The sequence below is a fragment of the Coffea arabica genome, chromosome 4e (genome assembly GCF_036785885.1).
Source record: "Coffea arabica cultivar ET-39 chromosome 4e, Coffea Arabica ET-39 HiFi, whole genome shotgun sequence".
Lineage (NCBI taxonomy): Eukaryota > Viridiplantae > Streptophyta > Magnoliopsida > Gentianales > Rubiaceae > Coffea > Coffea arabica.
The window spans coordinates 7697868-7824430 of record NC_092317.1 but is presented as its reverse complement, the minus strand read 5'-3'; the positions used below and the strand labels follow the sequence as shown (position 1 = coordinate 7824430).

General features: G+C 35.7%; 16 protein-coding genes and 1 long non-coding RNA gene across 30 annotated transcripts; 9 read left to right on the top strand and 8 right to left on the bottom strand.

Moving 5' to 3' along the window:
* The first annotated feature begins 8083 nt into the window (after positions 1-8083).
* Positions 8084-15038, top strand: LOC113741587 (potassium channel SKOR). 2 transcript variants are annotated; one of them, XM_027269140.2, is made up of 13 exons: positions 8084-8660; positions 9534-9758; positions 10071-10134; positions 10538-10877; positions 11140-11435; positions 11627-11707; positions 12111-12209; positions 12613-12834; positions 13057-13245; positions 13514-13589; positions 13685-13979; positions 14440-14561; positions 14672-15038. In XM_027269140.2, exons 1-13 carry the CDS (start codon positions 8419-8421, stop codon positions 14923-14925), a joined length of 2505 nt encoding a protein of 834 aa, XP_027124941.1. In that variant the 5' UTR covers positions 8084-8418; the 3' UTR covers positions 14926-15038. The 2 variants fall into 2 exon arrangements, with proteins under 2 accessions (XP_027124941.1, XP_027124940.1); XM_027269139.2 differs by having other exon boundaries at positions 8093-8660; positions 13048-13245.
* A 4635-nt stretch (positions 15039-19673) lies between these two features.
* On the top strand, positions 19674-22238 carry LOC113742802 (uncharacterized). The gene is made up of 4 exons (XM_027270788.2): positions 19674-19961; positions 20100-20182; positions 21723-21778; positions 21883-22238. The coding sequence occupies exons 1-4, from the start codon at positions 19790-19792 to the stop codon at positions 21959-21961; spliced, it is 390 nt and encodes a 129-aa protein (XP_027126589.1). The 5' UTR covers positions 19674-19789; the 3' UTR covers positions 21962-22238.
* A 505-nt stretch (positions 22239-22743) lies between these two features.
* Positions 22744-29393, bottom strand: LOC113741526 (extra-large guanine nucleotide-binding protein 3). 2 transcript variants are annotated; one of them, XM_027269056.2, is made up of 8 exons: positions 28127-29393; positions 27901-28038; positions 26990-27094; positions 26690-26893; positions 25455-25641; positions 24928-25172; positions 23531-23700; positions 22744-23427 (listed from the first exon to the last, which is right to left on the bottom strand). In XM_027269056.2, exons 1-8 carry the CDS (start codon positions 29039-29041, stop codon positions 22848-22850), a joined length of 2544 nt encoding a protein of 847 aa, XP_027124857.1. In that variant the 5' UTR covers positions 29042-29393; the 3' UTR covers positions 22744-22847. The 2 variants fall into 2 exon arrangements, with proteins under 2 accessions (XP_027124857.1, XP_027124858.1); XM_027269057.2 differs by having other exon boundaries at positions 26690-26875; positions 28127-29392.
* Positions 29394-31213: 1820 nt separating this feature from the next.
* LOC140005996 (uncharacterized) lies at positions 31214-31531 on the bottom strand. The gene is made up of 2 exons (XR_011813551.1): positions 31394-31531; positions 31214-31315 (listed from the first exon to the last, which is right to left on the bottom strand). It is a non-coding gene; the product is annotated as an uncharacterized lncRNA (long non-coding RNA).
* Positions 31532-31720: 189 nt separating this feature from the next.
* LOC113742992 (uncharacterized) lies at positions 31721-34684 on the bottom strand. 4 transcript variants are annotated; one of them, XM_027271044.2, is made up of 7 exons: positions 34362-34684; positions 33710-33734; positions 33403-33588; positions 33078-33133; positions 32712-32799; positions 32039-32139; positions 31721-31883 (listed from the first exon to the last, which is right to left on the bottom strand). In XM_027271044.2, the coding sequence occupies exons 1-6, from the start codon at positions 34542-34544 to the stop codon at positions 32045-32047; spliced, it is 633 nt and encodes a 210-aa protein (XP_027126845.1). In that variant the 5' UTR covers positions 34545-34684; the 3' UTR covers positions 31721-31883; positions 32039-32044. The 4 variants fall into 4 exon arrangements, with proteins under 4 accessions (XP_027126845.1, XP_027126842.1, XP_027126844.1 ...); XM_027271041.2 differs by lacking the exon at positions 33710-33734 and adding an exon at positions 33794-33911 and having other exon boundaries at positions 34362-34683; XM_027271043.2 differs by having other exon boundaries at positions 31721-32139.
* Positions 34685-35141: 457 nt separating this feature from the next.
* LOC113741583 (uncharacterized) lies at positions 35142-38035 on the bottom strand. Of its 2 annotated transcripts, none has more exons than XM_027269135.2 (4): positions 37722-38030; positions 36932-37077; positions 36307-36425; positions 35142-35472 (listed from the first exon to the last, which is right to left on the bottom strand). In XM_027269135.2, exons 1-4 carry the CDS (start codon positions 37934-37936, stop codon positions 35371-35373), a joined length of 582 nt encoding a protein of 193 aa, XP_027124936.1. In that variant the 5' UTR covers positions 37937-38030; the 3' UTR covers positions 35142-35370. The 2 variants fall into 2 exon arrangements, with proteins under 2 accessions (XP_027124936.1, XP_027124937.1); XM_027269136.2 differs by having other exon boundaries at positions 35466-35601; positions 37722-38035.
* A 6537-nt stretch (positions 38036-44572) lies between these two features.
* On the top strand, positions 44573-47921 carry LOC113742644 (UV-B-induced protein At3g17800, chloroplastic). Its single transcript, XM_027270530.2, has 4 exons — positions 44573-44722; positions 44871-45020; positions 46272-46573; positions 46843-47921. The coding sequence occupies exons 2-4, from the start codon at positions 44892-44894 to the stop codon at positions 47684-47686; spliced, it is 1275 nt and encodes a 424-aa protein (XP_027126331.1). The 5' UTR covers positions 44573-44722; positions 44871-44891; the 3' UTR covers positions 47687-47921.
* Positions 47922-50767: 2846 nt separating this feature from the next.
* Positions 50768-52987, top strand: LOC113741493 (purple acid phosphatase 17-like). Its single transcript, XM_027269024.1, has 7 exons — positions 50768-51100; positions 51498-51654; positions 51765-51872; positions 51957-52084; positions 52208-52336; positions 52581-52648; positions 52740-52987. Exons 1-7 carry the CDS (start codon positions 50906-50908, stop codon positions 52951-52953), a joined length of 999 nt encoding a protein of 332 aa, XP_027124825.1. The 5' UTR covers positions 50768-50905; the 3' UTR covers positions 52954-52987.
* Positions 52988-55990: 3003 nt separating this feature from the next.
* Positions 55991-62692, top strand: LOC113741736 (uncharacterized). Of its 2 annotated transcripts, XM_027269341.2 has the most exons (8): positions 55991-56931; positions 58791-58829; positions 58915-58985; positions 61302-61366; positions 61465-61554; positions 61639-61731; positions 61900-62040; positions 62120-62692. In XM_027269341.2, exons 1-8 carry the CDS (start codon positions 56276-56278, stop codon positions 62213-62215), a joined length of 1251 nt encoding a protein of 416 aa, XP_027125142.1. In that variant the 5' UTR covers positions 55991-56275; the 3' UTR covers positions 62216-62692. The 2 variants fall into 2 exon arrangements, with proteins under 2 accessions (XP_027125142.1, XP_027125141.1); XM_027269340.2 differs by having other exon boundaries at positions 55995-56931; positions 61900-62692.
* Positions 62693-63590: 898 nt separating this feature from the next.
* Positions 63591-66904, bottom strand: LOC113741737 (uncharacterized). 6 transcript variants are annotated; one of them, XR_011813550.1, is made up of 9 exons: positions 66880-66904; positions 66677-66799; positions 66477-66579; positions 66078-66157; positions 65656-65973; positions 65296-65372; positions 64462-64504; positions 64330-64388; positions 63591-63950 (listed from the first exon to the last, which is right to left on the bottom strand). XR_011813550.1 is itself a non-coding variant. In XM_027269343.2 (8 exons), the coding sequence occupies exons 1-8, from the start codon at positions 66734-66736 to the stop codon at positions 63939-63941; spliced, it is 756 nt and encodes a 251-aa protein (XP_027125144.1). In that variant the 5' UTR covers positions 66737-66799; the 3' UTR covers positions 63591-63938. The 6 variants fall into 6 exon arrangements, 5 of the variants coding, with proteins under 5 accessions (XP_027125144.1, XP_071903571.1, XP_071903574.1 ...); XM_027269343.2 differs by lacking the exon at positions 66880-66904 and having other exon boundaries at positions 64330-64392; XM_072047471.1 differs by lacking the exon at positions 63591-63950 and having other exon boundaries at positions 64313-64388.
* Positions 66900-73927, top strand: LOC113741735 (pentatricopeptide repeat-containing protein At1g73400, mitochondrial-like). The gene is made up of 2 exons (XM_072047469.1): positions 66900-67108; positions 67437-73927. The coding sequence occupies exon 2, from the start codon at positions 67586-67588 to the stop codon at positions 69032-69034; it is 1449 nt and encodes a 482-aa protein (XP_071903570.1). The 5' UTR covers positions 66900-67108; positions 67437-67585; the 3' UTR covers positions 69035-73927.
* LOC113740675 (uncharacterized) lies at positions 69925-72157 on the bottom strand. Its single transcript, XM_027268211.2, has one exon. The coding sequence runs from the start codon at positions 72155-72157 to the stop codon at positions 70736-70738; it is 1422 nt and encodes a 473-aa protein (XP_027124012.1). The 3' UTR covers positions 69925-70735.
* Positions 73928-80677: 6750 nt separating the features above from the next.
* On the top strand, positions 80678-90722 carry LOC113742259 (putative 3,4-dihydroxy-2-butanone kinase). 2 transcript variants are annotated; one of them, XM_027270053.2, is made up of 20 exons: positions 80680-80985; positions 81644-81717; positions 81846-81909; positions 82299-82411; positions 82521-82568; positions 82786-82857; positions 82972-83061; positions 83160-83333; positions 84305-84388; positions 85424-85479; positions 86471-86601; positions 86673-86765; positions 86947-87011; positions 87716-87859; positions 87939-87982; positions 88970-89053; positions 89179-89252; positions 89334-89446; positions 89513-89608; positions 90322-90722. In XM_027270053.2, exons 1-20 carry the CDS (start codon positions 80946-80948, stop codon positions 90445-90447), a joined length of 1785 nt encoding a protein of 594 aa, XP_027125854.1. In that variant the 5' UTR covers positions 80680-80945; the 3' UTR covers positions 90448-90722. The 2 variants fall into 2 exon arrangements, 1 of the variants encoding a protein (XP_027125854.1); XR_003460817.2 differs by lacking the exon at positions 90322-90722 and having other exon boundaries at positions 80678-80985; positions 89179-89259.
* A 9142-nt stretch (positions 90723-99864) lies between these two features.
* On the top strand, positions 99865-102198 carry LOC113742538 (calmodulin). Its single transcript, XM_027270380.2, has 4 exons — positions 99865-100056; positions 100965-101122; positions 101674-101754; positions 101891-102198. The coding sequence occupies exons 1-4, from the start codon at positions 99981-99983 to the stop codon at positions 102023-102025; spliced, it is 450 nt and encodes a 149-aa protein (XP_027126181.1). The 5' UTR covers positions 99865-99980; the 3' UTR covers positions 102026-102198.
* A 396-nt stretch (positions 102199-102594) lies between these two features.
* LOC113742537 (pentatricopeptide repeat-containing protein At5g43790) lies at positions 102595-105059 on the bottom strand. The gene is made up of 2 exons (XM_072047467.1): positions 103258-105059; positions 102595-103008 (listed from the first exon to the last, which is right to left on the bottom strand). Exons 1-2 carry the CDS (start codon positions 104859-104861, stop codon positions 102957-102959), a joined length of 1656 nt encoding a protein of 551 aa, XP_071903568.1. The 5' UTR covers positions 104862-105059; the 3' UTR covers positions 102595-102956.
* Positions 105060-112478: 7419 nt separating this feature from the next.
* Positions 112479-113249, bottom strand: LOC140005701 (zinc-finger homeodomain protein 11-like). The gene has a single exon (XM_072046727.1). The coding sequence runs from the start codon at positions 113210-113212 to the stop codon at positions 112676-112678; it is 537 nt and encodes a 178-aa protein (XP_071902828.1). The 5' UTR covers positions 113213-113249; the 3' UTR covers positions 112479-112675.
* A 9662-nt stretch (positions 113250-122911) lies between these two features.
* Positions 122912-124866, top strand: LOC113742954 (protein BASIC PENTACYSTEINE2). Its single transcript, XM_027270983.2, has 2 exons — positions 122912-123090; positions 123423-124866. Exon 2 carries the CDS (start codon positions 123561-123563, stop codon positions 124548-124550), a length of 990 nt encoding a protein of 329 aa, XP_027126784.1. The 5' UTR covers positions 122912-123090; positions 123423-123560; the 3' UTR covers positions 124551-124866.
* Positions 124867-126563: the final 1697 nt, after the last annotated feature.

Below are 126563 nucleotides of genomic sequence, written 5' to 3'. Positions count from 1 at the left end.
ATTGTAAAGCTTCCCAAAATTTAGGTCTTGCAACATTAAAAATTTCTTTTTTTTTCTTAAAAAAAAGCACAAGCCAAACAGAGGGGTGGAAGAAGAAAATACCGCCTGTTTGTGTGTCTTCTTTAAGAGCTTATATACGGAAGAATACTTTCTTGGATTATAGGTAATAGGTAATTACGTGCAGTAGAGGTCAAGTCTATTATTTAGTGTCTGAACAAGAATAAATTCATCATTACTATTGCAGTTTGCCACTCTCTCTTTAGCCATCATTTGATTCTTATCCAAGTGCATAATATAAAATAATTAGGGCAGCTACAAACATTTTCCTTGTATCACGGGTTACAAATCTGGCCGATCACTAAATTATTTTTTCTGTATCTGTTTCTGACTATCAAATCATTTTTCGTATAAAATAGTTTAATGATCGACGAGATTAATTTATTGCCCTTTTGTTGATGGATTCACTAATTAGTAACCATCCACATCTTTCTGTGTGCCTATCACATGTGATGAAACCAACTGGATTGATGTAAAGAAAAGGGGGCTAACTAATTAATTTGTAGTGCTTTTATAATTTTATTATTAAGCAAGTGAATGATTTCTATGGCGACCCCCCCCCCCCCAAACAAGTGGTTTGTCTTGACATGACTGCTTGATTTTGGTACTAACCAAGTCACTTACCATGGCCGGCCTGCCTCTGATCAAATTTGAATTAAATGAACGTTAATAATTGAGGAAGGGGGTTGGAAACTTGGAACAGGTTTTTCTTTATTCGACCTAATAAATACCTAAATCCTTTACTAGGTTGGCCCAATCAACATCACTCTTTTTTTTGATTTAATAAATCTAAAAAACATATTATGGAAAAGTAATCAGATGATGACGTATATTCATAAAGTTTTGTCATATGAAAACTTCTTCTCTGAATTTCAATTGCATTTTGTTTGTGTGTGTGTGTGTGTGTGTGTGTCAGATTTGTCGTTAGGCCTGACATCATGCAACGTATATTGGATTAAAAAAAGGATTAGAATTAAATCACAGGATAAACTAATTTATCCTCAATACGAATTTTGTAGAAACTAACTGAATATATAATGGAAAACGGACAAAGGCGGCTAATTTGATGAATCTATCGCAACCCATTGATTCCAAGCTAATCCGGTCAGGTATTCATTGAATAGAGACAATTCAACTCTTTGTTTCACTGAAAAACACAGTAGTATATAATATATATGCAGTATGATATGATTAAGGGTTAAAAATAAAAAAGTCCCCTGTAATATACCTAATACACAGAAAAGTCTATCGTAGTTTTAAAATATACAACAAAATGACACCTCATATTTTGAACTAAATTGTAAACTAACAAAATTTGTTAAATTTAATGAAAATGACGGTTTCGCCCTTTAAACTTACCGGATTCCGTTAAGTATGATTAAATTTCAAATGTAGAATTTATTTATAAGATCTCTAATTCCAAAGCCTTTTGATTTATTTTGGGTTTTGAATTCTGATCCTTCTAAGAAGACGCCTGCCTAATTGTTGTGTGTAGCTGCCACACCACAGTTGCAGCAGGACTGCTAAAATAGTGACTCAGTAGGGCCACATATGCAACTGGGATTAATTTGGGCAAAATGCAGCTCCCCATCCTTGTCAAGCTTTTATGTTGTTGGACCTAAGTTGTTTCTTTCCCTTTCTCCATAATTGTTTCCAATTGTTGCCTATTTGCTTGTGTTAGCCCAACAGGGCAAGAGGGCATGTTTTCAATGAATTTTTCGGCATTTTCAGTGTAAAATGCACTAAAAATGTTTGCTTGTGGCATTTCACTAACGAATTTCTTGAACCATCAGCAATTAAAGACGTTTCCTACAATTGGGATTAGGTGGCAATTGGAAACAATTTATATCTTGCAGGTAACAACAATCTAGATGACAGTTGGGATTAGGTTGACACCACACTAGCTTGTATAGAAGTTATATCCGTTGCTAATTGGTATTCTTGAACCAATTTTTCTTTTTGATAGTGGGCGTGGTGGGGTGAGATTTAATAATAAATGAGGAGGCGCGACATGGGGATTAGAATTCAGAACCTCTGCGTTTCGAGATTCTTGAACCAAATGAACCTGCATTATTGGAAAGGATGAAATGGAATGAAATCGGAAACGCCAAATTAACTTGCATTATTGGAAAGGGGATGGAAATTGAATCATGGTCTAAATCAGAAACAAGAGCACTTTGATCTTTGATGAAAGAGTGACCAGCAGACAAATGGTTGGCACTTGGACACGGTTGAATTCGCCAGTTAGTTTCTGGTCCTAATCTGATGGACAGTAGTAATTTTGTGGTTGCAACCCGAGTTGTACATCTCCTTGATCGTCTGGATTTTTCTCTTTTAGGTTGAACAGAGGAAGTGCCATGTTTTGTGCTGATATTGCACTGGTGTGGTCGACAGGGGAAACATGAAGAGATTTCATTATGCTGAAATCATAGTGTGTTGTTGAGAATCAATAAAAACAGGTAAAAGGGGGAGATGGATGGCAAACAATATCTTGCTTGCATTAATTATAATTTTAAGTTCTTAATTGTTTCTTAAGATATCTCCACCCCCTTACAATAAATTTTAGGTAGCTACCCTTCCCAAAAGTCATCTTAATTACAGAACCCTTTTAAGTTTCCCCTGATGTAGGTAGCAGCTTATTCACGTATATGTAGGTGCAATTTGCAAAGTACATAAAATGTAAACTTTCTTTTCAACTAAATATCGTTGACAAAGCACATTAATGCAAATTGAACCATCATTGATAGCGATGAATCAAATTACTTAATATTCGAATCAAATTCGACTTAATAAGAACTCATTCGAATCTGGCTCACTAACTAATCAAATTATACTTGAACAGCATTCTATATTCGATAATATTTAAATTTGATAAAAAGTTCGTTCAAGTTCGATTCCACAAATAAACAAGAAAAATTTGAACAAAATTTAAAATTTATTAAAATAATCAAATAAAGTGAAACATTAAGGTGTCAGTTTCATTAGACTCATTTATACCCTTAATCATTAGATAAGTTGCGCCCTAACTTAACTTTTGGGCTGTGAAGTAGGTGATGAGATTTTGCAGAGCTACACGAGAGAAGATTGGAGGACCTGTGGTTGGTGGCAGATTAGTGGTTGTGAGCGCGGACAGATACAGGTAGATATCCATCCATTCATGAGAAAATCTATATGCGAAGATTTTGGATTTTTCTTTAACATTTTTCCATTTTTTTTATAACCCAACATGGCATGGAAAAAAGCCAATACGCTACGTGGGATCACCCACATATAGACACATAAAAAATAAGCATTTAACAGCGCAAGTTATGTCCCATTGGCGACTAAAAAGTAGATTCCGGGTACAATCTTTCTAATGAATTTAATCCCATATTTTACTTTAGTTGCTTCACCTCCCCAAGTAATTAATTTCTTTCTTTTCTTAATTCTCAAGATCAATTATTTAACACTTTTGGGATAACTCAAAAATCACGTGTAAGGATGGAGTCATTTCCTAATAATTTTTGTTTTTCAGCATCCCTTGGATTTTATTGTATCTTCTTCTAAATGCATGATACACTCCGTTGGAGAAAGACAAGATGCACTTATGGAATCTGACCAAAAAAAAAAAAACTCAATTGTTTTTTTCTTTCCAAGAAAAAAGAAACTCAATGTTTACAAAGAAGTCCTAAAGGGTATGGCAGAATCAGTACGATATTCAACGGACCACAGGCAGGAACCGTTCCTGGCAGTTACGTGCATTTTACACAGCGCGTAACTTTATTTGCACGTGGTGTAATTTACTTTTAACAACGTGTAACTTTAGAACAAAATTTTGTGGGTCTCACACATGTTATTAAAATCGACATACCAAATGAAATCTAAACCATACAAATTTTTTTGATCAAATTTTGGCCGTAAACTGCTCAGGGATGGTCCTTCTTATGACTGTCCTGCCCCATTTCCATATTCAACAGACTTTGCTGATCGATCAGTGCTATATTCTGGACAAAATCACCATCAACAAAATGGCGACCACAGCTGGGGATACAAGCTTTGGGAATAAGGAATATGCCAATAATGACAAGAAGAAAAGATGAGTGAATGATTGATGAGACAGAATGGCATTGAAAATGTGCAGGCTCCGTTTGGATTAGCTGTTTTTGGAGTTGTTTTTCAAAACAACACTGTAGCATTTCGTTTTTGAAATACAAGTCCGTTTGGATTAATTGTTTTTGGGATTGTTTTTCAAAAACTATATGAAAAACTTTTACTGTAGATGTTTTTTGGATTATTTTTAGAGGTATTTTTAAAACATATTTTTGAGTATTTTTATAATTTATAATTTTTATATTTATATACATTTATGCATTTATAATACATTGATAAATAAATATATTTGTATATTTATATAAAAATATATAAATGTATTATATTATATGTAATACATAATATAAATATATTTATAAATGTATAAATGTATAAATGAATATTATATATATGTATAAATTATAAATTATAAATTATAAATTTTATATTTTTATATAAACATACATTTATGCATTTATAAATATTTATAAATGTATATATTTATATAAAAATATATAAATGTATTATATTATATATAATACATAATATAAATATATTTATAAATGTATAAGTGTATATTATTATAAATGTCTAAATTATAAATGAACATTATATAAATGTATAAATTAATATATTATAAATATATATTAATATTATGTATAAATGTATTAATATAATTAATATAAATGTATAAATGTATTTATATTATGTATAAATGTAAAATTAATATTATGTATATTAATATAAATGTATAAATGTATTATATTATATATAATACATAATATAAATGTATATTATAAATATACATTAATATATATATTATGTATAAATGTACATTTATATAAATGTATAATATATAATATATATAATATATAATATTTATATAAATATATAAAAATATTTTCAATTTAAATAAAATAAAATATTTATAATATGTATAAATAAATATATAAATATTTAATATATATAATAAACATTAATATTAATTATAAATATTATAATATTATAAATATGGTGTTTATATAATATTTCAATTTGTAATATTTATTGTATATTTCATTATATAAATATTTATACAATATATAATATATAAATATATAATATATAATTTTCAATTTGTATAATATACATAATATTGTATATATATAATATAATATACATAATATATTATATTATACATAATATACATTTATACATTATTACATATTATTATATTCTATATTATACATAACATTATTATACATTATTATACACAATAATGTACATAATAATATTATATATTAATAATGTATATATTATAATATAATGTACATAATATATTATGTATAAATATTTATACATTTATGTATACAATATTACATATTATGTATATTATATTATGTATAATATACAATATTATGTATAATATTAATGTATATAAATATTTATATAATATATAATATATAAATATATAATTTTCAATTTATATATTTCAATTTGTATATTTCAATTTATATTAATATAATATATATATGTAATATACATAGTTGAAATATACATATGGAGTTGTTTTTGATATAATGTTTGGATATGTGTTTTTGGAGTTGTTTTGGAAATACACATTTAGTCATTTACTGTAGCATTTGGAATGTGAAAACAGTTTTTCAAAAACAGAAGCAAAAACAAGGAATCCAAACGGACCCGTGGTTGGCGTGTGATTTTTCAGGAGATGATTGGGGCCAAGAAGAAGAAGGTGGAGGGATTGGAGCCTTTCCCTTATGCCAATCAATGATGAAGAACATTTACAACTAATAAGCTGGTGAAAACAGATAATTATCAAGATTGCTAATCGTGCCGTAAAGTTGCAAAACTGCTTTGATTGCCAAAATCTTCACTTTGGTGTTGTAAATTATTTATAGTTGACAGATTCAGTGAATTTCCCATACTCTTCTTTGGTCTCTGATGAACTTGAAATGAGGTCAAGATTTCAATAGTGGCATTCTTTTCTAGGTGTGTGACCGTGACCTCTATCAAGTATTAACTGAGATTTCAAAACTCTGTGTCAAGTACTAATAACTGGGCTTTAAGAAGAACCAAAGAAGAGTTTGGAGTTCAAAACCATAATGCAATCCCAAACGTACCTGAAAGCTTCTAATTCTTTCTTTAACTTCATAGATTGCGTTTTGATACAAGTCCAAAAAAGTATGGCACATATTTTACTTTGATCGATCAGGACAAAATCACCATCAAAGGATGGTGGTGACCACAGTGTACGAATACTAACTTGGGAATGAGGAAAATGCAAATAATGCTCAAAGAATGGGCAGGATGATTAATGAGCAAACTATGGCATTGAAAATGTGATTGAAGCTTTAAAAAAAAAAAGGAACAAAGAAAATGTGATTGAATTGTAAACAGTTAATGATTTTAGCCAGCAAGAATTGTAAAATGGCAGTAAGCGAAATAGAACCTTTTGTTTTTTTTTTGGGGCAATACAAAGAAATATAGAAGACGAATAATCACAGCAATTGAAATCTGAAATGCTCAGATTTCATCTAAGTTTCAATATCTTGTTTGTAGGGCTAAACTAGGGTTGCAAAGAAGTTGAGTTAAATTGAGTTTTGGCCTAATCGAATCTAATCTCGACTTAATTTTACCGAACTCGAGTTTAATTCAACGAACTCTCAATATAAAACTCAAACTCGATCTCAAATTTAAGCCAAGCCGAGTTTGAGTTCAATCTCAAATTTGAACCGAGTCAAGTTTGAGTTCGAGCTTTAAAAATAATCATTTTTATTTTTTAAAAAATAAATAAAATATTAATTTTTTTGATAAATAATAAATATATTATGATTTTTTAAAATAAAAATAAATAATATATATATGCAAATTTTACTAGTATTAAAATAAAAAAAAAACAACAAACACACACGCACCCACACGCAGAGTGGAGGTCTCCAAATTGCACTCGCTGCCCGCACCAGACTGGCCCATGACTTGGTGAATTATTTATAACAGGTTCACAGAGGTTGACAAGGAAGGTAGTCTGAATATACAGTTTCTTTTGGCTTTGTTAAAGCAGTAGTTATTCTCTAAATTATTCTGACTTGGTTCAGAGCCACAGTTATTCCACTCCATGCTTGTAACGGTCAACATCAACGCGTGAGGTTTCAAAAGTTTATGCTAGGTTCAAAGTTAAGTATCTCTTCGAAAATGCTTACAATTTAAACTTCTAGAATTATATTTTTTTTTCTCGTGCTGACTCAAAAAATTGGAGGGTTACTGTTGGAAAGAAGAATACTAATGGTTTCTATCAAGTGGCAAGGCCAAACTAAACTTTACAGATAATGCTCAAAAAATTAAACACAAAAGAGCCAACTTGTTCTAAATAATCTAACTCCTATTTATATTTATAGTTGCCTAAAGTCGGTTATAGAACTTTCTCAATAACTAATTAACTCTATACTCCTTACAATTTGAGACAGTGGACTAATTATTAGACTGTTCTAGCAGATTACTTGGAAGATTATTAGTTACTAGACAAACAACCGGAAGCTTCAACCTACACTAAACTGATAACTACCTAATAAAAATTCTTAAATTTTAGTAATAGTTATAAGTAATTATTGGATCGCTATCCCTTCCATACATTTTTATTTTGTTAAATTCTCTGCATAAATTTAAAATTAATTTCATATAAATAATTATTTTTTATAGAATAGTGTGTTTTTATTAGTTGCAAGCACACCACCGTAAGTGTGCCTTACCAACTATTTTATGATTTACCTTTTTTTTTTTTGGGTTCAGAATCCAAATGGAATCCATTGTTTTTGCTATTAGGAGAAGAGAATCCAAGCTTGAGCCCTTTACTTAAATAGCATCTTCGAGGAATCACTTTAAGCTGGTTTACTTGATCTTGATATTCCTTTTAACTGCACAAATGAAGAAAAATGGAAGGAATTTTTTTGAAAAGGAAGCAAAAGAAAACATTATTGACTTATCAAGATTTTATTCCTTGTCCAGACCAGACTATTCATGTATTCTTTAACCACCACAAGAAAAGTGTAACGTAGTCCGACACCATGAATGTAGAATCATGGGCACAAAACAACGTAGGCATTTTCATTATCGCCTGTCGAGTCAGTGAAAAGGAAACTCAATCATGATAAGCCAGGATATATTCCTGGTACTGCAATGCATTGATATTCACATATTTATGGTTGGTTCAGGCATTCTTGGGTTGCACAATCAGTATAATAAGGAGTTTCCATATATATATTTTTTGTCGTCCAAGAAGTAGGAAAGCTGTGATATATGGAAATGCAGAGTAGCAGTGGAATAGGTAGAGGTGGTAAAAGTGCTGAGTCAGAAGATGAAGAGTTTGAAGTGGAGGACCTTCAGGAGCCCACCGAATCTACTTGGAAGAACTATTTCAGGTTGATTTGCAATTGCTCTCGACTTGATCAGTCCATTAACAGTAGAAGTGGAAATGGGAGAGAAATCACCACAAGAGGTAGAGGCCATTCTCATGGATTTGTCATTGAACCTAACAACAGGTATGATCTAACTTTTTCTGTTGTGTGTTTATCGTTTTAATTTTTTTTTTGGAGGGTTCAAGCTTCTGCAATTGGGCTTGTGTGGTGGAGATATATGGTATGTACTTTGTAGACATCTTAACTTCGCCTGTATGGTGGTAGTGGATGGTGGATGATTTTGTGGTCTTAAATATTAGTAGTCCTTAAAAGTGGGGGAAAGCAACTGTTCTGGATAATACGAGGCTCATACGAGGTCACATCACACCAAACACCTCAATTTGTTGTGGAAAAATATGCAATATCAACTTAGGACTTGGGTAGATACAATTGTTAATAGTTTTGATAGATGGAGTAACTCTAGGATTAGTTCGAAATTGGAATTTGTTATGCAGATTTTTTATAAACATTGCAATTGCATTCACGGAGGCAGACAACATATGTAAATCTGATACATATGTGTGTCTAGCAAACTCTGAGTCATTGCTCACCTTTTGCATGGTTGAGTGTACGTGCAAATGTAAGCTTGATTTTGAACCATTCGAACTACTGATCTGGTCGGAAACTGTAAAATTAGACTATTTCGGAAATATTTCTGGGAACAAAATTTTTTTGGCAACAAAGCTGATTTTTTTTCTTGACCTTCTTGAGTGCAATGCCGCCCTTTCTGAATCTCATACTTTCCATATAGAGAAGAATGGTTCAGGCCCTAAATTCTCAAGGTGATTTGCTTTAAAGTGAGGTTGATCAAAGTATTGTAAACTCAGATGCAAAGCTTTGCTTTGGCATTTTGAACTTCCATTTTCCATGATTGTTTTGTTTTGTTTAAACTAAATCATTCTCATCATCTTTTGTCTTTAAACCAAATAGGAAGCTAAGGTAACAAATTCAATGCAGGTGGTATCAATTGTGGACACACTTCATATTGTTATGGGCAGTGTACTCATCCTTCTTCACCCCCCTGGAATTTGCCTTCTTCAGAGGTCTTCCTGAGAACCTCTTTCTTCTAGACATTGCTGGACAATTTGCTTTCCTTATAGATATTGTCGTACGCTTCTTTGTTGCCTACAGACAACCACACTCTCATTGCATGGTCTATAGTCACAGCCGCATTGCTATACGGTTAGTTCTAAGCACTTACAGTGCATATAAGTAATTCTGCATTTTTTGCAATATCATTTTCTCCTGGAGCTTCTTTTTCCTTTCTGCATTACCTATATAATGAATTCCAAATTTATACATAGCCCCGCATGGCAATCATTGAACTGTCAGATCTGAAGCAAGCACGTTTATTAATAAGACAGCTGAACAGACTGAGATAAAACGAATTTTCACTTGTCAACCATGAAATGCATCAAAGTACATTTATTTGATCACTTTGAATTAGCTTTATTTGTGTATGTAGTAATATGATGAACTGCAACATTCATGCAGCTACTTGAAATCCCAGTTTATGCTTGATCTTCTTGGTTGCTTTCCATGGGACTACATTTACAAGGTAATAACTAACTCAGTAATTCATCTATTGCATATATATTTGCGATCCTCTTATTGTGTGTTCTTTTTTCCCCTTAATTTCTACATTTTTTCTTTCTCCATTAGTAGGTGATTATAAGTTCTGTTAATACTTTTGAACTTGTTCATTTAACCAGTCGAACTTTTGATTACTGAACTGATGTTGTTGCTAGATTTCCAAGTTTAATTACTTGATTTTCGTATCCAAATGATTTTGAACCTAAAATAGGACCACGTTTTGACCAGTCTGAAGCAGATCGGGATGTTGCAGTTTACTAATATTAATGATCCTCATACTCAAAAAGCTTGTTACAATGTTGAGCATTATATATTTGGAGCCATCATGCATATATACACTGATCACAGTAACCTATTTTTATGATTAGGCTTCTGGGAGAAAGGAGCCAGTCAGGTACCTGCTATGGATCAGGCTTAGCAGGGCGCTTAGAGTGACAGACTTTTTTAAAAAGCTTGAGAAAGACGTCCGCATCAATTATCTTTTCGCCAGGATCATAAACCTTTTTGTTGTTGAGTTATATTGCACACATACGGCTGCCTGCATCTTTTACTATCTTGCTACCACTCTGCCTCCATCAGAGGAAGGTTATACATGGATAGGAAGTTTACAAATGGGAAGCTACAAATATACACACTTCAGAGAGATTGATCTTTGGACCCGTTATATAACCTCACTTTACTTTGCTATTGTTACTATGGTTACTGTTGGTATGCTACCCTCTTGGTTTTCTTTCTTCATCTCATTGAATAGTAATGTCGTGTATTAAGTATATCATGCATTTTCTTGAGTAGTTGGTTAAACGTTCTGATCTACTGCTAGTTCATCTGAACGTATTCACTTTGGCTTGTAGTTTTACTACCTCTTTTGAATTGTAAACCTTAGTGTTGCTTTTCCTTTATCAAGCTTGCTCATGTTGTTCTCTGCATGGACTTACTGACCTAAATCCTTCTTTTGTCACTTGTGCCACAGGTTATGGGGATATTCATGCTGTCAACACAAAAGAAATGATATTTGTCATGATATATATTTCTTTTGACATGATTCTGGGGGCTTATTTGCTGGGTAACATGACAGCATTGATAGTGAAAGGATCCAAAACTGAGAGATTCAGGGATGTAATGGCTGATCTCATTAGTTTCATGAACAGAAACAGGCTCGGAAAGGACCTAAGAATGGAGATAGAAAGACATGTTCGATTACAATACGAGAGTGGTTATACTAGTGCTTCTGCTCTTCAGGATCTTCCGGTATCTATCAGGACTAAGGTATCTGCAGTTTGTTTCATCACTAAAAGCCTCAATTACCTGTCCTAAGACTTTAGATCGTCCAAACCATATCTCTATTCTTGACATTGTTTGGCAACTTGTATGCGTAACGCATGAAGTCATGTCCAAAACTGATAAACTGCAGTCTTGAGCTTAAATGATTGTTGACAAAAACAGTTTCTCTTTTACAGGTTTCACAAAAGTCATACGAGCCGTACATTAGAAAGGTTCCTCTTCTCAAAGGATGCTCAGATGAGATTATCAATCATATGGTAAGTCAAGTTCTCTAGATTGTATGCTACAAATGTCCTGTCGTTCTACATCTTCTAAGTGGTGTCTTGTACAGCTCTAATATGCCCTCTCTCCGACAATCACGAGTCACTTATAGCTGTTAAATATTGGAAAAACGATGATTGACAGAACTAAACCCTTCTAAAATTACCATGAAAAACTCAGTGTTCTGAGATTGTAGGACACTTGGAGGTAAAGTATAATTTTTTGCAATGTGTTTCTTATCTCTTTGGGCGCAAAGTCCTAATCTGTCTGCTTTCTTTGCGTTCACATAATAGCTTAGTGGAAGCCCGTTCAAAAATCCTTGTTAAATGGAGGAGATAAAAATCAATCTCTGTGTGAAGTTTGGGGAAATTAGCATTTCTCACTTCTTTGATCCTGCAGGCCCTCAATGTCCATGAAGAATTTTTCCTTCCAGGAGAACTGATTATAGAACAAGGAAGTATGGCTGATCAACTGTACTTCGTTTGTCACGGGAAACTGGTATGGCTTTTACTGTTCAGCAATTTATCATTTGAACTTATTTCACGTATATATGATCACGGATGAAATAGAAGTAAATATGAAATAGCTGGCTGGATTTTTGTGTGAGTTTGCCAGCGCATATAGTGCATGTGGGAAAAAAGTGACTCTTACTTTCAAATTCAATGAGCAAATAAGAGATAATTTGCAAGTTATAGTGTTATGTTGATATTGACAAACTGCATTTTGCAGAAAGGTATCATCAATATATACAAATCCCATACGCCAGTACTCTAAATAGCATGCCTAATACAGAGAAGAGTCATGGCATTTAAGTCAGGCTATGCGACAAGAAACCTTCAAATTTCTCTCAAAAGATAGTTTTTACTATGTCCTTTATCAACAGAGTCTGACGTTTTTGTAGGATGAAGTCCGAAGATATGAAAATGAAAGAGAGGAACCACTCTTGAGTCTTGAAACTCACAGTACATTTGGTGAAGTTTCGGTTCTTTGTAATGTCCCAATACCATACACAATCCGAGTTGTTCAATTATGTAGACTACTGCGAATTGACAAGCAGCATTTCCTGGATATCCTTGATACATACTTTCTTGATGGCCGGATAATCATCAATAATCTCCTTGAGGTATGTTCTTAACACGGCTTCATGCTTTCCCATTTGTTGATTTTTCTATTCATATTTTTTTCCCGGATTCTGCTGTTTGGAACCGGCATGCGTGTTAGTTTTAGGAGAGTATTTAGTCTGCCTATAAGAGATCCCAAATTCTGCATTTTGTTTTCCGGGAATTCTAAATATTGAAAGAAGAATTTAACATTTTGTATTGTCTTTGATGTTCAGGGTGTTCAGGGGAAGGAATCAAACATAGAAAATATCATAAAGGAATCTAAGACCACACTTCATATTGCAAAACATGAATCTGAGTTGGCTATGAAATTAAACTGTGCTACATATGATGGAGATCTTTATCGACTACGGTGTTTTATTGGAGCAGGAGCAGATCCAAATATGTCTGATTACAATGATAGGTCACCTCTGGTATGTCAAGTTAACACCGAAATACCCTGATATCACAATATTGTATAATTGGAATCTTCTCTGTCCTGGATTTCCTAACCTTATCAGAAGCCAACAAGAGTTTGTGTTTTCCTTGTATGTTGATTATACTAACTTGTTATCTGTTACTTCGCGAGGCTTATCTTGCGAAATTTCCAGCGTCGTCTACTAGAAAGCAACTTTATTGGGCAATCAAAGGACTCTGATAATGATATATGACTTGAAAAAATATTGCATGTTTTCGTGACAGCACGTTGCTGCTCGGAAGGGTTATGAAGATATAGCTCAGTTCCTTATTGAAAAGGATGCAAATGTCAATGCCAAAGGTGAGCTTCTTGCAAATGTTCCTTTCGCAATTGTCATTGTTTTGTTATGAAAGATTGAAGAAAGGGAAACTCATTTTAGCTCAAATCTTGCTCAGATTATTTCGGAAACACCCCGCTGCTGGAAGCAGTCAGGAATGAGCACGATGAAGTGGCTTCCTTGCTCGTCAATGCGGGGGCAACACTAATGCTAGATCATGTTGGAACTTTTCTCTGTGAGGCAGTTGCAAGCAGAGAATTAGAATTTCTGAAGCGACTATTGTTCAATGGTGCAAATCCTAATGCCAAAAATTTTGACATGAGGACGCCACTGCACATTGCTGCATCAGAAGGATTATATCCAGCATCAGTCTCCCTTTTAGAAGCTGGAGCCAGTGTCCTTTCAGTAGACAGGTAAGACACAAGTTCGTCTCGAGCTACAAACTTCACTAATCTAGAATGATCCCAGCAAAAAGCACTGTCAATCCATAGACTAAATCACTCATCGAACAGAATCTGCTTTTCAAACAAATGCCTAACATGTCCTCAAAGCTTGGCTTTGCGATCTAGTATTCAGCATTTCAGCTATTAATAAACCAGCTATTATTTTTCTGACAGCTTCTTGACACGTTAAATGGTATGCATTCTTTTCAAAATCAGTTGTAAGTTGGTTCTCGTCGTAACAAAATATATGCAAAGATAGTATTATATTTGGTGGCAAGTTCATACTTAAGTAACCTGGCTGCAACACAGTGTATTGATCTCTGCTTGCAGAGCATCCATGTTTCCCCTAACTTACAAATCCTGTCTTCTGATATCAGTTCTGTCATCTCTCAAATCGGTAATGCTAGTTGGGGCAATGTGTTGTTTGCAGATGGGGCAAAACTCCAGTAGATGAAGCCCGAGTGGGTGGAAACAAGAGCCTAATTAATCTGCTGGAGAATGCAAAGCGTGCTCAGTTATCAGAATTTTCTGAATCCTTTGAAAGAAACCAAGGTAATGCAATCACCAAATTTTAGAAGTACCTTATCAGGATCTCTCTCTCATAATTTTGATTTAAGTGTAATTCTATGTTGTTCATCCAATCTTTCTTTGCTCCTTTGCAGGCTCAGTTATAATAGAGCAAGAACAAAGGAAATGTACAGTGTTCCCCTCTCATCCCTGGGATAATTTAGATGGCAGAAGAACTGGAGTTGTTTTATGGGTTCCACAGAATATGGATGATCTCATTAGAACCGCAAAGGAACAATTGAAAGTTTACAATGGTTCCTGCATATTATCAGAAAATGGTGGCAAGATTCTTGATGTTAGAATGATCTCTGATAATCAAAATTTGTTTCTAGTTAATGAAGCATCATAGATAAACGTACATAAACTATGCAGTAGTAGAACCAAGACCTTTGTTCGGGGGATGCAATAATTTTAGTTTCAACTTACAAATTACAATACATGGTTTGTGGACTTTTGTGACAACTAAGTATTTCTCACAACTTTACTAGACGCGCACCAGTTTCTTCCATGTTACAAAAATTATAAAAATAACAAATTGATACAGCTTGTGATTTATGATGTGTAGTAGTTATCACGTCAAGTAATAGAATAAAATTGCAAAGCGCTCAAAAGTATGCTTAAGGTTACAAGATATAGATTCCTCTATATATAAGATTCGCAGAGGAAGTACATGGTCAAATTTTCACTAGAATATTTGGTTCACTTGCAATTTTGTGGCTGGACACACAAATAAAGTTTAATATTAAGAAAACAAAATTTAGTAGAAGTAGTATAATAATAGCTTTGTGAAATATGTTTTAACACTTTTGTGTTTTTTGGGTTGGGTTGGGGGGGGGGGGGGGGTTTGCAAAAGTGAAGTAATATTGGAAAACTTTAGGCCATGCTTGGATTGTTTGTTTCCGTCGGAAAATATTATCGTTTTCCGTGATCACATTTCCCTATCACCTTTTTTCCTCACATATATCAAATCGCTACAGTAATTTTTCCATGAAAAATGACGAAAAATGCAATCCAAACACAAAAATTTTGTTCGGTTATTTTGTAGTTGTCAAAAAATTGAGGGGTTGCAATTGAAATAAAGATGGCACCACCCTTTTAACTATATGCCTTTAAGATTTAAAGGTGTAAAATCTCTGTCGATGATACTAAATCCATACCACTAAAACCTAATTCTACACTTGATATAACTTTTAATAATACTTTTAATGCTAATAGTACGAGTTACTATTACTCGTAATACAAGTCATTAATGCATTAGCAGTATGGATTTAGAGTGTAGGGGTATAGGCTTAGCACATCCCAATTTTTTTTTTTTTTTTTTTGTCAACACAGAGGTATCTGGTGTCCATGTACTGATTACCGTATGATCCAACTATTCCTCTGCGGGTCGGGAGAGGCTGCCCAACATCACCGACCGTTGCACCCAGGATTCGAACCTTTGCGTGGTACTCACCTAACTAGGCTACTACCACCAGCTTTGGCCTGAGGGGCTACATCCCAATCTTGTATGTCTATTATTGTTGTAGCCCTGCTGCTTTCAACTTGTATCATATACATACAGGCACATTTTCGTTTAATTTCATACTTCAATATTTAGTAGTACTTGACTAGCATGTATTGAATTTTGTATTTCATACTTCATTGATAAGAATAGTTTGGTTATTTTCAAGTTGCCAAAAAGATAATTGCTCCAACAATATATGGTTGTATCTATCACATCATTTGTTTTTCCTTGTAACATTAATAGGTGTCCTATCAAATATCTGTCTATTAAATGTTTATCCTTGTACTTTAATTTATTCCTTACTTGGGCTCTTGGAACATTTATTTTCATACTAAATGGCGAACTACTTTTCTTTCAGAAAACAAAAAACAAAAAAAAAAAAAACTTTTTAAACAATTCGAACCATATATGTAGTAGTATCAGTTTTCGCATGGTAAGCATGTCAATTTCTAGGCTAAAATTCTTCTTTACTTTTCCAAAAATAAGTTCCTAATTTTGTGTATACAATGAGTCTTCAAACAGGCTCCCAGGGATAGAAGTTCCATCCCCTCCCCAACCACCACCGCCGCTGCCGCCACCGCCAATCACACCTTGCACCAAATTTTGCCCCACCTGTTGTCCTCCACCTTCGACAAATCCTTGCATCGCAGAATTCATCAGGCCACTCGTCGTGTGCCCCACCGGCGAAACATAGCCCAATTGCCCCGCACTTGCACTATGCATCAAAACATTAGGCCTCACAACTGGTGGCCCATGCATTACCTGCTCCATTGGCCAGTAGTTCCCCAATTGCCCCGTACTTGCACTGGGCATTGAAATATCAGGCCCCGCTATCGTTGGCCCACTCAAAATCGGGCCCACCCCCATCAAGGCCATATCTGTCGGCCCCATCTGTGGTCTGTGGGTACTGTTATCTGCAACCATTCTTGCGCTATGCATGGACTGTTGATGGGCTGGTTGGGCCGATTGACCTAAGCCGACTTGGTTATGAATATACCGAGTAGGAAACGGTCCTTGATGCTGTAGAAAATGACTCGCCATCGCGGATGCCGGTGCACTTACGGGTGCACCAGCAGGTGTAGGTGTTGGTGTCATGCCCTGACCTTGAAATTGAACCACCGTCCCGAACGACGACCCTGGGGTACTTACTTGTGTCGGCGCGGTCGTCGTCGGGGTCGGGACGGTGGTGCAATCCAAATGGACATCAAACTCACATGCACTGCATCTATAAAGCCATTGTTTTGATCCAAACTTGTGGCAAACATCGCAAGAGAACCCTTTGGCATTACCATAAGGGTTTGTAAAAGTGAGCTCAAGCTGGCAAAAATGGGACGGGTGAGTGAACCTTAATGGCTTAGAAGCACACAAAACATGAAGATCATATTCACAGCTACCACAATGGTAGCTGAACCCATTGCCTCGTCGGTTACACGCATCGCAGTTGAATATGCCCCCCGCATATGCAGCGACAGGGAGGAGGGTGAGGACGTGGTTCTTGTGGGCGGGGTGGTTGAAGACTCGAGGAAATTGGGCACAGCTTACATGGAGAGAAAAGTTGCAGGGGCGACAGATGTACATGTTTTCGGTTGATGGAAGTTGGCAAGCTGAACAACGAAGAATTGTCGTCGTTGTTGTTGAGTCTGTTGGCATTAGGGTTTGCTGATGAGATTGGAAAGAAGTAGTGCTGCTCCATAGCTCTAGCTCGTGAGGATGGCTGAAATGCTTCATTTTGGGAGATGGGGCATTGTCTATCCTCCCCATTTTGGTCGTCTGAAATATAGGAAGGGAGAGTTATTGTTCAGGTTGGAGCAATTAAGGTAAGTATAGTGAGTACGGCCAAGTTGGATGTTTGACTTTTGAGGTTTGGCCGAGTCAATCCCCCAGTTTCAACGCGGCTGTTTGCAGGAGCTTAATGTGTATCAGTGGATTGAGCTGGCTTTAGGCTGACTTTGTTCATCTTGATAAGGATTATTTAATGAGTCATAAGGAACAAATCGAATTAATGAGCTCCCATTAATAAACCATCATTGCTTGAGAATTTTTTTTTTTTTGGGCCTTTTTTGGATAGAAAAAAAAGTTGGACTGGACTTCGGTTACCACCGTGAAACCATAGCCAAGGCAATTGCCAAGTCGCCTAAAGTGGTACTTTCAAATTATCCACTGACACAATCCTCACACACAGCAGTAGTGAGATTCGAACATACAATTTTTTGTGAAAAAAATAATTCGTTTTTATTAATCGAGCCAATTTATACTGACGGGAATTTTTTATTTTTTATTTTTATCAAGTATCGTCTCCAGTAAGATAGCGTAAGAAGAAAATTTCCCGTCCACATCAAAAACATCCGCAAAAGTAGTTACACATGGTAGTCAAAAATTAATACTGGAGTATGATTTGGTCATAAAAACAGAAGCATCAACAGAAGTCAAATATCCTTCTTCCCCTCGACCGCTGCTCTGTCTCAGACTTTTGTTGGGTACCTGGCAAAGCGGCAAACGAATCAAGAAGGTTAAAGAATCCAGAAACATTTTATCATCCATGACTTGGTCTATAATTTTAAAGTTTGCAAAGACTTAATCATATACAAGTGCTTACCAAGAAAACTGCTTGCCCATTGAATGATGTGAGAAGTAACACTTTTGACTTCTTAGGATAAACTCGTTTGTTCTTCGTTGACAATGCGCAGTTGGTACTTGTCTTCATTTTGCATGGAGTGAAATTCTGAAAAAAAAAATTAAAAATTAAAACGTATTAGTTTCTTGTAAAAGATTTTTATCATCTTTTTCGTAGGATGGCATACGTTTATTGCCATCAAGAGCAATATTTACAAAAGACAAAAGCAATAGTTACTACTTAGGAGGCTACCTGCAGCCTGCTAGGGACGTAATGTGCCGATAGTGAAGGCTTCAATTGGATTAAAAGAAATAGAGGCAAGGCTTTTTTTTCTTTTTTTTGGGGGTGATATTGTAGTGATCGTTTTCAATTTGGAAACAATAGGGACTACTGTTCACTAAATCTGCCTTCTTGCATCATAAACATATTTTTCACTTACATTTTTGTTTCACATGCGTTACAGCAAAAAGTACTACAATAATTTTTTTAAAATTTATTCCAAATAATCTCCTATCCAAACACACAAGATTCCGATTTTTCATGGAGAGAGGTTAAGTTTCAAGTTCAATGTATAATTTGGTCCTACAATTATTCATATGACATCCACAATTGAATTCTAATAATATATTCTCTCATAACGTTGACTATGAAAATTAGTGATACTAATTGTCCAATAATCTTTTACAACACGGTATGATTAATGGCAAAAAAATAAATAAGAAATAACTGGGCCGGGTGGCTTGTCAGTGACTATTCCACACCCAATTACGAGCCCAAGTACTAGCAATCTTTTGAAGGTTGCTTCTTGTGTGGAGCAAGAACTGAGTCCCTAGGCCCAACAAGCTCAATGGACAAGCTCTATTTGAACTAAGCTCGATCCCCACTCCCTTTAGGCAATAAAGCCCATACTATCCTTCATCTCTTTATCATTTATTATTTTTATTTTCCCATTATTATTATTTTGGCTTTTTTTATGATTCTAATCTTGCAAAGTCTAAAGAACCTTCTTCTACACTTGGCTATTAAGCAAGCGAAGCAAATCCCAAAAACCCAAAACAGACCAAATAAAAGAAAAAGAAAAAATCGAAGTCGAAAATGGCTCTGCAATGGATTATACTGACGTACGTTGTCGCGGCGGAGGCGGCGACGGCGATCCTTTTAACTGTACCGACGCCGAAGGTCATAAAATCAAAGATGGTATCCCTTGTTTCCCTTGTTCTTCAACCTTCACTCTTCATCGTCCCCTTCTCCGTTTTCCAGCTCATGGGTGAGGGCTTTGTTTTCATTTGTTTAGCAGTTTTATTTGCTTATAATTTCGTACTCGCTTTTAGTTTTTATTTGCTTCCACTGAGTTTATATATTTCGGGTTATTTATTTTTCAATTTTATTTTGAAAATGTTGATAGATATATACTGGAAGCAAGAGCACAGATTGATGTGTACTGGAGAGATCTGCACTGCTTCTGAGAGGGATCGCTATGAAAAATCGGTAACAATGTTTTTTTTTTTTTTATGAATTTACTTTGAAGACTAGATTGGATATGAGTGTTTGTTTTACTTGCACCATTTGTGGGCTGTTATACTTGGTTTGCTAGATTGGATGTGATTGCTTGGAATGTGAGAATTTATTGACCAAATGGGTTTGTACTGGATGGGAAATTTTAGGTTTCTTTTAATTTTATTGGTTGCAGTTTGTTTGTTGTATATCATTTGATCAGCTTTTTGGGACATTTGGTTGTAGGAGTTCTCTGTGGGAGCCTCATTTGCTGGACGACTGACTTGAATTTTGGAATTGAGTGGTAGAGTGTTAGGAGGAGCGATAGATGTAGTTCTTTCTGCAAATTGGGTTTCTGTTATCTGGTAATCGGATTATGTAGATTCTCTAAAGCATGTAAATGTCATAATGTGGAACTGGGCTATTTTTTTTGTATATATAAGATTAGTAAGTGTTGAAAGAGAATGAAGCATTTAAGATTCATTGCGGTGGTATAGGAGAGCATGAGGTATGTCATGCAATGAAGTGGACTAACAGTGATGTTGCTGTAGGCTGAGAAAAATCTTGATTCTTCACTTTTCATTTCTTAAGGCTGTTTCACTTAAAGCTGCATTGAAAATAGAATTGAGTAATTCAAGACAAAGAAGGGGTAAAGTACATTCGCCAGGATTCAAAGAGCAGCTTTTCGTTGTGGTTCATACTACCTCTGCTCTGTACTGGTCATGATGTGATCCACCAAGTTATACATTTATTCAAAATTTTTTATTTATATGTAAATATGAAATGTCTTTAAGAATTATTGACTGTTTAAATGAGTTTTAGGCAGGGTTCAGGTTGTCTTGTCCCTCACATGTCATTAATTTTCTCTTGTTCCCGATGGATTGGTGTCCTAGTCTGTATTCCAATGGCTGTCACACCATTTGTTTCTACATTGGCACTAATCAAGCTTTGATAGTATTTCAGATAGCACTGATGGACTAGAACATCATAAGTTTAAGTGAATTGTCTTCTGATGAATATGCAAAAACTACCTATTAAGGGTGCCTGAAAGTTATATGAATTTGTTGTCTTTCCGGTAACACTAATTTGTGCTAGTGTTTGATGACAAATGAGGATTTGATCCCATGTAAACCACCTCCCAGTTTTCTTTAGGTCTCCTACGTTGTTCCCTGGCACCCAAACTTCTGCACATCTTGGTCCATAATGTTCTAAGATCTGGACCTGCCATTATTTTCTTATGGCAATAAACTCCAGTACCTTCACGTTGAAATGCTTTTGGTTAGCTAGAGTTTCCTTGGATTGTTTTTGATCCACTTAGATTACTTCAATTGCTCTTGGTAGTGTAATTGGCCTATGTTTTAGCTGTTTGGTGAACATAACCTACTATAACACACGCTCTGTGTGTGTGTGTGTCTCCGTGTGCTTTTGTATGAGTGTGCATTACCGCTCAAAGAAGCTCCATGTATGCTTACACTTTCCCCAGAAGAAGCCAGTTTCTTTTGGATCTCTAATTTGGATTGTTTGGTGTCTGCAGATCTACAAGGCTCAAAGGAATGTGATTCTGTGTGCTGCAGCTGTCCTCCTGTATTGGTGCATACAGCACCCCCTGAACCTTGCTTCATGTTTTTGTTGTGTCCTTCTCTGTTTCTCATCAGCGGTGAAGTCATTCCCTTTTCTTCCTGGTATTTGTGCAGGTTTATCTACCGCATTTGCAGGTATTACAAGGACATCCAGAGCATGGAGGAGGTAGAGAGGAGGTACAAAGATGAATAGCTTATCATGCCACGCTCTACTTCAGCTTAGATGGGAACATTTCAGGCTTCTTCCAGCTCTGTGGAGCTACAGATTTACAATTAAGAAATTCCCATGCTATACTACTATTATTGCAGTGGTATTCAGTAGGTTTCTTGTATTGAAATTTTTGTGCTAAATCTCCCTTTTATCGGGCATTGAGGTCCGAAACTCGACATCACTGGTGACTAGAGCACCAGAGTCAGTTGTGTACTGTTCGTTGTCAATTCACTGTGTCTTGGCGATAATGCCATCTTGATGCTTTCTCCTGTTTCTGGATTAACGAAGGAAGCATGATGCAGAAAATAAAAGATCTACTGGCAAACTTGGTATGCAAAATGCTGGCAAATAGAACTAGTCTACCAACCAAATTATGCACGGGTCATCATAACAGTAAAACATTGACAAATAAATTTCTACTGTACGTTAGCCAGTTTCTTTTCTTTTTCAGTGCCTTCACTTCTTTAGCATCCGCTACCCGGGAATGCTTGCAATGGAAGCGTTTGTCTATCGTTTCCTAATTCGCTTGAAAGCTTTCATTTACAGTTCATTGGGAGGTTTTTTTAACACCTGACCCACTACGGAAACTTGTTTCATTGCATCTTTTTTCTCGATTCTGTGTCTTCCTGGGCCAGAATGATTTATTTATTCAACGACTTTATATTAAAATTTAGGGAACTCTGAATCCGGGCTTTTATTCTTCATGAATGATGGGGGAATGCAGTAAAACTCCCGAACAATATGAACTTGTCAACTAATAAAGGTTGGGGCACGAACGTTCTTCTTTTGAACAATATGATGAACTCGTCAACTGGTCTCCTTGAATTCTCAAGGGCTGAGCCAGACATTTCTGTACAGTTTTAAAGTCTCAGCCTCCCCTAATATTAGGAGATGAACTCCTTTCTGGACTATAAAATGAATCGTTCTCGTAAATCCCATAAACATTTCTAGCCTCCTCATCCCACTTGATGATTTCTCTTATGTACTTGAAAGCATCATGAACTGATTCACTATCACGACCATTGGTCTGCCTGACAAACAGCTTCTTTCGGGTGATTGAAGTATAGAGCAACTTGAATTTGACAGCAATGTAGTAATAAGCTTGATGTGCCAGGGATTGACTGTTGTGATGAGGTTTCGAAGGGCTGAAGTCAGAGAACCACTCACAAACTGATAACGGAACCAGGTTGATTTTCTCCTCGAAGGCATCATACTTGTTTAGGAGAAGCACAAAAGGGATGTCCTCAAAGGAAGGATGTCTCGCTAAACTCTCGAACAAATATCTACTTGCCAACAATTTATTGGAGAAAGGACAAGTATCATGAGCCACCATCTGGTCATAATCACTCAAGGAAACACAGTAGACTAGGGCTCTAAAACCTTCAAACATTTCAAGCCATTTGCTGCTGTCAAGCAATCCCTTGGAACTGATACGGATCAGTTGATACCTGAATAAATTTGTAAAAGAAAACAAGAGAGATTATCTCAGAAGAAGCAGTAATGTCAAAAAGAATTTTGTTACCATATAAAAGAACTTCTCGAGGGGATTACTTGGATGATGGAGGGTGTACTTCAGAGTTGTCATTGCCTGTTTCCGACATGGTACTGTGATCATCTGATGAGAATTCAAACAGGGCAAGACCATTGTTTGGAATGACTCCTTCAGCATTCAAAATATCTTCTTCTGAAGGTTCATATTCATTACTTGATATCTCAATGGCCTGTCAAATGTCATAGACCAGTAAGTTTTGAGATACAGAGTAGTTAATTTTCATATTAAAAAGTACAGACCAATTTGGACTGGAGCTCTTGGTTATCACGAGATCCAATCCAGGTCATGTAATAACTTTGAATGTACTCTGAATTAGTCAGATGGGATGACAGAAAGTCTTGATAGGGAACTCACATATATGTTCTCTGCTTCCTTCTTGTTTAAAATCATTTAAGATAGGGAACTCACATGGTTCAGACTATTTTGCTGGAACTACTTAATGCTCAAACTCTTCCTTAAGACAAGTCAGACTTCCGTATCTATTTATTAGAGAAATTGCTTCTGCCAAGCATTACAAAAGCATTGCTCAAGAAATTGCTTTTGCCGAGCATTACAAAAGCAGTACCTAAACATTGGAAAAGAAGGTTTTACTTCCCTCTTGCTTAAGCCAACCGAACATCCAGTCGCTGTCCAAAATTTTGTTTTTATTCACCATTCAAACCTCATTATCTACCGTGACCATCTCACTGATTTCAGTGTCAGTAACCAATGCAAGGAATGTTACAATTTGATTTGCTTTTAAGCAGCACAATATCAGGGAATCAATTGAGGAAAAATGTGCCAATTGTAACTTCATTTAATATCAGGTTAAGAAAATATTGCTAAACATACTATTGATAAATAAATCAATAGGTAGTAAATTTCTACCAAGGAAATTGCTTCAGATTGATGGCCAATTGAGCACTCCTTCAGTTAATGAAAGTAGCCTAAGAACATATAACGAGTTGATTTCTTCATTTGAAGATCACTGGTATATAATAAGAAAAGGATATCAAAATTAATATGAGCAAATGAATTATCGCATGCTTGAAGCACCATGATTCTGGTAACCTCTACCAAGGGAACGGTAAAGTCTATAACAAAGCAATTTAAAAAAGTACAAGAAGTTCTGACACAGGTGAACTGGGGAATTTCATGCAACTTAATGCAAAAAATTGGAAAAAAGAGATATTAGCAGTCAAGTGAACCAATAAATTTTACAGAACCAGAAAAAGATTAGTATTAGTGTTTAAGCTGGTATAATAAAAGTCCCTAATTCCTACAACTAAAATGTGCATGCTACCAACATGTAAATCAAGAAAAAGAAAAAATAAATTTTTAAAAGTTGGAGTCACGGTTTGATGTCACAGATTTACTCAAAGATCATGTCACAAAGAGACCAAAGAATTTATCATACCCGATCTAAGAAATATTTTGCAACATCTGGGAGACAGTGAAGTTCCACCCTTCGTTTGTAAGTTTCCTGAATGGCAGGATCCTTCCAAACTTCATCTGCAATAGGAGCATACTCACGTGCTGCTGCAGGGAAGAAAGTATCCAAATCTCCTCTAGCCACGGTGTCCAACAACCAGTCAGAAAAATTCCTCAACCTTTTTTCGATTGAATACACAGACTTTCTTTGTCTATCAGGCGAAATACCACCTAGAAAGATCTAACTTTGTTAGACAACTAGAAGATCAGTTCAAGTTGAGTCAAAAAAAAAAAAAAGCTATCTTAGGTTAAGGATAGTGCCAAAGCTGTGAACCTCATGGATGGATGTCTGGACCTTTTTAACATTCATGATGGTTATAGCTTGACAAGATGAAACATCAAGGCCACCATCAGTGGAAAAAGAGTCCACTAGGCATTCAGCAAAGTGAATGTGCATCTTCAAACATGTGATGCTTATATTTTTAAAGAACCCTGAAAAAGAAAAAGACATACCAGCACTGGAATGGAGGGACTCTTCAGCAGTCAAACCCTGAGCCTTTTCTGCCAAAAGGGCCTCATCTTCAAAGTGTTCTCGCCCCTCAAGCAAGACACTCAAGTATCTGTATACGTTACTTTGAATCAGAAGTTTGATATCTTGTAGTTCTTGAGCACTGAATTGGTTTCCATTTATGAACTTCATCTATTACATGAAAAAGCATAGAAGGCATATAAGTCAAAAAAGCGTGGAAACACAGAGAGTACCAAATTTAGGCTAACAGTCCTACTCTCAAGCATGTCTGCCTTAGGTAGAACCAAACAACTATACGTTATACAACTGATGCACACTGAGAAAACAATTCCTTGAGAAAGGAACTTGAAAATTCTGAATGAAGGTATTGTGATATTTGGTAGAATGCCAGAGGCCTCGCCAAGAAACAATAGAAGCTAGGAAGCAAACTAATGCCAAATTTTATGTCTATCAATTATAGCAGTTCTTGCAGGACCAGTAGGTGGGGCACAGAAAAAAGGAAGAGCAGTATACTGGTAAGAGGAACAGAAAAACCACCAGGAAGCTCCTAGCTTCATGTGTATAACCTATTGAGGCAAACTAATCCTCTGCAAGGTGCTGAATCTTTTTTTTTTTTGTAATGATCAAGTCCCCATCAAAAACTTCAATACTAAACTGATTCTCATGTAGCACAAAAATAACAAGAGAACAAACATAAGCCATTTTGCATTCCCTATTAAAACTTAGAATAAAGACATTCAAAGTTGCAATATATAGAGTTTACATTGTAATAGGTCTTTCCTGCTCCCTTAGTTGAAGAATTCTATTTCTGTTGAAAGTCAGATTTGGGTGATGAATGAAACACCAACCTCATGAGTTTTACTTCACATTATGCCTTTGACTAGAACAAATACAAGAAGACAATGAAATGTTCAAAATTGAGGTAATCATTAACTTCTGTGATTATAAGATTCATCGCAAATACCTAAAACAAGTAAAAAAGATTAATTGTAAATAAACAAAGAATAATATGACTGATGAATGAAACACCATCTTCCTGAGTTTTACTTCACATTATGCCTTTGACTAGAATAAATACAAGAAGACAATGAAATGTTCAAAATTGGGAGAATCATTAACTTCTGTGATTGTAAGATTGATCACGGATACCTAAAACAAGTAAAAAGATTAATTGTAAATAAACAAACAATAATATTACAGAATTAAATATGGAGAACACCTGCTTGAAGATAGTGCTTGTCCCAGAGCCCTCCAACCCCAAGAGCAGAAGTTTATGAACTTTCCCTGGCTCCAAGTACTTACCCACAGGTCTACCTGAAAAAGTAGTCTGATCTTCCTTGGCCCAACGAGCATTTCCAAATGGTACAGGCAACGACAATAATGAACAAATCAGACGTGTGGTCGCCTGCCTAAAAAAAACCCACTTCAACTCATAACTATTAATTTGTCACCTTTAACCAGCATATTATGAAAATTAACATGAAGAAAAAAAATATTTTTCCATAGGTGATGAGAGAACCTTTTCCCATATGTTTCCTCTGATGTTTTTTTGGCCTTCTTCTTCATAGCTACCATCCTCATACAACCAAAAGTGAGTACCACGAGGACATTGTACATTGGCTAGCTGAAAAAAACAGAAGAACACAAATCAAGTTTTAGGAGCATGAGGCCTAGGGTTTCCCCGTCTTTATGATAAATACACCAGAGTAAGCCATGGAAACAAATTCTAAGAAAGAAATTCAATCTATGAGGATAGAAGGCAAAGGGAGGCTGGGCAGAGTAAGGAATCAAGGGACGTTCTTCTAGTTTAAGCCTCATATACTATGGATGTAACGGAAGCAAAACTTCTAAATGTTAGGTGTATTACATATATCTAACCATCAAATCCGAGAATTTCATAGGAAAATGCGGTGCTTAGTGATGCATTGCAGCTAAGAGCTTTATCTCATGGCAATAGTCAATGAAGCAAGCTCACCAATAACCAAATTTTTTTATTAAAAAAGTTAGCAGAAATTAGTCATGTTTGATTTAATAATTAATTTGTAGAAAAATATTCTGTACAATTTAAGAATTTAAAGCATGAGAAAATAGTGCTCACTGGAATGCATCCAGACATTATTTAAACTTCTCTCACTTCTTACTCAAATTGCTATATTCAAGAGCCCTCTAAAGGAATGACCAAGACCAATCTTGTCAGATAGATAGTGCATTTCCAGGAAGCCAGAAGAGTAAACAAGATTGTATAGGTGATAAAACTTCAATTGTAAATGTTAAACTGTGTATAAAGCTGACCATGTACCAAGAGCTATTCAGTTGGTCACTAGAATCCAAAGCGAAACCGTACTAATTTGCAACAACTGGAAAAGAATAGAAAGAAAATAATCCACCCCTAAATGACAAATACCACGCTATCCAGTGTATCGACCATACCTTCAGTATTCTGAGCTCAGGTTTTGTGATCTCTCGGCCATTAATATAAACCTTTGTATTCCCATTACTGGCATTATTCAGAAGCTTTCCACCAACTTTCAAATTTGCACTTATAAAGCTAACTGGTTTCTCTCCATCCTGTATCAACAAACAATAGTAATCAGTCAAAACATCATATCTCATATACAACGACAAATATACCAAAAATCAAACTCATTTTCTTCACCTTGCCCCAAAGTCCAGAATCATTGTCGTACCAATACCGCCCTGGTCTCAAATCACATGGAGGATGGGCACATCCCATAACCTCCACCAACTCCTCTTCCTTCAACGGCCTGCCATTGACCACAACCTGTTCAGAACGAATCTGATTAGCAGAACATTCTTTCTCTGCCTTCATAATGTGGCTTATTTCCAAAGGACTACAAATACTAGCCAGCAACCTCGAGCACCTCCCCAATTTTTCCCTATTTGCCTCATCAATCGGCTTGCCAATGCACCCTACACACTTCCTTCCCTCAGGCATTGAACCCATTGCTTTCAGTACACAATGCCTACAGTACTCTGCACCACACACCATACACACTTCCCTCTTCTCCCTAATCAAAACCAACCACCCCCCTTCTCCGCACCTACTACAACGCTTAACTTTTGCTCCAATCTTTCCCTTATCAATTCTATCATTAGTATCAAAATTAGCCGAAAAATCTACAGATTTACCGTCATCAACCTTAGTATCACAACTACTAAATAGAAAATTACCGGGTACAGAGCAAGATGAAAAGGAGCTTCTTGATTTTTCATCAGAACTATCACGATTTCGAGCAATGCTAGAAACTAAGTTACTATTTTTCCGAGAGGTCAAAAGGGAATTATGGGTTTTAAATGATGAGGAAAACTTAAGAGGTTTAGGAATACTAATACAAGTAGAAGAAGGTAAGCAAGGAGGAGGACCCTGATATTCTACTGTAATAGAGTAGTCTAGGTGGTCCTCGTCCGGTACCGGAGCTCCGGCCGGTAGCATTTTCCGGAGAAGCTCCTCCCATTTGTTAGTACTAGCACCAGTAGTAGCATCTGATTCGGACAATTCCGCTGATGATGCTGGTGATGATTCTTGATTTTTCAACTCTGCAGCGGCCATTGTTTGTGAAGAGAAAAAATTTGATTAAGCTGGGTGCATTTCCAACGATGATTCTCCAGGTGTTGATTCTTGGTCGGCCATATTTAGTATTTTTTTCCCAGAATGATCGATGGTGATGGAGATGGGGTTGGAAAATTGATCAAATGGGGTCCGTTGGTTAGAAAGTACCATTTAAAACTGGAGGAAAGATTAATTAAAGGGGTGGTGGTTTGAGGTTGGTTGATTGTGGAAAAGTATAGTTTTGTTGCTGTTTTGGATTTTTTCTTCGCACGAGAGGAAGCGGAAATAAAGGAGCGAAGTAAGGAACGGAAACCTGAGAGGATCCGATGTGACAGCGGTCACAAGTCAAAGGGAGGTGAGTCATAGATTTGCCTGTCAGTATCTGTTCGACTTCGACAATTCGTCGTGCGTCGTGCTTAGGGCATTCGGGTGTGATCCACATGTTATTCGGGTGTGATCCACATGTTACATCAGCATTCTAATTTATAATAAATTATATTCCACATGGTATCATAGTATGGATTTACAATTAAATCAAACTTTTATTTTAATAATACACAATTCATATCTCGTAAATAAATAAAATAATTTTTTTAAAAAATAATTTCATTATTTTTGAAGTTACCCACAATGCTGCATTTGAAAATTATAAATCAAGCACTTGCAAGCATCTTGTCATCATCCACACCATGGAATGCGTTAACAATCAGGTTCTTTCACCACCTCATTGGCGAGAATAATAATATTTTCCACCCCATGTTGTGTTGAATGCGGTGGAAATTGAGAGCTCGACATTGATTCCATTGGTGTTTCATTTTCTTGCTGGCCAACGTCCTTATCTTTGACGGAGTTTTTAAACCCCCACAATCCATACCAAGGATATAATAGTCCGATGTGCAGTGATTTCCCATAGTCGGATTAAAATAAGTAGGTGGCGGATACATGGGAATTGGATATGGAAAATTTGATGGGTTTTGGAAATTTGATGGATGGTTGGAAGTGGATAAATTTAGGGGATATGCATAATTTTGCACATTTATAAGAATACCAGAAAATGAGAAATTTGGATAATTTGGGAAATTTGGGTGGTTTTGATTTTGTGAGGAGGATGAATTTTCTATATTTGGAGCATTTGACATATTTCTAAAACTATTAAAATTCTCATCCATAATCACAAAATATTGAAATTTTAGAAAATTGTGAGGTTGAGGAAAATGAGTGAGGGAGTACGAGAAATAATAGAGTAGGATAGTGAGATATGGGAAAAAAAAAAAAGAAGAAGGATTGCTTGTGTATTTATATAAAGAGAACCAAAAATTGAACCTTAAAAAAAAATTGAACGTTAACTTGCACCATGAAATTTTAACCGTTGTCGCCATTGGAGGTGCTCTTAGGATATCTGACAAATAATGGTAGTTTTCAACCCTGATCTTTCATAATCATTTTTATTTTTTAAATATCAAATTGTTAAAATTGTCTATAAATTTTTTTCGAAGTACTTACATGGGAAATTGTACACACGTGGTTGTGATTGTGGTAAATCACATTATTGTTGAAACAAGAATGTGAAAAAGGGAAAAAAAAAAAAAAAAACTCATGAGATACGCCACAAATGTGGTACAGCACACGGTAGAAGATCCCGTGTTTATATTTATTCTAAAATTTATGTTAAAGGAATAGAGATCATTTTGTGAGTTTGGCTCTTGACAACAATATCCACTATTGCTTAACCTTTTTTTTTTTTTCAAAAAGCATGAGAGGCGTGGGATTTAAAACCTGTTTGGCCCACTATTGCTCACCTTATTTTTATGTTACCTAAATTATTTCTATTTCCCAACAAAACTCGCGTAGTAGAAGGAAGAAGGATGAAAAAAAAAAAAAAAAAAAAAGTTTTGCAAGTGAGAGGCGGATATTGGGAGTCTTCACTTCACGAGTTTGTTTTGCTATTCGTAGTTGAGATACTCTCTCTCTCTCTCCAGCGCATTGCCTCACGGGCCTTACCTATCACCCCTTCCAAGTCTTAATTAATGTTCCTTATAATTCCTTGCTGGAAGGGATAGGCTTCCCTCGTCTCTCAAATAGCTTTAGATACTTTTCTTGCAATACCCTCATCTTGATGTCATTTGCCTACATTACTATCTTTTAGTTTTTCGGACTACAACAGCACTGGGATGAGGTACGAACCATTTCTTATGTATGAGCAAGAGCCAGAGCCAGGGCCAAAGAGTCCTCCTCTATGACTGCTTACCCTCTTTGCTTGTATAATCTCCAACTCTGGCATGGACGACAAAGCTTTAAATTTCACTAGTGAAACTTTCTAGCGAACATGCTTAAGATCCTTCACTAACTTACAGTAACTGATCTTGGATTAGATGCTTTCAGGACATATGTTGATGGCTAGAGTTCTCTCTTATGGATCTCTCGTCATTTCTGAACTAGATAGCATCGTCTCGACTTAGAAAGCCTTCTGACATACGTGGTTGTCGGAGTCCACTTGCCAACTCCAGAACCACCGTTAGTTTTGTGCAACAAATTATCCTAAAGCCACAATTCATAAACAATATATTGTTCAGAATAAGCAAGCAGTTCACTGCAAAGAGAAAACAGCGGGTGCAAAATATTCTGAACTAACAACAATATGAAATAAAGTCAATATCTAATCTTGTATGCTCATCAAACAACCTTGAAGCATTCTCTCATTAATTTAATACTTTGATGGTAACAAAAGGATGTACACAATCCATTTGCAGTATTAATTTCCCATTTAAAATGGAAAATGGATACAGCATACAATAGTGGTTTACCATCAAGATTACAACACATCAAAAGCTGTCATCACTTCCTGCAGGAAAAGACCATTTAAGAAGCAATTGAGCCCTATACTTGTTTCTTTTACCGAAGAAAATCCATATACTAATCAATTAACTACAAAACAATCTTTTTCCAGTCACAAACATGTATTTGAGGAACACAAGGCTACATTGGTTGTGAACTAACTTTTCATCACTGTATGGGGCTCTCCATCTCTTTTTGCACTTGTTCATAAGCACGTAGCAATGACGCTCGCACATTTGCTATATCTGCAAGTGTTTCCAGGGCTGCACATATATGAAAAGGACATAAATATGAAATCGAATGCAAAGGGAATAGGAGAAGGGACACTTGGTGGAAAAGTGTCCATGAACTAGCAGTGAGTTGAATATCTATCACCTGGACAAAGAGGGTCTTGGTTTCACATTTTTTCAAGATAGCATAGCACAAGAAAGATGCAAGGTGTCCATTAGTGATTAGAAGAGAAAATTTTCAAAACCATATCTTCAACTAATACAGCACAAGCACTTCATAATGGATCAAGTTAAATGAGTAGACACTGTCATACTAAGGACTTTTTTTAATCCAAAGTCCAAGAGTCGAGCATTAATCAGAAACAGCTCCTTCACTGCCCTTGGTTTCCAAAAAAGTGAAAAATTTTACCCAAGGGCTACAGGTGTTTGAGGCAAGTCCACATAGGTCACAGACTACTGAAAGAAACAAAGGCAAAGTATTCCCAGATGTAAACAAAGCTCATATACATAACTTAAAATAACAAAAAGCATTGCATAAAGAAATAAGAGCATCATTTCCTTTTTGTCTTATTGTAGCTTCCTGTTATATATTTTCCTCCCCCTACCTGTCTCAAATGAAAGTTGGGCAGCTCGAAGTTTAGGAGGAGCCAATGCTCCAAACATTGAGAGTGCCTTGAGTCGTTCTTTTTGAGCCTGAAAGAGAAGAAATGAGAATGATGGATGATTCTATAAGCAAAAGATCTTCTACACACACAAAAGTTTCCATGAACTTAAAAATTTTGTCAAGGGATCTGAATTAAGCCCGTAATAGTGTTAACATAGCACTACCATGAAGAAACTAGTACACAGAAAAGAAGTAAATATCTTCTTTAAAAGAAAATTTGTCACCATAAGACTAGAGCTACAATACACCTGTACCTGTGAACTCACATTACTCAATACAAGGGATTAGTAGTAATATAGACACTTACATGGCCATCAACAGAAAGTGGAGATCCAGTATTTTCCGCCTTTTTCTCCCTACTCTCTTTGGACCCAGACAAGAAGGAAAAAATGAAAAAAAAGCAGAGTCTCAGTATATGTTTATAATGCTGACTACAAAAAGAAAAATAAGGACACACACTGTCTAAAACGCCTTAGATAACTTTTACAGACAAATCTACTTGGTTAAAAGACAATTCTACTTGGTTAAAAGACAATCATTGCAGAAATTAGAAATGACTTCTGAACAATGATTTTACTCAAATGTATGAGTTGTATTGTCAATTATATCTCCTTACACAGAAAAGCATTTACCAGAACTTTCAGATGTTCCCTTGGTCCTGATCCTTAGACCACTAGATACACTCTGTACCCATTTATCCTCCTCAAGTTTTGCTTCGCAAGGATCTCTTTTTGGACTATCCGAAGGATCTTTTTTAGGACTATCCGAGGATTCCCATTTGCGCAACACAAAATGCGGTTGCCCTACATCAGAGCTAGCTAGCAACAACAAAAATTAAAGCTGAATCAAGTCAGATTCCCATTCAAAATTCTGTCTAATATAAGCAAGAAAATGACGTAAAAATCTTAGTTGAGCAATTTCAGCATTAGAATCACCAACCAAAAACTCCTGCTACTTTTGTGCCCTACAAAAGAGAAAAAAAAAAATCAACTATACTAAAATAATTAATAAGCATCAACATACCAGTTTCATGCTGCAGTTGCAATGTAGTAGCAGCTGAATGGTACTTCATGTCATAGGAAGACGCACTTATGCGTGACGCTCCCATGGAATGCCGAGCACTCGCCAATTCTAACCATCCCTGTGAGAGAATAACAACCTTTTTTCTTTTGGGCCCAAAATGTAGAAAGAAGCAGCTCACCTAATTAATTATCTTCCTAGGCAATCCTTTTATCTTTTACATTTAATTGTTCTTTAGGAAAAACCATCCTTCAAACTCAATTTTACCCCCAAAAAAAGATTAAAAAAAAAATTTCAAACTTCAGAAGCTACTATTCGAAGTGATTATCTAAAGTCAAATCACCAAATTATTCTTACATGACTAAATATCAAATTCAAATTACCAAATTAAAGATTGCTTCAATGCATCGATCTCCTAAAATAAAATTACCGTCTTAATCCTGCTAAAATTTTGCTCTCAGAAGGAACGGCGATTATTCAGCGGCTTATCCACTGATATCTTGTGAACTTATCGACTATAATCACAATTTACATTTTCGCAAAAATAAAATTAGTGAAGCTGATGTTTTACCTGGCGAAGAATGGAGGACAAGGAATCGACGAGGATTAAGTAGTCATCCATGGAATCCAGAAACTTCTCCACATTTTTGTCGTTTATGCTTTCTTTATCTTCTACTGGAACGGCCTTCGATTCGCTCACTCCGTCGTCGTTTTGATCCTCAGAAAACTTGGCAATGGCTTCGTCTTCGCCCATTTCCGGAGATTTGAATCAACGCGCAACTAAACTGGAAGTGAGGCTCTTAAATCAGCTGACACCAAAGAGTCGTGCTCATCGGGCAGCGACTTTGCCTACAGCGATTTCGGGTGTCGCAATTTGCAAGTATATGGAATGGAGCAACTACATTTTATTTTATTTTATATATTTTTTCTGGATAGATATGTTTCGTGCACCAAAAACACATTTTTTTTAAATTATTTTTGATATATTTTCTGTACAATTATTATATCAGGTTATTGTATTTGCGAATTTTGTCTGTGCAAGCATGCCAAGCAAAAACACCTACATTCTATTATAAAAAAAACTCAGCCACAGCCAGTTTTTTTTTTTAAGTACTTAATTGCTCTTGTATTACATATAATTTGACTATTTTGTCGAACCATTTTCAAAGGCTACCCGAAATTGGAGGTCAATTGTACATATTAGTTTTTTTTTTGGCTATTAATAAAAGGTAAGAAATTTTATATCCGGATGCAACTTGCAACACCCCCTATGTATTCAATCAAGAAATTAGTTAGTCACAACTTACAATGGGCAACCGAATACTGAACCTCGCTTTTGGAAGAAAGCAAATAGATGGAAAAAAACAAGTACACTTAAAATGGTACAACGCCATAAGTAGCAGATAAGAATCCAAAGAGACAAGAGTGGGGAGTGGAGAAAGGGGAGCTTCCTATTGTATCCAGAGCTATGACAACCAAAACAACTCTTGAGTAAGGCCATCAATCATTGGCATATCAACAAATTTCAACTTCAGGTCAATCTACAAAAAAATTCCTCCTCCAATAATTAGGGGTCAAAATTAATAATAGGAAACACTGTATAAAAGCTTCCTTCGATGTTGTCTCTCAAAGTTAGTGATAAGATCATCAATTGATTCCTCCCAAGCCTCAGTGGATTCAAGCTGCACAGAGAAGTAGTATACAACAATTCAGTGGGACCTGAAAGAGTAATGCATGATCGGGATTTCATATAACTATAGCATGAGCAAGCACATATTGATTGATTCCTCCCAAGCCTCAAAAGATTCAAGCTGCACAGAGAAGCACATATAAAAAGGAAGCGAAAGTTCAATGAAACGAGTGATGCATAATTGGGAATCATATAGACATAGCATGAACAAACAACCCGCTTTTCCATGCTATTGCATGTATTTGGAGCTTCATCTGGGATTAACAGCTACGAGTTTTACACAAGAGCATCAAAAATACGAACATGAAAAATAAGACACCAAAATTACATGCACAGAAAGCCCAAAAGACTCCTAAAAACTTCAAAAAGGTCACCATCAAAATACTCTTTTGCCACACATTGGAATGATTAAATCGCAAATAAAGAAGACATGAATCCATTCCTAAATTGCAATCCAAACAAGTTATGACCCTTTTTGGCAATAACTTCAAATCTCCTGCAAATGCACATTTTTTGTTCTAACATGGCGTCACACTCAATGGATTCTCACCCATGCAGTGTCGAAAAGGAAAGTGATATGGCCATAGCTTCATGTTTCCTAAAGAGCAACTCATATGCACATGCAGCTCAGGGAAAAACAGTTAGTTTTGGACAACATTACAGGGAAAAAGGGTAAAAAGAATGCAATAGCTTAACATGTGAGTTGCAAGAGACTGACAGAATGGGCCACAAATACAAAAAATCAACAGTTCCCAGAACTGACATGGAAATAAAGAAAAAATGAATATATAATCAGAAGTACCAGACGAGTAGAACAGAAGCTTACTTCCTGGCACAAAAGCAAAGCAAGCCTTGCTCCAATGGCTGCTTCCTCATGATTGTCTTTTACCTCCAAGTTGATTACCAACACAGGCTTCATGAGAACATGATTTCGGTTGTGAAGATCTGAAATATAATGAAAGAAAAACACTAGGAAATAAGAAGCAAATCAGCAAACAAATGCAAAGTTTAGCAATGATGAAACAAAGTTCTATGCAAGCGCCTTATGGTACATTCAAACAACTCCCATATAATGGCAGAATAAGTATGACAATGTAACCAAAAAGCTAAACATATCTAGAACAACTCCTAAATGTCAAATTATCAAAGGTATATGCTTTCTGGGGATTATTGTACCAATTTTGTCTGTTAAGTACTTGTTATTTAATGCAGTTTAGACCACAAGTCAAAACTCGTGTGCTTCCAATCCAGCTATAAGCAGCCAACCAAATTGTTATTTCATTGAACTTTGCTAGGTATCAAGATTCTTCAACACATTTAAATACTTACCATCCTAGATAACAGGGCAGTAATTCCACAGATCAATCAATTTCAAAAACTTAATAGATTTAACAACAGATTAACATATTATGTTACATGTAAGGGACTCTCATAATATTAAGCAAACCAACCTTCAATAACCATGTCAAAAACTTTTTCCTCAAACGTAAGCACTACATCAAAGGAGCCATCAGCTGCATTCTCTTGCCATCTCTGAGGCGCTGATTTTACAGCCAAGTTCCTCTTAAGCATTGGCAATATCCCATTTCGCTTATACCTGGAAAACATCCATTAGTCCTCAACATTCGATTCAAAATTATATAGAACGTTCACATTACCCAATTAAAGTCAATTTAACAAACCCATAAAAACTGTGGCTCAAGAGTCAAGACTAAAAATTCCATCACTCATTTATCCAAAAAAAGCCAACAAAAAACCCAAGAGATAGCATAACCAATTTTCTAAAATGTTCAACAGACTTCCCTACTTAAATAAATAAAGCAACAAAAATCATAATGTACCAACGGCCTCGACAATTATCAGCCACAATTACCTCATAGAACACACAAATTCATGCTAGCAAAGTACACACTAACACCATAAATTCATGTAAAGACGACCACTCCACTCTAATTAAAGCCCTATACCTACCCCAATTGTAGGAGACAGTAAAAATTAAAGCCCTGGCTCCTGATAAAACCAAATTAATTAATTTTTATTTTTACTTTTCTTTCTGGTAATACAGAATAAATTGGCAAACATCAAACAACTAAAGCTTAGCATCACTAAGCTCAATTAGAACGAATTATCGGAAAAATGAGCTGTATAGGTGGGGAAAATACAATATATAAATATATATATATATTTACAGCTAAAAGGTGGGGGGGAGTAATTAAAAAAAGGAACAGGAGAGATACGGACAATTCGGGGTCTTTGCGTCGGAGATCATCAAACATGTGTTTGTAAGGGGTGCCGAAGTCGTAGACATTGGGTTCTCTGAGGGAAGGACCGGGGAGCTTAACGTGTTGACCAGTTCCGTAAGAGGAGACGTCGAAGCCCTCTCTCTTGAAGAGCGAGTGAGCCTCCATGCTCCGGTTCTGATTCGACGAGCATACCATGGCGTACCGGAACTTCATCGTCGCCGACGCCTTCCCAGAGAGGCGGGAGGACTATAGGTCGAGTGACGGAGGAAGTGGCGGCCGGAGTTTATTTATTTTTACTTAATCCAATTGACTTCAAAAAACGACAACGTTCTGTTTAGTTCTTCTATGCTTGAGCCCAATGAACAATAATAATAATATTATTATTAATATTAATATAATAAATTTTTTAAAAAAATTAGTTACAATCGAAAAACCTACATAGAAATTATATATTAGTGGATCGGTCTATTTATATATACACATATATACAAAGAGAGAGATACACGCTTACACAGCTTTAATCAAATTACTATTATGTAAATTCTTAAAGTAAATCTTATATACACTAACAGTATATACATTCTCATGTTTTAAAATAAATTTTATATATATTAACAGTACATACATTATTATGATGGTTGGATGAATGACATATGAGCAAAATTTAAATTTCAAATTTAAGTTTTGAACATTTGTCATGTACGGTAATAATGTATATACGAACAATATATATAAAATTAATCCAAATTCTTATCGTACTTAGGTTCAAATGCCTATAATTTGAAAAAAAAAAAATTCATGCTGCATACCAATTAGTCTCATTCATTTGGATAATTCATGCACCAAATTTGGCCTCACATATATTTAAATTCCTCAATTATGCCAATTAGTTTTGTATACCGATAATAAATTCACACAAATACATCGAATGCAGTCAATACCCTCGGTAAAATTTGTATCCAAGTTAATATCCATTTGTCATTTTGGTTTCTTTGTATCTACCAACCTCTTTTGTTTTATCTGTAAACGACAGTAACCAATAAACACCAACCCTGGTGGATAGAGTTTGCAGAGATGATTATGATTTTGTTTTAGTTTAATTATCCAAGTTAATTAACGATAGTATCCAAGTTAATTATGATTTTGTTTTAGTTTAAGTAAAGTGAGTATGTCCAAGAAGAGGAAAGTTTTGAACATAGAATTGTTCATCATGTTTGCTAAAATATTTGGCTTCAATCGGGTTCTCAACGAGGACAACATTTAATGGTGTCTTAATTATATGTATTCATTTAATCTATACTTAAACACACACGTGTCTGTGTATGGGAGTTACATGTTTTTTTTTTTTCTCAATTAGGGGGTGTCCCAACCTTTTTTTTGGCCAAACTAACCCCCCTAAGGCCAGCAGAGTCCTGCCCAATGATGCCAGCAATTTTACCACAGCGGGTCGAACACGAGATCTTACCGTAAAAACGGACTTACCAGTCCTGGCTGAGCTACCCATGGCGGGCTCTTAATACAGTTGATTTTGTTGACTGTCAAAATTTTGGATTTTTCTTAATACAGTTGGAGCTCTAATAATTTTATCAAATTTTGTCAATAATTTGCCGACTCTGTAGTTGGCAGAAAATTACAATTGATGCAAGAAATCACTAATTAATGATTTCTGGAAACAAGTTCCTAACTTGTTAAAAAGAAAAGAAACAGAATTATCAAGTTATCCTAAACTCTATGGACTTGTGTAACTTGAATCTGGCTTTCAGTAAGTTAATAAAGAGTGCACTAAATTACTAGAGAATGAAAATGGCACACACCACAAACAAAATCACATGAAAAATTAGTGTAAAGTATCGGGTGTTAATATCACCATCATTTCTTACACTACAATAATGATATGCTTTGTTTTTTCATTGAAATAATCAAACGTTACATCTTTTATATCCAATAAAAATTGCAAAAGAACAGAGTTCTATCAAAGAAATTTATACGGAAACGCCAACCAGATCTTTCATTTTTTTTCTAAGAAATTTATACACAATCAAGCTCGAGTTCCCAATTTTAGTACTCGAAGACTTGACAAGCTTATTCGAGTGGTTACATTTTTCTAATTAAATTATTAATATCACAAAATTACTCTTTTAGGTACATTGTTCATGAAATTTACTAAAGAAAGAAATTAGAACTACTAATCGGGTTCGGTGTCAGATACTTGAGTTCGATTAGGCTCGTAACTATTTCGAACCTTTTCAAGTCAAGTTCGAGCTCAAATAGGAACCTTTTGAATCGAGCTCGAGGTTAAGCACCCCTCCAGGCATTGAATTTGAGTTCGAGTTCAGGTACAGTATTATCTGAACTCAATTCGACTCGAATGCGCGTCTACTATTAGAAAGTCGCATTGGTATGACCGAGGTAAAGCGCAAGTATAGACCAAGAAGAAAAAGCTTTTGAACACATAGCTGTTCATCATGTTTGTTACAACTTAATTACAACGTTGGAGTTGTAAATGCGTGTGGAAGTGAAACTATAAGAAGATAAGGGCAAACTACATTAAACTATCATTTAATTTGTTTGGAGTAAGAAAGAGAGTCTAAATCGATTTTTGTGACAGTTTCTTCTATTTCTTTTTTTTTTTAAATATACCATATAATCATTTAGTCTCAAATTGGACTTCAATGCTACTGAAGCATTTAGCAAAGCTTGAATCTGGCCATTCAGTAAAGATAAATAAATTACTGGAGAATGAAAATGGTACAAACTACAAACAGAAGCAGAAGAAAATTAGTGCAAAGGAACAAGTATTTTTATCACTGTCATGGAAGCACAAGATTACAAAGTTTTTTGCTTCCAATCGGCCATTTTGACAGTAACAATGATACCATAGCGTTGAAAAGCCATATAAAAGCCATCTGCTTTCACCAACCAAGTGCATAAATTGCCATCGTTTGTTCCACTACACTGATGGTATAATTTCTTTTCATCAAAAACATCAAAAATTGCATCCATCGTATCCCAATAGAAATGACAGAAGAACAAGGTGCTATGAGAGAAATTCGTTCGAAACTCCCAAGAAAATGTTTCATTTACCTTCAGGTCATGATATCCCAGATCACTGTCTTTAGATTGACAACGAAGCCTTAAAAAATAGGGCGAATCGGCAGGAAGTCGACTTTCAATAACAACCTTATACTTTGGGAAAAGAGCTACAACATGAACAAAGTAAAGTGCTAGTATAGTTAAGAAGAAAAAGGCTTTGAACGCAGAAAAGTTCATCATGTTCGTGGGTTCACTCAGGATTGTGTCTCCTGGCTATTTATTACCGTCATCCGCAGTAAAGACGCACCTAATGTTATTTTTACACTACTGTAAAACTGTTGCAAGATTAATACGTAAATAATGCATTCACAGAATCCATATTTAATAGCATCTGCTTTACGAGTCTTCCTTTTTTTTTTTTTTTACATTAACATCCTTTTATATTGATCTCTACTCTTATGTTGGATGTGAAAATTTTTGAATTTAAAATCTGGGTTCTAAATCTCAATGCGGGTAAGGGGTTTTTGCAAAGTGGGCGGGTCTGATTCTTCAACATCACCTTATTTTATTGGTAAAGCAATTTTGTAGGTTATCTTATTTGTAAACAGGAAGAAGGAAAAAAGTAGTTTAGCCTCACCTATGTAACTACATTAAAATGGTTCCTGTATTTTTTTGGACCAAATTTAAGGAATGCGTGTGGAAGTGAAACTCAAGAACTCGTCAGAAAAATAAAAAAGAATGAAAGGAAAAACTCAAGAAGACAAGGGCAAGCTAAACTAAATACATTAAATGGATCATTTAATTTGTTTGAGAGGAAGTGTGAATGCGAGGAAGAAAGAAAGTCGAAATTGATTTCTCTGTGTCTGTTTGCTAGAGAAGAAATAATGAGTAATTATTTATGAGTGAATCTTATATATACTGACAGTGTATACATTATCACTGTTAGATATGAATGGCGACACATAAATGAAATCTAGATTTTAAATTCAAGTGTCTTTTCTAACATGATCAGCTATATAAATCTGCTTTGCTTCATTACCGACCAACTTCTTTAATATAACCATCTATTTCATTTCATTCAGACGCATGTCAGCAAAACAAAAGCCATCTTCTCATACAATCCAATAGCACAAGTTCCCATCAGACTTCGTTCCACAATAAGAAGCCAATTTTGAATAAAAGACATCAATCAAAGACTGCATCTTTCTTATCCCAATAAAAATGACAAAAGAATAGAGTGGTTCGAAAAAGATTCATACGGAAATCCCATCGGAAATAATCATTTACTTTAAGATTACGGTATCCATCCAAGATCAATCATCTTTAGATTGACAACGAACTGTTTAGTAAAAATAGACCTCTGAAGGAAGGCGATTTTCAATAAGCACAGTATAGCCTTCAAGACTAGCTGTGGCATGAACAAGATAAAGTGCTAGTTTGGACAGCAACTTTTTAAAGAAAAATTGAACATATTTTTTGATTATCGTTTACTGCACATATATCAAATCAAATCGGTACAATAATTTTTTTATATAAAAAATTTAGAAAAATACAATCCAAACAAGCTGAAGACACAACATTTGAATATGGGATGGTTCATCATGTTTGTTAAAAGTGTTTTGACTTCATTCTAGATTGTGAATCCTAACCTTTTATAACCATCGTAGTTGATGAGAAAGTTATCACAACAATGCATTTATTTCATAGATGAGAATATTGCTAATGATTGCTTGAAAATCTAGAAGTATTAAGATGCATCAAGGATCATGCATATAAATTAAGCTATTATAATTACATATTTCGTGATTTAATGTATCAAGAAGCATTGATATATGTTCTTTTTTACTACGTAACTACATTAAATAGTCATTTATTTTGTTTGAGAAGAAGGAAAGCATCGAGTGGAAGAGCAAAATGAGTAACCAAAAAAAAAAAGGTGAAAATCCATTGCAGGTGAAAGTTTGCTAGAGAGGCAAAAGTATTATTACTATTTAATTATTGAAAATATTTTCTAGTTATTGTTCTTCTCTTTTGTAGATATTTTTCCTTTTTTGAGCACTCCGTACCGTTAGTATGAAAAAAATTCACTACGTTGCCGGTGGATAAAAACTATATCCATGATTTTTGTGTGCCAAAAAAAATTGTAAAACCACAAAGAAAAGGACCAGTCAAATGGTGGCACGTAAGATAGGCTCGGTAGCCTTGGCCACCACAAAAATTTTCAACCAAGAGGTGCTGAATCAATGAGAAAATTGGGTCCCATTTCACCTACAGCAAGAAGAGATCTCGAGAGAAGACCAGCTGGTTTTCTTCGTCCAATTCCGCCGGACCAAAAGATTTTTCGGCACCAATACCTGATTACAAAACTACCCTTTACATTTCCCATGACAGGATCTTTTTTTTTTCCAGCAACGATAGATTTTGTATTGATGAACAAAAGATGTACATTTATGTGAGCAAAGGCTCAAATGATTCTATACAAAAAGTATTAGACACACTGAGAATTGATCTATACCTCATCATGATATATGCCTAAGGCATAAACAGTAATCCTTTCACATCTAGAATATAAGCTCCAATCTAAACAAAAGGAGCATTTCTGGAATAATGATCTCAAGTTGTTAATGTCATCAATTATAGTAGCCACTCTGATGTCCTTAGACTCCCTTTCAGTTATCTCCTTTAACAGCTGAGTAACGGGGATATGGACTTTAATCTTCTGTCAATGCTGTTGTCTGGCCTTAATGATAGACATTTTCACAGCTTCTGTAGTAGTCTGCAATTGGTTTCCTGATTTCCTATCATTAAGTGCCCATGCTGTCATCACTAGATTGTTACAGTTAGTTGCAATAATCCCCATACTAACTCTATTTGATTCTTTTTGCAAGTGAGTTGTCACTCTGATCTGAATTTCATCACTTCCTGCTTCATATGATTCTATTTTCTCTCTAGCTCTTTCAGCATCTGTAGTGATCGTTTTCTCTTTCCTCTGAGCTGATGCTTGCTCCTGCCATTCTTGTTGAGCCTTTTGAATGATTTTCCAAGGATGCCTTTGTTTGGCATTGAACTTCCAGTCATTTCTCCTTTTCCAGATTTGCAAGAGAATATTCATATAGCTTTCTTAAGACCACTAGTTATATATGATTGTTATACGATTCCTAGATTAAGTTTAGCATTTTATAACAAGTGTTGAACTTATGTCATCATACCGGATTCTATAATATTAATATAGAAAAAGTTTGATTCTATAATATTACTATTACATAAAACTTTAAAAATATATGAATTAGAATGATTCTAACTAATTTTAGTGATTAAATCATCAAATTGTGAGTGCTTAGTTTCTAACTATTTCACGAGTCAAAATGTCTAAAAGGCGGAGTACTTATTTTTATGGTTAATTAATTGAAAAGAGCATTCAAAAGTTATATAAAATGTTATGAAGTTAAAAGAAGCATGCTATGGATTTAGAAAATCAAGTTATGCGTGTAAAATTATTTTTATTTATGAGTCTAAAATAATTTAAAATCTTAATTATGTGATATTTTTTTCGATTAATTTGAAAACACATAAACAAGTTCAAACCCTTTTTTCCCCTACAGCTAGTAGAAAATTGAACTTCAAATTATACAAATGTGAAATATATCCATTCTGCTCGTACACGAACATTTTACAACAGGAAAAAAAAATGAAAAGAAAAGATTATCCCATAATATAAACCTTCCTGTGAAAAGGCCAATATTGTCTTTTCGGCTTTCATCCACGTTTACCACAAGTGTACATTATAAAATCCTGAAGCACCGTCCAAAACATCCAAAGTCGTCAACAACTTCCCGATTCCCCTCCTTAAACCTTCAATCATCAAATTCTAATACATTCTTTTTCACCCTGTAAATACGTAGTGCTAATTCAAGAGCGGGTCTCACTGATTTCTGCTGGTGACGACTTCTGTTTTCATTTCAAAAGGTATTAAAATTCTTGTCTTTTTAATCTAATTATATATTCTTGATGAATGATTTTATTAGGGTTTTATCCCTCTTTTTTTTTTTGGTTAGGGAAATATAAAGGGTTTTGTTTAATTTGGGGTTTTTTTTTTGGGGATAAATGATTGCAGCGGTTTTTGTTTCACTCGAAGATGGAAACAGCTGCCACTTTTCGGTCTTCTTTGGGCATACCTTCTTATTATGACGTTCGGTCGGTTGTTAAAGGACCCGATTTCGTGCAGTTCGGATCCAGATCCCGGGTTACGCCGGCTTCAGTTAAGGTGCTTATGAGTTTATTGTAAATGGGTTGTTCATCCTTTTTTTTTTTTTTATTATTGATACTGCTTTTTGTTATAAAATTTCAGTTTTTGAATAGTGTTATTGCTTTTCGTTGAGGACATTTTTTATGTTCTCTTTTGGTGGTTGACCTTTTCAGATATTGGAAGAAATTTTCAACTTCTTTTGGGATTCTAATTATTGTTCAATTTGGAAAAATTGACGATGACCTTTAGTTTCTTTGCAAAATTATTGAATTTACCTTTGGTACCGGGGAAAAAAGTATTGAATTTACCTTTGGTACCGGGGAAAAAAGTATTTTTTTGGTCGAAAAAGTGTGTTGAGGCTGACAAACGGCTGTATTTTGGCGAAACAGTGCTAAATACCTAAAGCTTAAAAGTTTAATTTCTGATTAGGCCTCGGTTTTAGTTTATTCTTTCCTCTTCACTCGTTTGTTAAATATAGTAATATCAATTTTGTGTGATTATTTGCGAACAATATATTGGAACTAAAGGTTTACCTATATGATTGCCTAAAAGTTTGTTTTTAAAGTTTTAGTTGAACGAGCCTTAGGAAAAATGATAGATGTTCATCAAAGTTTTAGATATTTGAGTGTTTTAGGGAATTACATCATACATGGTTAAGTTGATAGAAAAGGGAGACAAAAGATGAATGTGCTAGTAGCATTACTCAAAATTTGTAACCTGTAGTGAGGTAGACTTGGATGAAATGAATAAAGAAAATGAAATGGTAGTGGAAGCTTTTTTTTTCCCCCGTACAGGGGATTGGTTTTCACTGGATTGAAGCATTTTATGCTTTTGGGTTGCAATTGTGACTTGAATTTTAAACATAAGCATAATTTTCAAAAGAAAGGGAAATAAAAGATGAGGAGTTGTGTATAAGAATTGTCGTCATAACTCGTCCTTGGAAAAACAGGTTTTGTTTGTGGTATTTGGATTTCAAAACTTTTAACTATGTCTAATGAAAATATGAAATTAGTGTGACAAGTTTTAGTCACTGCAGGTTTAGCTTTGTTTTTGATAATTTAAGGAGGATATGATTATGATTTATGTAGCTTAGGTTGTTTATATAACATCATAATTAAGTGTTTGTATCTCGTACTACATATCAAGTCTATGTAGACAAACTGGCTTGCATGTAGTGGACATGATTTCATTACTGTGCATGGTTCAACTGTCTGATTTGTTGAGGTAGGAGGTGAAAACTGATTTTCTAATGGTCTATTTGATTTGCAGCGGCATCCTTTAATTTCTCACGTGAAGTTGGGCCAGAGCAGAGATACTTTTAAGAGCAGGAAATGCACTAGAATTCGATCTTCCATGTCCTCATCTTCTAATTCAGGAGGTTCAACTGCTCCTATTGCTCCGCTGCAGTTGGAGTCTCCTATTGGACAGTTTCTTTCTGAAATCTTGGTTAGCCACCCCCATCTTGTGCCTGCTGCAGTGGAACAGCAGCTTGAGCAGCTTCAAACCGATCGTGATGCTGAGAATCAGAAAGAGGAGACCGCAGCTTCTGGTACAGATTTAGTGTTGTACAGGTTAGTTCCATCTTTGACTCCTTTGACGTCCTGGGGATACATCAAGTTTTACTGAAGGTAGTTTCGTTTAAGAAAGTGCATTTTTGAAAGTGAAACAGATGTTATTTACTTATGAGAAACACTTTTTATTTAAGTTTCAGGCTTATGACCGTACCTGTAGGAGCTAAGGCATGTGTTGTCCCTTTTGTTGTAGCATGTCTAGGCATTGATATGATTGTAGTGCTCTATTTTTTATGACTGATTGTTATATGGTTGTAAAATTGATATAGGAGAATTGCAGAGGTGAAGGCCAATGAGAGGAGAAAGGCATTGGAAGAAATACTATATGCCTTAATTGTACAGAAATTTATGGATTCCAGCATATCTTTGATTCCTTCCATTGGACCATCCTTGGATCCTTCTGGCCAAGTAGACAAATGGCCCAGCCATGAGGAGAAACTTGAGAGGCTTCACTCTCCTGAAGCTTATGAGATGATCCAGAACCATCTGGCCCTCATTCTGGGAAACCGAGCGGCTGATTCATCTTCTGTAGCTCAAATTAGCAAACTAAGAGTTGGCCAGGTCTATGCAGCTTCAGTGATGTATGGGTATTTCCTAAAGCGGGTTGACCAGAGATTTCAGCTGGAGAAGTCAATGAGAATCCTTCCACAGGGATCAGATGATGGAATTTTGAGTAACACACAGGAAATGGTGGGGCTGGAAGATGGACCTGGCACTGATGTTGCTGCCAATACTTTCAGGACTGCACAATCCCACCCTGAGGGGTCATCATGGTCTGCTGGCAGCGTTAGCCCAGGAGGATTTGGTCATGGCGTGAAGTCTTCCAGGTTGCGAACTTATGTGATGTCATTTGATGGGGAGACACTGCAGAGATATGCCACCATCAGGTCTAAGGAGGCTGTCAGTATTATTGAAAAGCATACAGAAGCATTGTTTGGTAGGCCTGAGATTGTTATCACACCAGAAGGAACTGTTGATTCCTCTAAAGACGAACTCATTAAAATTAGCTTTGGCGGTCTGAGGAGGCTTGTGTTGGAGGCAGTAACATTTGGTTCCTTCCTCTGGGATGTTGAGAGCCATGTGGATTCGAGGTACCATTTTGTTGCAAATTGAGCCTTTGCTTGTATATCTGCATGGAGAAGCAGAATTAGCAGCTGAGATTAAGTGATGCGAAAATGCTGTTAAATTTGTGAGGGGCGTATGGAACCGCTTTGTATATATAAAATTTTCAGTGATGAATCTGATGTGAAAGTTTCTGACAGGAGTAATTGGATACTTATGACTGCTTAGCGCAACTTTTTGTTAACTTTGTTGTACCTGCCAAATGGAGTATCATCATTGGGTATTATTTCGTTTTTCCGCTTTTTTTTTCCTTTTGAGTTGTTATTTATTTCTGGATGAATGAACGAAAATGAAGTTTGATTTGTTAGCTGATACCATAGTTTCAGAGAATCTTGGCATAGCTCTCTCCCTTTTTCTACATCATTGGAGCCATCGACAATAGAGAGAAAGAATGCCTTCAAGCCATTAGAAGTCGTCACAAAACAAGGAATAACCTGTGGATGTGGTCGGAACTAGAAAATTTTATAGAATTTTCAAGAAATTATTACATTACAATGTCCTTTGTCGCCAACAGGCTTTTTTTAACAGAATTAAAATAAAAGCCATCTCCTTTTACCGTCCAATAGCATAATTTCTCACTCCCTTGTTGAACGCATCATCCGTCAGCCAAATGCTTATTAAAAACGTCCGCAACTGCATCTTTTGCATCCCAGTAGAAATGACAAAAGAATAGAGTTGAGAGACGTATATTCATATAGAAATGCCAACTAAATCTTTCGTTTACTTTAAGTTGATGATATCCAAGGTCATCGTCTTTTGATTGACAACGAAGCTTTAACGCAAAGGGGGTATTGGCAGGAAGGTGATTTTCAATGAGAACATGGTACCTCCCAGGCCAATTAATGGCATGAACGAGGTCAAGTGAGAACGTAGTGAAGAAGAGGAAGCTTTTGAACTTAAAATTACTCATCATGTTTGTCAACGTTTCACTAGACGCAGATTGCACAAATGCTTGTACAAATGCAGGCCATTTATGTATAACAGCGTCCACAATAAAGCCATCTAGTATAAATGTGTGTCATCAATGAGTTATATACTTGCAAAACAATTTTTGGAAAAGCCAGTTCGTGCCAAGATAAGTTGGTTCAATTGGTAAGAACGAAGCCCTTTCTCACAAAATGTCGCATTTTCAAATTTCACTGTCGATGTCAGAATTGCATTGATGGCCAATCTTAAAGAACCCTTGCAAGAGACTTGTGGTCTGGAAGGCATATTCTGACCTGTGATGGTGATCGAAACTAAATCCGTCCAAAGTTCTTGTATATAAAAAAAAAGAAAAATGAAAAGTGCATTCAGGAGGCATGTCTTGACCCGTGATGTGGTAAGCCGAAATCAAATACATCCAAATTTTTTGCATAAAAAGAAAAGGGGAAAAGCCAGATCATACGTACATTTTCAGCCAGCATTAATGGTTCGTGCAACATTTTGACCAAAATTATACGTGTAGAAGTGAAACTGAAGAAGATAAGGACGAGCTAAGTAAGTACAAATATTGTACTAGTAAAATTCATAAACATTTTGACCAACATTTTACTAAAATTGATTTCTTGTCAAAGTTTTCTTGACTAGAAATTAATAACGGGCAGTTCTCTAACTATTGAAATTGTTGTTTGTGTGTTGTGACAAATATTGTACTAGTAAAATCGATAAACATTTGGATTAATAGATGCACTATTTGACAACAATTTACCTGCATTTATCACACTTCAAATGATCCCTGTCCTCAATTCTTTGTGCTGAAGTGTTACATAGTGCAACTCAACCAACTCGTCTTAGGGACAGTTGGTACACTCGACCACACATAAATTGCAACCTTAAAGGTGTTCCTCTAAATAATAAATCCCAATCTTTCAAAAAAAAAAAGAAAATTAGAGTAAAATAATAAAGTGTATTTTCAAAACTTATTTCACTATATTTTTATTCCTTAATTAATATAGACATTTTCAGTTGATACCAATACCTAGTGTATTTTGTCTTACAATTCTTTCATATTAATATTGAATTCGATGATATGTTCACATTAATCTTACTCTTTATTTTAACAAAAAAAAAAAAATCATCATAACGATAGAGAAAGAAATGATTCATACCCGTTTATTATCCATCTTTTCTGATCCCTCTAGAAAAGATGTTACTAACGATAGAGAAAGCAAGAAAAAAAATGTTACATAGTGCAACTCGACCAACTCGCCCAAAAGCGATAAGACCCCAGAGTTGTAAAACTAGAAAACTCATCAAAGATGCCAACTTCCTTCCAAGTTCCAATAGGAATTGGAGGAAGTTTCTGAGTTTCGCCGCTGGCTGGCATGACTTCAGACATTCCCCTCGAATATTCTGATTCTCTTTCCGGTGTCGTCTCAATTCCCATGGATCCCCTGGCATATTCGCATAACCCCATAACTGCTTCCCCACTTCTTTAACCACAATAATAAAGGAATCAAAAACTTTTTCAGCTTTTGGGGAACATGTGGTCTCTTATTATTATTATTATTCCGACTAAATCAGTTCTAATGTCTCATGGTCCTTAATTAACCTCTTAATGCGGAAAACTCACTCATATTTTGGATAAACGAAATGAGAGCAACAAATTGTAGATAGTTTCAACTCATAAAAAAAAACACATGCAAGTGAAATAATTCCCGGAATAAAATTGTACTAGAACTTTATGTCATACTTTGCTTTGAAGTATGAAAAACAGCAGTTTATCTCCGTTTGGATTAGCTGTTTTTTGTGGTGTTTTTGAAAAATTTTACTGTACCAGAGTTTTTAAAGTATATTTTGGGATATTTTTAGAAAATATTTTGAAATATTTAAGAGTAGTAGAGTTTTTAAAATATATTTTGGGATATTTTTTAAATATTAAAAAAAATTTAGACTACTTTTTAGAGTACTTTTAGATATCTATTTTTCTAATCCAAGTCGATGCAGTGATGGTTGCAACTTTGCACAATGTGGATTTAGAGTTAATTCTTGTGATTAATTAACTTAACTTTTGTGTGCTATTGCGCCTTTCTCGGGCCCCCACATCTTCATCACTCTATAAATGCACAGGTAACGTAACTTGAAAAACTTGTATACCAAATTTCCAAGGCCTTTGTGGCTTTGTCCAAAAAAAAAATAAAATAAAAAATCCAAGGCCATTGAAGGATTTGTCTGGTTTTCTTTTACCCTTTGCCATTCATTTCCTCCGTCCAGAATCCACACAGAGCCATGGCTAGTTTTCGCAACAAATCTATGGTTCTGTGCCTCTGGTTAGCCACTAGTTTTGGCCTTGTCTATGTATCTGTATTAGCTGAGCTTCAAAGATTTGAACATCCCACCAAAGGTGACGGGACCCTTAGCTTCCTGGTAGTTGGAGATTGGGGAAGACAAGGAGATTTTAACCAATCTGCAGTCGCCCGTCAGGTCATACTTCTTGATCTCTTAGCCCTTTTCTCTGCATGATTTTGTCTACTATTCTGCTTCATCTTTTAAATCTTTTTCTTGGATTTTGAATCCATCTATTCACCAACCTTTGTATCATTTGTTTTTATAGGAAAAAAAGCGTTTAACAAAAGGGATTTTTCATAACCATTGGTTACGTATGGTAGAAGTTCTAAGTGACAAGTTTTTTTTTTTTTTTTTGGGTTTTTTATCAAATGTAAAAATTAATGTTAGGGAACTAATTCTTTTTCTAGTTACTGAATTTAAAGTGCTATGAACTTTGTAAGTTCATATATATATATATATATATATATATATATATATATATATATATATGTTCAACTTTGGGTGACTGATTTTTTAATTTTTTGGGTTGCAGATGGGAATAGTTGGAGAGAAACTAGATGTAGATTTCTTAGTTTCAACAGGAGACAATTTCTACGATGATGGATTAACAGGGGAGCATGACCCTGCCTTTGTAGATTCATTTGTAAATATTTACAAGGCAAGGAGCCTTCAAAAGCAGTGGTATAGTGGTAATTTACCCGGAAACACAAATCCTCCATCATCATTTTTTTTTTTTTTTGGTTTTCTTTGGCTTTCATTTGCTTGATTCTAACTATTTTACAACTATTTTTCCATGCAGTTTTAGGCAACCATGATTACAGGGGCGATGTGGAGGCGCAATTGAGCCCTTCCCTTAGGAAGATTGACAGCAGATGGATTTGTTTAAGGTCATTTATAGTAAATGCAGGTTAGAATTTGTTGCAAATTAATCAGCTATCAAAGGCAAAATCAAGATCACCTAATAACCAGTTTCCTCTATTCTTTTGAACAGAAATTGCTGAATTATTTTTCGTAGACACCACTCCTTTTGTAAAGGAGTACTTTTTTGAGCCAAAGAATCATGAATATGACTGGAGAGGTGTAACCCCTCCCAAGACTTACACAAGAAATGTACTGAAAGTAAGTGTCCAATCAAACCAAAAAAAAAAAAAGATTTATAAACTTTCTTCTTCCATTTTCTTCTCTTTTTTTGGGGTTATTAATAGTTTCAAGTACAATAATTGTGGTTACAATTGTTAATAGGACCTTCAATCAGCATTAAGAGAATCAACAGCAAAATGGAAAATTGTGGTGGGACATCATGCCATTAGGAGTGTTGGCCATCATGGTGACACCAAGGAACTTGTTGAGAGGCTTCTTCCAATTCTTCGGGTAACACTACATTTTCAGTCATTATCAGAAAGAATAGAATGAGATGTTGAAGTACATTTCCAAATCTACCATTCCAAGATTAAATTAAAAAAAAAAACCACTAGTGAGTGTGTTTGGACAGTAAATTATTTGAGATAATTTTGTAAAAAAAAAAAATACTGTATTACTTTTTTAATGTAATGTATGTAAGATAAAAAAAACGATTGAAAAATGTGTAACTGACTGATTTAATGTCAATTTACAGGCCAATAATGTCGACTTTTATGTGAATGGACATGACCATTGCCTAGAACACATCAGCGATGACAAAAGGTACATGAACTTGCATCCTCTAGGATTCCTACAAAAATAAATGAATGAATGAATAAATAAAATATTTAATTTTTTTTTTCAATTTTGGCAGTCCTATTCAGTTTCTAACTAGTGGAGCTGGATCAAAGGCCTGGAGGGGTGATCTCAAGGAAATGAAGGAAGAAGGCCTAAAATATTTCTATGATGGGCAAGGTTTTATGTCCGTTAAGTTGACACAGACTCATTTAGAGATAGCTTTCTATGATGTTTTAGGAACAGTTGTACATAAATGGACAATGTCCAAGCAGCTTCATTCATCTATATAATCAAAAGCGTCCAAGCCCAATTTTTGCTACTAAATTTCTTTTGGGGGAGATTCTCCATTTTCAAAGCAATTTTGAGGTTTCTGCTTTACTACAAAAATTTCTATTTGGGGTTCCAAGTTTTGATTGTTTCTGTATACTAATCTAAGAACTTGGTATAATTGTTTCTCCCAAAATTTCTTGGAGGGGTGAGGATTGGAGGAAGGAATGAACACGATTGATCAAACAAAAAATAAGTCAGAAAGGGGTGTTTTAGAGTTGATCATGTATTTCTAATTGAATCTGTAAAATAAAAAGTTGGTTTACTTTTTCCTTTTAAGTTATTCAAAAGCATGGATTTGAACAACATTGAAATCCAAATATAGATGTTTGTTTAGGATAAAATTTGAGTCTCATATTAGGGTTTTGTCAAAAAAAGAAGAAGAAGCATTTCTATGGATTCATTTCGACTCGAATAAATAACTTTTCTTTGTCATTTAGTCATCTATAATTCCTGGATAAGAATATCGTATTGAAGATATCTCAAAACTTTCAATGATTTCGAGTACAGAAAGATCTGCAACACATCTGGGAAAAGTAGATGGAGATGACCCTCTTCAATTTTCAAGCTAAAGAGGCAATAAAGGTATCTCATGTTTAGACTAGTGTTTTTGCATGAAATTTTCAGGGGGGAAAATAGGATTGAAGTAGTCGATGAATGGCTACAACTAACTGACAACTGATTAGTAACCCAGCGGTAACCAGCTCTCACAGCCCAAATCCGATACGGGTAGGCCTAATATTCCATCCGTGGGAGTGTAACGACGTAAGGAGTCCAAGTGAAACAGTCCTGCAACAAATTGGAGAATCTCGCTGCTATGATTGACCCAATAAGAGCGGCAAGAACAATCCAGTGGGTTTTATACCGCATGATATGCAAGAAAATTGTACACGTTGTAATTGGGTTGGCTTGGATGGTCTCGAGGTAACCTTGTTAGGTTCCAAGGTCGTGTGTTCGAATCAATTCTTTATCGCTTGTATATTCTTGGGGGCAGGGTGCACAAGTGCAGGGAGATTAGTTTGGCAAAATTGGGATAGCAACTCATAAATTAAAGGAATGAATTGGATAATACAGAAGAAGAGTGTGTGCGAAAGATTTCGAATTTGAGATCTTTTACTCACCTAAAATAAAAAAACTCTAATTTTCCGACGCCTATTTTGTGGGGCTCTATAAATTGTCAAAACTAGATTGAAGTTGCAGTTTGGTGTTATCCAGATTTTATTAACTCTCTTGGCCAAAAAAAAAAATAAAAATCAATGAAATCGCTGCTAGTACGTGAGCACGTAACAGATGTTTTGATCTCCATTTCTCGAAACAATCCATAATAATAATATGTCATTTATGAACTCAAAAAAAGAAAAATTGACTCATGATGAAATGCATGCATTGCTAAATTCTATCAATTGACATCGTTTTTGAGTATTGGTTAGAAAAATAGTTATTGATCTAATAATCTGAATATAAATCTACAAGCATTAGTAATTACACGTACGCAGATCATCAGATTCGGCTCTTCTGCAATTGACCAACAAAAAAAAAAAATTCGCACATCCCCGTGAACGGTTTGGAGATCCGGTCGAACCAACCTAACTCGATCAATATCAAACATTCATTTGAAAAATCTGTTTTTTTTTTTTGGTTCAATAAACAGATTACTGAGACGCGTCGAATCCCGCCCGGTCTCTATCCGCCCCACCTGATGATGGGCGGTTCTTCTGCCAACTAACCCAATCCGTAAAATTTCGAATAAATTTTGACTGGATCATTTCGACATCACGAATCTTGACTCTAGAATCATTTATTAGCATAAACAGTCCCCGTCCTTTGGACCTGAGCAAACCTTAGTACGCTTTTCCACGTGTCACGCTATCAAACGTGCATGTTCTTGCATGCTTACGTTGTACTACGTAGTCACGATGCATAAGGGCCCCTCATTCTTAATTTATTCAACTGAACAAAATAAATGGTTGATTTTGCTAATGAGTGCTTCAACTACTCTTTATTTTTTAAGGAGAAATTTAACTACTCCTATTAATTTAACTACTCCCTTTTTAACAAACAAAAGAAAAAAGTGACTTTATACCTATTAATTTGTTTTTGTCGGTGCATAATTGTGCTCACTATTTGCTAGTGCAAAGCTTTAGATTAGTTTGGAGTTACATGCATTTATAAATAATAAGAAGTGCTGTTAAGCATTAAAAGTATTTTTAAAGTATTTGATCATTAATATTTTTCATAACTTAAGAAATACAATATTTATGTCAAAAGTATTTCTTTATAAGTTACAGTAATTCTAAATTAGGCCTTAGTGCCCTTAAATAGATGAATTTTATTCTGAAAAATTGGTAAAAAAATAATATTGCAACATGTTTTGATAAAAAAATATGTATAAAATAAAAAAGTTACTACAATACCTAATTGGACTTTTGACAAAACAAACTTTTGAGAAACGTGACAATCCAAGACAAAATCTTTATTTAGGAGCATTTTTTCTGTTTGGATTGTAAATTATTTGAGATATTTTTACTGTAGCATTTTTTTTGATGTGATGTATGTGAGATAAAAAGATAATTGGGAAGGTAAAAAGGTGTATTGGAAATTGTAATGATTATGTAAACAAATATATTTGACCAAATAAATTGCTGTCCAAACAAACCAAACTAAAAGTTTATTCATTCAATTCATACTACTGTCAAGTAAAGCAATTGAGAGAAGGTTGGATTGAGTGGTAAAATGAGAGGAATTATACGTATAGGATATTTTGGATTCAAAACTTTTCTCAAGGAAAAAAGAAAAAAAAGGCATTCTAATTGCCAGTTCACGGGATAAATTGAAAATTAGCAATAGTTCAAGGGGCCATTCTTCCAATTAACCCGAACCAAAAACTTACCCACAGGCCACAACAAAACAAGTAAAGATTAAAGAAAAGACGTCAAGTTGCCGCATATTCAAAAAGTCTCCAACAAGACATCTGTCATCGTATCAATCGTACAATTAAAAAAAGCCACAGCTAAGAGTTTCCCGCATTTCTCTCTTCCTATTTATTCTGCGCCACCCCCTACTTTTTTCCTTTCTTCCTTAAGCCAGAGACTTTCGAGCCGTGCAAAATTTGGCAACCATCTAAGGAAATATTAAACCCTTTCTCGTCGAATTCATCGAACCCTTTATCCCTCCCTCCATTTCTGAACAGAAAGGTTCTTAAATCAAGAAGGAAAAGCAGAAAAACGGAGCATAAGCGTAGAATCAGCCAAAATTTTTATCAAGTTCTGATTTTTATCGTCTTTTATGACCTGTTTGACGGTTGATTATTTACATATTCCGTTAATTAATAGGAACCCATATAAGTTTGCAGTTAAAACGAGGTTTAAACCAAAAGGGTCGTCGAAATTACGAAGTTTTGGATTGAAGCCGTTGGTTGTTAGGAGGAAAAAAGAAGAAATGGCGATGGTGGAGGCGGCGAAGGGGAAGGATGTGGCAGCGACGGTGATGTTAACCTCCGGGGCGAGTGGAAGAATTAGCGCTTTGTTTTCTGTGCGAGTTTGGAAGAGCTTGTTAATGGTTCTAAATGCGTTTGTTTTGTTGTTAATTTTGCCATTTCGGCGCCGGAGAGTGGTGTCGCCGGTGGCCGTGATGGGGCCGGGGAGTCAGGCGGGAGGAAGTGGCAGTTGTGGTGGTAGTGGAGGTGGGGAGAAGGGGCATGGGAAGGAGGAGAGACAGGCGGAGAAAAAAGGAGGTGTGACGGTGGTGAGAGTGCCGGCGGCGATGGTGCCAAGGAAGAGCTCGGCGGTGGACAAGGAGGTGGCGTCAAGGAGGGCGTTGGCTATAAAGAGGGTTTTGGAAGATAACTGTAAACAGTCGGTGAGAGACTACGCCCTTTTTGGGACATCCAGAGGTGATACCTTGTTCACGCAGTCATGGACTCCGGTTGGCATTAAAGTCAGGTAAATAGTTCAGTTAATTATTAAGGGTTAATAAATTCTAACGACAAAATTCTACAAAGCTTCAGGCTTTATGATGTAATAATGCTATGGTAATCATTAAGAAACATAATTTGAGCTTGCATTGTTATGTCAATTAATACTGAGGTTGTAGGCTTCTTGTTTCTTTAAGCACTTACTAGCTTCCTTTTACCTGGGGGGTGAAACTGAATATATTTTTCTTTTCTTAACCGGAAAAAGTTTTCTTTTTTGGTAATTTCAGTCAACCTTATTCGATAGGAGTATCATTGAGTTTTTCTTGGGTTGCTGACCTTTTGCCCTTTTTTCCCTTTCTCCTATTAGGTGCAATTGAATGCAGCATAGGACAAATCAGGCATTTTGTTTTTAATTGTGCAAAACTTGCTTTGTTAGCACAAAGTTTTAAACTTTTTTTTTTTTTGAGGTAGGCGGATAATAAATATAGTCCTTAGGTTAGTCTGTTTACACGGACAATTTTTGTGCGTACATATGTGTTCTTATTATGTCATTGAGGTTTCAACTTTCAACAATATTCTCTGGTGAAAGCAGAGAGCAAATTGTGTTGCTTTTGTTCTCATCTGAATCCGCAAGCTGTGTCATGTGAGAACTAAGAATCATCGTTTATTCTTATTCTTTATCTTGTGGGATTTGAGGATGACAAGTCAATACATGGAATGGTACCGAAAATGTATATGTCCTTGTCACGAGGCTTATCCTCCTATTTAACAGCTCGATAAATTTGAGAACAATTGCCACCTGTCCAGAAATTCAAAGAATCATAAGGCTTATCCTCCTCTCCTCTTCAATTGGTTGATATGATTTTTGCTGTTGTGTCTGAATGGAATCATTTACTGTACAACTAGGAGGTCCGCATTTCAAGAGACACAGTAACCTAGTGTCTGTGGAGAAGGTGACCCTTTTGTCTGTTACCCTTAACCTTTATCATAGTTTTTGGGTAGAATGGGATAAATCTGTTTATATCTCTCTGCAATTCTACATGCAGCCATATCGTGGATCCACCGTCATGACCTGTGGCTTGGCACACGTTTTCGTAATGCCCATGTTGTAATGATGGGATTTGGGGCTGGAATCATTACAAACATCTGAGAGTATTTGGAGGGTGATGATTTTCACATTCTCACCAAGTCTTCCAAAGATTGAGATATGTTGTATATAAGATGATTATAAATTGAAAGGTGAAGTGTATATGCAGGCATAAAGTGTCCTTATTAATTAGTGTGTGAACTTGACCATTGCTACTTGAACTGTGTCTAGAGCTGTTTTGGATTCGATACGGCATCGAGCGGCAAAAATGTCCTTGAAACTTCACATACATTTTGGTGCTGAATCTGCATTAAAGTGCATTTGATTCTTTTGCAAGACAACTAGGAAGCCAAACAGTAGCATCTTAATTAAGCAATTATAGCCTTCGCGAGTGTCACAACAGTCGTTCTAGATATAATTTCATGTTTTGCCAGGAAAACTATTAAAAACTGATATTGGAAAATGTTTTTTTTTGTTTTACATAAAGACGTGAAATCCCAAATGATTACCTGACACTTAAGGGAATGTTTAAGCACCAAAAAAAAAAATCAATGTTCTCGCCATTGCAGTTTTAGTTTATTGAATTTTCTGCTTGCTTCAATTTTTCTGAATTTACACTGGCAAGTTCATTTATCGGACATAGTTATAGTTAATTTATTTCCTAAGGATTCTCAGTGAAAATTTTTTCTGCTATTGTAATTTTTTGAACCCTGAATTTTTTAATATTTTCTGCTATTCTCAGTGAATTGTTTTGAGATATGTTTTATATAAAATGACAATGCGTGGTCTGTCTTTTGCAGAGGGTTGGTTGCTCTCCTACATGGCTTGAACGAACACAGGTTTGTTAGCAAATTTTTTTATTTAGATGCAAATTTCTTTCGTGTTGATGTCATTCATTTCTAAAGTGAATATGGTGCTTTTCAGTGGCAGATACACTGATTTTGCTCAGCAGCTGAATGCAAATGGTTACAAGGTCTATGCAATGGATTGGATAGGTAAAAAAATTTTAACTGCTTGTTGTAGACCATATTCGAAGTTAAGTTTTATTCTTTTAGGATAAGTGGGTTTTTGGGAGCAATTTAATTCTAATGAAATTGCTATTAAAGTTCTAAAGTTCTATTCTGCAATTTGCTAAAAACTACTTCAACCTAAAATCTCTAAAAGGATATATTTGGTTTTATTTACTATATGCTATCTATTACTTATTGTTTTTGAAATTCAATATTTTCTGGTGTTATTTTGTTTTTGAAATCACATTTTTCTCAACACTATTATTTAGCAAGTAAAAGTATTCTGAACTACTAGCTCACAAAACATTTTTTTAACACTATTATTTAGCAAATGAAAGTATTGCTCAAAGTATTCTGCACTACTATGGTAAGCAAGTTCATGAAGTATTATGATTGGAATGTGCCCTAAATGTAGATTGTACTCAGTCAGATGATGTTAACTTCAGTTGCCAGTCTAGAGAAGTTCACCTGATTGTTGGACATAAACAAAATGAGTCTTGACTTCTCAGGTTGGCATGAAAAGTGAGAAGTACTTCGGAGAGTAAGAATGCCCTAGCAGTCTGGGCACCTTTGTTTTGGAGACAAAATCAACATCTGAATGCGTACTAACAATGATGGTTTAAATCGCTAATCTTGAACATTGTCATTATTGATTTGGCCAATTTTAAGAAGGTGAAAGTGCTTATAAAAAATGATGTACAGTCCGAGAGATGTTCATGGCATAAAGTTCAGAGGGTAGATAGAGATACTATTCAGGAAAAATAAATAAATTATGCTTCAGATGGTCGAAAGGGGCTCTGTTGGAAGTGCAGGGATGGGATCAGAGATGCTATAGCTATGGCATCCCTTGTGCTGCAAATGGGCTTAAAATTGCAATTGGTCAGTGTGAGCAATATCTGTTCCATCATGTTAGCTAATTCTGCTTTTATACAAAGTGGAGAGGGAGAGAGAGAGCTTAAAAAGTACATGGGGTTACACACTGGTACCCTACCCCATGATTCCCATGAAAAGTTGGACCTGATATAGAGAGAGTGACTCTAAAGAGTTATGGCAGTAAACACCAATACCATATACCCTATGATTTCCATGAAAAGTTGGATATCTGGTGCCAGGCCCGGGTCAATTTCATTTCAAAATCTATTTTCTTTTTTTTTTTTCCTTTTCTTTTCTTTGCAGAAAGGAAAAAGAACAAAAAAAAGAGTGTTTTTATATTCGTCTGCTGGACCTCTCTTTTTATAGTCTAGAGTTGACGGATTTCAACTACACATGTATATTTGGGTGATGCAGGGATTGAAAATTTTTCAATGCGGATGCCATTGGTGCAAAAAAGTACCATGTGAAGCTCCTCTTCATAAGTAAGCTAATTATTTGAGTCTTGCATCTGCCCTAACACATAGAAGAATGCTAAAGGAGGAAGCATGTTTTCTTGGAACTCATTTTTGAATACTAAAATTTTATACTGAATCGATCAGTTTGATACCCCTCTTCTAAAGCGAAGAAGAGAAATATAATTGACAGGATATATAGCAACTCATAATTCATGCATGGATGGACATGAAGCACTACATCGGACATGTTTCTTCATTGGAAGTGAGAATTCTAAGCAACCAATCATGTATGCATCCATGCATGCATCTATGTATGTATTCATATGTGATCGGTTGCTTAGAATTCCCACTTCCAATGAAGAATCATGTCCAATGTAGTGCTTTGTGAAAGTAATTATTTAGTGGTAAGTCTCAATATTGGAAAGGAACATCATTTTGGTGCATAAACATGGGTTTTATTAACTGCTAGCTGAATTAGATATTAAGTTCAAAGACTGATGGTCATTCATCAATTTTCAGTAGCAGATGTAATTTTCTTTTTGTCTATGTTCTTAAGTGGCATAGTATGATTTTTCAGATCTGTTGATTTCATAGGACTGACACTCATAATTCTTGAAGCCAAGTGATATCGGTGGAAAAGTTTGTTAGCACATTTCCATCAAGTGCGAACCCTCATTTTAGAAGTTTTTGACTTGCAACTTTTATAATCTCTCTCTCTCTCTCTCTCTCTCTCTCTCTCTGTGATTGTGCTGTGTGTGTTCTTTTACTTGCGCTATAACATTTAGGATGCTGTTAAATTTTCCTTTTGTGTTTCACTTTCTGTCTGATAGGGACGTCATATGATAGAGTTTAGCCTATTAATGCCAGGACTCCTGAAATGCTATACCCAAAAATTTGCCATGCGGTTTTCTGTTTTCTGTTTAGAACGAGAAGTAGGTTTTTCCATTTGATTATATCTTTATGTTTACTGTAGGACATGGTGGAAGTGATGGACTTCATGCTTATGTTCATTCGCTTAGTGATGCTGTTCATGATATGGTATGCTTTGAACATTATTCACAATATAGGGATTGAAGTCTATTTTTCTATGATGTTTGCACATTTATATTGACTGATCTTCATTCTATTTCATTCAGAAATCATTTATTAGGAAGGTTCTAGCCGAAAATCCAGGTCTTCCATGCTTTTGCTTTGGACACTCGACTGGTGCAGCCATTGTTCTTAAGGTGATGTTAGAATGGCACCTTCGTTGTAAAACACTCTTATGTGTACCTCTCATTTTTAATGATTCTTGTTTTCATCAACTTTAGGCAGTACTGGATCCAGAGGTTAAAGCTCACATTGCAGGAGTAGTTGTCACTTCACCTGCTGTTGGAGTTCAACCTTCCCATCCAATTTTTGCAGTAAGGACCATTTCTCTGTTGATAGACATTTTCTTCCTAATTTCAACCATTTACGCATGCAGAATTATATGCTACAGATTATTTGCTTTAGGAACTATTCATCAATTTAAAATGTATTTATCGCCATCAATTGGTATAAGGTGACTTGACCTATTTTCATTATAATAGGTACTTGCTCCTATTTTTTCCTTCTTATTGCCAAGATATCAGTTCAGTGCAGCAAATAAAACGGGTACTGTAGTTTCTAGAGATCCAGAGGCATTAGTTGCCAAGTACTCCGATCCTCTAGTGTTTACAGGATCTATCAGGGTAAGAACTGGCTATGAAATATTACGGATTACGGCCTATCTACAACAGAACTTGAAGAAGTTGACAGTGCCATTTTTAGTTCTTCATGGCAGTGCTGATGGAGTCACTGATCCAGCAGCATCTCGGAAACTTTATGAGGAGGCCTCCTCAAATGACAAAACTATCAGGCTTATAGAAGGGCTTTTACATGATCTGCTCTTTGAACCTGAAAGACAAGAAATTGTGGAGGAAATAATTGAATGGTTGAACCAAAGATGTAGGTTGAGGTGGAGTTCTAGCACCTGACCAATGAGCATTCTTGGAACTTTGCTCATTGATGATGTGCCGTGAAGCAGGCGAATAAAACCTTAATAAAATTGCATCTTTAGGTCAGGATATCTGAATTTGACATGTGAATTATGATTTTCACTTGTCCCAAAATCCCTGTAGTGATATTGCAAGTATTGCTCGACATTAATTACTTGCTTTGCCTTGGGAAGAGTTCAAGGCTGAGAAAATTGATTTGTGTTGGGCAGATGAAAACCCATGTATCTGCTTTGCCTGGCCATCGGGTTTTGGAAGAATTCTTCAAAAACCTGCTTCCATTTGTAGCATACATCGTATAACACTCTGCTGAAAAGGATGTAGAAAAATGTCTGTTTCTTCTTGGGAATTTTCAGTTTCTGTAGATTCTTATCTTATAACTGTGGCTTCTGTTGTTATGTTCTGCACTGCAGCAACTTGCCATGGTCTGCGCATGCATTTGGCATTCCTGGTTTTTCTTTTGGCAAAATGGCTCTTATATCTATTGCCTTGGGGTTGTCTGGGCAAGATTCCTGTAGAGTTTCGCACGCCAGTATCTTGTATTTCTGAACCAGGGGTTCCTCGTTGGATTGTCTAACCCATAGGTAACATTTGCGGTTAGCACGAGCACATATTTACATTTACCCGGACCAATAATGTTCTTTTTTTTTGCCAAAAAAGCACTATGTAATTATGTATGATGAAGCACCTCGTAAAAGTTTTTGTGTCAATTTGCTATTGTATTTAAGCTTGTCTATAGTTGGAAATAGTGATACATTATATATTAGAGCACAAAAATGGTACAAGACAACGAATATCCCTCTTGATGATATCGAATTGTACAATTTGCATTTGAAAGATGGCGAGATGATGTAACTATCAGTGAAAGACGCTGAAAATGTCACCATGTTCTTAAAAAAAAGATTGTATCATACATAAACTCTTTAAAGAATCAATTTAATTGTTAAACTTCAGATACACATTGATCAGTTCCTTGTTGCATATCTCATCCAATTTCTTAATAAATCTAACTAAGCCCACCTAGAATCTTGCTGGTTGAATGGTAGAAGGTAAAACCGAGTTTTGTTTTCACCAAAGACTGCAACATGCTCTAGAAATTTGAGCATAAAATTGTGAAGTTAACTAAAATGGGAAGATTTAACAAAGGAGATTTCCAGCCCTTGTGCGGTTAGCAGGACTGGTGGTCATCAAACAAATGCATCCAAATTGCTTATTACTAGAAGTCAAGATTCCGGGAGAAATGAGAATGAGCTGTAACAATGCTTTTCCAATAGCTTTTTCATCTTCTGATCCCTCAGTAATAGAATAATGCAGTCTCAAGTTTAATCCAGAGCCAAAAACCTTAAATTACCTAGGAGGACAACATTGAAATGTCCCTAAGATACACAAAAGCTAATTCTGATAACATTATGATACACTTTTGCTAAACGCAGAAACTAAAATGGACCTATAAGAGATATAAATTCCTTGTCTGAAGATTGCACTTTTCATGCTTCCTCTAGACAAACCTCTCATCTTCCATCAGGAATGAGGTTGAAACTTTGATACAAAGAACAAGGCAACTTGAAGGAATTCCAGTCAAGCTGTCACTCTAGTCATTGGCTCTCCTTCATGGAACGAACAAAAATTGGTTACAAGTGGACAGCGGGCTTAAATTGAGATAATTCAATGTTCAACCATGATTTAAGTGCAACTGGGTCACAATTAAGCTTGCAATCTCTATCCTAGAGAAAGATGTGTCGAGATTAAAACAAAAGCTAATGCCATTAACATATGCTAAATCGAATTTGTGGTCTTTCAGAAACACCAAGGAAACAGAAGTTGACGAAGAATTAACTACACCAACCTTAACCCTTGTTCACATGTTTAAATGCAAAAATACACTTGCTTCAGAATAGAATGCTTCACTATCTCTCAAGCAGAACCCATAAGTTATATTCTACAGCATTGCTTGAGACAGCATATGGCTAGGGAGAAAGTACGAACCTCAAATGCAGATTTAGCTTCAAATGCTTTACAAAGAATCTCATAACTTGTCTCTAATCCTGTCTGCATCAAAGGAGGGTATTAGAATGTAAAGTGAACAATAGATTGCAGGTAAGCTGAAAGAGCACATACCAATGGATAGACTCTCGATGGTGAAATAGCAGACACAATGTACCTGGTCATGCCAACACCAAAGAATGAATTCTTTAGCTGTAAGAAGAGATATATGAAAGAATATAACCTTTGACCATTGGAAAAACCAAGAAATAAGGAGTATAAAGCTGCTAGAAACTTTGATAACTGTACTTTTTCTTAGAGAAGAACGATATGCTAGTTTCCTTTAGATTTTTCTAGTTACAAATGCTTGCGTTTACATTGTTCCACTTATCTAAAAGAAGTTATAAGAGTTGAGAAGAATAAAAGACTAACTTAGCTCCTCAAGAGTTATGTTGTTAAAGTTGGAAGGTGGTGATTTTTTTCATAAGAATTATAGAAATGTCAATGAAAACCGCAAAATTCATGCACCAAAAATGAACTACAGGGCAGGTGAAGATCGAAAACACCTTCCACAATACAAAGGTTCTTCAAGTTAACAAAGTTTATGTGGTTACAAAGTAGTTTTAAAGAGCAAAGGAAACACAAAATGCCAGCTGTAGCTAATAAAAATCTTCCAACAGGAATAGAAACAAAAATAAATAAACAAATAAAAGTTTTCCAACAGTCCCAGGAGTGGCTATTCTGCCAATTCAAACATTTTCATGCACGTGAAAACATGAATTAAGCTTCAATTTGTTCTTTCCATTGCCCGTAGCCTGATTACATGTTCTACATAAGCAAAATGTCATGAGAGAAAGCCTTCCACTGATTCTTTTCTTAAATATACGAGTAGCAGATTAATCGGTATCAAGCTTGCCTCCTTGGAAATGCAAGATGAGAACAAAACTGGAAAAGGGCATTCAAGCTTACCCAAGTTTAGCCATATAAAAGTTCATTGCTAATAAGTTTTTCTTTTGTACAGTAAGCATCACAGCACCCACTCTGTTCTGCAAAACCCAGATCATGAGTTAGACACTAACAGCAAGTATAAACAACTTTAAACACTATAATAAGTTACACTCACAGCCAGAATATCTTGTCATATGTGTGAAACAGCTAAGTTCTTTTCCTATTTTTGATTTTATATTTTTTTCCTGAGGCATACAAAGTTATGCTTGACTTCATTTTCAGCAGGACCTTTTCTATTTTAAAATTTGCAGAATTTGTATGCTATGAAGATTTGAAATGCTTTGAGAATACAGAAAAGGTTAGAAAAGGGACATAAAGTACCTTGATGGCAATTCGCTCAACTAGATCCATCAAAAACTTCCCAAGTCCCTTTCCCTGAACACGACTTTCGAGCTGTAATTCATACACATAAAGAACTGGTACTTCTTCCTCCATAATAAATCGGTAATGTACAAATCCAACAATTGCATCTGTATGACTTGAACTCTTCTCATTCTCTGGCATGGAAGAAATTTGACTACCATCTACATTTGTATCCTCATATACAAATATATAACGTGCTTCTGGAGCAACCATTTCCTTCCGCTTCACTTTCTCTTCCGTCGGCCACTCTGATCCATATGGTCCCTCCATGTTTACCTGCAAGATAAGATCTAAAAAATGAAGAGGAAACAGAACAAGATTCCATCTTTCCTTCATTCTCTTTGAGAATGAACTAGTTAGAGCGTCGTCCCTTCATTTACCTTGAGAAGTTTCTGTATGTACTGCTTCAGATGGAATGAGAGCTTATCCCCAAGTCCAGACCCCAAGTACACAGACAGTCCTAAGTACCAAAATATTGAATTTCATATAATATTGATCTATAAAAAGGGGGGAAAAAGAAGTAGAAAAACTAGCTAAGACAATGAACCAGAAACAATTATTGCATTGTCATCACCTACTTGCCAAGAGAATGAAACAAAAGGGACAACCAAATAAAGCTTCTGCTATGAAAAGAGATTCAAATGATCATCAATGTGTACTCAATTTCAATGCTGAAAGATAGAATTTGTTAGAAAATATGATGAATTTTTCGAAGAATCTACATTGAAGATTAAAAAAGGAATCTTTGCATAAACAGGGGAAAAAAAAAACTAACCAACCATTTGTGCGATAATGGCGATACTGGGGAAACGAAGAAAGATGATCCTTTTGTGAAGAAGCAGCTCTGATTATGTCATCCGCAGCCTTCTTTTTTTCCAATATCTGCCTTCATAAATCCCAGTCAAGAACAAAACCCACAATTAGTATGCATAACTTTCTTTTGTGGGCTCTTTCTTGGATTAAAAGTTGGAAGTTTTACCTCTTGCCTTCTGACCCTTTTTGTTCTTTGGCTTGTGGGTTCGTTTTCCTCAGCCTCCATAGCTTTCCTCCAGGCTCCAATAGCCGCTGCTTCTCTCCATCACTGCTCCAGTATTTATTTTGCCTGCAGTTTTATTTTTATTTTTATTTTGCTTTGGCAATTGTCACATAGAGCCCGACTATTAGGTGAAATTTCACGAGTACCCTTAGAGTTCAGCCAGTAGTCATAAGTACCCTTGATGTATAGCAATTTTGAAGACTTTCTCTTGAGCAATTAGCCTCCGTCGTCTCCTCTTTGTTGAGCTCCTAGACCGCGAACAGGGCAGTCCGGACTCGGATATCATTCTTGGACCCTTTCCCACTTTCCCAACACTCTGGAACACTCCAATTTACTCCGAGGTTGCAAGATATACCCTGCCAAGAGTATCTTCAGGTGTGATGTTAGAATAGCTTACTAGTTGTTTGATAATTTGTCTCAGTGACAAATACTGGTCTATTCTACCTTGACTCTTCCCTTGTTCTCCATTTATATGGTACATGTTGAAACTTTTTACCTGTATCAAGAACTTTTAGTCACGTTCCTTGTTATTTTTCTCCAATGTGGCGAAAACTGTTAACTACTTCATTAACATCATGTAGAAGTCATAGATGCTTCAAAGATGTATGCTCATCACAACCCTTCATCCGTTGTCCCTATTTGTTTTCTGAATTCATCTCTTTTCGCGGGTATAAAAGAGTTTCTGTATCACCCTTTTTTCCAGTTCATCATGCTTCACTTTCTAGCCCATTTATCTGTTCCAGCGGGGGATCCGATTTTGTTGATCATTTCTCAGCGTATGTGAAGTTGTCTATTCTTCTCGGAGGACAGTTTAGGCAGCTCTGTACTTTGGAAAATGTTGCCGTGACAGAAATGAATGATGATGATGGTAATTTTGCTGATAAGTTGCACAAAATAGTGGTAGATTATTCAAAACCAGAGTTTAAAATGGAGGAAGCTCTTGATAGAGCATGTGTCAAACTGACAACTCCAATGGTTGTAGAGGTGTTGCATAGGCTTCGTTATGAGGAGAAGACAGCCTTTAGGTTCTTTACATGGGCCGGGCATCAGGAGCATTATAGTCACGAGCCTCAGGCATATAATGAGATGATGGATATATTATCAAGTACAAAATATAAGGTCAAACAGTTTCGAATTGTTTGTGATATGCTAGAGTACATGAAGAGGAACAACAAGAATTCAGTTCCTGTTGAAGTGTTGTTGAATATGTTGAGGCAATACACTGAGAAATATTTGACCCATCTTCAGAAATTTGCTAGGAAGAAAAAGATTAGAGTGAAGACACAGCCGGAAATCAACGCTTTTAATTTGCTTTTGGATGCTTTGTGTAAGTGTAGTCTTGTTGAGGATGCTGAAGCCATGTTTAGGAGGGTGAAAAGTAAAATCAAACCTAATGCTGACACATATAACACTTTGTTCTTCGGATGGTGCAGGGTCAGAAATCCTAGTAGGGGAATGAACATACTTGATGAAATGATTAAAATGGGGCATACTCCTGATAGCTTTACGTATATTGCAGCCATGGATACATTTTGCAGAGCAGGGATGCTGACAGAGGCTACTGAACTTTTGGAATTCATGAGAACAAAAGGTACAACTATGTCTTCTCCCACTGCAAAAACTTACTCGATCCTCATTGTGGCCCTTATCCAGAGCGATAGAATGGAGGAATGCTTTAAAGTTGTTAGGGAAATGATAGACAGTGGATGCCTTCCAGATGTCTCCACGTACAAGGAAGTCATTGAAGGCATGTTTTTGGGAGGAAAGATTGAGGCAGCTTATAAATTTCTGGAAGAAATGGGAAATGGGGGTTTTCCTCCAGATATTGTCACTTACAATTGTTTTCTTAAGGTTCTTTGTGACAATAAAGATAGTAAAGAAGCAATTAGGCTTTATGAAAATATGATCAACGTGGGTTGTGTTCCCAGTGTACAGACTTTTAATATGCTAATTTTAATGTTTTTCCGGATGGGTGACATTGATGGAGCCTTTGAGACTTGGCATGAGATGGATCAAAGGGGTTGTAAGCGTGACATTGATTCATACTGTGTGATGATTGAAGGACTTTTTGATTCTAACAACATGCAAGATGCATGCTTTCTTTTGGAAGAAGTTGTAAAAAGGGGAATGAAATTGCCATTCAGAACATTTGATTCTTTTCTCAAGAAGCTCTCTGCGGTTGGTGATCTTCAAGCTATTCACAGGCTATCAGAGTATATGAGGAAATTCTACAACCCTGCTATGGCACGACGTTTTGCACTGAATCAGAAGCGGAAGAGCATGAGGTTGAGAGGGAAATAAGCTCTCAATACACACTGGCATGTGGCTAATCAGCAGGTTGTTGTCGGGATTTTTGGCAGAACCCTGGATCCTTGGGAAATCTAAGATTTGTTCCTTGCTTTCTGAGGCTTGATCTTTGACTGATTGCTTGGCTGAATTACTACATGGATCTTGAAATGATTAAGAGGGATCAAGTACTAATCCTGATTCCTGATGTGAGAGCAGTCTGACAGATAACATGGTTGTGGCTTTATAATAAGTGAAAGATCATAGGATTTGCTGCGCATGCCAATCCCTTACCTAAGAAGTTGAATGAGTTATTGACCCTGCCTCGAGAAGCCAAAGTTAGGTGGTCTTAAATCACACTATGCTGAATTGAGTGGCAGAGGCTGAAACGGTAGCACTTAAAAAGTCACCTATTATTATTCACGGACCAGCATAATTTGAAAGCAGTATGTGACATAGGATGCCTAGTTTAGCTGGCATTGGAGGATTAGTTCTCTTCAATGGATTGTCACCCTTTCAAGGGCCTTCATAATCAGTTTGTAATTTCAAGAAGCAAGGGCCTTCATAATCAGTTTGTAATTTCAAGAAGCAAAATGGGCTACGGATGCTCTTGCAAATCCTAGCTGTTGAAACAATAGGAGATGAACTAATCTATGGCTTCTGCTTCACCATTTCTTCACCATTTCTGGTGAAAAGGTTTAGTTTTGACTATATAGAAGTCGTGCTATTTAAGAATTATACTTTGATGCGCTTAAAGTTGCAGTTCTGACACCATATTTTGTAGAAGTTTCGTAGTTTAATGGTAAACCTGTAGGGTGCCTTTCTTACATCACAATATTACAAGCTAAATTGTATTAAAGATGTATACCAGCATAGACAGATTAAAATTGACCTACTATCTGATATTGGCAAAGCTAAATCATCCATATAAATTCTAGGTGAAGGAAAGTAGTTCTGAAGTAAAATTACCAAGATCATATTATAGTCTTGGTGTCCTCATGATAAGGGTCCGTATCGTCTTAAAAAGGAAACAAAAGGCAAATCAAAATTAATCTCGAAGGAAAAATGCAAGATGGGAAGCCAAAAAGTGTTCATCAAGTAGTGCGCCCTTCCGACCTTTGCTCTGCTTCCTTTTTCCTGGGTTTTGACCACCCATAGTTCTTAGTCCTCTTCTTTGTTGGACACCAAAATAGATTCCATGCAGGTCATGAAAATGGCCATGCACTCAAGATACGTTGAATTTATTTGACAGAACTAAGCTCATAGCAGGCTATTTGGAAAGAAGCATTCCCATGTAGCAGCTGCTATCGCTCCCTATAACAGACGTAAGCAGTTGTGCTATTAGGCTTTGCTGGTAATGAAGCATCACATTCCTTGAACAACAATTCCAGAGGCAGTTGCTTAATCTCTTCCAATATCTGCGAAATCCTGCAATCGCAACAACTGATGATGTACTAGCATGTCTGTCAACGGCAATTGCAGCACTGAGGCTCCTAGGCTTCTGGTCGTGGAAATACCACCCTCCATTAGATCATAATGGGCACATTGGGAAAAAGCAATAGCCCACCAACCACAAATTGTAGTTATCATGGTACACTCAGATAACAAAATGACAGCGCTGAGTTGTAATAGGTACTCATCCGTGACGAAAAACTGCAGCTTTCCTCATGTTCAGTTGACACATTTTGATCAATCCATTGATTCTGAAGAAGAAGATCATATCTTGGTTGATCGATGTCCTATTTTCTTAACCAGGTATTCACCCAGAGCAGCACCAGCATCGACAAGTCTTGTGTCAGGTTTTATCTCCATCTTCAAAACTTGATTCAAGGTATTGCCCATACTTTGAGGGTCATCCACCTCAGCAATTCTAGGTAACATTTCCATCCAAGTGTCTATATGTGGAGCTACCCCATGCCTCAATACCTCCTCCAAAACTGCACAAGCTTCCTCAAACTTGCCTATATTACAAAATCCCTTAACTAACAAATGTACTATTGAGTAATGTGGAGAAAATCCCTGCAAAAACATCTCCCCCATATATGATTTGGCCTCATCATACAAGCCCTGACTGCATAAACCCCCAACTAATGTTCGGTAAGACACCAAATTTGGCAAGCACCCATTGGATCGCATATCTTCAAGAACCTTACAAGCATCAAAAGCACGGCCTTCCCTACAAAACCCCAAAACAATAGTATTGTAATGAACAAGATCAGGATCGCATCCCTTAATTTTCATTCTGCATAGAAGCTTATAAGCCTCCTTGAGCATCTGTTTCCTGCACAAACGATTCAAAAGAGTAGAATAGCTTAGAGCATCAGGAACAAATCCTTTGTTCAACATATCTTCCAATAATTCAACAGCCTTATTAACCTGACTCTTCCTACAGAACCCCTGAATCAAAATCCTATATGACTCTACATCAGGAACAACATCTCTTTTGGACATTTGATTGAACAGGGAATATGCAACACTCAAGTCATCATTCAGGCAAAAAGCACGCATCAAAATGTTGTAAGACTTGGTATCTGGAGAGACCCCGTATCTCTGAGCAGATTTAAACAGGTCCAAAGCAGGGCTGAGGAAGTTACGGCGAGTGACAAGAATTTCAAGAATGCGATTGAGGTGTTTGGGAAGAGGCTTGATATTAAACTTGAGAATCAAGTAAAATGCTTTCAGGGCTTCGTCAGGCAGCCCAGCATCACCATAAATTTTGATAATTTGGGAGAAGAGAGAAGGAGAAATGGAATAATTCTGAGATTTGAAGGAGGAGAGAAGGGACTGCATGAGAGAGAAGTGGCCAGAGCGGCCGAGTTTGAGGATGAGGACATGCCATGCCGCGTACGAGTGATGAAAATTGGGCTGACGAGAAGCTAAGTCGAAGATTTCTTTAGCAAGAAGAGGGTCTGACTGGGAAGCTATTAGCTTCTGAATTCTGGCTGGGGACACAAGTGAAGCTTCTTGCTTCAGTCGTTGCCCGTCTTCTCTCTGCTGTTCTTCAGCTTGTTTCTCTAGCTCTTGTTGTGTATGAAACTCTTTTGTACTATAGGAGGCAAAGAATGGAAGGTAAAGAGAAGAAAGACTGGTGATTGGATAGATTAAGTTGCTGCAGTTGCGAAGAGGAAGAAGATTCATTCTCCCAAATATCTATAGATTTTGCAGAAAGGAAAGTGGGGAATCTTGGGATACAGGTTATATAGTATCCAGTAGATCATAATAATTTCTATTAAAACATATCCGTGTTACTTCCTGAGCATTCAGCTGATGAAATTACATCGATCGTCAAAGTGAAATTACATCGATCGTCAAACACTTAAGACTCCAATTCCATGAAAGTTCTTTAACTCGCCAATGGACGTAGGAATTGAACAATTTAAGATTAATGCAGAAATAATGCAACTCAAAATCACTGCAAGTGCTCCAATGAGCTTAGCAATTGAACTGAAAAGGACAAAATACTCCCACACAAGGCAAATAGAGGCAACCTACTGCAATAAGCAACGGAAATGGCACAAGAGCCGTCCAATGCACCAATTAAATGCAATAAACCCCAACCAAAGGCAGCTCAATAGACTCCAGGCAGAAAGTACCAAATGATACTCAATTGACACCACAAACGATCCCAACAAAGCAGCAAGATCGAAGGGTACTCAGTCACAGATGCTCAATCATATCGATATAAGAAATGGCAAGCAAATTAGCACAACCGGTACCACTGGTGCATGCACAGGAAAGAAGGGAACCACATGGCCAACCCAATTTAATAAAATGCACAACCGAGGCACCCCAAAGGCTAGAAAAGTACCCTAGCAACATAGCAAATTGAATGAATATGCACTGGGTCTCCAATTCAGTCAAAATAAGATCAAGGGGCACGATACAGAAACTAACAAAGCAGAACTCAAGTGATACCAACAGGGACCCCAACAGAGCAAAGAATTCAACCAATTGGAGCAAGTGAAACGCAACAAATGTCACCAATTGGACATTCAATTACCCACTTCAAGCGACCAAACCTTAAGAATTTTAAGAATCCCAGCAAACAGGCAATTCCAGCAACCACCGATTAGAATTCGAGAAAATTTAAGAATTGTAAAGTAACACCACAACCAGTACCACTGGTGTATACACAGGGAGGAATTAAATCAAACGGCCAACAATTCAATAAATATCAGAAAATATCCCCACATATGGCAGCAATTAAACTCAAATCTGTCCAAAATTTACCCTAGAAAATGCCCAAATCAACACCTTCTTTTATCCATCAAGAAACCCAAACACAAAAACTCAAATTCCAGCAATAGAAGAACCAGAAAAATACTAATCGAGGTTGAAGATTCAATACCTCCACCTGTCAATTTTGACAGGTGGGAAGGGCGTGGCTGTGGGTGGCGTGAGCAGCGGCGGCTGGTAGAGCGCGAGCTCGAAAGGGAGAGTGAGGGGAACGGCGGGTAGCTCCGCGGCTGCTGGTGGCGTCGCGAAGGGAGAACAGGGGCGGCGGCGTGCGCGGCTGGTAGAGCGCGAGCTCGCGCGCTGGTGGCGTGCGACCTGGCCGAGAGCTGGTGATGGTCGCACGATCTGGTGGCGGACGAGCTGAGGTGGAGGCGCGCAGTAGGGAGGCAGGCACGGCCGTGGGCTGTGGGTAAAGTGGAGAGAGGGAAGGAGAAAAGTGAGCTGGGGCGGCGGTGCACGCAGCTCGTGTCGCGCGAGGAGACGAGCAGCAACTGCGGCGAGCTTCAGGCGGCGCGCGGTGCTATCGAGGCGGAGGTGGAGCTGGTGAACACGAGGTTGGCGGCGGCGGACAAAACGAAAGAAGAGAAGGACAAGTGGAAAACAGGGGAACAGCGGAGAAGAAGAAGAAAAGGAAAGGAAAGAAAGAAAAGAAAGGAAGAAAGAAAAAGAAAAGGGGAAAAAAAAAATATATATATATATATATATATAGTTTTTGGGTTTTTTTTTTCAATGTTTTTTTTTTCAAAAAATTCTTTTTTATGAACTTAAATTTTCAAAATTTGAATTTTTGAAGAAAAAGAAAAAAAATGTTTTTTCTTTTTTTTTTTGAATTTTTGAATTTTCTCAATGTGAAATTTTTAATTTTTTTTAAAATTTTTTTTTTTTTTTAGGTTTTGGGTCGTCAAACACCGCGTGGGCACGCTAAGATTGGTAAACGTCCACTGACCTCAAGAGACACAAACACCGCGTGGTCACGCCAAAATTGCACTTCTTACCACAGTGGAGAAAAATATGAAGACCGATTACTACTCAACTGAGAAACAAAAAACGAAAAAAAATGAACAATGAAAAATAATAACATCAATATTTGGGTTGCCTCCCAAAAAGCGCCTTTTTTTAATGTCTTTGGCTAGACATTGTCATCTTTGCTCAGGAAGAATAAAATCTTGTGCCTCGTTTCAATACTTCATCCTTTATATAGTCCTGATAACCCTCGTAAATAGAGTAATCCTTGAGCACACGAGCTACGATTTTTCTTGGACTAGTAGATGGCGCCAAATAATCAGGCAGTGATCTCAATTCTTCATCCACTCCTCCATCAAGAACACTCAACGGTTCAAGATATTTGACAATAGCTACTCTTAACTTATTTCTGCCATGAGACTCAAAAACTTCCGGTATAACAAAATCAATCTCATTAACAGAAATCATAGAGTAAGAGTTAAGAAAATGCGGGTTAGGGAATGGAGGTGGTGTCACCACATTTGATGATTCTTCACTGGATTCTTTCACTTGAATGGGTTGCGGTTGGGGTTCCATTTCTTCCTCTTCGGCTTTTTTTTCAACTGCATATGTAGATCTCTGATTTTGACACTCTTGCATCTCCTCATCACTAGTCAAGGAAATTGCACTCTCATTTTCTTCAAAATCAACAATGGTTTTCGAGGGCAATTCTTCAATTTGAGAAGCCAATCGATTTATTCCGGATGTCAATAGACATATTTGATCTTCCAGATTACTCATTGCATCCTTCATCATCCCATTTCTCATTTGTGTCTCCTGTTGGAATTGATATGTATTAGTAGCTATTGATTCAACTATTTCTTCAAGAGACATACCTGACATAGATGATGATTCTTGAGACTCATACTGCTGAAAATTCATTGGCCCTGTCGTATAATTATAATTGGAGTTATCCCACCATCCTTGATCATACCCGTTTGGATTAGGGTTATACCACGTTTGAGACCAGGGTGAAAAATCTCCATAATTATTGAGTGGGGCACTCAAATTATCTTGATATTCGGGGCACATACCGGTTGAATGATCCCTGGCATAACAAATTTTACAGGTTGCAGCAGCCATTCTTTCTCTAATAGAGTTTAGTGCCTCTGAATATGCAAACTTAGCAAAAAAACAAGCCTCATTGCCTTCTCTGGAAACAAAATCCAATCTATCACCAAAATACGGAGTGTTAGAAACCATAAACTATATAAAAAAAATAAGAGAAAACTAAATAAAAAAAATAAAAACAAGATGAATTCAAAAAGAAACAAATTAATCTGGCACCAGTCCCCGGCAACGGCGCCAAAAATTGACAGGGTGTCGAACCTGTGCAATAATAAATACCTGCTTAAATAAAATATAATTTCTATAGATAGTGATAAGTAGAGTCGAATCCACAGGGATTGGGGATAATTTATTTCTTTTAGAGTCCGAAGTATGGGGGATTTTTTTGAAAATGAGAGTAACTAAATTACTTGGAATAAATTAAAATAAAATAAAATAATTACAACTTAATTAACTAATTATCACAATAAAAATAATAATGTACGAACTCTAGCCAAGAGACAACTTCGGAGATGGTTCACTTAATTCGATCACAGATGCAAGGATTATTCCAGTTATTATCTGATAAATTAGTTATAGTTGTCATATATGCGATAAACAACCAACTCTTCCTCAATTTGTCGATAGCCAAGGTACGACCGTTGACTATTTCTCTAATCAGGAAACAACCCTAGGTACGACCATAGAAGTTCAATTCCCTAATTGCATGAATAATTAGAAGAGCCTAATTCTAACCAATCAACACGCTACGAGGGTCTCTTTAAGTTAGCATGTCTATCTCCCTGACACAAACCCAATCATGTCAGTTGCCACCAGTTTAGAATAATTAAACAATTACGGATTTAACTACCCTAATTGGCTTCAGGTTATTGAATTAATCTAGAATCCGGGCCCTGGATAATCGAATAATAAAACAACCATATGAACATAAAGCAGAAGATAGACGAATACCAGAAAATAATAGGAAAGCTAAAATCGATTAGATCTCACAATTTAAGTCGAACCAAATCCTCCGTTGTTCTTGACTAGAAAAAATGAATTAGTTCATCTTCATGGAGGAAATCCCATGCAAAATTGCATGGGTAATTGCGGCCATTGTCACCGAAGTTGAGATCAGGAAAAACGATAGAGTAAAAAAACCCCCGGAAAAACTCCCCAATTCCCCCAAAGATAAAGCAGCGGCCCGTGGATAATTGCCTAACCAAAGGAAAAGAATTGTTTCCTAATCTAAAACAAATTGCCTCACTTCTCTCCGTGGTCCCGCCGGATAAGGAACAAGCAATAGCCAAAGCTCCCTACGTTTCTTTCCTTCCAAAGCTAAAATTGACTCAATGCTTTCCCGTGGTCCCCATGGATTGGGAGTCCAGGTACAACGAGGAAACTTTGCCAGATTCCTTGTATTTCCTTTTTCTCTTGGTGGCAGGACTCCTAGTCAGCCAAAAGGGAACTGGGAATCCGTTTCTTCTCAGCAACGTGGGCTAGGCTTGTGAAGTGTTTAGAAGTCTTCCATTTTATTTCAGAGAGTCCCTCCTTTTTGTACTTTTCTGCTCCACTCCCTGAAATTAGGTCCAATACCAAATATAAGTAAATATTAATAATTAGAGCAATATTTGACAAGGATAAAAGGGAAAATTAACAATAAAATTACTAATAATTAACACCCTATCATAGGAATTGAACAATTTAAGATTAATATAATTGCACTTTGGTTAACCTGCATAAAACAATAAATACTAGACATTGCAAAGTTGAGATAGTTAGTACGGTAAGAATCTCTCCTCACATCCTTAGATTTTGTAATAGACGTCGGCTTTCCCTTTTGTTTTTCCACTATGGCCGAACCACTCAAGAATTTTTCCTCACTCAATACTTTTGAAAGTTCACTTACTTTCTTTTGTTCACTCTCCTTGACTTTCACCTCAAGAACACTTTCAAGTTTTACCTCTACACTCTTATAACTACACTCAGTTTTCTCTTTCTCAAACTTTTGTTGTAGGAGGTGTTGATATGTCTCCCACACTCGACTAAATCCTTCATCTATGAATAATATATTTGCATGCTTAGTTATCGAATGAACCTCCTCCCTTCATCTTGAATATGCTAACTTTAAAGAGATAGGATTGGATTTTGAAATTAAATTGTGTAGAACCCCTCCTCTTGACATCCTTATTCATTATTAGGTCAAGGCGTCTATGAAAAGACTTGAAAGTTTCATGCAAAGTTTGTTTAACTTCACCCATCATATCTTCCATAGTACGATTAAATTAGTGTGAATTTTCTTTGGTATTCATCTTTAACCTGAAAAATGGTTAGTAAAAATAAAACAACGTAAAATTGCCTCACAACACACCCTCATGCGTATGCACTCATATTCATGTATCATTCAAGTGTTTGAGATGCTCTAAAAAGCTCACCAAGCAATTCTCTAAGTCATCGATATCCTTACTTGAAAAAAATCAGAAATTTCTCAAATAGTTCAATGACTTGTTGCCAACAACACACAAGGAAGTGACATATATGAATCTGGTTCACTTTGAGTTGAGATTTGAACACGAATTGGACTGACTTTGATGACTCAAAAGTACCAACTGATACGAACTGGACCCAATAAGAACCTGTTTTAAAGAACTAAGTTGATTAAGCAGTGGAAAGATCTTATTCGATCAAGTTATGGACATAATTGGATGGATTTTAATCCAATCAATGACCGCTTGAGATTGATTAGAATGATAAAATGACGCCACAATTCAACGTGATTTTGAATTGATAAGTCAATTGAAAAGTTAAGAATCCTCTCAAGTATTCCGGTTTTGATTTCTTGGACAAGAGACTTGTGTTTTGTCGAAATTTTCTTTGATTCATCATGTCTTATGAAAATCGTTTGGATTTAAGACTTATTTATAGCTTTTACAAAGGCTCAAAACCTAACTAAATTTGGAAACAATTAACTAGTTTCTAAATCCTAACTTGGCTAGAATTAGGAAACTAACTTGACTTAAGATTTAAATATGGTCAACATGACCTTAGCGTTTTAGTTAATGACTCAAGCTAACTCCAAATTAATACTAATTACTAACTAACACGCGACTGGAGTTTAACTTAGACAAATGACAATTTAACACTTATAAACTAAATAAACAACAAAACTTAGAGAGGGATCCGGTTTTGATGACTCCAATGGATGATGGGATAATGATTTGACGAACTCCAATGGATCAACTATTTGTATGATTTGAATATGAATCATTGAATCTTATGTTTGCATCATGGAGAGGGAGAAGATGGGGAGAGAGGAAAAAGCAAAAAAAAAAAAAAAACAAAGTTTCTACTGCTGCTTAGTTCCGACAGGGAGAGAGAGGTGGCGGGGGATTGCTATGAACCTGTCCATAATTGTACATGCATACAAACATGTATGTATATTTTGTTATATATGACATTAGCCACAACTTCTCACAACTTAGCCAAAACTGTTACAAGTTATGTATATACCACTAAGAATTAACAAGTGTACACTCAAGCTATACTATCGTGTATGGCAAAACTTGTTGCAAATTGTGAACATGTTTAGGGCTCTTAAATGCCTGTCTATCATTCTCGTGGCTACTGTCAATTGGCCAAAAAGAAGAATGGGGCAACAAATGACTATCATTAGCTTAGCCCTCTATAAATCCCTTGCTAGTACGTCCCAATCCCATGCACTTTCTCATTAGCCAGATCTGGAAGAGTGGAACCTGCTTTTTCTCATGGAAGAGTTTCCCTTTCGTAAAAATATTGGTTCAACACTTTTTCAATTTTAGTTACAAATATTTATGTATTTAACATAAATTAAATGATTCAAAATAAAATACCTATAAAAAGCCGATAATTTGTATATGTAATGGAGAAAAGCCATAAAGAATTAATAATTTATGAGCCATTTCTTTTCTTAAAAATATTTAATTTATATTAAATAGAAAACATACTGATTTCATTTTTGTAAGAATATTATTGTAACACTTTTTGAATTTACTTACAAACATTGATGTGTTAATCATAAATTAAATGTTTGAGAGTAAAATGGCCATAAAAAGTTGGTATTTTGAATAGGTAATACCCATTTGCCCATAAGTTATACCCCTTAAAATTTATTAATTGTTAATTGATTTGCAGTATTTTATCATTCCTTTACTCATACTACTTGCCATGTAGCACAAAGGGCAAATTTGGCACAAATTTCTCATCTCACTATTTAAAATAATATTTTAATGGCACTTTTTCTAGCCTGGACTGAATATGCAAAGAATCAGTAAGTTCAAGGGAGGTCAGTGCTATTTCTTAAACCACAGGGGAGATGAGTGCTAGTGTCAGAAACCTTGGGGAGGTTTCTGCAATTATCCCTACATTTTAATAGTATATGGGTAGAGATGGCAATGGGGGCGGGTGCCCGCGGGGGGCTCTCGGGGCGGGGGTTGGGGCGGGGGGTGGGGCGGGGGCGGGGGGGAATTTTTTCCCCCCGCTTAGAAACGGGGCGGGGGGCGGGGGAGTATACCCCCGCCCCATCCCCCGCCCCGCCCCCCGCAAAACAAAAAAAAATATAAAAAAATATATAATTATATATAACATGTAAGTTAATTAGTTATAAACTTATGATAATGATATTATTAGTTAGATATATTATATAATGTATGTTAGTTTATGTAATATAATTGATATTATCAATTATATGAATAATTCTACATGTTTACTAATAGAATTTATTAATTAGTTATACTAAATTTACTAATATATTTATACTAAATTTCTAATTACACTTAATAGAATAACACTTTTTTCTCAAAAAAAAGCACAAACACAATAATGAATTAGTGATTGCATTTGTACTAAAAGTGAAAACTTGACTATTTTAGTTATATTTATTTCATCATATTGGATTGTATTCAAATAACTTCTGTTTGATTGTTTTTATGAGTTTCAATTGTAAAATTACAATGAATAATAATTTGGTGATGCGTTGATATTTTAGTACTTGATTATTTATTAAAATTTAATTATAATAAAATTATATAATAAAATTGTATTAACCCCGCGGGGGCACCCGCGGGGGAAACGGGGCGGGGGCGGGGCGGGGCGGGGGAGCAGGAGGCGGGGGACGGGGCGGGGGACGGGGGGAACTAATAGGCAACGGGGCGGGGGACGGGGGAGGGGACCCCGCCCCAACCCCGCCCCGTTGCCATCCCTATATATGGGACTGAAATATTTTTATGTAATCCATATAATATTAAATTTTTAATCTTCTCAGCCGTCAATTTATCCGGTTCGGGTCCTACCCAAATAGAAAAAAAGAGTAAAAACTACTCGGAGCTAACTTCATCCTCGTTGAGTGCGCAATATAATAATTGAACTCTACTCAACTCTCCTCCTCGCTCCTCAGCCTCAGGTGGACTTCCTCCTCTGTATTCTAGAGAGAGAAAATACAAAAATCCCAAATTTCTGCAGAAAAAGAATTAGGGTTCTTATTTTGCTTTTTCTTTCTTCTGGAATTGATTAGTCTTGCGGGGGGAGTTAATGCGTTAGTGCTGCAAATTAACTGCTAAATTAACTCACATTTCCTCGAAGAAAAAAATTCAAATCATATCTTCAGATGGCTTTCCAGGGCAAGAAACTCATCAATGACCCAAACGGTAACGTGCATTTTATCCCTCACCTAATTTTTTATTTGATTTCTCTTTTTTTTTTTCTGATATTTAATCTGACGGTTTTTGACTTTTTTTTTTGAAGTATTATCTTGAATTAAGGTTTATTAATTGAATTTTGTGGATATCTACATTAATCATTCAATGCATTTTTTTGGTTCTATGGTCTGTTTGGTTTTTGTTAAGTTGTAAAAGTACCAGAAATAAGGTTGAAAAGTACACGAAATTGCATAAATTGCTGGATTATTATTTCATTTTGTTTTACTATGATCGTTTTCTTATTGGTTCAAACGAAGTACTCAGATCTCTGCTTTGCTGTTTTATCTTTTGCATTGCATTCTGATTGCTGGTAATTTAGGCGCGCAAGCAAGGTACAACTGCTGTTGCAGAAGGGTACTCCATTAAAACGTCGTACCTTGCGCTTTTTAGCGTTGTACACTTGGTGCTATTGTTATTTCTTTCTTTAATGTGGGAAATGACTACTTGAATCCATATTAGCGTGATGGCTTGGCTTGATTGAACAGTCAACTGAACATTTGAAAACAAAGGTCTATTTGAAAAGGAAAAAGGCAATCTTTTTCTCGTGGGTATATCCTGGAAATGATATTAAATAATGACACTTTCTTTTTTTGTTTTGATATTACAGATGTTGTTACTGAGTTTATTGAAGGTTTGGTGGAAACATATCCGGGTTTGCAGTATTTGGATGGTTTCCCTGAGGTAATGCTTTTCATTCTCATTGAACTACTTAGTTTTCCTCTGCTTTTAGTGTATCTGTTTGGAAACGAATATTCTTCCTTAGCCACGCGTCCCAAAGAATTTTACTAGACTAAACTTTTGATTGTCAGGTTAAAGTTGTGTTGAGAGCCGACATCTCAGGTTCAACACATGACAAAGTTGCAGTGATATCAGGTTGGTAGCAACTTGACTATGTGTTAGTTTTCGGCAAAATCTTGCTGATCCTTAACTTTTTATTACTAGCATATGGACAATGCATAGCACTCTAATTGTGAATTGGCAATATATAGGCATAATTAGTTGTCTCTCTTGATCTGATTTTGATTGACGAGGAAGAGTGAAATGGCTTATACTCTCTTTTCCAGTATTTACAGAATCAATACTTTGTTGGTCTTTTTACTTCAATTACTCCTTTTATAATAGTTAGTCACCTAGGAAATCTTAGTTGATTGGAAGATATGCTCAACAAATAAAGCTCTTTTGCAACAAAAATTAAGAAATCAGCTGTAATCTAGTACAACTTAAACTGGGCTTCTGAATCTTGAGAATTTTGTGATATACAGGAGGTGGAAGTGGACATGAGCCTGCTCATGCAGGATTTGTGGGAGAAGGGATGCTGACCGCAGCAATTTGTGGGGATGTTTTTGCCTCCCCACCTGTTGACTCCATTTTAGCTGTATGATATGCTCTTGCTGAGATGGAATAGAGAATATCTCTTTTATTACGTAATATTTGATATACTTCTTTTTTTTATTATTTAATTACCTGATTTTACTCATATATAGGGCATTCGAGCAGTGACTGGTCCAATGGGATGCCTCCTGATTGTTAAGGTATTGTTATTCTAAATTTTGGAAGGTTTCTGCCATGGTTGACTTTAGGCTAACTAGATTTTTAAGGTGGTTATGTTGACAATTGATAGTGTTTTTGGACAAAGACTAGAATAAGCTTCATGCGTCCTGAATACTTTGGATAATTTGAATTTTACTGAACTTTTCTAGCTGTGAATCTCCTGTAATTTCCTGATTGAAAAAATATTTGTCTTGACAGAATTATACTGGTGATAGATTGAACTTTGGCCTGGCAGCTGAGCAAGCAAAATCTGAAGGCTACAAAGTAGAGGTACATAATTATGTAAATTTCAACTCAAAGGTGTTTTTTTTCTATGGAAAACTGAAAAGTAGGTACTTAAGTTGTTACAGTATCCTTAAGTTCAAATCCTTTGTGTGTTTGCAGATGGTAATTGTTGGCGATGATTGTGCTTTACCTCCTCCTAGAGGAATAGCCGGACGAAGGGGTTTGGCTGGGACCATTTTTGTTCACAAGGTTGAGTGTAGTAGTATAGTTGGTTTCCTAAGTACCTTTTTTTTTCATTTTTCCTTTTTGATCTGTAAATCTTGCGTCCACTTCATTTCTTAATGAAGGTTGCTGGAGCTGCAGCAGCTTGTGGCCTGTCTCTTTCTGCTGTTGCTGCTGAAGCAAAACGTGCATCAGAATTGATTGGCACAATGGGTGTCGCGTTGTCTGTTTGCACGTTGCCAGGTCAAGTAACATCGGATCGTTTAGGCCATGGAAAAATGGAGCTTGGTCTTGGAATCGTAAGTTTATTCTACTATCAATGCTTTGCTTTATGTTGATTGATGTATGATCTTTTAAATGAATAGGTTGTTGTTTGTATGTCTTTTGGGTGTCGTATGTTCTCTCCATCTTATGATATAGAATATTGCAATTTACTGATCAAGATATCTAGTTTTCAATTCAAGGTGATATTTGGGGTTTCATATCTGTTCTCTTTAAAGATTTTCCATGAAAATCTTTAAAACACTCGTTTGGAATTTGGAATCATCATGGATATGTTTTACATCTCAGGATTTTAGGGACCCGCCAAATAATCCTGTTTAGGTTTAGATGGTCAGAGGGAGGTGTCAGATGTCGAGCCTTCGGATTTGGCTTTGTAAAGAATGCATGTTTGATTTGCTTTTTAAGATTTGATTGGCTATTTACCTTGTAAAGCTAATTGAGAAATGTAAATTGTTTCCTTTCAGGAAAATAAAACAAGCGTTCTGATGGAAATGGTTATTTTTTAAATGAACGGTTTAGACTTCCTGAATTTACTAACTTGAATTGCGGATATATAAATATATGCACATGTGTGTGTGCATGTTATTTTCTTCAGGTAACTGATGCTTTGAGCTGTAAAGTTAACCAGAATGCTTTGAGCTTATTTTGTTTGGCCTTTATATGCACAAGCTAATATTTTACGCTCATCATAGCTCTAGAGAGAGCCACTCATGTATAGGACGGTTACGCCATCAATTTATTTTGACTTGAAATGAATTGTTCTATTTGCTTGTTTTAATTTGTCCATTCTGCAACACATTTTCTAGAAAATGTTTGGCTGTTGTAGTTTTCATTTGTTATTAAAGAATACTTTCATTCTGCTAAATGATTAATAGACAAATTCAAAATAAAGTATTGCAATTGCATTATGGGGAATTTAAAGCAACCAAGTGTACCTCTATTCCCCTTTGTTTAATGTTGTTAAAGTTTACTTATAAATACTTTTCAGCATGGAGAACCAGGCGCTGCTGTAGCTGATCTTCAGCCTGTGGATGTGATAGTCTCTCATGTTCTGAAGCAGATATTGTCACTGGTATGTGACATCTATGATATTGATTTTTAAGTGCTGTAGCTTTCGTGCCATGCCATGGTAACAGAAAAGGTTCCGCAATTAGGGGTCTATTAAGTTTATGGAATGTGGTACATATTCTGTTTCTTTAAATTGTTGTTATACCGATTTTGGCTACAAGCCTACAATAATGTGAATGATTGTTATAGGTTTCCTGTTATGTGAATCTGTCATGGAGATTTGTGGAACTTACTACTGCTGTTGATCATAGAGCTGAGAGTAAAAGACATGAATTCTTCTAGGTGTTGTGCAACTGGATTTCTAATTAGTAATTTTGCATTTTGCATTTTCTTTAAATGCCAATTTAAAGCAGGTTTTGCATGCTTTATGCCTAATCTAGAAGGTGCACAAGTTATTTTTGAAGAGTATGTTTGCGACATAAAGGACTTACTTTAAAGATTTTTGCTTCATTTAACTGCTTTATACGGAGCAGATTTTGGTAAAAAAGAGGTATAAACATTGTTATGTCACTAAGAAGTGGACTGGAGGAAGAACAAAGTTCAAAGAGAGTGTTGGGGATGGGAGAATAATTCTAATATTCTCATTACTGATTCATTTACTCAACAAAATTTTTTTTCTTTCTATTCGGGGATGTAGCACTAATACCAAACTTAAGAATAATTGAAGAAATGCACTTCATAAAGGTTCTTTAAATAAACAAAGGTATTCTATGTTGTGAATTATGAATGGTAAAGACATCTTCCTTGATAAGTTGTACAATTTTTTTTTGTACTTCTTTTGTACTTTTTCCCTTAAATTTTGATCTTTGTCCTATCAATTCAGCTAATGCTTTTAGGTAATAGGGAAATTCTAACCAGATAATTATCTTGTTTGTTATTCAACAAGTTGTTGTATTATAAAGAGTTTTCCTGGTGTAAATGAAATTGCCTTTCCTTGTTATGCCAATTTAAGTATGTATTCTGTAGTGACAGTAGCTGTTCTATTTGCTATTCCTTTTATTTGAAACTATTTCTGATTGTCATACCAATATTACTGTAGGAGACCAACTATGTTCCTATTACACGGGGAAGTAGAGTAGTGCTGATGATTAATGGGTAAGATCCTTTCATTCTTGACACCCTTTGAAAAATTTTACACATATTTCTGTGTTCCCTTTTTTTTCCTGGGAAATTAGGGATATCCTGCTTATCTATGCTCAACTAGCATGAGAACAAGTTGAAAAAAGGTTATGATAATTAACTTGTCAATCACATACATCATTTGTTTGCTTTTTTGTTCATCTTCATTGTGGCTTTCTTATCATTTGATAGATTTGTAACTTAAAGTGCATTATCTTATTTTAAGTGATAAAAGAGTTCTAAAAGCATGAAAATGTCTGTTGTCTAAAATTTATAAAAGGTGCAACTCTTTAGGAAGTTCGTTTGATCAGATGAAGAGATGAAATAGAAAGCCTTGTTGGAAGACTAAAGTGTTTGAAGTTTAGAAACATAATCCCCTTCCTACATGGATCAGCATCTTTGCAAATTTCTCTACATGATTCTCTTCATTGTTGTTATGTCGTTCTAATGGCAAAAATTACTTGAAGAATTGTCAAGCACCAATATGTCATGCTTTAGAATGTCCTAGCCAATGAAGTCATGAAATTGTTTTAGGATGTATAGGCACTACTTTTATGTGATAGTTCCAAAGCAAGTCCTAGATTCTTTATTTGAAGCTTCTCTTTCCTAATCTACCCTTTCGATTTCAATTCTTTTCTTAATTATGGTTTCTGGATGGAGTGATTCAAGCATCTGATGCCAAATCTTCAATGCTTTTGTCTTGATCAACGTGAATTATCAATTGTAGGTTTTGTTCTCTAAACTGCAAGTCCAAGAGGGAGAAGTGACTATTGTCCAGACTATTATGAAAATATGTCGTTACCATGAAATTTTCTTTTGTCCTTTTCCAAAATGCAGTTGATTTGCATAGTTTCAGACAATTGGTAATTAGTCAATCTGTTTTGACCAACATTGTGTGTATTGCACCTTCCCCCTTGAACTTGTATATGTAGTTGTTTCTTGATCACTTTCTATCTTTAAATTGCAGTTTGGGAGGTACTCCTGTTATGGAATTGATGATTGCAACTGGGAAAGCGGTACCTAGGTTGCAGCTTGAACATGGACTGGCTGTTGAGAGGGTGTACACAGGCTCATTTATGACTTCTCTTGACATGGCTGGTTTGTTTATGTTGATAGATTTTCTGATTTACTGGATATGGCATCTTTTCTCACCTGTAAACTTTTGTCAGGATTTTCAATAACTGTGATGAAAGCAAATGAAGAAATTTTGAATCGCTTGGATGCACCAACTAAGGCTCCATGTTGGCCCGTTGGTGCTGATGGTTAGTATATGAACTTATTTCTTGACACTATACTTCTAAGAAATCTTTAAACTGAATCAGTGATGTGAGTCTGTTATATAAATGATTAAATTAACTATTCATATATCTACATTTACGAGCTAGGTACTACTTTGGATTGATCTGTTAACAATTTCACTGGAAAAATTCATGTGGTTTACAGGTAATCGTCCACCTGCCAAGATTCCTGTTCCCCTTCCACCATCACTTTCAACAAAGAGTGATGAGGTCTGTCCAATATTTTGTTCCCCAGTTTCTGCTATTGTGCTTGTTGTCTGCATAGTGGTAATTTCGTTCTTATATATGGGTTGCTATTTCTGAATGTAGAAAACGTATGATGGTTACTTCAACAACCTAGCACGAAAGAGTGTAACGTCAGTAAATGTTCTTCTAGAGCATTTGCTTTGTTTGGTATTGAATTCGCTTGATTTTATTGCATGTCTTTGTTGTGAGTTCTGATTTTATATAGTTTTTGATAGATTGACCACTTTAATTGCAAAAGTTTGTTAGACGGAAGAATTTTACTATCCTTTGATGAAACTTCTGTCAAAACAGAACCTTTTTAAGTCTTAGCCAAGTTGGCAATAGCCGACCTCCCTTTCTAGCTATGGTGCCCTGCTCCCGCTAAGCATAAGGTGCATGAACTACATTAGCAGCAAAAAAACAATACCATTTGTTTATCAAATATGAAGGTTTCCTGATCAGATTTCTAAGAGATTTCTACTTCTGGTAAATTAATGTCTGGCACTGCTTGTTGAAATTTTTGGCATGTACAGAATTTTACTACCTTTCAATATTGTTCACCAGGAAAACCTCCATTCTGTGTTGTTTCTTTCCTGATACACCAGAAGTTCTAAGAAGTTTAGAACAAGCAACCTTACAATGGTTTGGTATTATCCTAATGCTTTTTATCTGCTTTGTCCTTGCATCAGACATTGAGTCGGCCTGAACAGCTAAGCTCCCAGGGTTATCTTCTTGAGGTGGCTATTGAAGCAGGGGCAACAGCAGTTATCAATCTAAGTGACAGCTTAAACGAATGGGACAGCAAAGTGGGTGATGGAGACTGTGGTTCTACAGTAAGTGCCTTTCAACTATCTTTTCTTTTCTTATCTGAATGACTTAATGGCCTAAGAGGTCTTGTTGGAATATCCTCAGATGTTCAGAGGTGCAACCGCGATAATGGAAGACATGAAGAAGTAGTGAGTCTTCTATAGCTGTTCTCCCTCTCTGTGTTTTATACTTGTTATAAATGTGAGTACATGCTCCCAGAAAATGTTTGCCCTGGAGATGGTTGGGACTCTAGGTTCATAAGTAGATTGGTAAATATTGTAATTAAGATGCAGGGAATGTCAGAAATCTCATGCTTTCATTGGCCACTGGTGATTTAGGTGGTACAATAAATGGGAATAGAAGATGTCAGTTTTGATGGCTTTTGTGCTTGCACTTGCTCTTCTTTCTTAATTGTTTATCTTCCCGCTATATGGTCTCATATTTGGGCATTAAACCTCAAAAATATTTTCTGAAATTAGAAATTATCTGTAGGTCTTGATCTTATTGAGTAAAATGTATTTGGTGCTTCCATAAGACTAATGCATCTGATTCATCAACAGCTGCAAAATAGACTAACTTAGACACGTGTGGTTTTTTAACTGTTCCTCGCTGGGTTTTTAATATGATTAATTTCTGGTTTTGCTAAATTAAAGCTTAACTGGTAATTGTTTTCATCCTTTGTGTCTCAAGTGACCCTTTCTGTTTTGCTGTTCCTTTATGTTGCATTATTTTTTCTGGATGATGAATCAATAATCTCTGTTTTCTACGCTAATCTGCTCTTCAGTGTCCCTGTTCTTCTCCTTAAACATAGGCTTTCAGCACTGCAAACTACATTCTAGTTTTGAAATCTGCAACTAGGAGATTGTACAATTCATTCTGAATTACCCTTCCACAGTGACAAGATAATCATACTTAAAGTAAATGGAAGAGGAAAAAGAAAACCATACAGTAAACACATAGTTTTATGGAAGTTATACACGACTGACCTGTCACCCTCCCTTTGTAACAACAGAAAACCACCTTAAATTGTTCTTAGTGGTGTTCCCTCTTCTTCTTCTTTCTTGTATGACTGGAATAATTCCTTGTCAAATTCCTCAGTTGTTTTTGTTTACTTATTTATTTGCTATTTGTTTCAGTTATCCGCTGAATGACCCTGCTGAAACAGTTAATGAAATTGGATCTTCTATCAGAAGAGTGATGGGAGGAACAAGTGGAATCTTGTATGTTATACTTCCTCTCTTCGAGAACCTCTTGTTAATCAATATCTTGTAAATTTTGTTCACAAGTAATGGTTTAAGTGGACTCAAATTACAGAGCTAATGTTGTCTGCCAATCTGTTTGGCAGATATGATATATTCTGTAAGGCAGCTTACGCACAGTTGAAAGCAAAGGGCAAGTCGGTTATAACGCCAATGCATTGTGAGATGTCTCTGATGCAGTAACCTCTGAACTCTCATTTGTTTGCTTTAGAAATTTTGCTTAATGATTTTTGTGGTTCAGGGGCTGGAGCTCTTGAAGCTGCTATTGCTGCAGTTAGTAAGTATGGAGGAGCAAATGCTGGTTATCGCACAATGTTGGATGCACTTATTCCAGCATCATCAGTACTTAAAGAGGTTGTTATTTGCTGTTGCTATACTTTTCTTTTAGTTTTGGCCTATAAACACTTGTCTCATTTACAGAGGTTAGCTGCCGGGGACAATCCGGTGGATGCATTTGTTCTTTCTGCTGAAGCAGCAACTGCAGGAGCTGTCTCAACTAAGGACATGCAAGCTCAGGTGATATTCTTTCTACTCCTATAAGATGAGTTTTTGGGATGAGTTGTGTTCTATGGTTTGATGCACGTGTAGTTTATTTTCTACTGACATTTAGTCTGTTACACGATAGCTACAGCAATTAGAAAACTACGAGATATAAAGAAGTTGAGTTGGTCTTTTATCTTGTATCTTAGTTTATATAGAATTGGATCTGAGTAAATCAAAATGTTTAGGTTGCCAACTTTGCACAGATTGTTTGGTATAATTTCTCTGCTAAAGGAACAAGCATGCTGGAGTCTTTTGGCATTTACATTTCTTTGGTCGGAATTTTTGACTATTACAAAGTGAACCAAAACGGAAATTGCAAAGATAAAATATTAATTTCCTAAATTTGCAAATCCTATGGGTACTTGCACTTCAAAATGTACTTTCTACTGGGAACGAAAGACTACAGTTTGATCGAGGTTGTTAGTTGCTTGAATTTCTCATGGCGTATTCAAGAACTTATCTATCTAGGTAAACAACATTTGTTGTTCAACTAACAAAGATGAAGAAATATTTCCAAGTTCTTTCTTCCCTTTTCACATTCATTTTTGTCAATCTCATCTAGGTTTGCTGCACCACAATGTTTCATTTGTTTCTTGCTGTATCATGCACCTTTTACTTGTAGTTGCCTTCTAACCGCATCCTTTAGTCGTTTCAGTGTATGACCCTCCAATTGTTTTCTCTTTTAGGCTGGTCGGTCGACTTATGTCTCTGCAGATAATCTTGCGTCAGTCCCGGATCCAGGTGCAATGGCTGCAGCTTCTTGGTATGCTGCAGCTGCCGCAGCTGCAAAGAGCAAGAGCCAGGCGTCATAATCGCCTCCTTCCAGCTATTAACCATTTTTTGCTTTGGGCTTTGTTTTTGGTAACCAAGCAAAATTTTGGTCAGATAACTTTACATTGCTCTTAACAAATTAACCTTCCGCTTATGCTGTACCATACATGCATAAAGCTGTGACAGGCAATACTCGACCGTGTAATATGATGAGAAATCAGAGATGTAGAATGCAACATTAAGGTGTAGAGCACATTTTGTGACTTTCATTGTGACAATCACATTATTATTATATAATTTGATAGATTAGGAAAAATGGGACGATTTGTATGGCTGTTTTTTGATGTTTGCTTCTCTGCTTTTATTCTTCCTTTTGAATAATTGAAAGGACGAAATAAACTATGGCTTGTCTGAGCCCAACTAATAACCTAAATCCAGTGGAGGTTAATAATAAATATGAATATGTTTTTTGAAATGACAAATTATTGTATCTCAGCCGCTGCACGAAGTCTACCAAACTAATGTGCTGCCTGGCAATTGGATAGGTTTTGGATGAGTTAATATTGAGTTTTCACTTAAATGAATTGTATTCAACTCGTTCAATTTTATATTGGATCATGTCAAACCCACCCATGATTCAAATATAACTAAACATATTAATTAATACATAAACTCTTTTACATACATTCACACATATATAAACACATTTTCACATGCATAAATATATTTTTACAAACTAACACACTTTCACACACACAAATACACACTGGCTTCAACTCGTTAAAAATACATCATAAATAGAATAATAATCTATATTGCTTGTATTGTGAATTTTAAATAATAAATTGTACATTTAAATAGATTAGCTAAAAAATTTTGTTTACTTTATACTTTTTAATACTACTAATTGATTGAAACTTATTTTTATAACAACTTATCTAACACTTTTACTATTCATATCTGCTTTATTGTAAGTTCTAATATTCAATATTTTTAAATTATTGAATGCTAGATTATATTATACTTGAAAATGTAATTAAGAGGCATATAATTTGTTGTATTATAATATTGATGAGGAATTATTAACAATAAAATAAAACAAGTTAGAGAAAAATAAAAAAAAATGCAATTAGATCAAATTTAAACTCTATTCTAGATATACGAAAATATTAACAAACAGAAACAAGTAGCTATCAAATAGCAACAACAAAAAAAGAAAAAAATGGGGAAGAAAACAACATACTCTTAAAAAGGCATAATAAATTATTATAGAAGTTGAGTAAGTATAACTACTGTTGTAATAGTAAAATAAGTATAAATTTTTATTTCAAGTTTTTTTTAATAAAAATTAAAAAATTTGATTGAAAACACACACATATATATATATATATATATATATATATATATATATATATATATATATATATATATATATATATATATATATATATATGAGAGAATTTTGAAAACAAATTGATCAATAAATTATTAACACATGTCCAAATGTAAGTGGTTGAGTATATGTGTATTAAATCTTATATTTATTATTTTGAACTATTTTTAAATAGGTTGAGTATTGAGTATACAAATAAAAAATTCAATCCGTGCAATGAATAAGTTAGGTTGTTCTTATCTAACTCAACAAAATCCATAATCCAACTGACCCAACCCATCTTTTAAAATTAATGGACGGGGTTGGGTGAATTGTTGGGTTGTGAGTTTCTTTGTCATGCCTGCACATGGTGGTGCAAACTTTTCTCTTTTCTTCTTTTCTTTTCTCTCATGTTTTAATTTTTCTCTTATCTTCTTCTCTATCCTAAACTCTCTTTTCTCCTTTTCTTTTTCTTTTCTTTTCTCTCATTATTTAATTTTTCTCTTCTATTCTTCTCTATCCTATACTCCCAGACTCCGCAAAGATGCCAAGATTCTATGGTTCCGTTTGACAAATGAGTTTTATTAGGTATTTGTCTAAAATTTTACTGTAAAATTTATAAAGGAAAAAAATTTAAGATGAAAAACTTTTTTTTCTTTTTCTTTTTCTCTTTATCTTTCTTTCTCTTTATCTTTTTTTTTCCTTTCTTTCATTTTTCTTTTCTTTCCTCTCTTCTTCTTCTCCCTTCCCCTTCCCCAGCCACCCCTCCCAACCGGAAGCAGTAGATACAAAAAAAAATTTCTTTGTCTCTCTCCCTCTCCCTCTCCCCCTGTCCTCCCCCGCCACCCTCTCCCTGCCCCTGATTGCAGCGCGATCTGGTCAATCGACCAAACCGGGCAAAAGGGAGGAGAAGGTGGCCAGGATGGGAAAGGGGGAAAGGGAAGGGGAGGAGAGGGGTGTCAGGAAGCGAAATTGAATTGAGAAGCAAAGGAACGGAAGGCGTGAAACAAGAAGCAAAAGGCGTGATCAGAAAGGAAGAACAAGAGACGAAAACGTGATTCTGTAAGCACGTCTTTTCTGGAAAATTCAGATCATCAACTTGAAGGCAGCAGCTATGGTCGTGCAACAACTTGGATGCAATAGAGGACACGTGTCTTAATGTGATTGTAGCTTTAAGAAGTTAGTTACTGGCTTAACAACATTATATAAAGAGATTTGCTTTTGTAATAGGGCAGTGATTGTTTTGTCAATTGGTCAGATTTGGAATCATTCCAAATCCTCTTCTTCCCCAAGTTTCCTCCCTACTTATTCATCTCCTTGCCTTTTTCCGCCCATTCCTGTAACTTCTCAATTAATATCAATATACAAGTTCGTATTGATTTTTATTGAATTCTTGTTAATTCTGCTGCCATTGAAATCACTGTTAAGTTTACATCAGCAAATTCAACTTGCTTATTTCGATTCATTCTCCTTAGCTCGGCTTGGTACCATTACAGTGGTATCAGAGCTAGCTACGAGCCAACGGGATGACTAAGACTTAGGAAGAAATGTTGAAGAAGGATCTGACTGAGTTAGGGAGTGTCATGAGAACATTTGCTAATAAGAATGATGGACTGGAACAGGCTATGAGAACCAAGGAGCACAGGCAGGAGAGTACTGAGAAAACTATTAAAAACTTGGATTAGAAGTATGAGAGTATGATGAGCATGATGGCTCAGATGATGGCTAAGTTGAATGACAAAGAGAGAGTAGAAGAAGGAAGCAGCTCTGGAGGGAATCAGAAGTTGGACTTGGTTAAAAGGAAATCTGAGAAGATAGAAGGGAAATGAGGATAATCCCTATGTTTGATGGGGATAATCCCAGAGAGTGGGTCAGGAGGGCCAACAAATATTTCCAGATCCAACGAATGGAGGAAGAGCTGAAGTCTGACTTGGCTCAGCTGCACTTTGGGGGCAAAGCAAACATATGGTTCCATGGAATGTATCACGGGAGAGATGTGGTTGCCTAGGATGAACTGTCTATGGCAGTGTGTGAGAAATTTGGAGGAGGGACATAGGAGGAGACCATAGAAGAGTTCAACAAACTGACACCGATTGGGAATATAGCTCACTGACTGGAGAAATTCGAATTGCTGAAATCACTGGTAGTGCCATTACTTCCTAGTCAACCTGATTCATATTACAAATCATGTGTTCTAAGTGGCTTGAAGAGTGAAATTGTAAGTATGGTGAAAATGGCTAGACCTCACACCTTAGCGGATATCATAGAAGCTGCTATGCTACAGGAAAAGAACTTGAAAGCTATAAGGAAGACACAAAGAGTAATGACTCAGAAATATCCACTTAATTCAAACCCAGTGGTGACTAATAGGCAGAATCCTGCAACACAGATGAGATACAAATGGCCTAATGATATCCTACGAGCCCTGGAAACAATAATAACAAAGGGAATAGGATAGAAGGTATGATAGCAGATCAATTCAGGAAGATTACCCCATCAGAATTTAATTACATAAGAGAGAGGGGGTTGTGTTATAAGTGTGCAGAACCATATACCCTATGCCATGTCTGCAAACAAGGCCAAATTCAATATATCTTGGAGAATGAGCAGACTGAATTAGTTGAGGTTACTGAAGGAGTAGGAGATGAAGGTGAAGATTTCTGTGATTGCATTGAACGAGAGATCAGTAATGAGAAAATAGAGATATCAATCCACGTCCTGGCTGGAGGAAGTAGACACAGAACATTCAAGCTTAAAGGATCACTTGAAGGCAAAGAGGTTCTAATATTAGTGGACAGTGATAGCACACATTATTTCTTGGATGAAAGACTGGTTACATACTTACAGTTACAGGTATCAGGAGCTCCACTGATAGTTAAAGTAGCTAATGGGGAAAGACTAGAGTTCAGGCAGCTCAGCAAGCCCTTGGAATGGAAGGTACATGGGTATGAGTTCCAACATAGCCTCAACACTCTGAAGTTAGGAAGCTGTGATATGGTGTTGGGGGTTGATTGGCTAGCCAGATACAGCCCTATTGAATTTGATTTTAATAAACTGAGCATGAAGTTTCGCAAAGGAAAGGAAATGGTGGAATTAAAAGGAGAATCTGGGGAACCTGAAGCTTACAGCTATCAAAGGAAGCAAATTAGCGTAGTGGAAGAGGAAACAGATGTATGGAGTTATTGCCTACCTAACCATGGTAGAGGAAGACCAGGTAGGACAGGAAGAGATCCCAACAGACTTGGAAGAGATTTAAAATCAGTTCAGGGATGTATTTGCTGAACCACAGGGGTTGCCCCTCTTAGGAGTCATGACCATGGAATTCCCTTGAAGGAAGGAGCGAAACCTTTCCAGATCAGACCTTACAAATGTCCTTATGTACAAAAATCTGAGATAGAGAGACTGGTAAGAGAGATGTTATAGATGGGATTATTCAACCTAGCAACAGCTCATTTGCTTCTCCTGTGCTGCTGGTAAAAAAGAATGATGGAAGTTGGAGGTTCTATGTAGACTACAGACAGCTTAATGAACTCATAGTGAAGGATAAGTTTCCAATGCTTCTGATTGATAAACTAATTGATGAGTTACATGGATCTAAGTACTTTACTAAGATTGACCCAACGGCAGGTTATCAGCATATTAGAGTCAAAGTGGAAGACATATATAAGACTGCATTCAGGACTCACCAGGGACTATATAAATTCAAGGTTATGCTATTCGGACTGATTAATTCTCCTGCTACATTTCAGAGCTTAATGAACCAGGTTTTCAAGGAGCAGTTGAGGAAGTATGTCATAGTGTTCTTTGATGACATTCTGATTTATAGCCCTACAATAGGGGATCATCTCCAACATGTAACAGAAGTGCTGGACCTACTAAGGCAACACCAATTATATGCTAAGAAGAGTAATTGTTGTTTTGCACAAACTCAGACTGAATACCTAGGCCACATAATCACTGATGAGGGAGTCCATGCAGACCCTAAGAAAATTGAAAGTATGATGAACTGGCCAAAACCTGAAAATGTGAAACTGAAGGAATTTCTGAGATTGATTGGATATTATAGAAAATTTGTGAAGGGATATGGATCCATTGCCAAACCCCTTACATCACTACTGAAGAAAGGAGGATTCTATTGGAGTGACGAGGCTGAGAAGGCATTTCAGAGGCTAAAGATGGCTATGTGCAGCATACCTATACCCGTCTTGCCAGATTTTGATAAACCTTTCATTATAGAATCTGATGCTTGCTATGGAGGGATAAGAGCTGAACTTATGTAGGAAAGGAGACCTATAACATACTTAAGTCAGAGTTTGAGGGAAAAGAATCTAGGACTATCCATTTATGAAAAAAAGTTGCTGACACTAGTTACTGCAGTCACCAAGTGGAGGCATTACTTGGAGGGTCACCATTTCATTATCAGAATAGATCACCAGAGCCTCAAGTACTTGTTAGAGCAGAGAGTTACCACTCCACTCCAACAGAAATGGCTCACTAAGTTGTTGGGGTTAAGTTATGAAATTCAGTATAAAAAAGGAAGGGAAAATGTTGTTGCAGATGCACTATCCATGAGAACCAGCAAGAAAGAGGGGGAGTATGCAGAGATGACCAGTGTTATCCCTGAATGGGTAAGGGAGGTGATGGAAAGTTACCAAGGAGATGAAAAGATACAGGAGATGATCAAGGAACTGGTACTCACACCTGGTTCCCTACTGGACTACTCTTACCAGGATGTAATAGTCAGATATAAAGGAAGAGTGGTAGTGGGGAAGGAAGAAGGAATTAGGAGGAAAATCATTACTGCCATCCATAATTTCCAGCTAGGAGGACATTCTGGGGTACAAGCCAGTTACCTGAGAGCCAAACAGCTATTTCACTAGCCAGGAATGTACAAGGAGATCAAGGGTACAGTGTTACAGTGTGATACTTGTAGGAAGTGCAAGGATTAGCATACTGCTTATCCTACTCTCCTGCAACCCTTACCCATACCTCAGTACTCATGGAGTTATGTCACTATGGACTTTATTGAAGAGCTTCTTATTTCAGAAAAAGGAGACGCTATCATGGTAACGGTGGACAGGTTCACAAAATATACTTATTTTACTAGCCTAACAGATCCTTTTGATGCCCCAATAGTAGCCAGGGTCTTCCTAGATTAGGTCTGCAAGCTGCATGGTATGCCATTAAGCATGCTATCTGATAGGGACAAGATTTTCACTAGCCAATTTTGGATAGAACTATTCACACTGTTAGGAACTGAACTATGTCTAAGCACTGCATACCACCCTTAGACTGATGGACAATCTCAAAGGGTGAATCAAGTGTTGAAAATATATCTAAGGTGCATGACTCATTTGGAACCAAAGAGGTGGAATGCATGGCTATCTCTGGCAGAGTGGTGGTATAACACCACTTATCATACTGCCATACAGATAAGCCTCTTTGAAGCTCTGTATGGAATAAAACCCCTCCCCCCAGTTGGCCTTAGGTTTATACTCATATTCTAAGGTAGCCACTGTTGCAGATCATTTGAAGGATAGGCAGAGGATAGATGAGCTGCTCAAGAAGAATCTGGAGGAAGCAAGAAACAGAATGAAAGTGTATGCAGACAGAAGAAGATCTGAGAGGGAATTTGAGGTTGATGATTGGGTATACCTTAGGCTACAACCTTACAGACAAAACTCAGTGAAAATGAGGGGCAACTCTAAGTTAGCAGCCAAGTACTTTGGACCTTATCAGATAATACAGAGGATAGGAAAGATGGCCTACAAACTCCAGTTACCAGCACAATCAAGGATACGCCCAGTCTTTCATGCTTTCCCTATTAAAGAAGAAGGTGGGACAGAAGGTAGTTCCAATACTTCGACTGCCAAGCACTAACGAGAAGGGGCACTTGAGGATAGAGCTACTAGCTGTGCTAGATAGAAGAATTGTTAAGAGGAAGAATGCAGCAGCAGTGCAGTGGCTCGTGCAATTGTGGGGAGCTTCTCCTGCAGAAGCTACGTGGGAAGATGCAAAGGATATTGAACGAAAATTCCCTGAATTTCAATCTTGAGGGCAAGATTATTTGGAAGGGGGAGCTATTGTCATGAAGCGGAATTGAACTGAGAAGCAAAGGAACGGAAGGCGTGAACCTAGAAGTAGAAGGCGTGATCAGAAAGGAAGAAGGAGAGACAAAAACATGATTTTGGAATCACGTCTTTTCTGGGAAATTCAGTTCATCAACGTGAAGGCAACAGTTGTGATCGTGCAACAGTTTGAATGCAATGGAGGACACGTGTCTTAATGTGATTGTAGCTTTTAGAAGTTAGTCACTGGCTTAACAGCTTTATATAAAGAGATTTGCTTTTGTAATAGGGCAGCGATTGTTTTGTTAATTGGTCATATTTGGTCATTCCAAATCTTCTTCTTCCCCAAGTTTCCTCCCTTCTTAATCATCTCCTTGCCTTTTCCCACTTATTCCAGTAACTTATCAATTAATATTAATATACAAGTTTGTATTAATTTTTATTGAATTCTTATTAATTCTGCTGCCATTGAAATCACTGTTAAGTTTACATTAGCAAATTCAGCTTACTTATTTCGATTCATTCTCCTTAGCTCAACTTGGTACTATTACAAGAGGAAGCGGAAGCGAATTTTTTTTTGTGTGTTTTGGATATTTTGAAGTGTGTTGATGAAAAATTTTAAGAAATTTTTTAGAAGTACTGTAGGTAAAGTTGGTGAAAAATTAGTACTAGATAAACTTGAATAAAAATCCAATTTGGATTAGCTGTTTTTTGAGATGTTTTTAAAAAATTTTGTTGTAGCAGAGTTTTTAGATTATATTTTGGAAAATTTTCAGAAAATATTTTGGGATATTTAAGAGTAGAAGAGTTTCTAAAATATATTTTGAGATATTTTTTAAAATTTTAAAAAATTTAAACTAATTTTTAAATTATCTTTTAGAGTACTTTTTAAAAATTTTTATTGCATTTGAAAAACAAGTTTTTGAAAAACACTCGCATCCAAACAGAGCGGATAACGCTGGAATTTAAATACAATTGAGTTCCTTGACATTAATAAATATACACGTCTTGTTCAAATGTTTGACGTTGTTGTACTCGAACAATATGATCGTGTATCATACGGTTGCACTTAATGGGTAGTGGAGAATCTCACGACAAAAGAATCCGAAGTCAAACTCATGTTATATGTGAACAAAACCTTCATTGCAAGGAAAATACAAAAGGAAACTCAGTGGTCAATAGCAGTTGTATAAGCAAGTTTAACCGAATCGAATACTCTTATTTGTTCGTTTTAATAAATTTGTAATCATATGCTTTTAAAAAAATAAATTTGTAATCATGTCAAATCTTAATTCACTTATTTATTGGGCTGAACTAAAATGAGTTTTTATTGAGTCAAGCTCAACTTGTTTGAATTTCTATACTTATTTTTCTTTTTTTGATATGTGAGAGGTTATCTGAGCTCTTACTTATAATCTTTCTAATTTATCACTCAACCCAATCTTTACTCCAAAATTTTTTATACTTAATGAATCAAAACTAAGCCCCGTCTAAAATTTTATTGGTCATAAGATTTTCATGTTTGATTTGATTATTTTTTGAACAAAACTCGACAGCTCTTATGAAATCTAACTCAATTTGAATATAGAATAATTTGATTAATTGCTAATATGGTCCAGAATTTTGTACATTTCTCATATAATCCATTCAATTTTAGACCGACATGCTCCTTTGAAAAACTTTTCTTAATAGTAAAATATACCGATTAGAAAAATAATTTTCTTACTACCGACAAAAAAATTCGGGATGTTGCTGACTGGACTTTCCATAATATGGGTCCCATGATGATCATATCTACGAGGTTCCAGCCTTGAACCCCGACGAGATCCAATCTAAATATCTAATAAAAAAAAAAATTTTAAAGGTCTAAAAAACCAAAACCGTAAACTGTAGTAACAGCTGGAATAATATTATATCTAAAAATATATTTTTACTCGGTCAATAATAATCGTGGACCCCACAAAACACGTCGAAAATTTACTGCACCCCAAACCCCTATATCAACGGCACAAGAAAGAAGAACACTAGACTACTGTCAACAAAGTCTTTTTTCCTCTCTTCTTCGTTTTCTTTTTCTTTAGGGTTTCTGTTTTTTCAATTTTACAGAAAAAGAGAAGAAAAATAATTTGCGAAAATGGCAGAGCAGTTGACGGAGGAACAGATCGCCGAGTTCAAGGAAGCTTTCAGCCTCTTTGATAAGGATGGCGATGGTATTATTTATTCTCTCCTTCGTCTTCTGATTCTTTTTCCTCTTTTTTTTCGAGGTTTTTTATTTTTTTCTATTTTTTAGCGTGGTTATTTTTGTGAATATTGGTTGTTTTGACGTTTATTTGGTGAGAGCGGATCTGTGATTTGCCTTTTTGTTTGCTCTGAGCTTTTAGGTTATGGAATTTTTTTTATCGGTGATTATATTGAAATATGACGGAAATGACATTTACTAATGTTTTTAACTTGTCGCGATTGGTTGATCGGAGGGAAAAAAGAGTAGTTTAATTGAAAAGTTTGGTGGAATTTGTATTTTAGTTATGTTCATTCTTTAAACTTTTTGGCCCGTGTGAAAATAGAAGTGATATATCTTTTTCACTATCCAGCATTTTTTTTAATTATCTATTTACCCGATGTTTATTATGTGAAAAATCTATGTAGGAGAAATGAATTGTACTGTGACTTAAGTGGCAAAATGTGTGGAACATGGTCCGTGAAAATTGGGTGTTGGCTGGTTAATTACGTTACTGGATCTTTGCTTTGGCCTTGGCTTTTCCTTTGTCCCCTTTGGGTGTCTTTTAGTGGCTATCTCTGGTTTTGAATTTTTTTTCCTGTCAACGATTGTTAGAAATGGATGGAAAATGATGCTTTTTTTTCCCGAGGTTTTTGGGAATCAAAGTAAAATTGTTCGTGTTAGTTATGTGCGGTGCATCCTTTCGCAACCTGTTGTCTGTTAGACTTTCATTTTCTTTCTCTTTTTTTTGGTGGATTTTGATGATTTTCAATTACATAGTGGATTTCTTTTATTTTGTTGTCGGAGAACGTGTTGGTTATATACATGAGAAGGTCAGAGAGTATTACGCTTAATTTGGCTTTTAGATCTAATGAAAACCTCCAATTCTTGTCAATGAAGGCTGCATCACTACAAAGGAATTGGGAACTGTAATGAGGTCACTGGGGCAGAATCCCACTGAAGCTGAGCTGCAGGATATGATCAATGAGGTTGATGCTGATCAAAATGGAACCATTGATTTCCCTGAGTTCTTGAATCTCATGGCGCGTAAAATGAAAGTAAGCATAGTCTAATATCTGGTATATGTGTTGCAATCCTAATGGTTTAGGGAATGCTAGACAATTTCGCGTGCTGGGTCTGTTTCTAAGTGTGTTATTGTCTTGGTTTCATTAAACTGAGGTAGCTTATCATTTTTATTGAGAGCTTGGTTGTATCAATCCATTTCTTATAGGCTTACGCTGTCTTCATCAATTATTTAAGCATTCTTCCTACTTTTTTACATCAGGAATGATATAGTTGCTTCTATCATAAGCTAGGTTGATCAGGGAGCTAACCCTTGCTCATAATGCATTTCTTGAGGATTTTTAAGTGATGAATTAATCATTCCTATTTTAGTGCAAGCATTGCATTATACTGGTGCAAAAGTGCTGGAGGGGGCTGAGCTCTTTGTTTTTTTTTTTCTCCCCTTTTTTGTGACAAATTCTTGTGGCCATAGACTCCTGAATTATATCCCTTTCCTTTCATGAGATACCATTAACTTCTCCTGCTTTAATGGAGATGCAGCAATCTGTACTTAACACACCTTTAATTACGATTTTTGTCTATGAAGGATACTGATTCTGAGGAGGAACTCAAGGAAGCTTTCAAGGTTTTTGATAAGGATCAAAATGGCTTCATCTCGGCTGCTGAGGTATCAACAGTTTTATAGTGTTGTTGAATTGTTTTGGGCATTGTTTTCTTGTGTCTGCTGTTCATTAATGGTATTTCACAATGGAAGATTTCATTTCTCATCATGTTGATACTCATTTGTATGGAAATATTTTCAGCTTCGTCATGTGATGACAAACCTTGGGGAGAAGTTGACTGATGAAGAAGTTGATGAGATGATCAGGGAAGCGGATGTGGATGGTGATGGTCAGGTTAACTATGAGGAATTTGTGAGGATGATGCTTGCCAAGTAGTGTGATTGTTTGGGAGTTTCCAGTTAATGTAGTTTTAGTAATACAGTCTCACCTTGTGATCTAGACGAAGATGTTTTTTCTTTACTTTTGCAAACTTGAGCATATTTGCCTTGGTTTATCAAGGCTTGACGATCACTGAGTTGAATGTAGACCCTTTTGCCCTTGTTTGTATAGCTCTAATTTCAAAAGCTGAACCGGTTGCTCTTGACCGGGTTACTAGTATAGCGTCATACTGCTCAAGTAAAGCCCAGAAAAGCAAATAGATATGCTACTTCCTTATGCTTGCTCATCCCCTTGGTCGCCCATTATCTTTCTTATTACGTTTGATTTCAACTGAGAGAAGGAAGTTGGAATTCCCACCGCTGGCCTCCGCTTGAACGAACCTTCTTTGATACAATCTCTCTTTGAGCTGCCCGGTACATACTAGTAGAGCTGAACTAAGCATCGTTGATTGGGTGCCCTGGATGCTTCAGCTTCTTCAACCTGTCTTCGATTGGCATTCTTATAAACACGTTTTGTTTGTAAATTTTCTGTCACACCATTTGATCTTGATTTGATCATTTTTTACATTTTGATCTTTCCATCTTCGACGCCTTAATCTTGAAAGCAGCCCTCTGCTTCACCTCATAATCACCTCAACTACTTGAGATCTCGCCGTCTCACAAACCACCTCATGCCCACGGATTGCAAGCACATCTTCCACATAACCCAGTTTGAAATGCTTTATTACTTGTCCATGTGTGCAGAGGACTGAGACGGTGTCATGAAAATGGTTTCAAAGGAGGCATTATGGTTGAAATGCTAGAGATGGCTCATATTCTTCGTAATCAACTGCTTGGGACTTTGGCTTCGAAATCTGAAAAGTGCATTGAATCATGCCTTGATATTGGAAAATCTCTTGAACGGTTGTCAAGATCATTATGCGTGCTCGTCAAAGAGAGAGACAGGCGTGATTATGATGATTCTTGGGATAATTCCTGCCACTGAAATAAAGGATTCATAGAGAGTGTGATTTTACCATCGAGAGATCAAGTTACCAATAGTCCAAACATGAACAGGTCCCTTCCCTGAAATGGTGAAATCTACTTCTGTCCCTTACTATAAGCTCTCTTCCATATATCCTTGAAATAAGTTTTGTAATATCATGACAATCACCACATACTCGAAGATTCTTTATAATTCTAATAGGTGAATCAGAACGACATTCCATAAGAGCAAAAGCAATAGCTAACCTTTCACTATGATATGAAAGATGATCTTCCTTCTCTTCCTCTTCAATGTCAAACAACACTTCTCTGGTTCTTGGCTTATAACCATGCTCCTTTAGCCTACCATTCATATCGTCTAGCTTCAAATATATCTCTTTCGCTTTTGGATGTGTTTTGTCACCACTAGAAAACTCGTGCATTTCTCCATCAATCTCAAGGATACTGGTTCCTGGCATTTTATTTATCCCAAACTCTTTCATCAACTTCCTGACATTCTTCACATCATCCCATCTATTCATGCTGGCATAAATGTTTGAAAGGAGAACATAATTCCCGCTAGTTTCGGGCTCCAGTTGTATCAAATGCTTCAAGGCAACTTTCCCCACCTGTATGTTCCCGTGAACTCTAGCTGCCCCGAGTAAAGACCTCCATAAGACAGCAGTAGGCTTCAAGGGCATGGCATGAATCGTTTCCTCGGCCTCCTCAACACGACCTGCTCGGCCCAAGATATCCACTAGGCAACCATAATGTTCGAGCTTAGGGGCAATCCCATAATCTCTGTGCATTGCGTAAAAGTATTTGCACCCCTGATCCACCAATCCCAAATGTGAGCAAGCAAACATTACAACCAAAAGTGTGACATCATCCGGAACTAACCCCTCCAGGGCCATCTTCTCAAACAATTCGAGCGCCTCTCGACCATGACCATGAACTGCAAGCCCTCTAATCATAGCATTATAACAAAACGTGTCCCTCGCGGGCAATTCATCAAACAACTGGTAAGCCAACTTGAGACACCCACAATTTGAATACATATTGATCAATGCAGAGCCAAGATAAATATTAAGCCCAAGTTTCTTTCTAACTACATAACCATGAGCCCACATTCCTTGACTAAGTGCGCCTAAATCAGCACAAGCACTAATCAAAGCCACAAGGGTCACTTCATTAGGTTGAATTGAACACTTCTGCATTTCACTGAACAAATGCAATACTTCTAGCCAGAGACCCGTGCTATCACAAAAACTATCCGCATTGGCATCAAAATTTACACTACAATTAGTTGCATAAGCTGAGAGTATAGAGTTCCACACAGCCAAATCAGGCTGACTAATCTGATAAAAAAGATATCTGGCAACACCAATTTTCCCACAGCTTGAATAAAAATTAAGCAACGAGGCTTGAACAAATTGATCATAGGGAGGTTCAAGAAATTTTAGGACGTGGGCATGCAAGGCTTTTCCATGTTGGAACCATAGTTGAGCTCCACAGGCCTTAAAAAGAGATGGGTATGTATAATTATTGGGTTTTGCAGAGCTAGTCATATTATTACTAAAAATTCGGTTGTACAGTGATAATGCATCATGGTTTTTGCCTTTCGTGGTATAGCATGAAATGAGGATGTTGTACAGGAAAATTGTTGGGTTTTTGACTTGGTTGAAGATGGTTTCTGCATAAGATATGTTGGTGGCGATGGAGGAGGAAACAAGGATGATGCGGCTTAAAGGGTAGGTGTGGAGGATGAGGCCTGTTGTGATCATCTGGGCATGAATTTGCCCCAACGAATTTAAGGTTTTGCATCTATACAAGAGTTGGAGAATTGGGTGATTTTTCAAGGGGGTATTCATGTGATGGTAGTTAACGATGAAATGATAGGATTGTTGCTTTTGTTTCCAACATTATTTCCTTTTTCTAGGAAGAGATTTTCTTCTCCTGGCTTCTGCTGCTTGCAGTCTTGTTCTCGGCATGTTAATATGGAACGGACTAGTTTCTAAACTATTACTGAGGACTCAGGGTTTATACTGTAGAATTCAATTTGTCCTGATGTTCTCTTCCATTTAACCGACTTGGGCTTTCAATCCGGTTGGTACGAATTTAGTGTGTATGAACTTTTGCTCATTGTAAGATCACGGTTGGTCAATAATTGGAGGATTTGCCCTTCCAAGGCAACAAAAAAAATTTTTGTAGCACATTTTCTAATCACATTTTTACTCCTTATGCACTAAATTGTTATAGTACATTTTTTCTATAAAAACTGTTAAAAATAGCAATTTAATTGGATTGGGACAAAAAGGGACGAAAAGCTAGTATATTTGTTGTGGAAATGAAATTCAATTTGTAAGATTTAGGAGGGTACAAAGATCATGATTCATGAAGGGGTATCAAAGTTAATTTTGCCAAAATCTATTATTTGGTAAACTAGTATAGAAATCACCTAATGTACATGGAAGTGTTGGATTTCATCTCCTACGATTCTCACTTATGACATAGCTATTAGAAATTCATTCCAATTCCATACCGAAGACAGATAAGAGGGAATGACAAAACTCCACACATATAGTGCTGCTTATGATTCCGATTCCAGAAGGTGAACCAAACACCTTAATTTCAATTGTGATTCAATTCAAGTTGGCTCAGCGAGGGAAAAAGCCAAAATAAATTTAAATTTTATAGCAATGGGAATAGTCCTATGACTCAACTATAGTAACCAAAGAAACCATGCTTCCAGTCTTTTTTTTTTTTTTTTTTTTGTCGACACAGGGATGTCCGGAACCATTGGACCCGACTAATCCTCTGCGGCTGTGAGAGCCCCGCCCTAAGGTTCACAGTGCGTTAGCTCTGCCGGGGATCGAACCAGTGACCTGTCCCTAAAGAGGGGACTACGAAACCAGTCGATCTGCCCAGGGGGCTCATGCTTCCGATCTTGGATTTCCATCTTTGTCAACAGTCAATGCAAAATTGTTCACCTTGAAAAAGTACAATAGTTGATTGATGTCCTTACTTATAAAATGTTTGTAGTTTTTGATTTAATTTAAAATTGTTCTTGTGGTATTTTTAACTGAATTTTGAAAGATGAAAGTAAATATCTTTGTGAGCTATGAGGACTATTTTTACCAACTATTGAATATGATATATAAAACTTTCTTCTTCTTCTTCTTCTTTTTTTTTCTTCTTTTTTGCAGTTCATACTAAATGCTCTAACTAAATTGGCCAAAAAAGTACAATATCTAATATGTTGTCATTTTGCTTTTGGCTGACAATTAATTATTTATATGGGCTTCCCTTATAAGTTGATTTGTGTGATGAGGAAGATATGACAAAAGGGAAGTTTAGTGAGAAAGAGGGAGATGAAATGGAAAAACACCGATCACTTGAAGTGGGATAAAAAAGTGGCTGCTTTGTGCATCACGGGCGTAGAGAATAATATATTATTTCATAGGGTCAAAGAAGTCCGAATTCGATCCATTCAGCCTGAAAGAAAAGGGTGCACCCTAATATATATAACTATAAATGTATTATTTTTTTAAATATGTAATGTATAATTAAACTAATAGTAATTAGTAGAAAGACAATTAGATTCACTAAATAATTTTGATTGATCTCCACCTCCACGATTGGCCACCTGAACTTCAATTAATTTTGATTGATTCCTCTAGATATCCCTTACCCAGTATAAGAATCACATTCAAGCTAGAAATCAAGGCAAAGAATTAGTTTCACAGAATTTTCGAAGGATACTACTAATCAGAACCCAGCTCCCTCTTTGTACTTGTTAGAAACAATCAGAGTCTAACTCAACTTGGGATTGAGAATCCTAGGTAAAATTTCTATTGGTTTCTCTTAATAAGTAGTGATAGCAATTTATTCCTTAATTATTATTATTTTTCATCTATTTTAAAAGAATTAGATACAATTATTGTTGGAAAATTTTTGGTTTATGTATTTTTGATGAACTATTTACTAGTTTACGTGTAGCTTTAATGTTGTAGATTTCAAATTAACTTTATTATTAAATGGTTAAAGTAATTATATTAAGGAAATTAAGGAGTAATAAGTAAGTTTGGATTAAACCCGAATTAAACCCAAAACCCGAATATATTATGAGTCAACTATAAGCGTCATGTATATGAATCTGAAACTCATGATTCAAAACCCAAATATCTTACTGGATAGGTGAGCTGAGTCAGAGCTTATTCAAGCTTGAATTAAGTGACCCAATTGACAGCCCTAATATTGATGAAATATTACATGCCAGATTTTTTACCTTTAATTAAAAGAAAAAGATTAAAAGAATGATACGTGAACTGCTGCACGTACTCGAAACCCAAATATCTTACTCCCTCCCTTTTTTTATAACTGACGTTTAAGAAATTTGCTCTAGTATACTTTTATCTGTCGTTTTATTATCCCCATACAGTATTAATTATTTTTTCACAATTTTACCCTTTTATCTCTCTTTTCCAACACAGGGTTCTTAATTACTACTCCTAGTAATTATTACTCCTAGAGTACTTCCATCTTCAACATGTGCTTGTGTGAATTCAATATTTAAATCTATTTCAAGAAGAGGCTGTTTATGTTTTGAAGCCATGTCTAAAAGAATACAAATAATGTATTTCTCTTGAGACTAGTTTATATAGTGAAGTCCTTATAGCCTCTCAAAATATTTGGTGGGAGTTAAAAATGTTTAAAATTTCAGGTTAAAAATTTAGGTGAAAATTTTTGGTGGGAAAGTTTTTCATTTTAGAAACATTTAGTTTCATTTTAGAAACATTTAGTTTGGTGGGAGTTAGTTTGCATTGCTTTTGGCCTAGTAAAACAACACCATTTAGTACTCTAGTGAGAGAAAATATGGGTGAATTGGACAATTAATGAGGGTATAAAAGAAAAGTAGTGTACAGATTTAAGCAATGAAAAACTTTTCTTAATTGGTGTGCAAAACCTTAAACTTCAGTTATAAAAAAAGGGAGTGAGTACTAGTTAGATGAGTCGAGTTAGAGCTTATTAAAGTCTGAATTAAATGGCGAGATTGACAGCTCTAAATATTGATGGAATATTGCATGCTAGACTTTTACCTTTAGTAAAAAAGAAAAAAGTTAAAAGAATGATACGTGAATTGCATGTGTTACTGTTACCTGGATAGTCGCAACACATGTACTCCACTTAAGTGCGGTCTCTAAAGGAAATCAACCGCTAAAATTTCCCAACTTTTTTTTTTTTTTTTCGGAGTGGCTCTCCGGGTCAATTCTTACGGGCCCGACTAATCCCATTTCGACCCGGGAGGAGAGGTCCTTTCCCCCCGAACACGGTAACCCTAGGACTCGATCCCTGGTGAAGGAGTTGGACAACGACTTCCAAGGGCTGTCGTGACCAAACGAGCTGCCCAGAAGGGGCTAAAATTTTCCAACTTTCTAGTTTGGTCAATTGAAATTAATTCAATCAAACAATTATAACCAAATGGTGCTTTTCTGAAACGAAGAATTGCAAGTAAGAAATTCAATACCTTGAATGGATTTGACTCATTTTAGCAGAAGAATTAGATTTTTTCCTTAGCAATTACGAAGAGGAAATCACACATGAGTTGCACACGACAATGAGAGTGCTATTCGTTTACAGTGAAGACAACTGAAATAATTTTGTGTGCTATTCGCTATAGTACTTTGTTTTTAAACGGGTCCCAAAAAAAAAACAAATTCTATCCAAACAGAGTTGTGGATAGGATGTCCTCTCTAATCTCTATCTAGGGAAAATAGAGAATTCTGCATTAAGTACTTACTTAATGACAACAAAATTGCAAAATTTCATGTTTATTAAGACAATTACGTGCTAGAGTTGAAATCAAATAAGGGAAGACCATTTTGATGTTTACTGGTCATTTTGTGCTTTTGAGCTTTTTGTTTGATAGAGAAAGATGATGGAAATCATAGCAACTTTTGAATCAGCTTGATTATTGCTCATGTTATCTTTCCATGGAATTATACTTGGCAAATTCTCAAGTGCGGATGAGGGTATCTTTTGACATGTGTCGATTAATATCCAAAGTTAAAAAAATGGGAATATCAATAAGTATAGAATTAAAGTTATATACACTGTCAGTGTAAAGATTTTTTACACTAATAGATATAAATATAGTACACATGAATAAAAAGTGAATTTAAAATTTGAATGGTAATGATGTGTACGTTATTCATCTAAACCCGATGTTAAAAAAAAAAGTTTACACTGACAGTGTATTAAAATTAATCCCAAAAGTATAATATTAGTATTTATTAAGGGTAGATTTAGGGTGCTTATGTAGAGAATGATGCTTGATCTTATACATTATTGTTGAATTCAGCACTATGTAGAACCCTTATAATTGATCATTATCCAGGAGCCAATGAATGAAAAGTAAAGAAACCAACAATATATCTGTGCGCAATCAACTACAGACTTTTGTCAGTTTCCTTTATCTCTTACAACGATATCTTGAGAGTATGATTAGTTTTGCTTGCTCAATGTATTCATTGACTGGATAAGTAATATAGAGAGAAGAACTCAGAAGTACTAAAACCATTTTTACCAGTGGTGAAGTCAGGACTTTTGTTCATGGATTCTAATAATATTAGTTTAATCTTACAAGATATTGTTTTGTAAATTTTTGAAACAACTAAATATTTGTTATAATCATTTTTTGAAAAACTTGCTATAAAAATACACCAATTTATTCAATAATAAATATTACAAAAATAAAAAGATTCTTTTGCTTGTGATCTGTCGTTTACCAGTCATCTAATGGTATAAAATGTTATAGTAATTAAAATTATATAGAAGAATACAAAATTAAAATTCTAATATATACAGTAGGCGAATTAAATCACCATCAAATGAATATTTTCCTTTACTTGTAATTCATGTGGTTGAATATTAGGAAAAGTTCAGTAAGTAAATAACATTTATTAGAAAGGAAAAAGTAGTAGCCTGTCATATATTTTAGTTCAATATTTCATGGTGGAAATGTTGAGAGCAGTTGAAAAAAAATTTCAACACTTATGGGGGGCAATCTTGGGGTTAGAGAGAATATTATCAAAATTTAAGAGGGTCAAGAGTGGGGCAATGCTAAAAAATTTAACATTTTTATAAGTTATGCTATAGTTTCTAAAAAAATTGAGAGGGTGCATTACTGAACGTGGCTCAAATTGAAAACAATTTTTCAAAAATTGTAGCATGTCACATGTGTAAAATTTAGATTTAAATGCACATGCATAAAATTTAGAGTTCAAATCTAAATTTAAAAGAAAATAGTAACTTATAATTTTCCCAAATTTCTAATTTGGTTAGTTGAAATTATATCAATTCATGAACAGTGGACGTTGAGAGTCATCAAGTGTTTCCTTGAGAGAAGCATTGCAATTAAAGAGATTTAATATATCTTGAATTCATCCAACCCATTTTAAAAAAATCTCAAATGATTAAACCATTTGCATCAAATACCACTAAGTGAGAATTTCATTCTGTTCAAAAATTTTCTTAAAAATTAGAAAAAATAAGTCACGTGTCTGTTGCACGCGCACAAAAATGTCTCAACTGCAACATTTTCTATGATGCGACATATATTAGATAAAAAGATAATTAAAAAATAAAATTGAATTAAAATGTGTCCAAGAAATGATATAAAAAAAAAGTAGTACTCTATCCAAACAAAGAGTTGAGTGGATAGAGGATCCTCTTTATGTGGGAGATATTGATGAAAATAATTTGTAAGGTTTCATGCCTTGTATAATACTACAGTTAAGTGCACCAACAAGTCAAATCAAATAAACAACAGCCATTTTGACTTATAGGAGTCATTTTGCCCTATTGAGTTCTTTTTTGATAGAGAAAGATGTTGGAAACCATGGTGAGTCTGGATCAGCTTTGGTTATCTCTCCATGGATTTATCGTTGATCTTCATCCAAGAGCCAATGAACAAAAAGTAAAGAGGACATAAAGTTTCAGTACGCAATCAACTATCAGTTTGTAGTAGTCCCCCCAGTCATGTTCCTTTATCTTGTGCCACGATATCTTGAGAGTATGATTTGTTTTGCTTGCTCCACTGTGCAGTGACTAGAATTATGGAAGGTATCAAAAGTATTTTTTAGAGTCATTTTCATCAAATTTTCACTATTTTAACGTTTTCCTCATAAAAATTTGATGAAAGGAGTACACAAATTAACTTCCCAAGTGAGAGATGAAGCTTTGGTATATATATATAGGGAGTAGAGGCTGGGAAGAGTTTCTGTGGCTGTACATCCAAACCTTAAAAACCTTCATATTCACCCCAATGCTTCTAGGATATATGTTCTTGATTTTAATTTGATGAGAAATTTGTGAAACATTACATGCTAGACTTTTGATCTTTAAATAAAACAAAGGATTATTTTTGCACGCACTGATAATGTATACACTAGCTAGTGCTTTTGAATTTAGGCCAATTAATTCTAATTTGAATTTGAAGTTTATTTTTACAATGTGACACGCATTTAATCGTATTAGTGTATATTTCGTTAATATATAAATAACATTAACCCTAAAAGAAAACAAATAAAACAGTTGAAAGAATGAGACTTAAATTGCACGTGTATCAGACCCACTTAGGCAACTTATGGACTCCACTTAAGATCAGTCTCAAAAGGAAATCACTTTCAAATTTCCCAAATTTCTAATTTGGTTGGTTGAAAGTATATCACTTAACCAACTATGGACAATTAGAGTCTACATAAGTGGTTCCTTGAAAGAAGGATTGCGATAAAGAGACTCAATACATCTTGAAATATTCCAACTCACTTTAACAAAAGCTCAGATGATTAAATCATTCGTGTCGAATCACATTGAATGAGGATTTCAATCTATTTAACCTCACGATTAAATTTTTCTTAACAAATTACAAAGAGTAAATCACATGTGAGTTGCACGCACGCACGCGCGCACGCACAAGTGTCAGACTATTAATTAGTTCTTTTTGTATTATTCGCTATAGCAATTTTTGTAATGTGAGATATGTAACAGATGTTGAAAAAATAAAAGGGTAGTAAAAAAAAAATTTTGCCTAAGAAATTATTCATTTTCTTTCGGAAGTAATACTCTATCCAAACAGAGGGTTGAGTGGATAGAGGATCCTAGCTCTTTATCTAGGGAAAATAGAGAATCCTCCATTAAGTACTTAATTGAAAATAATTTTTGAGATTCATGCCTTGTACAAGACAATTAAGTGTAACGAGTCAAACAAACTAAGCAAAACCGTTTAATTTTGATGTACATATGAGTTATTTTGTATCGAGTTTTTAATTTGATAGAGAAAGATGATGAAATTATGGCAATGTTAAATCAGCTTGCTTATTGCTCATGTTATCCATCCTTAGATTTACAGTCAATCTTCATTCAAGAGCCAATGAATCAAAAAGTAAAGATACACAAAGTATCAGTTTATACTAGTCACTAAGCGATTATTGGCTCATCTTTTGCAATGAAATCCTCATAGAATGATTAGTTTTGTTTGCTCCATCAATTGAATGACTAAAGAAATTAGAGAATATATCAGTAGTATTAAAACCGTTTTCATCATATTTTCAGTAGTGCTAATTAAGGTCACCCCAAAAGAACTTGATTAAAGTTTTAAACAAACCTCCCAAGATCTGTTTCTCTATTGAGTGAGAGATGAAGCATTGCCAGCAGATGTAGAGGCTGAGGAAGAGTTTTTGTGGTTGTGCATCCACACCTTAAAAACCTTCCTATTCACACCTATGCTGCTACAAAACCTTTCCACCTCATCCTCCATATCTTTTCTTTGCAGCTTCCATCCCAACTTCTCAGCAAATGCAAGCATCTTCTCCTTCTGATCTGGTGTAAACTTTGTCCTCAACCTCTTCTTGCTGCTCATCCTGTCCGGCGATTCGGCCGCCTGCTGTCCTCCGCCGCTGCCATCATCGCCGCCTCCACTATACTCCATCATCTCGGTGGCTGTTTCTTGGTTGGAGTTGGAGCCACGGTTGTAGTTTGCTCCATAGGTGAGTTTGCGGTGGAAATTGCGGTGGCATCCACATGCAGCGCACAGTAGTGTACCCGGGGAAGTTTGATCTAGCAAAAATTCTCCACAGCCATCAGTTGCATAGTTGCCGAGATTGGCTGCATGGTTTCTTTGGCACTCTCTGTAGAACTCATTGGCGTTTTCCCCTTCCATTGCTATCTCCTTCTATCAAGTCTTATCTTTCTTTCTTTTTCCTTCAATATATATACAGTGATTTTTAGAAAAGTGGGGGTGGGACAAATGTTTGTCTATAATGAAGAAAATGGCATAATGTTTATTTTCCTATATGGTACGGAAATTACGTATTCATTGCAAAGAGCCAAGTGTTACATTGCAAACTGGTAGGGAACTCGTACATTGCACGGGATTGTACTTTTTTTAAAAAAAAAAATGTGTTTATAAATTTCAAAAATTCTGGACAGAAAATATTCAACATTTCTGTTTCTAATTTAGATGAATTCGACCCTAACCAACCTTTTTTAATGAATGAGTTAAGCCCCTCCCCCACACCACCCCCTCCTAAAAAAAAAAAAGAAAAAAGCAAAGAACACTAGGGTTAGCCAATATCTTAGTACTATTCTTATAAGTTTATTGTAATGTCCTTGAGCACTACCCTAGGTCCTAGAATTAATGTCAATTCTTTTTTTTAAAAAAAAAAATTTCGATTTCTGTTTTATATGTGATTTATTGGTCAAACTTATTCACATTGCTGGTTTAAGTTTGAAATAGTTTATTCAAACTTATCTCTCTTTACTCTTTTTACCCTTTTGGCCTTTCTCAGAAGCAATCCAAAGAATCCAAATCCTTGCATCATTACAAACTTAAAAAAAATTATAACTTCTTGGTTTTTGAGCTTAGCAAGATTCTGAACCTTACAAGAGAAAATAAAAACGAAGGAACTTGAGCAAAATGTTCTTGTTTGAGCGAAATTCATCCAATCTCCATCATTTCATGGTTGAATCCACTCAGTATACTATCACCACTTAAATGCCTATTACAAAGTAGTTTTGAGATAGCAGACGTACTTTCCGGTGTAAAGTTAATTTCTGGCCATATAATATAATTGTAGGATAGATATCTTTCGCAATACAAAATATGCTAGTATATATTCACCATTTTAATTAGCCTCATGGCTTGATAGAGAAACATCCATGCAACAAGCTTAGATTATATTTGTTTTGCACCACTTCCAAGGAAAAAGATGATAATGGAATCAAAATTCTTCTGGGATGATTTTTTGCTTCCCATATTGCAGGCAGTTAGTTACAGAGATACTGAAACTTAATTAAATTGAAGAAGTAGATTACTCGAGAGAAATATCCATGTAGTTCTAGTTGGCTTAATTAGCATGTTATTGCACAATGAAGGTGCACTTAGTTTATTTGATTTTTGCCTGGTTTTGCCACAGCACATGAGCAGGTTAGTTCTAGTTATGTGCAAGATCAGTGCATCTAGAGTTATTGTCGGATATTAATGCATTAGAAAATCGAAGTATTAGCTAGGCGAGAAAGTCAGCTTGTCCTAGTTCATGAATCTGTCCAAGGACCATGTTAATTCAGTCCTGACTACATTTAAAAATGAACAAAAACTTGAGAATATAAAAGAAGAAATAAGCACATATATATGTAGTTTATGTATATTAAACATACAAAGAAGGGAGGAAACCCGACATAAAAATGAAGACAAGTACAATGAAATTTGAGGAGCTAGATATAACGGATCACTTTGTTTCAAAACTAGAATTGGATTTTTACGATTTCTGTTTAGTTAAAGTTGCATTCACTTAATTAGTCTGAAAGTAATACATACAGTAATTTTCTGGAGGCCTTGCATGCCATGCTGCGAAAATGCTGAATCCGTGTTGCATGCAAATATTATATGCTTATTAAATGGACCTAAAATGCAGACGGGATCTTCTGTCTAATATTTTGTGTCCACTTTCCTGTCCAATAAGGCAGCCAAACAGCCTTTCTTTTTTATGTGCCACATCAGCAGATATAATAAGTGGAACTACGTAGTTTTGCATTAGATAGGAAAGTGAACACAAAATATTGGACAGAGGATCCTGTCTGCCTAAAATGATAGGCATTCTAATTTAACATATATTCCCATGAAGCTTTATATATATATTAAAAAAAAAAAACAATCGAAGGAATGGGTTAAATTACCATCCCATATCTATGTGTGCAACTGGATGTACAAAGAGAGGGATGGGGTGAGGGGGCATGTAGGGGACAAGTGAACAGTATGGGGTTAACGCAATAATGCACTTCGGGAATAGGCAGCAAATACATAGGAATATATAGTAGTAATAGTTTTGAGCACTAGTGGAGAAGATTGCCTATCAGCCCCTTTTGTTATATGGTAGGCTTCAAATCCTTTCGGCTTTTGTCTGCATCTTTTTCGATCTTTCTTTCTCCACTTGTGTTGTGGAGTGTGAAGCATAATGATATCCAGATGCACTGCCATGGGATCAATCAGTGTATATGCCTTGAATTGTTGATTGGCCAACACGTATCAGACAACAAATTTTGGATGGCTGTGTTCTTTTCTTCATTTCTTAAAAGGTGAACGAGAAACAGGATGCAGCATGGCAGTGGAAGTATTGATGTTAATAAGGATTAATAATCTCAAAGAGTTGCTAAGTTTCTTTGATTAGCCGTTTATGCAATGCAAAACGTTGTAAAAAAGCTTTAGGTTGTTTAATTACATTCCTATTACCTTTAAATGAGTTGTAAACCGATCAATGATTTGAGCATAAAGTAAATGATTTTCGACTGTGTGTAGAAAAAGACAGGCAGCATAGTAAACAGCAGTTGTCTTAATTAACACGTAAAAGATAATACAAGTTCAACCTTTCTTTAACACCCCGACGTGATTTGACCGACCGATTCGGTGACTAATCAAATACATGCGTTTGGATTAATTCTTGATTATTTAAAATTTTAGTGCTAAAGTAATCTGTCTATCGACAAGACATAGAGAATTACTTATAAAGATCAATCTTTTTGACCCTATACAAGTGTAAAAAGTGTTTCTACACTGATATATATAGTTAGATGCACGTCATATAATTTCTATCAAAATTTAATTATTTTTGCATATGTATTATACTTTCAGACCTGTTAGTATTAAAAAAAGAAATACTAAGTATATAGGAAAAATTTTAAGGGAAACTACAAGTCTTGTAAGAGAAAAATGGGAAAGAAAAGGGTTTGATATTCAAATCAAGAACCTCAAACTCTCCTCATTAATATTCCTTCCGACTAAGATGAGTCTTGGAAGCAACTGTAAGAAAAATTATTAATATACTGATCATTTATATTTCCCTCTTCAATCACTACCTTTTTGTGTCAAATCTCAGTTTAGCATCTCTTTTTTCGCTAAGATATGGTGATCTACGAGAGATGAAAGGAAATGATTGCTTGTCTAACATAATTAGACAGTAGTTATGGTCCTAACGACTATTCTATCTAGCATGCAGAAAAAGAGTCTGATTGTCACATTAGAAAGCTGTTTTTTTTACCTTAGATGGAAATTAGTGCATCTCGATATTCGGCGATCTGAAGTAGGAGAAAATGTTGAATTTATCGAAAACCGAACAGTCAAAAGAAGTTCGCAACAGAATAGCAGGAACCTCTATAATGCTAATATCAAAAGTAAAGTTGCTTTGGGTAACTAGAAACTCATAACCTAATTAAGATTATGCCCAACCAAAGATATATAAACACAGTACCTTTATTTGATTGACCTTTAAACACAGCTATAGTGACATAGCCAACACAAGTTGGTTCCGTAGGTGAGAAACGCGGACCACTTCTTCATAAAAAATCTGTATTCAAATTATGTTGTCGATATAAGAGTTGTACCGATAAACAATCTGTAAAAATCGCTTTCAATGATCTGTAGTCCGGGAGGCAAATGGCGAAGCCACTTCGTGTTGAGGGTTGGTAATCACTCCCTCCCACTCTCAACTTTGCAAAATTTTAAAAAATAGCCTTGAAACTATTACAAGTTTTTTATATTTTTATCATAATTGCACCCCCTCAAATTTGAATAGTACCCTTTTCTCTTTACTTTGCCTCTCTATATTACAAGAAATCCTCATTCTCCTCATTTGGTCTCCCTAAACAACCAAATTTCTCTTAGACAATCTCTTTAATAGAACAAATGTTTTAAAGCTATTAAAACACAAAATTGATAACTGCTTGAATAAGAAATAACTTCAACACTTTCACAACACAAAAAATTCACAATAAAACATAATTTTTAATCAAAATTTTCTTTGCGCATTACCAACATCATTTTAAGTGTGTAATACTACCCCTGCTGGCTATAGATCTTAGTTCCGCTACTGCCAGAAGCGTGTCCTGATCCATGATGGTAACTGGAGACGAATTCAAACAATTTTTTTTTTTGAAAAAAAGAAAGAAAGAAAGAAGAAGCTGTAGTTGATAACCAATTCATACTCTTGTTCCCATCGAACAATGTAGGTTTCATGTGACATCTACGATCACATAACAACCACGTAAAAAATCATTTTTCATTTACTATTTTCCACATTTCTGGACACAAGAAGTGGTTCTGATCCAATCATTGGTTGTTGACGTAAGAGTTGGAAATATGGAAGCATTATTTGCTTTGTGTTCATGATGGCACACTTGATATGTCGCTACAATATCCAGGCAGAGATTTTGGTGGCAACGAACTTTATTCCTTCTTTTTCCACAGCCAATATGCAACAGATAGTGCTTCGTCAGTGCATCAATGGGCGACCACATGCACGGTACGAGCGCTATAAGAAGACTGCAGAACGAGTGAGTGGGTCAGAGCAAAATCTTCTGAATATGGGATCCTCTAGAAAAGAAAAAATTCCTATAATTGATCATTGCATAGTTAATCACTATCCCAAGTGTCTTCTTTTTTTTTTTTTTTTTTTTTTTTTTAAGGAAGTGTTTCTTGAAATGAGGATGAATAGAAACTAAACCAAAAAAGGAAGGAAAGAAAAAGATAAAATGTATAACAAATTATCTTAAAACAACACTACATATCTTCCTTGGACTTCATCTTCAATTGGAAAGAGTGCCATTTTATGTAGGCTGCAGAAATTGCCATGCACTCACCTTTCTTGGGTGGGGGTGTTTGGGGTATGTGGAATTGGTCTTCTTTCTTCGACATTAGTTCGGAAACCCATCAAATGACTAGGCCCATATTTGGGTCCATTAAGCATTCATCTTTAAACTGGTCAATGAAGACCGTCACATATTGTGACAATTTTTGTAGGAGGTAAGGTTCGAACCCTTGACCTCCCGCACCATCAAGTCTAAGAAGGCTTGGGATGACCACTGGGCCTCCAGTGGCTGACACCTTAAGTGGTAAATGGCTTTTCAAGCTCCTCGTCTCTCGAACTGAACAGCGTACTATTTTTTATGAATATATTTTTCAATCATCTTTTTATTTTGTACATATCAAGTTGTTACTGTATATATTTTTTTATGAAAACTTCTAAAAATAGCAATTTAAACGGAAAACTATTTGCGTAGCATAAATAGACTGTGGAGGATATAGAAACTGAGTGCTAATGCTCTGCTTAAGAGGTGAAATCTATAGACCTGGTTCTTTTTCCCTTTTTTTTGGCAGATCGTTGCGGTATTTTTAGAATTACCGGCTGAGAAAAGGATAAAATTGTTCAACCTCATTGAGGTTCTTGGATACTCATGCATTATGCAGTCTCTTCCTCTACTTTGCCATCTATATATTTAAAAACGAAAATGGTAAAATATTATCTGAGCGTACAAGAAATGAAAAAAAATGTTAAAGCAAAGCAAGTAGAGTGCATAATGAAGAAATGTGACAAACATGGTTTCAATGAGAATTAAAATCAGAAGTATTTTGTGTTCTCTAAATAGTTTATAGGGTTGCATGCAGCTTTATGTTTGATTGATCACAGCATTTATCTCCCCTTTTCCACTTTATTTTGCATGACATAAAACAGTAAAGCTGTAATCTGCACCAAAAAAGTAAGTATTTGAAAAGAACCCTCCCTGAAAAATTTTAAGAAATGAATAACCTGGAAAAATAATTATGTGTGAATTTTTTTTTTATAAATTTCTGGTGCTTTAGATAATTTTCTATAGTTATCAATAGCTTTTGGAATAAAAACATACGTGATGATATGAAAGAAATTGTAAAAAGAATTGTTTCGACAATTTGCTAGTCATTCACCTTTTTGATCTTTTTTTCTTTTGAAAATGCTAGTCGTTTATTTTATATTGCATTATGCATTTGTTTCTCGAAATGAGATGGTAAGCATGCTCGATATCATTTGATTGAATTGTTGATTGTCTTGTGCAAGATTGTTCAATATGCTTGAAATATAGATGAAAAATAGATATGGATAACCTCCTATTTAAGTTTTGATTAGGATAAGCAGAATTGCATTTGGAAGAAACTCATGATTTGAGACCTTTGTTAATTCATAGTTCACACACTTAATAAAAGCAAACTAGATGCTAGTATTATTTTACCTTGAACCGACTTTGAAAATGAAAGGCAAACTACATAAATAATGAATTGAACGCCAAATACATTGAAAAAAAATGGTCAAGGTGATAAAAATTTATTCTGCCAACTTCAAAAGAATGATTTTGATAGTATGAGTTGAAAAATAGACACCGAAATGCCTATTTGAAATTAATTGTTCTAGATGCAAACGTTTATCTTGTAAATATAAAGGGTTATTATCACTTTATCCCCTTAAACTATATCACTACTATCAGTTTACCCCCTAACGTTATCTTTTAATCACATTACCCCCATAAGTAATTCAATTAAACATGTTAAGAAATTTTTTACAAAACCACCCTTTTATTTTATAGTATTACTACATTGTTATTATCACTTTATTCATTTGGATTATAGTGATACAATCACTTTAGTTCCTAATATTATTTTCTAGGCATTTTACCTCATCATTAATCTAACTAGTATGGTCAAAAAATTTTAAATATATTTACCCTTTTTATATATAATTAAAAATAAAAAAGTTGGAATGGTTATTCTTCCTTTTTTTCACTTTAAGAGATCGAAAAATATAAAAATAAAAGGGTTTTCTCAAAAAAAATTTCACACTTATTAATACTAGGAAATGAAAAAGAGATAGGAAAGAAGGAGACAAAAAATTAGATTTTGCAAAAAAAATAAAATAAAGAAAAGTCTAACATTATCGTATTACTTTAAGGTTGTCGGGATTAGAATTGAAATTTGGTGGTAAACAAAAAAATGACATAATTTTAAAATAATAACAGTATTTAATTCTTTCTTATTTGTAATTTTTTAAAAAAGAATTGAACTCTCCCCCTCCCCCTCTCCATCTTTCTATTTTTTTCAATATTAATAAGATTTTCAAGAAGAAAGAAATTAATATTTTGACTTTTTTTCTTGATACTAAAAAGGAGAAGAGTCACTCTAAATTTTTTATTATTTTTATTATGCAAAGTGAAGGGTATTTTCTTCTAAAGTTTTTTTAACTTGTTAAATTGGTTTAATAGTAGGATAAATTGTCTAAAAAATAACTTTATGGGGTAAATTGATAATGAGACTATATTTTATGGGGGTAAAGTAATAATAATTTTAAGGGTTAAACATATCTTTTCACTTTAATTAACAAAGTCCGTTAAGTTTGACCGTTAGTCTTGGGGATAAAGTGGCTAAAAGATAATTTTAAGGGAGAAATTGATAGTAGCACCAAACGTTAAGGGGGTAAAGTGATAATAACCCAAATATAAATGGTAGTAGAAGATATAATTAGCACTATTTTTACAAGCCAAGCACCAAAAAAATTAAGAATAAGATGCACAAACATGATATCTTTGTTAGAGAAAGTAGAGAGAAAATATTTTTCACACAAATATAATTTTAGTTTACCTTAAACAACATTTTGTTATGAAAAGAAAAGACATGCTAATATGTTATGGGGTTAATCACATTTAATCCCCTTAAGGTATACCCCATTTCTCAGTTTACTCCTTAACCTTTAATTTTGCTCATTTAATTCCTTATAGGACAAAATTGCCCTTGCATTATTTTGACTTTTCATTTACCTTGTTTACCTTGTTTTCCTTTCTTTTTCTCTTTCTTCTTTATTTAATTCTTCCTCTTTCCCACAAAAATCTTCACTTTAATGATTGAAATTAAAAAAGATGAATTGTAGAGATCTATCTTCTCCTTAAATAATTTAAAAAATATTCAAATCACTTTCCTAAAATACAATTTTTGTAGCCTTTCAATTTTTTTTAATTTTGGATTTTCTTTTTTCCTTTCTAGTTTCTCATTTTATTCCCAATAAAATATCTTAAGATGAAATTGTGACCTGATTAATAATCATCAATTGAAATTTGTGACACGTGGTATCATACAAAAAATAAAAATTAGTTTTTGATGCCTTTTAAACCTTCACCTAGAAATATGCAATTACAAACTCAAAACAAAAATTTTCAGTGAAATGGAATTTTCTATCGGGAAGGATGAAAGAGAGAAGAAAGAGAAAAAGAAATAAAAGAAAGGAAAACAATTTCATCTTATGATATTTTCTTGAGAATAAAATGAGAAATTAGAAAGGAAAAAGGAAAACCCAAAATTAAAAGAATTGAAAGGCTAAAAAAATTGTATTTTAGGAAAGTGATTTGAATATTTTTTTTAATCATTTAAGGAGAAGATAGATCTCTGCAATTACTCTTTTTTAATTTCAATCATTAAGGTGAAAATTTTTGTGGGAAAGAAGAAGAATTAAATAAAGAAGAAAGAGAAAAAAAAATAAAAGAAAGGAAAACAAGGTAAAGAAAAAGTCAAAATAATGCAAGGGCAATTTTGTCCTATTGGGGGTTAAGTGAGCAAAATTAAAGGTTATGGGGTAAACTGAAAAATGGGATATACCTTAAGGGGATTAAATGTGATTAACCCTATATTATGTAGTTGGCACAAAACAAGCCCAAAGCAGGAAGTGAAGGGTTATTTTGTTTTACTTTATATTTCCCCCCAATATTTTTCATTTTTCAGAGGGTTTGGGGCATTGTTTCTAAAATTGCACTTTAATTCATTTCGAAATATTTTTCAAAAGTGGCTTTGCTTGGACGGCCTAGTATTTAAGAAAAAAGAAGTTTTTGTTTTTAAAGTCTATGATAACACGCTACAAAAACACCTCCAAAAATAATCAAAATACGTACCATCTCAAATATACATAATAAAACAAATAAATAAAATAAATAGACTACCTCTTTCTTCTCCTACTACCACCATCACCTCCTCTCTTGCTCCTTCCTCCATTATCACCATCCCTTTCCCTCTTCTTCCCTCCTTCCTTTTCCTCTTCTTCCTTTTCCTCTCTCTTCCCCTCCTCTCCCTCGTAGCCCCCTTCTCATTCCTTTCCTTTCCTCGATCACGATAGAGAAGAGTAGGGTAGGAGGGAGAAGCGTGGAAACGATGGAAGAAGGAGAAGAGGGTGAAGAGCGAGGAGAGGAATTGACAATGATGGGAGGTAATAAAATCTAATAAATTTGAAAAAATAACTCCGTAAAATTTTAAATTTTAATAAATTTCAAATATATTTTCAAAAACACATAATCCGTACGACTTAATTCACTAGAAATTTTTTTAAATATAATGTTGCAGTGTAATTTTTCAAAAATACCTAATTCATACAAAAAAGCAACTTAGTTAACTTTTTTTGTGACGAAAAGAAAAAGTCAGTGATTAAAGACAAGCTAAAATGTCATGCAGTTGGCACAAACACAAGCCCAATGGTGGAAGTGAAGCGTTCTTTTATTTTTTTTTCCCCAAATATTTTTCATTTTTCAAAGTGTTTGGGACATTTGTTTCTAAAATTGCACTTTAGTTCATTTCCAAATTCCAATGCTATATTTTCTCTTTTATTTTGGTTCATTTATTTTCTTCTCACACTCTCGTTACTCGAAGTCACAGGGAGGCACAAATCACAAACCCTAGCCAGCCTCTCTCCTCTTCTTCAGTCCGCAGTAAGCTCTCTTTCTCTTTTTTACAGTTCAATTCATTGCTAACCATTTTATCATTCCACTCCATTACATGCATTTGTTTGATAACTTTGTACAGAGATCTAAGATTAGATTCCAAATTTAAAGAAAAAAGGAAAACATTAAAACAAGTGCAGATTTTTTGATTTTGCAGAATTTATTTTTATTAGCATTTCAGTATCCCACATTCACACGCACAGATGCATTGACTTTTGTCTTCAGATATGAATCTATATATGCTGTATTTTTCTTCATCATGCTCTCTAAAGATATACGTTTTTTTCTTTTTGCCATTTTATCCGGTGTGGTTTATGTAGGGTTCGTAATCATGAATGGGGATTTATCCTGTGAATTTTCACTTTGGCCGTGAAAACGACAGAAAATAGTAGGTGAGTTGTTGAAAGATTTTGAATCTTTTTTTTTTTGGCAATCTGTTGGTTCTTGCTGTTTTTGGGATGGACGGCAATGGCAGTATGAATTTGAGGAATTGGGGGTTTTTCGAGCCAACTCCAACGCCTGCCCTGAAGGGTGCTGGGCATTTAGGCTTGCAGCTTATGTCCACCATGACTGAAAAACCCCTTTTTGGTGGGGGAAGGGAGAATCATCCTTATCAACATCACCATCCCCATCAGGCTTATTCATCGATAATGGCGCCCTCCACCAATGGGGGGCCCTATCACCATCATCGTGTTGGTGGGATTTCAGAGTCCTCCATTCCTGTGGATTACATGAGGGATGTTTGGCTTAACCATAGAGAAAAATATCTTAATGCCTTACCAAATAACCAGCACCCGCACCAGCTCCAGCTCCATCCCCAGCAACAGAACCAACACCATTCACAGCACCATCATCCCCAAATAAATTATGGGGTCTTGCCAGAAACGTCTTCAGCTCATTCTGTCCAAATGATTCAGCAGAGCAGCTTGTTGAATAATGACGATGTTGGTCCTCAGGAGGAAGAAATTTGTGAGACTAGAGGTGTTGTTGGGGCTGTTAAGAAGAGGGGAGGTGGTAAAGTCCCCAAATCTCCAAAAGCCAAGAAGCCTAAGAAAGCTCCTAAGCCTCCAAGAGAAGAGTCTAGTCGATCTTTACATCGGGCAAGGGCTCCCAAGAAAAGTGCAGAAGTCATCATTAATGGAATCAGCATGGATATATCAGGGATTCCCATACCAGTTTGCACGTGCACTGGAAATGCTCAACAGTGTTATAGGTGGGGTGCTGGTGGATGGCAGTCTGCTTGCTGTACAACTGGCATGTCTGTGTATCCCTTGCCAATGAGTGCTAAAAGACGTGGTGCCAGGATCGCCGGGCGCAAGATGAGTCTGGGAGCATTTAGGAAGGTTTTGGAGAAACTTGCTTCAGAAGGTTTTAATTTTTCTAACCCAATTGATTTAAGGAATCACTGGGCAAAGCATGGAACGAATAAGTTTGTTACAATCCGGTGAATGTATGGAGGCATTGCTATCTTTGATTCCATAATGCGTGCATTCCATATCTGCTGTACATACATGAGTATGACCTGAAGTAGAGGCTTTGCAGGTAGTGTCTAACTGGTGATATTTTGCAGTTGCATTGCTTGTTCTTTTGATTCAGCCATTCAAGGTTCATTGGAAGAAAAGAAAAATTGTTCCCATATCATTTTCCTTTTGTAGTTAAGGGGAAATTTTGTCATTATGACAAGGTATGACAATCTTTTGTCGAGATTTAATTGTACTGTTTTCGGTTTCCTCAATTAGATTTGTAGTTATAAGCTTCGTATGATATCAGTGTGTCTTTTCTTTATTGCTTCCTGAGATTGATCTCCCAGACTCTTGTTACTCCACTTCCAATAGAGTGCATCTCTTTGGGTTTAGACTGAGAGAACAATGCAACTTTGTAGTTGCTATAGCATGAAGAACCACCAGAGCATCCCAGATTTGTGGATTCTCTTCCTCAGGTATTGATTTTACACTTTTTGACGTTGAAAAGGAAGAATGCTTCTTCTAAACGGTCATGGAATGTTAAAGCAAACTTTAGAGCCAATCAGCTAACAATATATCATACTTATATCAGAATGGCTCAAGTATTGTCCTGGATAAGATGGTCCTAAGGTTAACTGAAACAGTGAAAGTTAATCCAGTAATTAGATGCTTCCTTTCTCCCATATTGATTTTTTGTGTATTTATGGCCATCAAGTATTATGAGGTTATACATTTGGAATAGAGTCCAAAAGTAAGTCTAGATGTCAGGTTATTTAGGTTTTCTGGGTGTAAAATTTGGGAACATTGGTTTAAGGCTGCTTGTTAGCTATTATGAACAACTGACAAGAAAATAAATGATAATGATGATTAAACGTTGTTGCAGGTCATACTAGCAGGCAGGCTCTAGGAGAAAATAGCACTGGGAGAGTTTTGATGTTCTGAGTGTGGCAAGTTCAGGCCTTCTGACCCAGTATTGGTACTATATCTTAGGAGATACTTTTTGTGCCAAAAACGACACTAATCCCTTCAAAAAATAGAAAATAAAAAAAGTAAAAATAAGAACGATGGAAAGAGATCAAGTGTTGCAGTAAGAAACTTCTGTTGTGTCAGTAGTCCTTTGACTTGGGATTGGAAAGGTTGGAGTTAAAGGCGATGATCAATTTGTGTGGAAAAAGGATTAGATGAGGCAATTGAGGGTCTAATACTAGTGTTTGATCTTTGATGAGACCGTGTGATGATTCTTCATCTGAATTTGATTGAGTATCAAGATTCATTTACTAGTGGAGGTCTTTGGACGGGACAAACAGCTGGGCAATTTTTTTGAAGAAATGAAAAATGACTAGCTAAGAGTAGAAGGTGGCTACTAGGTATTACACATTTAAAGATACTTAATGGTGTTATGTGTATTGAGGGAGTGGGATGGGTTGTTGTCAGGCAGTTTCTTCAGTCAAATGCATAGACAAATTGTCAGATCTGGTTGTAAAGATGAATTTTGGATAATGGGGCCCTGAAGTCCATTTAGAGCCATTTTGAGGGAACTTATTTCTGCTGCATGACTTATTTCACCTAGTTACTGCAGAAACTAAAAAGGAAAAAAGAAAAAAAGGAAGAAGAAGACAAGGAAGAAAGGAACTAAAGGATTTTTAAAATCTTTGACACGTTGGTGACCATATACATTTGAAGATGATGTATGATTTTTTATGACACTTTAAGTCTTTCACTTGGCTTGATCCAGATGGTAGTTATCTTCAATTACCCTTCCATGATGATAAGTTGTCTTCCATATTGTATTTATCTTTCTCCTTTTACACTTTGGTATAGCCATCAATAACACTACAAACTTGCATCCTAAGTTACTTACTTTGCAAGGAATTTATACTTCCTGAACAAGTAAAAATCAAAAGATCATTAACATAATCTGCAATTGGAAACGCTAACTTCTCCATGGATGCATCATTAACATAATCTGCAATTGGAAACACTAACTTCTACATGGAT

Bases quoted from the DNA above. Each gene is read 5' to 3' on its own strand.
- LOC113741587 (XM_027269139.2), top strand. From the start codon at position 8,419: ATGGAAATGCAGAGTAGCAGTGGAATAGGTAGAGGTGGTAAAAGTGCT. The intron at 11,436-11,626 runs GTATCTGCAGTT...TCTCTTTTACAG, and splicing joins CGGTATCTATCAGGACTAAG to GTTTCACAAAAGTCATACGA. The intron at 13,246-13,513 runs GTATGTCAAGTT...TTTTCGTGACAG, and splicing joins ACAATGATAGGTCACCTCTG to CACGTTGCTGCTCGGAAGGG.
- LOC113742802 (XM_027270788.2), top strand. From the start codon at position 19,790: ATGGCTCTGCAATGGATTATACTGACGTACGTTGTCGCGGCGGAGGCG. The intron at 19,962-20,099 runs GTGAGGGCTTTG...AAATGTTGATAG, and splicing joins CTCCGTTTTCCAGCTCATGG to ATATATACTGGAAGCAAGAG. The intron at 21,779-21,882 runs GTGCATACAGCA...GTATTTGTGCAG, and splicing joins GCAGCTGTCCTCCTGTATTG to GTTTATCTACCGCATTTGCA.
- LOC113741526 (XM_027269056.2), bottom strand. From the start codon at position 29,041: ATGGCCGCTGCAGAGTTGAAAAATCAAGAATCATCACCAGCATCATCA. The intron at 25,642-26,689 runs GTGTTCTCCATA...TTCATGTAATAG, and splicing joins CAAGCACTATCTTCAAGCAG to ATGAAGTTCATAAATGGAAA. The intron at 23,428-23,530 runs GTAATCCCCTCG...AAATTTATTCAG, and splicing joins GTACACCCTCCATCATCCAA to GTATCAACTGATCCGTATCA.
- LOC113742992 (XM_027271040.2), bottom strand. From the start codon at position 34,544: ATGGGCGAAGACGAAGCCATTGCCAAGTTTTCTGAGGATCAAAACGAC. The intron at 33,912-34,361 runs GTAAAACATCAG...ATTCTCTCACAG, and splicing joins TGTCCTCCATTCTTCGCCAG to GGATGGTTAGAATTGGCGAG. The intron at 33,589-33,793 runs GTATGTTGATGC...TGTTGTTGCTAG, and splicing joins GCAACTGCAGCATGAAACTG to CTAGCTCTGATGTAGGGCAA.
- LOC113741583 (XM_027269135.2), bottom strand. From the start codon at position 37,936: ATGAAGTTCCGGTACGCCATGGTATGCTCGTCGAATCAGAACCGGAGC. The intron at 37,078-37,721 runs GTCCGTATCTCT...GATGTTTTCCAG, and splicing joins CGACGCAAAGACCCCGAATT to GTATAAGCGAAATGGGATAT. The intron at 35,473-36,306 runs GTAAGCTTCTGT...TTCTCTGTGCAG, and splicing joins CTTTGCTTTTGTGCCAGGAA to CTTGAATCCACTGAGGCTTG.
- LOC113742644 (XM_027270530.2), top strand. From the start codon at position 44,892: ATGGAAACAGCTGCCACTTTTCGGTCTTCTTTGGGCATACCTTCTTAT. The intron at 45,021-46,271 runs GTGCTTATGAGT...TTTGATTTGCAG, and splicing joins TTACGCCGGCTTCAGTTAAG to CGGCATCCTTTAATTTCTCA. The intron at 46,574-46,842 runs GTTAGTTCCATC...AAATTGATATAG, and splicing joins ACAGATTTAGTGTTGTACAG to GAGAATTGCAGAGGTGAAGG.
- LOC113741493 (XM_027269024.1), top strand. From the start codon at position 50,906: ATGGCTAGTTTTCGCAACAAATCTATGGTTCTGTGCCTCTGGTTAGCC. The intron at 51,873-51,956 runs GTTAGAATTTGT...TCTTTTGAACAG, and splicing joins GTCATTTATAGTAAATGCAG to AAATTGCTGAATTATTTTTC. The intron at 52,085-52,207 runs GTAAGTGTCCAA...AATTGTTAATAG, and splicing joins ACACAAGAAATGTACTGAAA to GACCTTCAATCAGCATTAAG.
- LOC113741736 (XM_027269340.2), top strand. From the start codon at position 56,276: ATGACCTGTTTGACGGTTGATTATTTACATATTCCGTTAATTAATAGG. The intron at 61,367-61,464 runs GTATGCTTTGAA...TATTTCATTCAG, and splicing joins GTGATGCTGTTCATGATATG to AAATCATTTATTAGGAAGGT. The intron at 61,732-61,899 runs GTAAGGACCATT...TCATTATAATAG, and splicing joins CTTCCCATCCAATTTTTGCA to GTACTTGCTCCTATTTTTTC.
- LOC113741737 (XM_072047470.1), bottom strand. From the start codon at position 66,736: ATGGAGGCTGAGGAAAACGAACCCACAAGCCAAAGAACAAAAAGGGTC. The intron at 66,580-66,676 runs GTAAAACTTCCA...TTATGAAGGCAG, and splicing joins AAAGGGTCAGAAGGCAAGAG to ATATTGGAAAAAAAGAAGGC. The intron at 64,393-64,461 runs GTATGTGCTCTT...CCTTTGATGCAG, and splicing joins CATCGAGAGTCTATCCATTG to ACAGGATTAGAGACAAGTTA.
- LOC113741735 (XM_072047469.1), top strand. From the start codon at position 67,586: ATGAATGATGATGATGGTAATTTTGCTGATAAGTTGCACAAAATAGTG.
- LOC113740675 (XM_027268211.2), bottom strand. From the start codon at position 72,157: ATGAATCTTCTTCCTCTTCGCAACTGCAGCAACTTAATCTATCCAATC.
- LOC113742259 (XM_027270053.2), top strand. From the start codon at position 80,946: ATGGCTTTCCAGGGCAAGAAACTCATCAATGACCCAAACG. The intron at 80,986-81,643 runs GTAACGTGCATT...TTGATATTACAG, and splicing joins ACTCATCAATGACCCAAACG to ATGTTGTTACTGAGTTTATT. The intron at 87,012-87,715 runs GTCTGTCCAATA...TCCTTGCATCAG, and splicing joins TTTCAACAAAGAGTGATGAG to ACATTGAGTCGGCCTGAACA.
- LOC113742538 (XM_027270380.2), top strand. From the start codon at position 99,981: ATGGCAGAGCAGTTGACGGAGGAACAGATCGCCGAGTTCAAGGAAGCT. The intron at 100,057-100,964 runs GTATTATTTATT...TTGTCAATGAAG, and splicing joins CTTTGATAAGGATGGCGATG to GCTGCATCACTACAAAGGAA. The intron at 101,123-101,673 runs GTAAGCATAGTC...TTGTCTATGAAG, and splicing joins TCATGGCGCGTAAAATGAAA to GATACTGATTCTGAGGAGGA.
- LOC113742537 (XM_072047467.1), bottom strand. From the start codon at position 104,861: ATGAATACCCCCTTGAAAAATCACCCAATTCTCCAACTCTTGTATAGA. The intron at 103,009-103,257 runs GTTAGCTATTGC...CCTTTATTTCAG, and splicing joins CTTTCATATCATAGTGAAAG to TGGCAGGAATTATCCCAAGA.
- LOC140005701 (XM_072046727.1), bottom strand. From the start codon at position 113,212: ATGGAAGGGGAAAACGCCAATGAGTTCTACAGAGAGTGCCAAAGAAAC.
- LOC113742954 (XM_027270983.2), top strand. From the start codon at position 123,561: ATGGACGGCAATGGCAGTATGAATTTGAGGAATTGGGGGTTTTTCGAG.